Source organism: Vulpes lagopus, chromosome 4 (genome assembly GCF_018345385.1).
Source record: "Vulpes lagopus strain Blue_001 chromosome 4, ASM1834538v1, whole genome shotgun sequence".
NCBI lineage: Eukaryota > Metazoa > Chordata > Mammalia > Carnivora > Canidae > Vulpes > Vulpes lagopus.
In genome coordinates this window covers 124,744,363-124,885,116 of record NC_054827.1, presented here as the reverse complement: position 1 = coordinate 124,885,116, position 140,754 = coordinate 124,744,363, and the positions used below count along the sequence as shown (strand labels likewise).

The following is a 140,754-nucleotide window of genomic DNA, read 5'->3' as shown; positions in this document are numbered from 1 at the left end:
TACATTATATTTCTATAGGATCATGCTTATCTAGAAAGAATTATCATGTGGCCTACCATGAACTGCAACACAAGACAAAAATTCTACAAATGCTAGCTCTCAGGAGTTAAACTATTTTTGATTTCTTGAAGAGAAAGTGATTAAAAAAATTATTGCGCGCTTCTCACCAATTTACTTGTCAAAGAAAATTAAATTTCATTCACCAGTTAATATAAGTCATATAATCTCACCAAGTTTGTCTCCTAATTTAAAGGAAACAAAGTCCAATATTGAAGATTAGTGATTTGATGATAACTGTTTTAAACCATATAAAAGGCACAGGGAGGTCTGTTGTTAGTCTCTCTATTTGAAAACCTTACTAAAAACTAAAAAGAAGCAAACAAAGTCCTGCCCCTACAAAAATCCCACCAAACACCAAAGCAAAATAAAACAACAAAAAGCAAGCCCCAGTTGAATATTAATTATGGTCCTATAATCCCTGGTTATATCAGTATAAACATTGTAGCCCACATCTCTCCAAAAGGATTCAGAATGTACTAAAAGATCACAGATGACCCACCAATATTAGCTAGTAATGATGGAGTATTTGCCGTGTGCCTGGAGCAGTTCTAAGTGTTTTCCATGCATTAACATTTTTGGGCTTCACAGTGCAATTCGCAAGGTAATATTCCAATCCCATTTCCCAGTGAGAAAACTCAAGGTCATAAAGGAGGAAAATAACTCAAGATACCATAGCTTAGAAGACTTAAAAAGCCAGGACTCAAACCAGGAGAAACAACCTTAGTACTTGTACCTTAACCACTAGGCTGGACCATCCACATAGTTATCATTTGCCAGAATTAATGCTATCACCATCATTTTCTTTTCTTTTCTTTTTTTTTAAAGATTTTATTCATTTATTCACAAGAGACACAGAAAGAGAGAGAGAGAGGCAGAGACACAGGCAGAGGGAGAAGCAGGCTCCATGTAGGAAGCCCGATGTGGGACTCTATACCGGGACTCCAGGATCACACCCTGGGCTGAAGGCAGGCGCTAAACCGCTGAGCCACCCAGGGATCCCTTATCACCATCATTTTCTATATGCAAAGTCTAAGTATTGTATCTCCTTTAATTACAAAAAAATAAGAAATTTATTTTATTTTTATTTAAAAATTTTTTTAAATTTAAATTCAACTTGCCAAAATATAGTATAACACTCAGTGCCCATCCCAAGAAATTTATTATGTGAAATTACCTTTCCCAAATGTCATTCCTTACAAATAACGGGTCTGAATACGGTGTGTATTTTCCCAGACATTTTTCTATTTACACACAGTTTATATTTCCGTGTTTATAGAAGCCAGGCAGAGTTCTAAGTGCTTATCAGATATTAGTGCATTGAATCCTCACAACTGAGTCCTTGATTTCAGGGGAGAAATCAGAGACTATTCAAAAACTAGGCAGTCAGCATGAATAGGGCTCTAAGCATTCTGTCCTCAGGCTCACCTGCTGCACTTCAGCCCTGGTTGACCCCCTCTGGCTGTGGGAGGCAGGGTGGGGTGGAGGCAGGGAGGACTCCAGAGCCTCTGAATCTCCTCCCAGAGCCCCTAGAGACCAAGCAGCCCTGTGTCCTCGGCTTTAGGTCCCCAATTTCAGGAGTTTCCAACCAAGCAGTGAGACTAGCTTAAACAAATAACTCACCTATTATTCTGGGACTCTGTGATAAAAATGTTCTTCTTGATCTCAATTTATTCAGATTCCTCTAAACTTTGCAGTCTCTGTCTGACTTGGACTCTGTCCTTGGTTTTTTTTTTTTTTTTTTTTTAAGATTTTAGTTGTTCATTTAGAGAGAAAGAATGCGCAGCAGGGAGTGGGATGGAGGGAGAGGGAAAAGGAGACCAAGCAGACCCCATGATGAACATGGGGGACTGATGTGAGGTTCGATCCTAGGACCCCAAGATCATGACCTGAGCCAAAATCAACAGTCAGATGCTTAACCAACTGAGCCACTCAGGTACCCTCTGTCCTTGGTTGTTTAGTCTGATTTTAGGAAAGGTTCTTGCTAAAGCAGAATCCTGCTTGTCAGGTTAGTGAAAAATCTCCCACCCTTGATGTGTGATTTAGTTCTTTACCCTCGACCCTCAGTATGTCATCACTCTGGCCTGTGAAAGGTTACAGAATATATCAACCCCAAAGTATGGCTCTTTGGCAAAAGGATTACATTAAGCTAATTAATTTTAAGAAATAGAAGACACATGAAGGAAAAGCTCTGAAAACTGAGAATTAGTTACTCTTTTTTTTTTTTTTTTAAGATTTTGTTTATTTATTCATGAGGGACAGAGAGAGAGAGAGAGGCAGAGACACAGGCAGAGGGAGAAGCAGGCTCCATGCAGGGAGCAAATGTGGGACTCGATCCTGGGACCCTGGGATCTTGCCCTGAGCCAAAGTAGATGCTCAACTGCTGAGCCACCCAGATGTCCCTAGTTACCCTTTTTAAAGGGAAATTTACAATAAAAAAGGAAATCTCCATGTGTGAGGGTGTCTTCCTTGTATACCAGGAAGAGAAGGATGGTAAGTGTATACTTTTGGTTTAAAAGAAAGAGGATAAAAAATAATTTATTTTTTTAATTTTTTAAAAATATTTTATTTATTCATGAGAGACACAGAGAGGCAGAGACATGGGCAGAGGGAGAAGCAGGCTCCCTGTGGGGAGCCCACTGTGGGACTAGATCCCAGCACCCTGGGATCACGACTTGAGACACCCCGGTGACCCTAATTTTTTTAAGGAGTTTAATACTGCCAGGAATATTTACTATTTGTCCCAGCTGAAATCTGATGTTATCGGAAAGAATATTTTTTAAAGATTCACTTATTTATTTGAGAGAGACAGAGTGTGTAAGTGGAAGGAAGGGCAGAGGGAGAGGGAGTGAGAATCTTAAACAGACTTCCTGTTATGTGTGGGCCTTGAGGCTGGCTGGATGTCATGACCCTGAGATCATGACCTGAGCTTAAACCAAGAGCAGTCCCTTAACTAACTGAGCCTCTCAGGTGCCCCTGAAAGAATTTATTTTTTAAAGAGTTCTATGGGGACGCCTGCGTGGCTCAGGAAATGATCCTGGAGTCCTGGGATTGAGTTCCACACTGGGCTCCCTGGATGGAGCCTGCTTCTCCCTCTGCTTGTGCCTCTGGCTCTCTCTCAATCTGTGTCTCTCATGAATAAATAAATAAATTTTTTTTAAAAGAGTTCTATGATCAGAAGTTGGCCTAATGGGAAGTTGATATTGAGAGCCTGATAAGAGCTATTTTTTAAATACCTATTCTATTTTTTTTAAGAGTTTAATTATTTATTTATGAGGGACACACAGAGAGAGGCAGAGACACAGGCAGAGAGAGAAGCAGACTCCCTGCAGGGAGTTCAGTATGGGACTGGATCCCAGGACCCTGTGATCACGCCCTGAGCTAAAAGCAGACACTCAACCACTGAGCCACCCAGGTGTCCCAATACTTGTTCTATTTGACCCTATTCCTCATGTGGGGACTTCTTAGTCACCTGAAACCCCCTTCGTAAACTCCTGCTGACTCTGCTCCATCAACTCTGTCCACATCCTTCTTGCTAGCATGGTGTCATTGAGGACTTCCTTGACTACTTTTAGAAACTTAAGATCCCCTCAATATGACTCCTCCTTCTTGTTGCTTCTGCTCCTCCTTCCTCCTTATGCCACCTTCAATCTTTCAGTTTCCTGGAATCCTTTTATCTGTCCCTCTCAAGCCTTCACCTCCTCCATCCCTTCCCGATGGTTCCCTCCCCACTTCAGCCCCTCAGTGCCCTATAGTCATTGGAACTTCTGGCCCCTTCTCTCCCACCAGGAGCTCCCTAGGAACACAGGAACTTTGAAAAGGAACCACCTGCAGCTGAAGAAGAGAAAGGAGCTATTTGGAAGCTGGGCAAATGAAAAAAGTCTTAAAAATTCTTCCACAAGTATTGGTAAAAGGCTTTGGCCATTTAAGTGGCTGTTCTGAACAAAAGATTTATAATAGCTGTGTTTCAGTTTTGAAAAGGAAAGAAAACTTTATTTTTACTATAGAAACCTAATAGAAACAGAAGAGGAAAGGAATCTACATATAGATGAGGGGAATAATAGGCAATACATGAGAATAAGGCAAAGTCACATAAAATTGGGTACTTATAACATCCAACATCATCAGCTGGGGAAGCTCTGTGGAGGCAGCCAGGCCAGGGTCCTGATGGAGAGGCCTGGGCAAAGGGTCCTCCCCTCAGCTGAGACTTCCAATGGACCATCCCCATCAGGGCCATATTTATAGGGCAAACGGAAGAGTTTGAAGGTAAACATTTGTTTGCCTGCATGCAGTTTGGAGTGAGCTGAATTTTTATGTTATCATGTTTTTATATTTTTAAGAAACCTGGGCTGTGTGTGTCTGCCTCCCCTCCTGGATTCCATTCCAGAGCGCCAGCCCAGCCTGGAGCAGGAGGGGATGTGAGACAAGATTTGTAGCTCTTGGCGTCCAGAAAAGAAAGGCCAGGTCTGACCTGGAAGCCAGATAATATATCTCAAATAACCAGGCTCCCAAGATTATTCACATAGCATGAGTCCCACAGACAACATTGCTTAGCCTGCCTGTGTCTATGCAGGGCTAGGTGGTGGGTTATGTGAGACACATCACAAAAACGTCTATCCATACAGAATAGCAGGTAACCTTAACATCTACCATCTGCCAGAAACACAATGTAAATCCAGATTGTTCTTTTAAAAGCCAATGAGATTTGTTTTTATTAAAAAAATTTTTTTTAAAGATTTTATTTATTTATTCGCAAGAGACATAGGGAGAGAGGCAGAGACATAGGCAGAGGGAGAAGTAGGCTCCATGCAAGGGAGCCTGATGTGGGACTCGATCCCAGGACCCTGGGATCATGCCCTGAGCCAAAGGCAGAAGCTCAACCACTGAGCCACCCAGGTGTCCCCCAATGAGATTTGTAATATCGTACCTGTCTCATGACTAAAATTTTAAAATGAAAGCTATAAGATCTCTTTTTCTGTCTGTCTGGTTTATATATGTTTATATGTGTACATTATAGATGTGTGGTAGTTTTCTGCCTCTGGGTAGTATTACTGGTTCTTGTATGTTTGTTTTCCAGATTTAAGAAAACATTTTTTTCTTTTCTCTCAAGCTATCTATAATTTACCAAAAGTCAGCAAAGGATACCTTTGTAAATGGAAACAGAAAGTAGCAAAGTGGTTTCCGGGGGCTGCAGGGGTTGGTAAAAGGGTAGGGACTTTCAGTTTTAAGATGAACAAGGCCTGATGCTCTAAATAAACAACCAGGTGAGTATAGCTGATAACACTGTATTGTGCAATGGAAATCAGCCCAGAGAGTAGAACTTAAATGTTCTCACACACACAAAAAGGTAAAATACGTGAGGTGATGGGTGTGTTAATTCACTTGATGGGGAACTCTTCACAATATGTGTCTATCAAGCCACCGCCGCGTACTTTAAATATCTTATGATTTGTCAATTATACCCCAGTAAAGCTGAACCCAAAATCACAAGACAATCTTCCCCATGGGGGAAACACTGACTTGAATCTGCCTTGTCCTTGATGTGCCCGTCAGCGATCGTCCACTCGCTGCCCTCCACCCTGTCATTGCTGGGCAGTGAATCTGCACTTATCCACGCTCTGTTGGGACTGGAGCTCAGGTCTATCCTCAGGGCTCTTGCTCTCCTATTGCAATAGTTCTCGAATCATATTTGCCATCACCACTTTACCCTCCATCTGATTCTGGTTTTCTTTGACACCAATAGCATCTGGAAGTACAAGCTTGCCTTCTGAGCCAGATGTGCCAACCATCTCTTTTTTTTCCCCCTGAATTTGCTTATTTGACTCCTTTTATTTCCTCTTGCTCATTCAGCAAATATTTTCCACTGGGAGAAAGAGAAGCAAGTCCTCAGAAGAAAGGTAGTACTGGTCCAGGAGGGGAGGGATGGTGGGCACACTGAAGAATACACATTCGAGAGGCCCACTGTTCGGTAATCAGGTCATGCTCATGTCCTTGTCTCTCTTTCCTCACCACAGCGCAAAAACTCCAGTATTTCTTATTATTCAAGTATGATACGAGTTCCTCTCTTATAATAATTCATAGTAATGGGGGAAGTTGACTTGAGTCAGACCAGAAAGTGAATTGCTGCCAGTTTGTAGATACACTAAAACTTCTGTTTTGTCCTAGAGCAACAGGGAACTATGGGCTGCTAAACTTTGACAAGGGAGACGTGTGGTTACATTTCTGCTTCAATTATGAAGTCATTCAACAAATACCGTGTGTTTGTGGGTTCTGAGCTTTGTTCTAAGTGCTGGGATTGCTTCAGTGGTTGACAAACATCCGTGCCTTCCTGGAGTACACAGTCTGGTGGGTGGTGGAGAGAAGCAGGAAGAAACTTGTTTAAAGTAGTAAATTGTATTTTAGAAAGTGATGCATACTATGAGAAAAATAAAGCAGGAAAGAGCATAGAAAGTGTTGGGCTGTGCTATGGTTCTTTTTTTTTTTTTTTTTTAAAGATTTTATTTATCTATTCATGAGAGACACAAAGGGAGAGGCAAAGACATAGGCAGCGGAAGAAGCAGGCTTCACATGGAGAGCCTGATGTGGGACTCGATCCCAGGACCCCGGGATCACGACCTGAGCCAAAGGCAGACGCTCAACCACTGAGCCACCCAGATGCCCCATGCTATGTTTTTTTTTTTTTTTTAAGATTTATTTTTTAAGATTTAATTATTTATTTATTTTAAAGATTTATTTTTAAAGGTTTATTTAAAGATTTATTTGTTTTTTTAAAGACTTATTTTTTAAAAGATTTATTTATTCATTAGAGACACACAGACAGAGAGGCAGAGACACAGGCAGAGGAAGAAACAGGCTCCCCACAGGGAGCCTGATGTAGGACTTGATCCTGGATCCCAGGATCATGCCCTGAGCCTAAGGCAGACGCTCAACCACTGAGCCATGCAGGTGTCCCATGTGCTATGTTTCTAAATAGGGAGGTCTGGGGAGGGTTCACAGATGACCCTTGAACAAAGATTTGGAGTTGTGGAGGGACCAAGTCATGCTGATATCTGTGGATATCAGGTATTTAGGTAGAAGGAGCAGAAACAAGGACCCTGTTTTGGCCACAAATCTGAACTATTCAGCAACAGCTAGGAGGCCAGGGTGGCCGGGTCACTGAGGGAAGGGAAGAGGCTGTTTCACAGACCTTCCTCTGAATGAGATAGAAAGCCACAAGAGGCCCCTGAAAAGAGCCTTCTGGCTATAGCATACTGATGTGCTCAACTCTGGCCAAGGACGTAAACCAAATATAAATCACTAGGAAGGTAAAGTGTCATCCTATTAGAGTCGTATCTGACAATGGATGAAACTCCTCTATGTCCCTGATATGACGTTATATCCAAAATATAGCACACTGTACTCTTCTAAAATTCAACCTCTCTCTGGGGCTCAGATAAGTCTGGGCTGATGGCATAGGGCTTCAAGAAGTCTGTTTGTGGGAGGAATTGTCAGGTAAGAAAGGGGTTCTTGAAAGTGGAGAAGAATTAAATGGTCATCCTGTCTAGTGGAGACTGGTCTTTGTGTGCACATGCATGTGTGCGTGTGGGAGGGCCAAACTTCCTGATTGACCTACCACCTTGCCAATTGGTGTCCTTCGTCCCATTGTAATTATTAGTAGCATCCCTTTCTGTAAGAGTGAGCCCCAGGGAGAGACAGCACTGTGAGACCCAGAGCCACGAATGACAGTGTAGGGGGACCCAGCTTTCTAGAAGTGACCTAGCAATGGCAGAGCTGACGATTCCCAGTGAAGGGGCTGCAAAGGCAATAATGAAACAACATCAAACTGCCATGCAGAAAGGACCAGTCCATATCATTTAGGATCCTAGCAGGACATAGATGACACATTCAGATTAAGATACTTTGAGGAGTGTTGAAGAAGGGACCCTTTACAAAGGCATTGATAGTTTGTAGGAGCACGCCAAGGCCTGAAGGGATAAGCGGATGGAATGGCTACAGACTCTGGAGAGAAAGGGTCCCATGGTGAGGCTGCCTTAATAGGAGCAGTGCCTTCTGCCAATGTATCCAGCAGGAGTGAGGCAACCCTGCAGAGGGAGCCAGCTGAATGTGTGTGCCACCTCAAATTAATATCTTGAAATCCCAACCCCTGAAGACAGTGGTATTGGGTTATGGGCCCGTGAGAAGTGCTTAAGTCATGAGGGTGGGGCCTTATGAATGGATCTGGTACCTTGTAAAAGAGATTCCTCAGAGATCTCTCACCCCATCTACCATGTGAGCACACAGCGAGGAGGCACTGGCTATGGACCAGGAGGAGGGCCCTCATCAGAACATGACTATGCTGGTGCCTTGATCTTAGACTTCTCAGCCTCCAGAACTGTGGGAAAGGAATTTTTGCCACTTATAAGCCACCCAGTCGTTGGTGTTTTGTGGTAACAGTCCTAATTAACTCACTGTCCTTCCTCCCTGTGGGGGAGCCTGCTGGGGCAGAGAGCCAAATGAGGAAAGGTGAAGAATCTACTAGAAGGCTAGTGGCGCCTGGCTGGCTTAGTTGGTAGAGCATTCCGCTCTTGATCTTGGGATCATGAGTTAGTGCCCAAAGTTGGGCATAGAGATTACTTTAAAAAAAAGAATCTAGAAGGCCAAATGGAAGATGTCCAGCCTGTAGCCTCCTCAGCCTAGTCACCAGGAGTGATTGAGCAAGAAAGGAAAATTGTGAGGGTTGTGTGAGCAGAAATGAAACCTGCCCCATGAGGACCTGCAGAAATAATGAAGGGGGTCTCTTTGGAAGGGGTTAATGCTCTGCAAGACAAGTGGAGTTTTCAAAAGCCACTTAAATAGAGGTTTTGGGAATCATTGTGACCACTCCATGAAGAGTTTAAATGCACCCAGAGAAATGGGGATGTTTAGCTGGGAAACATTTCTGAATTTCCAAATAGTCTTCTCTCAGATATGTACATATTCATGAGTGTTCCTCTCTGGACCTTATGAAAAATCTTTTCACTTCTCATCTGGAGGCTCTGTCCTCAGGGCCCCTGGAGTGGCTGCAGAAGGGCCAGGGTGGAGAGGAAGGATGTCATTAGCTTTGTGTGGTTTTGAATCACAAGAAGAAGCTAGAAAGGATGCAGCTGCACATATAATGAATTCTGTTGGTTTCTCAACAGAAGGTATTTTGATAAACATGCCTTATGAGATGGCATGTTTATCAAACCCCAGGCTGTCTCCAATTGTCCATTTTTGTAATATAAATAGTTATCTTTGTTTTAGATGATATTTGGTGATTTTCATGTTATTTCTGAAAAGGCCATACATACATACACATGGTTCAAAACTGAAAACAATATAAAAATCCTCACTCCTACTCTGCATCTTTGCAGATAACAGTTTCTTTCTTTAGAGATACAGCACTTACGAATAGATATTATCTTATCTTTCCTTACACAGACAGGAGCATTCAATACACAATATTTTGTATCCTGTTCTTTTTCTTTTTTAAAGATTTTATTTATTTATTCATGAGAGACACACAGAGAAAGGCAGAGACATAGGCAGAGGGAGATGCAGGCTTCTTGTGGGACTCGATTCTGGGACTCCAGGATCACGCCCTGAGCCAACTGCTGAGCCACCCAGGCATCCCTGTATCCTACTCTTTTTCTACTTACTAATATATCCTAGAGATTACTCTATCAACACATAGAGGGAGATTCATCACTTTTTTTTTTGTAGCTGCGTAATATTCTATGGGAAAGATGTCACATGATTGATTTAATCCATCCTGTCTGAAAATTCAATGCCCACTGTGTTCAGTTTCCAAATCTGTGAAATAAGGATAGTGGTAATATCTACCTCAGGGGGGTGTTTTTAGGACTCAATAACATGATACATCTACAAGCCCAGTGGCGTGTTTGGCAGCTGCTGAATGTTCAATTAATGTTTCTGCTTCCCCCTTCCTCTTTTTCCTCTTTCCCTTCTTTTCTATTTCCTTTTAATCCTCCTTTTTTTCCCCTTCTCCCTCCCTCCTTCTCTTAAGTGCAAGGAAAAGCAACAACGAACAGTTCTGCCTTTGGAGACAATCTTCCTTATTTCTAGGCCGGGAAGAGTTATGGGGAAAGTGCCAAAAAAGCCACCATTGTGTTGGAAAGTACCATAAACTAAATACATGCTAAATACACCTCTTCCCCTGTCTCTTTTTTTTCTCCTTGTTTTTTTTCCCCAGGAGTACCAAATAACAAATGGGCTGTCTTCATAACAGATCCAGGAGAAATGGGGCAGAGCAGCACTAGAGAATGTAAATTCCAAGAGGGCAGGATTTTATTTTAAAAATTTTTTAATAAAATATTTTATTTATTTGAGAGAGAATATGAGCAAGGGGCAGGGAGAGAGGGAGAGGGAAAAGCAATCTCCTCACTGAGCAGGGAGCCCAATGTGGGGCTTTATCCCAGGACCATGAGATCATGACCCAAGCCAAAGGCAGATGCTTAACCACTGAGCCACCCAAGTGGCCCAAGGACAGGAATTTTTAAAAACATTTCAATTGAAAAAAAAAAAAAAACATTTCAATTGAGATATAATTCATGTTCAATTAATTTTATCTTTTTAAAGTATATGATTCAATGATTTTTAGTGTATTCAGTTTTGCAAAGATCACATAATCCAAGTTTAGAACATTTGAATCAATCCAAAAAGAAGTCCCATACCCACTGGTCCTCACTCCTCATTCCTCCAACATGTAGCCATAGGTAACCAGTAATCTATCTTCTGTCTCTACAGATTTATCAGTTCTAGGCATTTCATAAAAATGGAACTCTACAATATATGGTTTTTTATGACTGACTTTTTTCACTTAGCATAATGTCTATTAATTATTAATTTTAATATTAACAATGAATTATTAACCAACAATAAAGTGTTAATAATCCAGCCAACCAAATATCAATCTTCTATTAATCAATTTAATTTTCAATAATAAGAGATCGATTAATATCAAATTATTAATTAATTAATAATCATAGTCAGTCATGTAATTAATAAATTATTCATCAAATATCATTACATTATTAATGCTAACATTTGCTTCCGAGTGATGAAGTTATGAGTAATGTAATTTTCTTCTTTATACTCATAATTTTGAAATTATGAGTATTTTTTTAATTTGAGAGAGAAAGAGAAAGTGTGTGTGTGCACAAGTGTGGGAGTGGGATGGGGTGGGGTGAGGTGGGGTAAGGGGGAGGGGCAGAGGGAGAGGGACCATCCTAAGCACACTCCCCACTCAGAGCAGAGCCCATCTTGGAGCTCCATCTTGTGACCCTGAGATCATGACCTGAGCCTAAATCAAGAGTCAGACGCTTAACTGACTGAACTACCCAAGGGCCCCTATACTCTTAATTTTCAAAATTACATCTGAGAACGTGATTGTTATTATTACTTGAAAAAATTATGTGTAGAGCTGTTACTTTACCAAAAGGGATGTCTTCCTAAAATATAAATTTGAATTTTACTTTGACTGCTAATTACTTAGTAAAATTAACAGAATTCAAACTTTTTAGGTCAAAAAAATTTAGTTTCAAAAAACACAACAAAATAACCAAAATGTCCTTTAGTAGGTGAATGGAAAAGTGACATTTAGTACATCCAGACCATGGGATATTATTCAATGCTAAAAAGAAATGAACATTAAGCCATGAAAAGACATAGTGGAATCTTAGATACATATTATTAAGTGAATGAAGCCAATCTGAAAGTCTACACACTGTATGATTCTAACTATATGACATTCTGGAAGAGGCGAAATCAGTATAAAGATCAGTGGTCGCCAGAAGTTAGGGGGGAAGGAGGGATAAACAAAGGATCACAGAGGATATTTTTGGGCAGTGATACTGTAACAATGGATATATTACATTTATCAAAACCCATGCAATGTACTAAACTAAAGTGAACTCCAATGTAAACTATGGGCTTTGGGTAATAATGATATGTCAATGTACATGCATCTTTTGTGACAAATGTACCAGTTCGGTGGGGGGATGTTGGTAGTGGGGAAGCTGTGCATGTTGGCAGGAAGTGGGCACATGGGAACTTTGTATTTTCTGCTTACTTTTGCTGTGAACCTAAAGCTGCTCTAGAAAGTTAAGTTTATTTTTAAAAAATCAAAATAAAATCAGTGAATGATATTCAGTACCCTTACTTTCAAGGAATTTCATTTGGGACTTTGAGTTTTTCGCTTGTTTTGTTTTGAGCCTGTTCTGAAGAACACTAGGTTGAGAAAACATTGCACAGTTGCCTCTCAGATAGTCAAGAATGTGTTCCTCCTCCCAGCTGAGGTATTTGACCTTTAGCCTCTTTGTGGCTAGAACGGAAAATACAAGTGTCCTGGGAAATCAAGTAAACATCTTATAAGAAAATCTGTTGCGAAAATTTTGGCATGAATTTTGGGGTGCTCTGGTGGTTTGAAAAGCATATGTGGGATGACTAATCTATTAAACTGCCCAAGTTGTTTGGAGTGGGCTAACTCTGACATCAGGCAGTATGATTTTCTGTTGTTTTTGAAATTTGGCATCTGTTCACTCTTCTTCTGGTGAGATATTCTCACTTTCTTCTGGGGAACTTACTTGCTCCCCTTTCAGCCCAAGTGGGGCTCCACCCCCTCAGGTCAGGCAGCAGGAGACTCAGACCTAATGGAATCAGAGCAAGCCATGTCACAGGTGGTGGTGATTGGCTCAGAGCTAAAGGCGAGGATTTTCTTAAGTGACTGGAATGATGTGGGGGTTGTGTGTTTGCTTGGCTAATCATCTGGTGTAGAGGAGCACACATTCTCAAGCACATTATGTAGATTTGATTCCCAGCTCCCCACTTCCACCACCTACTAGCCCATGACTTTGGGTAAGTCACTCATCCTCTCTGGGCCTCAGTTTCACCTTGTAAAATGGGACTAAGAAGACTCCCTCCCTGGTGGGGCTGTTACTGGGACTGAATGAGTAATACTTGTGAGGCTTGACACAGTGTTTGACTCCTCAACATTTTAACAGAGATCTCAGATTGAACATGCCCCACGCAAGTTCTCCTTTCGGAGTCTCTTCCTCAACTCATTGAACAACTAACTTCCTCCTTCTAGATGTCTCAAACCCACATCCTTGGAGTTGCCTTGATTTCTCTTTTTGGCTCTTTATAAACACATTCTCTGCGCTCCACCTGCAAAATATATCCAGACTTCAACCACATCCACCGATGCCAACCTGGTTCAAGCCATTGGCATCTCTTACCTGGATTATGGTGTCATTGCCTCCTGATTGGTCTCCCTGCTACTGCTCTGGCCCCATTTTGTTTTTTTCTCAACAAAGAGCCAGAGTGAGTCTGATCAAATGCAAGTCAGAAAACGTGGTCTTCCATCGCGCCTCATACATGCTGGTGCATCTCTGTCCTTGACTCCTACTTCTTTCTTCCTTGCTCCTATTGCACCACACATCCCTTCTTTGACCTTTGCTCCTCTTTCAACACAACAGATGTTCAGCCCTTGCTCTTTTTTCCTCTCTGCTGGAATTCTGTGTCCCCAGATGACATGTGGTTACCTTACCTTCCTCAGATCCTTCCTCAGATGCCACCTTCTCAGTGAGAACATCCTGGCCCTCCATCTGATGGAGTGACCTTCCCTCCAGTTTTTTTTTTTTTAATTAAAAAAATTTTTTCTCCTCTAGTTTTTATCTCAGTCCCTCCTGTTCCTTTCTTAGTTCTTGTCACCACCTCACAAACACTCTGATTTACTTTTTTTTAATCTTGTCTATTACAGGTCTGTACCCCACCTCCCCTTATAAACTCTGTAAAGATTGAAAAAAAAAATTTTTTTTTTAGGACTGAATTTTTTAAGTAGTAATCTCTACACCCAACGTGGGGCTTGAACCCAGGACCCCAAGATCAAGAGTCACTCTCTCTTCTGACTGAGCCAGCTTGGAGCCTCAGGAATGAATGTTCTTAAACCGCTGTATCCCTGTACTTAAAAGAAAATCCATGAACACAGAAGGTGCTTAGTGAGCATGTAATGCATGAATGAAAGAGTAAGTGAATGGAAAAAAAAAGATTTGTGTTAAAGTGTGATATTCATCAACACATAGTTTTGTAGTGTCTACTAGGTATGAGGGACTTGCTAGTCATTGGAATCATACTCAAGAAAAACACTGTTTCAGAGTCAATTTGCCGTCTAGTGTGGTGCAAAAGGACAGAGGAGGAAACTATTCAAATCCAAAAAATAAAATTAGGAAGTACAGGGTTATAAAAACCCTAGGGAGGACAATGAGAAAACTCATAAAAGATGTCCAAGGCATGGGGTATCTAAGCTGCCAGCAGGAAGTGGGGGAAGAACAAGGTGAAGAGGTGAAAGGTGAAGAGGTGGAGGATGGTGACAAGAAGTCACAGAATCTGCGGTCCTGAGGTTAGCTGAAACTGAGGGAGTGGCTGCGTAGTTGACTTCCCCAGCACTCAAAACTACACCCAGATTAACTAAACAAACAAGCCAGTGACTACCAGTGACACCCAAGTGAATGAAAAGCATTTCAAGGCATTCTGCAGAGTCCTACTAATTCTTGCATCATTGAAAATGCAGAATAAAGAGTGAATACAAAATTCAGCTCTGCTCAGTTTCTGGGTGTAGGAGGAGAAATCATGCAGCTTTCCTTTTCACAAGACTGCTGGAAAAAAAACAGATCACGGGCAACATCATTGAGTGTGCTTTTCTGTTATTTTTGATATTCATCTTTTTTTCTGGTAAAAGTTATCTAATTTGAGGAAGTTAAAAACATGTTGAGAAGATAAACACCTTCCAGGAGAACAGGTCCACTCCAAGCTTTTCAGTGATGTTCAGAGCTGCATGGCTACCACCAACCCATGCCCAAAACTATGTTTCCAGAAGTTCCCTCTGTAGATCACAAATCCTCAGCCAGAACAGCTTGAGTCTGCCAACTCTGAGCCAGTTCATAGTGGGTGCCCATTAACTATTTTTTTAAGATTTTTAAAATTCATTTATTCATGAAAGAGAGAGAGAGAGAAAGGGAGAGAGAGAGGCAGAGACACAGGCAGAGGGAGAAGCAGGCTCCATGTAGGAAGCCCAATGTGGGACTTGATCCTGGGACTCTGGGATCATGTCTTGAGCCAAAGGCAGGTGCCAAACCACGAGCCACCCAGGGATCCCAGAAGCCCCATTTCTAAGAGGCTGTGCCAGGGCTGTTCTTTACAGTTTCTTACAGGTAGCCTGAGACACAGGGAAATAACAGGATAAGACATCCAGCTTAAAGCTACCAATGGGTGCAGAGTTGGGATTTGAGCCCAACTCAATGTTTTGGAAGAGGAGACATGGCCTGACTGGAACCATGTATGCACAGTGAAGTGGAAAGAGCAGAAATTTAAAAATGTATATATGTATATATAAAATATTAAATAATATAAAGTATAACTACTTTTAAAGCCGTCAAAGATTAGAATGAAGGCTGGAAGGAAAGATATCAAAATGTTAGATAGTTGGGGTTAGGGCTTTGGAATGGGGGGGCATTTTTTTTTTCTTTTCTCTTTTCAATTTATAAAATGTGATTGTATTACTTGAAGAATTTAAAAATGGCTAATGAAGTTGACCAAGGAAAGAAGAGAGCTCAAAACTTACATGGTAGGAACCACACTTCTATAACCCAGCTATGTGGCCCAGAGGTAGACTCACCTCTGGTGCCACAGACATCCCAGGATCCACCCTGCAGTGCTCCCTACAATTCTGTTTGAATGCCTTCCCCCACTTTGTGCTTGCCCTTCAATGACCTGACCTAGTGTCCTCGTCTTGTCAAAGTTTTCCTAGAATCTACTGACTCTTTGCCATCTCTCCCATCTGCACATGGCATCCAGTCTTAGTCCATATGATCCCCCCACTTATTCACAGTTTCACTTCCCATGGTTTCAGTTACTAGTGGTCAACTACAGTCTGGAGACAGATGCTCGTCCTTCTGACCAATCACCAGAAGGTTAATAGTAGACTAGTGCTACGTCACAATTCCCGCGTCATTAACCCTTTTCATCTCTGATCTCGCAGGCACTTTATCATCTTATGTCATCATCACAAGAAGAAGGGTGAATTCAGTATAATAGGGTATTTTGAGAGAGAGATCACATTCACATGACTTTTATTACAGTATATTATTATAATTGTTCTATTTTATTATTGTTGTTGTTAATATCTTACTGTGCCTAATTTATAAATTAAACTTTATCATAGGTCTGCATGTATAGGAATAAACATAGGGTCCGGTGCTGATGGCATCCACTGGGGGTCTTGGAAAGTATACCCCGTGGCTAAGGGGGAACCACTGCGTTTATTTGTTGAATACTTACTAGGGGCCAGATGCTCAGCTAAGTTCTCTGTAAATGTCATTTGAGTCAATCCCCAAAATAATTCAGTGATGCCTGCGGATATTTTTTTAGCCCATTCTACAGAAGACGAACTTGTCCTTCAGAGAAGTTTTGTTATTTGCCCAAGTGGGAGAGCCCGCTCCGGTCTACCTGACCAGAAAGGCTGTGTGCTTACTAATCTCTACAGGGATTCCTCAGGGTCACTTTATTTCTGTGCCTTCAGCAAAGCTACCATGGTGCTTGGCACATGGTCCCTAATATTGGTTCAATGAATGAAAGTCAGGACATGCCATTTTTGGAGCCTCTGTGCAATGTCACAATGCACAAATAAGTCTACAATGACAATATTACCATGTGTTGAGTGCCTAGCCTGTCCTAGATGGGTCTATTATCTCAGTTAATCTACACTTCAATCTAACAAGTAGACATTACACTGTGTCCATTTTTCAGAGGAGAAAACTGAAATTCGAAAGTGCTACTTGCCCTGGGGCGCTTGGGTAGCTCAGTTGGTCAAGTGTCTGACTTCAGCTGAGGTCATGATCTCACAGTCTGGGAGCAAGTCCCATGTCAGGCTCCATGCTCAGTGGAGAGTCTGCTTGTCCCCCACCCCAACCCCTCCCCCCATGGTCTCTCTGTCTCTCTCTCAAATGAATCAATAAAATCTTTAACAAAAGTGCAACTTGCTTCAAATCATACCACACTTAGATTGTGTATTTGGAGGGTGGTCACTTTTTTGTGCATTTGTGATCTTCCCCATGGGCATACCAGAGTGTCTGACATTTGTACCTGAAGACCTTACTTGCAGAAAGATAAATAAAAATGAGAGAGTTCACAAACCAAATGACTTTGTAGGAGCAAAGGATTACAGGGTCCTTTTAGACTTTATTTTCCAAGTGTTCATTGTATTTAACAGAAGGAGAAACTAAAAGCTGAAGTGCTCCCAAGTAACTCCTGATTCATAGTTAGAAATTAAGACAAAGCAAATCTGAAAGTGTAACTGTGTGGTTGTGGAAAACCCATATTCTCAGGCACTGCTGTGTAAGTGCCAATTGGTACAACCTCTCTGAGAGTATCTGATGAAATTCTAAATGTCTGGGCCCTTTGACCCAGGAAATCTGCTTTTAGGAGTGTATGTACTTGCATATGTGAAAAAATTTGCTGACACAAGAATATTTATTACAAAATTTAATGTCAGAATGAAGGAGTAGAAAATCTAAGTGCCCATTGATATAGGTCTAGTTAAACAAACTTTAGTAGGCTATACAATGGAATACTAGAAGTTATTTAATAGAATTAGGTAGAGCAATGTGTGGTGATAGAGAATGTCTTCAACATATGTCACTGTGTAAAGGAAGCTAGGTGTACAACAGGGCATACGGTATGCTCTAATTTTTATGGAACAGTGAAAGCTTACTTCCTCTGTATCTATGTATGAATGCTACCTCCTTATTATAGTAAGAGGGAAGTCCAGAGAAGGAGGAAGAATGATTTTCTATACAAATCACTTCGTTCTATTTGACTTTTACTCCCTGTATACTTATCGTATTTATTATCAAAAACAAATACCCTTTTTAAAAGGGTTGTTTTATGACAGGTCTTCAGAGTTTTACCAGCCGGAATAATACCAGTCTGCTCAGTTCAGAAAGGAATGGATGCCAAGTTCTGTTACACATTAAGTGATTTTGGACCTTGCACAATATTCAATACAAGAAAAAGTTTGTGCCCAGGATGAGGGGGTGGAGGAAGACAGAGAACACAGCAAGGCCAGAGAGCTGATACATGAACCCTCAGCAAAACCAACATTTCTCATCCCATTTCCACATAATTTTGCTTAGATGCGGAATTGTGAGAATAACTGTATGAATTTGATTTGGAAAGGGTGGAATAATGGGTGCCGAAAGTAAAACTTTTGTTGGTCATTCATTCATTTATTCATTCAGCAACCATTTGTGGATAGCACTTTGAGTCCTGGGATACTAAGAGAATAAATTTTAATTTTTGCCAACCTAGCCTTGTGCAAATTCCTAGTCTAGTTGGGAGAGGACATCTAGAAAAAATTTTCAGAGGATGTGTTCCAGGGCTAGGCTGTCCAGACCAGACCTTTTGAGATCTGTCCAAGGAGATCTACTGGCATCTGTATTATTCTGCTAGGAAAGTGTTCCATTTGGAAATGGAACCCAGTTTGGTAACTACATGGGATCAGGAAAGGCTTACTTCATGAGGACATGGCATTGAAGGAGATCAGTAGGAGTTAGGAGGCAGAGGGAATGGCATCTCTGAAAGCCCTGTGCCAGGGAAGAGCTTGGGCTAGTTGGGGACAGAGAGAAGGCCAGCAGGCCTGCAGTGCTCTAGGGTTGAAGAGACACATGCTCATGCAGGCTGGAGGAGGAGGAGCCATGGGTTTACATGCTTGTTATGTCTAGAGCAAGTGGAGAGGTGAGGTAATCAGAATTATGTTTCCAAAGTTCCTTCTTTATAAAAGATTGGCATTTTTTCTTTTTTAGATTTTATTTATTTATTCATGAGAGACACAGAGAGGGAGGCAGAGACAGAAGCAGAGGGAGAAGCAGGCTTTCTGCAGGGAGCCCAATGTAGAACTTGATCCCAGGACCCCAGGATCACACCCTGAACCAAAGGCAGATGCTCAACCACTGAGCCACCCAGGTGCCCCAAAGATTGGCTTAAAAGGAAGCCACCATCTTGTCTGGAAAGAATGGATGGAGGAAGTAGGGAGGGTGGGTTTGGGGAGAATGGTTGGAAGTCCTTTGTAGGTGAGAAAGAGGGTAGACTCTGTCTGGCACCAAGCCAGTGGTAGTGGAGCTGAACAAAGTGGATACTTAATAACTTTTAGGCAGAGAAGCCAACTTCTAGGTGGATGTGTGGGGTGAAGAAGAGGGAAAGAGGACAGAAGAGTTGGACATTCCTAGCTTAAGCAATCAGGCAGGGATTTAGGTTCTTTTTACCAGATTTCAAAAGACCAGAAAAGAAGGGGTGCCTGACTCAGTAGAGCATGAGCTTTTGATCTCAGGGTTATGAATTTGAGCCCCACCTTGGACACAGAGCTTACTAAAACAAAAAAACAAACAGAAAGTAAGTCAGCTTGAAAGAGGAAGACTAACAGTTGAGTTTTGGATGGAGTGATTTATAAGTAGAGATATTCCCTCCTTTTGGCAACATTTTGGTCTCATAAGGACATCCCAGTCAAGGGTTCTCATTTTTCCAGTGTCTTGAGTCCTCCTTCTGCCCTTACTTCATTTTCTGTGGGACTTTGGTATGACAGTCCATTATTAAAATCCCATCTTTGTTTCCTTCCTTCCTTTTCTCTTACTCCATTGTACTTACCTGGTGTGATGGGCTGAATGGTGCCCTGCCCCCACTTCATATATTGAAGTCCTAACTTCCTAACCCTCAGGATGTGACTGGATTTGGAGACAAGGCCTTTAAAGAAGTAATTAAGTTATAGAGAGGTCATTACTGTGGGCCCAAATCTGATAAAAACTAGTGTCCTTATAAGAAGAGGAAATTGGAAAGGAGAGGGGTGCCTGGTGGTTCAGTAAGTTAGGCATCTAACTCTTGATTTCAGCTCAGGTCATGATCTCAGGGTTGTGAGATCGAGCCCTATGTTGGGCTCTGTGCTGGGCATGGAGCCTGCTTAAGATTCTCTCTCTCTTCCTCTTCCTCTGCCTCTACCCCCCATTAAAAAAACTAAAATAAAATTTAAAAAAATAAAAAAGCATAAAAAAATAGAATGGAGAAATGTGGATACACAAAGGAAAGACTATGTGAGGACACAAGCCAAGGAGAGAGGCCTCAGAGGAAATTAGACCCGTGGATACCTTGATGTCAGCCTCCAGAACTGGAAGACAATAAATTTCTGTTAGTTGAGCCACAATAGACTGTGTGGCTTTGTTATTTCAGCCCTGGCAAATCCAGCAAACCCCAACCTCATCAAATCCCACTCTCTGCTTACTTTTGCCCTTTCTCCTGGGCTGCGGGGAGTAGCCAGACAGAAGAGTGCCCCCTCATTGCCTGGCCTTTCTTTTTTTTAATTTTTAAAAAGATTTTATTCATTTATTCATGAAAGACACAGAGAGACAGCGACAGCGACAGAAAGATAGAGACACAGGCAGAGGGAGAAGCAGGCTCCCTGTGGGGAGACCGATATGGGACTGGATACCAGGACCCTGGGATCATGATCTGAGTCAAAGGCAGACGCTCAACGACTTAGCCACCCAGGTGCCCCTGACTGACCTTTCTTTAAATTCCTGACCACTTCCTGATACCCTGAGAACCTCTCGTTTCCCTGCTCTGTCCACTCTGCTGGTCTCCTGCCATTACAAGCCCTCACCCACTCTCAGTAGATGGGTGACCTCATTTCACTGAGAAGTAGTCAAAAGAGGATGCTCACATGTCACTATCAGCTAACCCACTAACTGAACCCTTAAAAGCCACAGTTTTCACCTTCCTTTTATGAGGTAGCAGAGTCTACACATATGCCCCTGTGCCTCAGGTTTTTCTCACCTCTACATGAGCTTTTTGCAAGTTTTTAAGCAGTTTCCCCCTCTTCTGCATTATCAACTGATGCCTATGTCTTGAGCTGTCCAGTCATCCTACAGACAATAGGTAAGTCCCTCCTGACATGCAGTAAGCAAGCAGTGAGAACATTTTGTTCTCTCCTGACTGCACAGTGTCCTTTTGCTGTGTCCTCATTTCTCTATTCTTTTGACAGAAAACTCTTCAAAAGTCATCTTCAGGGATGCTTGGATGGCTCAGTTGTTGAGTATCTGCCTTCGGCCCAGGGCATGATCCTGGAGATCTGGTAATGAGTCCCACATCGGGCTCCCTGCAAGGAGCCTGCTTCTCTCTCTGCCTATGTCTCTTTCTCTCTGTGTCTCTCATGAATATATAAAGAAAATCTTAAAAAAAAAAAAAAGAGTCATCTTGCATACTGATACTACATTCTCCTCTCACACACTCTCATGAACCTACTTTCATCCGGCTTTGTCCTCCACATTTTCTCTGAAACTGTTCTTGTCAAGAGCACCAGTGACTCCCTATCTGGTCTCAACCTCTTGTGTCAGGGGTCACTCTTGCCAGCTCCCTTTGCTGGAGCTCTTCGCATCTTTCTGATCTCTGCCACAGGCAACCGCCTGGCTGAGTCTCTGGAACTGCTGTTTCTGCACACACTCTCTATGTGATCTTATTTATCCTCTTGGCTTTAAAAACTCGCTGTATGATAAAGCCTCCCATCTTTGTGTTTCCAGCACTGACCCCTTGAATCCCAGATATTTATACTCAATTAACTACTTGATGTCTCCTCCTAGGGGTCTAATCGGCATCTTCAACTTACCTCCAAAACCAAATTTTTGTCTGGTGCCTTTTCTCCCAAATCAAATCTCCTTCATCCTTGTTTCCCATCACTATAAATGCCAGCACTGTCCTTCCCTTGGTCAGTTATTCAGATCAAAATTCATGGAGTCCTCTTTGACTCCTCTTTCTTGCAAACCCCAAATCCAACTTATCAGCAAAACCTGTTGTTTCTACTTTCAAAGTGTATCCAGAATCCAATTGCTTGTTTTCTTTGCCACTTTTATAACTATTCCCCTGGTCAAAGTCCTCATAACCGGTCTTCACTGTTCCATCCTTACTTCCTTACAGTTTATTCTCAATACAGAAGCCAGGTTGAACCTTTATTTTTTTTTCCAGATTTTTATTTATTTATTCATGAGAGACACACAGAGAGAGGCAGAGACATAGGCAGAGGCAGAAGCAGAAGCAGGCTCCCCATGAGGAGTCTGATGCACTCCGTTCCAGGATCCTAGGATCACCATCTGACCCAAAGGCCACCCAGATGCCCTCAGATTGAGCCTTTAAAATGTCATGCCTCATCAAGTCACCCAGTGACCTTGAATGGGTTAAAAATAAAATTCACTGTCTAAAAAGTCCTTCTGGTGATCTGGCCCTCTGCTACCCTCGGAACTTCTTTTCTGTTCTGCCTCCCTTAACCCTGCATTCCAGTTCCAATGGCCCCCATGGTGCTCCTGGAATGGGCTAAGGAACGAACTTTTCTTTTCTTTTTTTCTCCTTTTTTGCCTCAGAGGTTTTTGTTTGTTTGTTTTGTCTCAGCCACTACTTCTGCTATTCCCTCTGTCTGGAAAACCTTTGCCATAGGAAGTCCTGTGGCTTGTTTTTTCACTTTCCTTAGGTCTCTGCGGAAATGTCACAGATGGTCCTAGTGCTAAGGAACCTTGAGAGAGGACGTGCCTCGCAGAGCAGGTAGTAATAGCTAATATTTATTGAGTGCTTAGCATGTGCCAGGCATTTGTGCCAAACACATGGTAACTATAAACTCGCTTCATCTTCATCATACCTCACGAAGTAGATACTATTATCCTTGCTTTACATCTGAAGCACAGAGCCATCAAGTAACTTGCCCCATACGGCTCCAGTAGTGGGTGGTGGAGCTGGATTTGAACCCAGGCTTAACGACTGATGTCACTTGAGTTAAGGGGAAGGGGTGAAGCTTGAGTAGAGCTTTTGAAAGGGGCTGAGCACGCAGGCATTTGTCAAGGCGAAGAAGGAGAGGTAGAGCAACCTTTCCCAGGCAGCAGACATTGCTTGCAGGCAGGTGCAGAGGCAGGCAGCCAAGCCTGGAGCCAAGCCTTGACGCTTTCTAGCATCAGGTGTGACTGAAGTGTAAATTGCAAGTCTGATAAAGCTTGCTGGCCGAGAAGTAAGCATAAGGGATTGCTGTTTGTTTTGCAGGCACCTGCAGAGAAAGCGTAAGGTGGCCGCTTCTCCCTGGAAATGCAAAGTCCGGTCCTTGTCTGCTCAGGAGTCTGGCAGTGAGTGGCTGTAGTAGTAGAGTCTTTCCAGTTCTTTAAGTCCTTATTGGTCCAGCCGGTCACGGAACTTTGGAGGAAAGGGGTGGGAGTGGGAAAGGAAGCCGAGAAAAGACAAGTGCAAGATAAAGGGGAGGTGCAGTTTCAGAACCGGCTAGCTCTCTCCTCCCTCCCTGACCGCCCCGGGGCGGCTCTCTCCTCCAACTTTGCCCGCCAGACCCCTCAGTGGACCCCATGGCCAACCACAGGTTCAGTTCCGTGTCCGAGGAGGAGAAACCCTGCTGCGGCATTTCCAGAAAAGCCCAGATCTGTCTCTGCGTCCTTTTTGTTCTCCTGATTGTGGTGGGCATCGCCGTGTCGGTCGGGATCCTGATGTGGCGCCAGCCGCCCAAGCACAAGGAGTGGAAGGGGCCGGGCACCACTGCCCATTTTTACGAGATCCTCCTGGGACGGTGCTACACGTACACTCAAATCGTGCGACCTGAGCTGCGGTGAGTCCGCGTCCGGGGCGCGCGGCTGGGCCCCGGGGGGCACGGGGGGGCACGGGGGGGCACAGCTGGGCACCGGGCGCGCGCGCGCAACAAAGCATCTTTTATTAACCGGGTCAGCAGAGAGCCGGCCGCCTGGCCAGCGCCGAGCAGGCAGCGCGGCCTTGCCCTCCCGCGCCCCCCGCACGAGCTCGGGGCGCCCAGCCCCGGGGGGACCCGCGCCTCCTGCGCCCCGAGCCCAAGCCCCGCTGCGCTCGCCGCCGCGCTGCTGGGACGCAGGCAACCGGTCGGCGCGGGGATCGCAAGCGCCTTCGGCTAGGCAGGGGGTTTGTGCTGCTGTCCCTGGCCCGAAAGCGCCCCAGAGAGTTACAGCTGACACCTGGTTGAGTGGCTTGCGGCCCGGGCAGGGGGTCGCGGGGTGGGGTGGGGTGGGGGGCACCAGGAGGGTCAGACCGCCAGGGTGAGTTTTCGCGAATCCACAACTCCTTGCGCGCCCAGAGCTACCGGGGATCAGAGATCTCAATAACAGAACCAAACCAAGAACAACTTTGAGAACGGAGATGAAATTGTCACCGTAAGGTGCATCTGTCCGATGGATCTGCACAGACCTTGAAAACACCACCCACGGCAGTCCGTGGAAGCCTTCCGGACGGTTCCTCGTGCCTCCTGCCAGCTAGCTCCTTATCTCCCCGCAAGGGGAACCGCTCGCTTTCTGGACTTCCTTTCCCAGGGTTTGGTTTCACCCAGAGAACTCATTTTTTGAAGTTGTGCACAGAGTAGGGCCAGTGGGAAGTAAGAAAGCTCTCTCTCCGGCTGCCCGAGGGGGGCCCTGGCAGTCAGGGTTTCTGCTGTGAGCTCGAGGTTGCACAACTGATTCCACCTGCCAGAAACACCTGCAACTCGGGAGTTGAGCGGTACAATCCGCATCCCACCCCACCCCCACCCCCCCCACCCCGCCCCCGCCCCGCCCCGCCTCCCCGCGTGCTCTCAGCCCATGTATTCTAATGCAGATCCCGGAGGTCTGGCTTGCACATTTTTCAAGGCCAAAGATTGCCAGGGTCCCTTAAGGGCTTTGTTTCCGAGTTAATTGAGAAACCAGGAGGTGAGGCATTCCTTTAGGTCATACTTAAAAGTTGCAATAAAATCAAGCTATAGCCAATCTGGCACCGTGATGATAAAAGCGATCTTTGAATTTCCAATGTAATGTAACCGTTTACATTTTTTGTTGTTGTTGTTCAGTTATCTCTGATAAATTCACACTATAGGATAGATTATCACCAGTGTATAGCACGCAAGATGCATCACAGAAACCACAAGCCTTCCTAATGTTTGTCAGGGCACTTCGTAGTACACACATACAAACACACACACACATATCTCCAACATATACATATGTATATGTGTACATGTTCAAAAATATCAACAGGGGATATGTATTATTAATATTTTTTGAATATCCTTCCAAATATCTCACAATATGTGTACACACACACACACAAATACAGACACTATATAAATGGGTTAGTCATTAATATGGTATATGTGCCAGCCACTTAAATATCAAATCATTGAGTCCTTCAACAACTATACAAGGCACTTACCACTGCCATCCCCATTTTACATTTGAACAAACTGAAGTAGAGTTTGAGTTAATTGTCCACAATTTGGCTCCAGAAACTGAACTCAGCCACTACACTATGCAGCTTATATATGTTCTGTTAGCTAGAGTGACCGTAATTTATTGACCACATGTAAGACTTTTGAAAGGGAAGGAGATGCTGTTCATAATTATGCTGAGTCAATAGACTTAACCAGAACATATGGTCTCTTTATCCTTGGGTGGTTTAAGTGTGCAAACTCAGGAGGTGCACTGCTTGGGTTTAGATCTTGGCTCTGCCTCAGTGTTATTTCAGGCAAGTTACTGACTTTCTCTGTGCTGCCTTGCTCTCAGCTGGCAAATGGAGATGGTACCTACCACAGGTGGGAATTCTGAGGAACAAGAGGAATAATCCTGATTTGTATGAGTGCTCATAATGCATTCATTTTTGGAAATGCAGTGTTACAGACGTCTTTCAACAATGATAAATATAGATCAAGGCCAACTCAAAAGAGATACCCAGTATTACATGTATTTAAATCACAATCTAGTGAATCAGTCCTTCGATGATGGAATTTGTTGTTTCCAATTTTTTTTTTTATTTACTGCCTTTTTTTTTTTTTTTTTTTTAATTAAACACATGTCCTTGGAGATCTTTCAGTGTTAGCACAGGTAGATTTACCTCATTCTTTTTAACAGCTCATGGTATTCCATAGCTTAGAGGTATCTCTTTGGACAGAAAATTAGTTACCGATTTTCAGTCCCATTCATTCATTCAGTAAATATTTGGTGAGCATCTACTATTTTCCAGGCAGCGATCTACTATTGACAACACAGTAGTGGATGACAAACTTCCCACTCTCATGAAACTTTTCATCCCAGTTGGGAGTCACATGCTTCAGTGAATGTATATTTTTGTGCACTTATAGGAATGTTTTTGTAGGATAGGTTTCTGGTGGTGCAATTGTTGGATCAAAGGGAGGATCATGCATATTTTAAATTTTGTTAAGAGTTTCTGAATTCCCTCCAAAATAACAGTACCATTTTAGGCTCCTATTACCATCTATCACAGGATGTGCTTTCTTACAATCTCCTCATTGCTCAACAGTATCAACCTTTTTTACTTATGAGAAAAATAGCATCTAATTGTTTTCTGATTATCAGAGGATCATAACATGTTGTATATGTTAACCGGTCATTTATATTTTTGTCTGGGAACTTTATGTTCAGATCCTTGCTAATTTCTACTGAGTTGCTCATTTCTTTTTAGAGGAGTTCTTTATATATTGTAGATCACATATATGGTATTTTCTCTCTGCTCATTGTCCTTGGAACCCTTGTAATTTCTGTTGCCCTTCCACTCTTGACACTTTAACCTCAAGGTTAAGACTCTAATCAATACTCTTTCTTTCTCTGTTGTTGCAAGTCTGGCATGCTGACAATTTCTCTTTGAGTCATACTATCTTAGCATCAGAAATCTTTTCCCTGGGGCGCTTGGGTGGTTCAGTCTGTTAAGCCTCTCATTCTTGATTTTGGCTCAGGGAATGATCTCAGGGTCCTGGGACTGAGCCCTTTGAGTTGGACTCTGTTCTCAGCAGAGAGTCGGCTTGAGTTTCTCTCTCTCTCTGCTCCTCCTCTGCACTCCCCTCCACCCCCTGCTCTTGTACTCTCTCTCTCAAATAAATAAATAAAAATCTAAAAAAAAAAAAGGAAAGAAAAAAATATTTTCCCTGTTGAATTCTGAAATCATTCTTGTGATCCTCTTCTCATATCCATTCCTTGTTGGGTCACTGTCTCCTGCTTTGGCTTTTTGTATTGGGCCAAAGGATCCATTTATGTCAATTATTCAACCTCGTAATTCCACTTTGACCTGCTATTTCTAGTTCTTACGTCTGTAGGTCTTTATTACAACTATGTATTTTTTAAAAGATTTTATTTATTTATTATTGAGAGACACAGAGAGGAGAGAGAGAGAGAGACAGGCAGAGGGAGAAGTAGACTCCATGCAGGGAGCCTGACGTGAGACTCGATCCTGGGTCTCCAGGATCCGCTGAAGGCGGTGCGAAACTGCTGAGCCACCTGGGCTGCCCACAACTATGTATTAACATAAAAACATTTGATATGTTGGGCACCTGGGTGGCTCAGTGGTTGAGCATCTGCCTTTGGCTCAGGTTGTGATCCCTGGGTCTTTGGATCAAGTTCCATATCAGGCTCCCTACAGGGAGACAGCTTCTCCCTCTGCCTGTGTCTGCCTCTCTCTCTCTGTGTCTCTCATGAATGAAAAATAAAATCTTAAAAAAAAATTTGATATGTGATACCAGGCAAAACAAAACCAGTGTAAAAACTATGCATATAATAATTGTAACTACGTAAAACTGAATATAAATGAAAAGAGATAGTAAAATATGGGTTAATGGAATTATTAACCACTGACTATTATTATTCCACCACTGATTTTTAGGCCATTCATAAGTTTATTGTAGATTTCTTTCCTTATTCTTTCCTTATTAGTCTTCAGCTTCAAATGATTTATAATTGGCATTTTGCTGATCTATTACTGAATAATAAACCACCCTCAAACTTAGTGGTTTAAAACATAAACCTTTTTATTATTTTTACCTGATTCTGTGAAATGCTTGAGTTTAGCTGAGTGGTTCTTCTGCTCCTTGTGATATTGACTGGGGCTGGAGTCCTTTGGGAGCTCAATTAAGCTGGAATATCCAAAAATAAATGGGGCATTACTCACATGAATGGCACCATGGAGAGGTCAGCTGAAAGGATGGTATTACCTGGGATGCTAGAAAGGCTAAGTATCTCAATTTCTCCATGCTGTTTCAGAGCCTTAGAGTCACAGCCCTGAAGTCTTGACCCTGTGAGCATGTTTTACTGGCAGCACCTGGGATGTGATCATTGCCTTGAGACCACTTCTTTTTTTTTTTTTTTTTAAGATTTATTTATTTATTTGTGAGAGAGAGAGAGAGAGAGAGAGAGAGGAAAGAGAGGGAGAGAGAGGCAGAAACACAGGCAGAGGGAGAAGCCAGCTCCATGTGGGGGATGGGACTTAATCAATGTGGGACTTGATCCCTGGAGTCCAAGAGCATGCCCTGAGCTGAAGGCAGACTCTCAACTGCTGAATCACCAGGCATCCCTTAAGTTAGCTTTTAAATGTTTATTTCTTCCTTGTGTTTTTTGTTCTTCTGTTACAGCTATTGCTCTTTATACATTATTTCCTTTTATTAATTAGATTTAATAATGATAAAAATCTGATATACGCCTCCTGGAATATAAGCTCATTGAATCAAGGGACTTGTTGTTAAGTGGCATATATCGAGGACCTTAAGTAGTGCCTGCAATATAATAAGCAAAATAGTTGAATTAAATGAATGATATAGAAGCCAGTGTATTACTACTACTAAAAAAAATAATAATAAATTAAAAAAAATTTTTAAAAAGTTAAAATAAATATACCTCTCCAACAAATTTTCCATACCATTATTCCCAAATTCATCAATCTCTATTTTGATTTTTGATTTTTCTCTTATGTAAATAGCTTCTTAGTGTTTCTTTGTAGATCTAGGACTTTATCTTTTGTATATATTCCTTTTCCTTCATTTTCCTTTCCCAAAATCTCTTACCCCTATAGAAGTCACTCTTTGCCAGTCTTTTAGTGTGGGTAGGTGAGCACTGAAACTTGTCCCTGCTTATCAAGGTGAGACTTTCTAAAATTGAGCCATGCACATTAAATGAAGAATACTCCTGAATAGATGACACCTGGTTCTGCTGTCTCAAGATCATATCCACCAGCTGCATTCTGTCCTAAGATGGCCCTGGGCTTGTGAGACCTGACAGACATGTGGCCAAGACTCACCAGAATGTTAGCAGATGGTTAGTGCTATTGTATGGGAGAATGTTACCTGTCTGTGCAATAGTCAGGAGCTGGGGAATGTGGGAAGGCAGAGCAGAGTCTGCAGGAGGACTCTAGAGAGGCACCCAGAGGTATGTTACAGTTCCAGAAATCTTCTTGCCTTGGGGAAAACCAGCCCTCTGCATAAATTTTGGCCATCAGTGATAGCCTCTGGGTGTCAGGGACAGAAGCGGGCATTCCTGTGACAACTCTTTATCCCTGCCCCATACAAGCTGGGGTTCCCAAGGGAGAGACTTTATTATTCACCCCTGCACCCTTGGCCGTCCAGCACATTGCTTGTCACATTACAGTCCCTTAGTAGCTGCTTGCTAAGTTGAACTCAGTCAAGTCCAAATCACGCTGGTGGAAAAATAAACATATACAGTGAGAAACTCCATCCATCTTATCCTGCCTTCTGGTGATCACAGACAGATAGATTATCTGCACTGTGCTTGTACTGACTATTGTTTCTGATTCCCTTTTCTTCATTTCTCAATTTCTTCTTGCTTCTCCTTCCTCTTCAAAACTTCTAACGAGGGATCCCTGGGTGGCGCAGTGGTTTGGCGCCTGCCTTTGACCCAGGGCGCGATCCTAGAGACTCGGGATCGAATCCCACGTCGGGCTCCCGGTGCATGGAGCCTGCTTCTCCCTCTGCCCCTCTCTCTCCCTCTCTCACTATCAAAAATAAATAAAAATTAAAAAAACAAAAAAACAAAAAACTTCTAACGAGATTTCCCAGGGGCCAATTCTTCATTTTTACTTCCCCATACCTCCCATTTCAATGACTTTAGCATTTTATTAGCTTCTACTCAGTAAAATTCATGAGTTTAAAATGTACAAAATAGCAAATTCATACAAACAAATAGTAAAGACTCACTGTGTGCCTGGTGCTAGGGTTACTGGAGGGTTAGAGGAGAGGGTGCTTCAGAGAGAGGAAGAAAAAACCAGCCCTGCTGTCCAGGGTCCTGTGGGAAGATCTGGGAGGACTGACCTGGAGCTAGTGCTGCAGTGCAATCTGTGTGAAGTCTTCTTTTACAATGGAATTTCAGCAAAGGGTGTTCTGAACAGTGTGTGTTAACCTGTTGAATGAATCTGGGAGGCAGATAAGATGCTACTTCTGGGGTAAGACTGGCAAATAGTTGGACCAAAACCCTTTAAAGGGTATGGGACTTTTGTTGTGCCCAAGATTGCGAATCCGAGAAATCACCAAGGAGCCGACACCAATGCAAGCACACAGGGGTTTATTAGCAAGCTCGAGCTTGGGTCCAAGTATACCCGACACAGCGGAGCAGGGACTTGGACCCTGAAGTGGGTTACAGCTGGATTTTTTTATAGGCTGGTCTAGGGGATTTTCAGAAGGGGTGGAAGAATTTCTCAAGTTCTGTTTACATTCTGATGTGGGGCTTTCAAGGACATTGAACTCTGTTCTCATTCTAATATGAGACTTTCTACCATGGGCGTGGGCTCTGTTGTCTTTCTGATATGGGATTCTCTGCCGAGGGCAATTCTGAGCTCTGTTGTCTTTCTGATATGGGATTACCTGCCAAGGACATTCTGCAGTTTTTCCTGTAAAGTTCAGCTCTTATTCACAGGGGCCTAAGATGGCTGTACTTGTGCTAATGCTAAATTTTAGGTGGGATGGCCTTAATTTTTCTCGGCCTCCACACTTTGTCTGGACCCCACTGGAAAGAGGATGTGGACCTCATGTTGGCCCACCCACAACCTGGACCTTCTCAGTGTGTGAGAGAATATGAATGTGATCATATTTGCACAGGACAGAATTCTAGAATACTTTCTCTGTGGGTGATGGGATGACTGCCTGCTCAACATCTGCATTCCCAATAAGACCCTGAACCTCATTAGAGCGAGTCAAGTTGATGGCTTCATGTTCACCTGTGTGTCCTCAGTGCTTAGGACTATGATTATCAGGCTTCCTTTAACCCCATCTTTCATGCTGTACTCTAAGATACACCAGTGTTCAGAGTCTTAGATGCATCTGACTGAATATGGAGGGTGAAATTGGGAAAGTGAAACTGGTTTCCCAAGTAGGGGGCCTGGATGCTGCTGTGAGCAAATGGGGAAGTCATACCACAGAGTTATCTTTTGAAGGAAGGGTGGAGTACATATGCAAGTAAATGGTATTTGGGAACTGTGAGGCTTCAAGTGATATCAAGACACTTGAGAGGATGTAGCTCTGGGCTAGAATCTTCTAGAAGGAGAGGCTATTTGAGAGCCCTGGGAGCATCTCAGATGGCTGAGTGAGGGAAGGCAGAAATAAGAGAAAGAGGGAAAAGGAGAGATGCTATTTCTGTTTCACTTTGGAAGTTTCTAGAAAGGTCAGAAGTGCTCACTACTGACGGCTCGCCTAAGCTTCTGGTTCTTTTTTTTTTTCCTAAGCTTCTGGTTCTGATATCATTATTAACAGGGAAGTGGTGGTGTTCCGCCTGGAGAAAGCTTTTGTTCTTTATCACAATGAACACTCATGACTTCTCTGCTTTCCCCTTTTCTCTTTGGAGAGAAAGCCCTTGGAAAACAGCTGCAAAAAGTCAGTTTAGAAATTTTGAAGAGACAGTGGCACCTGGGTTGCTCAGTAGTTGAGCATCTGCCTTCAGCTCAGGGTGTGATCCTGGAGTCCTGGGATCAAGTCCCACATTGGGCTCCCTTCAGGGAGCCTGCTTCTCCCTCTGGCTATGTCTCTACCTCTCTCTGTGTGTCTCTCATGAATAAATAAAAAATATTTTAAACATTTTTGAAGAGAGAAAGATTAATTGATTGGAAATCAATGATTATGGGTTATCTGCAATATACTCAGAACTTCATATAGTTGGTTCTCTTATTAGAATCCTGTCAGAAAAGTCTCAGGACACATCCTGTGGGGTAGGAAATGAAGCCTGAGAGAGGTTAAATAATTTGGCTTATCAGTTGGTCTGGAGCAGGCTGGGTAATTTGCAGAGCCCCGTGCAAAATGAAAATGTGGGCTTATTGTTCAAAAAGCAGGAGAAAGCTTTTACTTCCCTCTGACGTCTTGTCAGCCAGATGGTTTTTACGTGCTGTTTAATTGAGTCCCCTTGGGTACCAGGATTCTTGCAGGGAGCCAGCAGACCCTCACAGGTGCCTGGGATTGCACACCACAACTTGGCATGTGGGGAAGGTGCACCTAATCCCACCCACCTGTGCTTTCACTTCTCATATGGCAGCCTGAGAACCCGTCCTGGGGAGTTTGAGCCAAGGATTCAAACCCCCAGTGCAGTGAGACAGTGTCCCACTGGCCTTGTCTCATAAGACACAAAGCAAAGATAAAATTACTAAGAATTCCCAGACAGTGGGGCACTGGGTGGTTCAGTCAGTTAAATGTCTGCCTTCCGCTCTGGTCAGGATCCCAGGGTCCTATGATCGAGCCTGTCATCAGGCTTCATGCCCAGTGGGAAGTCTGCTTCTCCTTCTCCCTCTCCCCACTTGTATTCTCTCAAATAAGTAAATAAAATCTTAAAAAAAATAATAATTTCCAGGCAGCAACTGTAGAGCATTAAATTCCAAGTGTGGGACCTTTCTGAGCCCAGGGACCCATGTGACTGCATTGGTCAGATGCCCACAAAGTCAATTTTGTTGTTAGGACATGGGAGAAACTCATCTCTTTCCATTCTTGGGCTCATCAGACTTATTAGACTGATGGGAAAATTGCGGCATGCAGTGATTTTTTTCCCCCTAAAGACCAGAGCCGGTAAGTGGTAGAGGTGGTTTTTGAACTGAATGCACAGCCTATAGCCATTACATCATAAGACTTTCAAAAGAGTGTGTTCTCAGCATGTCTTAGGGCCTGAGGCAACTCATTCCAAAGGTAAGGAGCCTTTGTAGAGTCTCCAGATGGAGGAATCTGTTACTTTTCTGTCTTAAAGGTGAGTCATGAGGCTGCAGTGTGAGGTCTTTGGGCTCCTCCTTTTAGGGAGGCAAGGTCCTAGAGCCTAGAGCTTTGTCTCTGTACTCTAGATGCTATTATGACATTTGCAGGTAAAGCCGCAGAATGCCAAGTCCTGGTAACCATGCAGGACTTGGCATGACTGGTTACCAGGACATTTTCTTCATGGCTTATCTCTCCTCTTGAACCATCACCTCCTAGAACTGGGTCAGGAAAGATGGAGTGCACACTCCTCATTCCTAATCCTGTGTCTATAGAAAGCATTGCTGATGGATCACATCTCACTGAGTTAGCCTGGCCCAGCCTCAAATTTGTCTACACAGTATGCCACATAGATGCTACCTGTTGGTTGGAATTGTTACAAGAGATGACACCTGTTTGGATTCTATGTCAGAATCATGTTGCTTGTAAGCCCATGTAGGTATGTATAAATATTTTTTTCAAGTAGGTTCCACACTGGGGCCTGAACTCATGACCTGAGATCAAAGTTCACAATGAACTTTTCAGCCTGGGCTGAAATCAAGAGTAAGATTCTTAACTGACTGAGTCACCCAGAAACCTCTGTACAGTATTTTTTATCCCACCCGGGGATAGTCACCATCATCCCGTCCATTTTCTGCAGGTACTTATGTTCAAAAGTGATTAACAAATGAATCGGTCCTAAAGTAGGGGCAGCAGGAGGAGAAACTGGATTAAGAAGTTTGGGGGCCTAGGGCTGTTTGGCTTGGAGAAATCTGATGGGTGACCAGGTGTCTCTACTGGTTGGAGAATAGTTTTGATGCCAAGGAATCAGGTGTGTTTTGTGTTGCTCTCTCTATAAGGCAGAATCAGAGTCTCAGATGGCAAGAAGTTAAGAATCGCAGCCAATCCTTGCATAGTGCATCACAATTTGAGTTCATTTGTCAGAGTAGAAGTCTCAAAAAGTCAAGAGCATGACTTTATTTAACATACAAAATCAATGCATGCCAAAGATTTATTTACTCATTTATTAAGGAATCAGTGAAATGATAAAGTCAGTTTGAAGAATACCTTGGGGACACTGAAGTATTTATACATATTTAAAATAGAATATTAGAATTAGGTTGATAGTTTAGATATAAAACTGGCTAATGTTCTACAAGTTAACAAAAGCCATAAACTTTGGTGTATATTTTTTCTATCAGACAAATTATTTGCATCTCTCACCAACAAAATGTATATTGTTAGCACCTAACTTCATAAATTTTGATAGTAAATAGGAAAGATAAAGACATATTCTGCTACACAATTAAATATTTCTAGGGATAGCCTGTCAAAACAATGCCCTCATAAGATATTGAAAGGACATCCTCCCTACCTTCTTGCCTTATTTCCAAATACTAAAGATTTTTGTAACATGTTTATCCAGTAAGTATTTCTCAAGTTCCTATGATGTCTCACTAACTCTTTTAGATCCTGGGGATGTAGCAGGGAACAAAAACAGACTACATTCTTGCTCACATGGGTCTTTTATTCTAGTGGGATTGGGATACAGACAGTGAATAAAGCAGGAAAATATACAGTGTGGTAAGTGCTAAAAAGAGTGCTGGGCAGTAGTGTTAGGGTGTTAAGTACAATAATAAAATAAGAAAGTCTTCACTGAAAGCTGATAGCTTAGCAAAGACCTGAATAAAGAGGGAACCTAGAAACGTCTTGGGGAGAGCCTGCTGAACAAAAGCAAGAACAAAGAGGCAATGGGAAGCAGCAAGAATGCCAGCAGAATTGGATCTTTCTGTTATGGAAATGTTAAAAAGAAAAAAAAAAAAAACTAGACAAAATAGTTAACTCCCTTTACCTAATACCATTGTGAATAATTAACATTCTGCTGTTCTTTCATCTATCTCCTCACCTTTCCACTCTAAAATATTTTATTTATTTACCTAAACCATTTTATTTTTAAAGATTTATTTATTTGAGAGAAAAAGAGAGCTCTGGGAAGGAGAGGGAGGGGCAGAGGGAGAGGAAGAGAGAATCTGTAAGCTGACTCTGCGCGGAGCTCAGGTCCAATTCCATGACCCTGAGATCATGACCTGAGTTAAAACTGAGAGTCGTATGTTTAACCAACTGTGCCACCCAGATGCCCCTATTTATTTAATTATTTTTTAAGGTAGGCTCTACGCCCATCATGGAGTCCAATATGGGGCTTGAACTCACAACCCTGAGATCAAGACCTGAGCTGAGATCAAGAGTCAGATGCTCAACAGATGGAGCTACCCAAGCTTCCCTCCTCTAAAGTACTTTAAAACAAATTCCAGACTTCATATCATGTTGTCTGTAAATACTTCAGTCTCTATCTCCAACAAAAAGTAACACTAAAAAAGCATAGTTGACATACCATTGTCACACCTGACAAAACCGAGACTAATTCTTCAGTATTACCCCGTATCCACGCTGTTTATTTTTCCATGAGTTTCTTAAAAATGTAGTTTTATAATTGATTTTGTTCAAATAAAAATTCACACGTTGCATTCAGCTACTTTATCCTTTAAGTAATATCTTAAAGAATATCTTAAGTATCATTTTTTTCTAAAAAATAGATTTTATTTTTATGAAATCTCTGCATCTGACATGGAGCTTGAACTCATAACCCCAAGATCAAGAGTCACATGTTCTACTGACTGAGCCAGCCAGGCACCCCTCTTAAGCATCTTCTAATTCCTAACCATTTTTCCTCCTCCATTTTTAAATGCCTATTAACTTGGAAGAGACTGGGGAAGCGAATTGGATTTGAGGGTGGCCAGGAATGCATTATAGAGGGAGCTGCGGAATTCCTCAAGCATCAGTCACAGCAGGAGGCACATAATGTCAAAAAATCGTAGCACCCCACATTTAGGGGGTTAAAAGAATTGGGTTGTATCTGCCTGATTCATCTGTTATAGAGTTCTTTCACAACTCTTCATTTAATTAGCTTAGCAGCATTGGATTGGTTATGTCCATAGGGGCTATATCGTGAATATTTTATAATTCTAAGACTCCTTCTGCATTTATTTACTCTGATTCATCTAAACAGAAGCCTTTCTCTCACCCACCACTTGGATGCCCTGAAAATAGAGTCCATAAAAGAAAGTCAAGATAGATGCTTGATTCTTTTCCCTTGTTTATCGTTTACAGAATAATGAGCTGGTTAATGACCTATCAATCTCTAGAGATTACCAATGAATTTCTTTTCGATTTCAGGTTTGTAACATTTTCTTTTTTTTTTTTTTTTTTTAAATTTTTATTTATTTATGATAGGAACACAGTGAGAGAGAGGCAGAGACACAGGCAGAGGGAGAAGCAGGCTCCATGCACCGGGAGCCTGACGTGGGATTCGATCCCGGGTCTCCAGGATCGCGCCCTGGGCCAAAGGCAGGCGCCAAACCGCAGCACCACCCAGGGATCCCATGTAACATTTTCAAAATATATCACCTATGATCATTTTTACCAAGCCATTCAACTTAGTTTTCATAGTTTAAAAAAATAGAAAAGTAGAAAAGTTTTTCTTTTCCTACTTATCTAATTTATGTACAATTTAATTAAATTATATAATTAAAATAACAAGTATAAGCAGATTTATAAATAGATAAATAAACAACCAGGTTGGATGTACTAGACAGTAGCCTATTAATTATGTAAAAAGAATATATAGTGTTGGTTAATGCACTGAATCACTTAGGGGTCAGGTAAGAGTTTTTGCAATAAATGAACTGAGATGTGGTCAGGTATTTTTTTCTTGCCATTTAGGAACCCCTTAGAAATAGATCAGGTCAGAAAATTACCAAGACAAAGTTTTTTGGGTTTGTTTTAAAAAAAATTTATTTATTTACTTGAGAGAGAGAGAGAGAGAGAGAAAGAAACATGAGCAGGGGTAGGGACAGAGGGAGAAGTAGATATCCCCTGAGCAGGGAGCCCAGTGTGGGACTCAGTCCAGGACCCCAAGATCACAACCTAAGCCAAAGGCCTAACTGACTGGGCCACCCAGGAACCCCTATATTTATTTTTTTTAAGTAGGCTCCACACCCAAGCTGGGGGCTCAAATCCACAACCCTGAGATCAAGAGATTGCATGCTCTACTGACTGAGCCAGCCAGGGCCCCCAAGACAAAGTTTTCTGTAAGTGAAGGATGGTGGAAAGAATGAATGCAAGATGCTGAGAACAACACAGGAAATTGAATGAGATAAAATCGAGAACTGATTTGTATGTGTGTATGTGTATGTGTGTGTGTGTGTATGTGTTTTAATGACTCAGGGTTTGGTAAGGGAGGAGTAATCATATTTGTGGATTTTTGTAGTTGATCTGAATGGGATTATCTTTTTCAACAAAATATCACCAGTAGATATCTACTGTGGAGGGAGGGGATGTTGAGAATCTTGCTTTGAAGACAAGAAAGGCAGTGAAAACCGAGGTAAGAAATTTGAAGAATAAATGTAGCAACAGAATAACTTTCTTTTTCCTTGCAATTCTTATTTTTTTCTAATTGCAAAAATAAGACAAGCTTATTGGAGGACATTGAGAAAAATACAAAGATATAGAGAAGAATACAAAATCACTTGACTCCTAGAGTGGAATTCTAAATAATGATGAATGCCACAATTACAAAAAAGAAAAAAAAAAGGAGATTCACAAAAGGAAGATTAAGAGCTGCTTAAATAGATGGTTTCAGCACACACAATTTTATAGACATAATTCAAATGTCTTTTATAATGTGACTTTCAGGAGAATCACTAAGCTCAGTTTTCTACTTCCTCGTAGATTGTAGCAAACACAATGCATCCACATGGTAGAAAGTTATTTACGTCTTTGGTTCTTGGATGTTTTGAAGCAGGAAAGTCTGACTTGAAGGGATGTGAGAAGTTCCCCCAACGTATTTTAACCTGGCTTCAGTCCATATTTGGCTTGATACCATTCAAATGTTACTTTTATTAGGACTATCTAGTAAATATTACAAAGCCATTGCTGTGTTTGGCACCTTATAGTTTAAGTATTGTGAAATTCATAATAAATAATTTCATAATAAAATTACTTTCCTCATTATCATGGTTCCTGGGAGTAAAAGTTTGTTGATGACTTTACCTAGAGCAGTGTCAAATTAGTAATTAAATCTTCCTTGGGAATTCTTCAAGAGCAAAGAAAGACTGAAAACATACTGAAACTGTGAGAGATTTGTTTATTTTTAAAAAGATTTTTAATTATATATACATGAGAGAGAGAGAGAGAGTTAGGCAGAGAGAGAAGCAGGCTCCAAGCAGGGAGCCCGATGCGGGACTCAATCCTGGGTCTCCAGGATCACTCCCTGGGCAGATGGCAGGTGCTAAACCTGAGCCACCCAGGGATCCCTCTATTTATATATTCATGAGAGACGCACAGAGAGAGGCAGATGCTCAACCACTGAGTCACCCAGTGCCCTGAAACTGTGAGAGATTTAGAATTACAAAGGATTGTTTGAGACTTAGATCAAAGACAATCGATCACATTTGGGGGACCTTCTTTCATATTTTAGCATTTCCAGAAGTTTTTCAGGGGGACTTTTGAATCCCACCTGTAGGAACACACCAATTTACTACCAAGAACTGTCCTCTTTGTATTTGCCAGGACTAGTTTACTTCATTCTTTCTCAAGTGATGTCTTTTTCCTTCTTCAATATTCCTCACTCTCATGTTTGTATCTCTTCTCAATTTGTCTTTTTTTTTTAAGGTAAAGATGTTAAATTATGAAAATTTTAAACACACTGGAATGTCTAGGGAATAATATTACTGATGCCTATCTACTCATTATGCAGAGGTAACAGGTGAACATGTTTGCTATATTTGCTTTAGATCTTTTTTCTAGGGTTTTTTTTTTTTTTTTTTTTGAGCCCCCTAGTGCAGCGCTTGAACTCATGACACTGAGGTCAAGACCTGAGCTCAGATCAAGAGTTGGACACTCAACAGACTGAGCCACCCAGGTGCCCCTTTTCAGTTTTACAGAAATAACTCAACAGGTAAAATATAAGTCTATCTCCCCACAATTCCCCTTTCTTCTTTCTCAGAGGCAAATACTATATGGCTTGTTTCTCTTGTATCTTTCTAGAAATGTTCTCTGTATATCTAAGTATATTCCCATATTCCTTTTCTTCCCCACACACATTGGTGCTTCTGTGTTTCACTTTTCTTTTTTCATTTCATAATGTATCTTGCTTGACTATCAGTGTGGTTACAGAGTATTCCAGCTTATGGATTTACCATATTCTAGATTTGTACTGATAGACAAATTCAGTTGTTGAAAACCTTTTGTAATATATTATGAAACAGTGCTGCAATAAATTCTTGTGTAAGAATCTTGGAAGAGTTATCGCTAAGTACAAGGATTGAGCTTAATTTTGAAAATAGCCAGATTTCCCTTTGTGAGGCAATTTTCCTTTTGAGGCAATGATAGTTTCTGTGTTGCTATACTTTTACCACACAGGGTGTTTTCAGACTTTCTGATTTTTATCAGTCTGATAAGGAAAGATGTGACTGCATTTTAATTGTTATGTAGTTTGTGTTTTGCCCTGTAGAATAAGCTTTGCTTTTTCCATATTTTGGTGATTTTAATCATGTTTTAGAGATTTACCCTTGTTGATATATGAGCTTCAGTTCATTAATTTCAACTTGTGTATGAGATCCTCCTGAAAGACCATATCCTATGTTTACTAAACTACTCCCTTTCCTCAGTTTCTGTTGGCATAAGTGATGCCAGAACACACACGTCTACTTGTGCTTGTTTTTTTTTTTTTTTCCTCTAAGGAGTTTAGCTAGAGATAGAAGTACTAAGTCAATGGAATATGCGTTCTTACCCACTACTGGGTGTTACTGGTTTGCTAGGGCTGCTGTAAGGAACTACCACTAATTGGGTGGCTTAACCAATGGAAATGGATTGTCTCATATTTTTGGAGTCAGAAATCTGAAGCTCAGTTATCAGAAGGGTTTGTTCTTTCTAAAGGCTGTGAGGAAGAATTTGTTCCATATCTCTTTCCTAGTTTCTAGAAGCCTTAGGTGTTCTTTATCCAGTAAATGATGGTCTCCCTGTGTCTCCACACACTGTCTTTCTTTCTGCACATGTCTTTCTCTGTGTACAAATTACTTTCTATTTTAAAAAAATGATTTTATGTATGTATGTATGTATGTATGTATGTATTTATACTGAGCATAGCTGTGTGCATGTGAGCAGGGAAAGGGGCAGCGGGAGAGAATCCCAAGCAGACCCTGCGCTAAACATGGAGTTGATGTGAGGCTCCATCCCATGAACCAAAGATTGTGATTTGAGCTGAAATCAAGAGTTGGGCCCTCAACCAGCTGGGCCACCCAGGCACCCAAAAATTCCTCCCTTTTATGAGGATCTCGGTCATGTTGTATGAGGGTCCACATTTATCCTCATCTTACCTTGATCATCTTCAAAGACCTTATTTTCAGGTAAGGTCACATTCCAAGGTCCTGGGGGTTAGCACTTCCACATCTTTTGGGGAGGATACAATTCATTCCATACCAGTGGGTGTATCAATGAAGATGCTTTTGGCTACAAGTAAAAGAATGCTCAAATGGAAGTAGTTTAAAACAAGAGATTTTACAGACAGACATTACAAGACATTTAGAGGTGGGGTGGTCCTAGGGTTGGTTCCATGCTCAGTGATGGTTTGGGACTTCCCTTTCACTCTCCATCTCCCTGGGTGGCTTCCATCCTTAAGCTTCTTGTCACAGGATGGCTACTGCAGTTCCAGGTATTATGTCCTTCCTTATAGAATAATGCCTAGGGACAGAGAGCAGGAGGATGGGCAAGAAAATCACCATTTTGAGTCTCTTTTTATTAGGAAATAATGTCTTTCCCAGGAGACCTCCCTCAACTGCCTCTGTGCTTCCCCCAATTGTCATTAGGCAGAATTGAGCCACATGGCTCCCCAGCTGGAAAGGAGGCTTGTGAACTGAGTATTTGATATTTTGAATCAATGTGATAGGAGGCATACTTTGCCAAGAGGGAAGAAGAGTGAGGAAAATCTATTTGGGTTGGGAACCAACAGTGTCTGCCACATTACATATGCTCAAACCAGTCTCCAAATTTGTGGTGTCAACTTACTTTCAGAAAAGCAGCATGAAGGTCTTTGTTGCTATGTATCCTTACCATCGCCTAGAACAATTTTGCCCCTCTCTTTGTGGCTTTAATTTTTGTTTTCCTGATTACTAACTCAATTGATCATCTTTTTATATGTTTATGGGCCATTCTGGTTTCTTCCGTGAAGTGCCTATTTTTGTTTTTTGCCCCTTTTTTGTGTTGAATTGTCTGTCTTCTTTATACATTCGAGATTCTAATTTTTTGTCAGTTATGCAGATTGCAAATATGTTCTTCCAATCTGTGTCTTGACTCTTGACTTTATTGGATCCCTTGTATGACTGATGATTTTTAGTGTAATCCCATTTATCTTTTATGGTTGTGCCTTTTGCATCTTATTTAAGAACTTATTTTTTAAGTCAGAGATCACAATAAAGGTCACATATATTCTCCAAATTTTAAACTTTTGCTTTTTTGCAATGAACTCTTCTTATCCATTTGGAATTTATCTTTGTGTGTGGTGTAAGGTAAGGACCTAATTTTGTTTTCCCCACAGATGGATAGTCAGTTGTGTGAGTAATATTTATCAAATAATCCATCCTTTACAAGGGGCTTTATAATGCCACTTTAATTGATTTCAAGTTCATTAGTTTGAGTTTTCCAATCTGCTTTATAATCTATTTATCCCAAAACAATGACCACATTGTTTAAATTACTAATGTCTTGATATCCATCAAAGGTGGTTTGATTTCTGTTACTAGGCATTGGTTTACATTTTTTGAAAGTACTTATAGAAACAGAATCATAAACTGTGCACTTTTGTGTCTGGCTTCTTTCATGGCTTTGGCGTGATGTTTTTGAAATTCATCCCTGTTGTGTGTATGAATAGACTGTTCCCTTTTATTGCTGAATAGTAGCCCATTATGTGCTTGTATACCCTAATTTGTTTCTTCATTCATCTCTTGATGGACATTTGGCTTGTATTCCCTTTTTGGATATTATGAATAAAGGTCCTATGAACAAAGTTACGGTATGGATATATGATTTTGTTTCTCTTGGGCAAATACCCAGAATTGAAATAGCAGAGCCACATGATTTACAAAGCTATTTAAGAAATACTAAATGGTTTTACAAGGTAATTGTATGGTTTTACGTGTTCACCATTAATGTATGAATAGTGTCGTTGCTATACGTTCTTACTAACACTTGATATTGTCAGACTTTTATTTCTTAGCCATTCTAATGAGTTTGTAGTGGTATTTTTATAGTGCTTTTAATTTTGCATTTCCCTCATGACCAATGATGTTGAACATGGGCTTATTGAATTAAGTTTTCAAATCTTTTGCCAATCTTAAAAAAGTTAGGTTTTTGTTCTTATTGAGTTTTTGGTTTATGTATTCTGAATAGAAGTCCTTTGTCAGATGTGTACTGAAAGTGTTTTCTTTCATTTTGCAGTATTCCTTTTATTTTTTCATGGGGTCTTTTAAAGGGTCGAGTTGTTTTTATATCTTGACAAGATCCGATTTGTTCACTTTTTCTTATTTATATCTTCCTTGATTTACACTGGGGTTGCATCCCAATAAACCCATCATAAATTGAAAGTATTGTAAATCAAACATGCATTTAATACACCTACTTTACTGAACAGCATAGCTTAGCCTAGCCCACTTAAAGCATACTCAGAACGCTTATAGGAGCCTGCAGTGATTGTGACAGAGGATCAGACTGCATGTCTCTAATCTGGGGAAAAATCAAAACGCAAAGTTCAAAGTGCAGTTTCTACTGAATGCATATCAGTTTTGTGCTAAATCATAAGTGGAACCATTGTTAAGTTGGGGACTGTCTGTATAGCCTGTGCTTTAGGTCTTTCATCTATTTCCAGTTAATTTTGTGTAGAGTATGAAGTAAGGGTAGATTTCATTTTTCTTTTTTTTCCAATATGAGAATCTATTTGCTGTACCATCATTCTTTGAAAGAGCTTTTCTTTTCTCATTGAATTGCTTTGGCCCCTTTGCTGAAAAACCAATCGACCATGCCTTAGCCTGTTTGGATTGCTATACCAGAACATGAGAGACTACGTGGCTTATAAACAGCAGAAATTTATTTCTTACAGTTCTGGAGGCTGGGAAGTCCAAGACTAAGATACCAGCAGATTTAGTGTCTGGTGAGAGCTGGCTTCCTAACTCACATGGCTAACTTCTCTCTGTGCACTCACATGGGGGAAGGGAGGAGGGAATGCTCTGGGGTCTCTTTATAAGACCACTAATTCCATTCTTGAGGACTCCACCCTCATGCTATAGTCACTTCCCAAAGGCCCCACCTCCTAACACTGGGGGGATGGATTTTAACCTGATTTTTGGGGGATACAAATATTCAACCTATAGCACTATGTAAGTATGGGTTTCTTTCTGAACTCTCCATTCTCTTTCCTTGATCTGTATCAGTTCTTCACCACTACCACATGTTCTAAATTACTGGAGCTCTTTAGTACATCCTTTTTTGTTTGTTTGTTTTTTTAATGTGGGTCTTGAACTCATGACCCTGAGATCAAGACCTGAGCTGAGGGGATCCCTGGGTGGCGCAGCGGTTTGGCGCCTGCCTTTGGCCCAGGGCGCGATCCTGGAGACCCGGGATCGAATCCCACGTCAGGCTCCCGGTGCATGGAGCCTGCTTCTCCCTCTGCCTGTGTCTCTGCCTCTCTCTCTATCTCTCTGTGACTATCATAAATAAATAAAAATTAAAAAAAAAAAATTAAAAAAAAAAAAAATAAAAGACCTGAGCTGAGCTAAGAGTCAGATATTTAACCAACTGAGCCACCCAGGCTTCCCTAGCTCTTTAGTACATCTTAAAGTCAAATAACATAAAATTTCCAGCTTTTTTCCTTTTGTTGACTTTGGCTAGGTTGCTTGTATTTTTATGTAAGTTTTAGAATTATTTTGTCAATATTTTTAACAAAGTATACTGAAATTTTAATTTGTGATCTGATAAATTTACAGATACATCTTAGCAAATGGTTTCCATCTTAATAGGGAGCCTTCCAAGCCATGAATGTGGTACACTTTTCAGTTTCTTCAGGCATGTAAAAATTTCAGTCAGCAATGTTTTGTTTTCAGAGTACTAGTCTTGCATATATTTTGTTAAATTTATGGCTCAATAGTTCCTATTTTTGCATTCCTATAGTCTCTCTTCAAGTATAGATATACATATATATATATATATATATATATACACATATATCTAATTTAGAAAATATTTTCTAATAGTTCAAGTTTTGAATGTTGGTATTGTATTCACAAATTTTAGACAGAAACAAGTTTGACATGTTTGAGAAATAGGACAGTTTTGGCACCTAGAAGATGAAGGGCAGAGGCAAACAGTTTTAGGTCAGGGGTGGCCAGAGTTCATGTAGTTATCAAGGTACAGCCATTTAACATTTTTACTTATATACAGTTCCAAAAAGATCCAATCTTCCAAAAGAGCAGGTCCCAAAGTGATACATTTCCTTAGCCACCACATGATTCACTTTATGGTTACCTCCTATTTAATAACTATAATTCCCTATGGAGCAAAGCTTTGGAGGTCCAGGATAGTATGTGTCTTGTTAACTTCTGCATTCTTAGAATATACCTAATGCTCTGCTTGGCACAGAGCAAGTGCTCTGTATTAATTGGACAAAAGAATGGAAATACAAATAATTTTGTTAATATAAATATGTTTTATAAGTTCATATTTATAGTATTTGGACATTATAATAATGATACTAGGTCTTAATGAGTATAAAAGCTTGAAGTAAGCAATTGCAAGAAGTGACTATCACAGAATGATTCAAACCTCAACATTAAATTTATTTTCTAATTTTTTTTGCTTTACAGTTTTAGGAAAATTGTCATTCCAACAAATGATTGATTAGTAAGGAACTGGCTTGCTTAATATTCTAGGAGGAGCAGCTCTTTCTGCTCACAGGTCCTGTTCCCGTACTTTAATAAAAGCACCTTTTGCAACAACAACAAAAATATTCTAGGAGAAGACATGCTCAGACTTGAAATGAGCATGAAAGGTGAACACATGGAAGGATAAATTCAGGGATATTGCTTTCTTAAGGATACATTTATAAAATATTTAAATATAGGCAGCATTTCCCAGGATCTTCCCCCAAGTAAATTCACAAAATACATGATATGACATATAAAGGCAAAGAACCAAAACCAAAAACCAAAACAAACCTAGGAATCAAAAACAAAAAGATTCGCACCCCCTAACACCCATTGCATTTGGAAATTAAAACAGCCCTTCCTTGGTGATATTTCAGACAATCAGTTCTCAGTCTTCATATTCCTTGACCAGTCAAGAGCATCCTACATGGTTCATCACTTCCTCCAGCTTAATATAGTTTTTTTTTTTTTTAAAGATTTTATTTATTTATTCATTAGAGACACAGAGAGACAGAGACACAGGTGGAGAAAGAAGCAGGCTCCATGCAGGGGGCCCAATATGGGACTCGATCCTGGGACTCCAGGATCACGCCCTGGGCCGAAGGCAGGTGCTAAACCACTGAGCCACCCAGGGATCCCCAATATAGTTTCTTCAATTGGCTTCCAGAATAAACCATTCTCCTGCTTTTTGTCCCACATTCCAGTTTTTGTTGTTGTTGTTTTTTTTTCTCCCAACCTCTTCTGTTGGATGATTGCCTCAAGGCTAAATCCTTGGTCATCTTCTCTTTGTCTTTTGGATGCTGATCTGAGAGTTTCATGCCTTTGTTTCTCCTGAACTTCAGAGTCATATGTCGTCTGATTATTCCACAGCTTCACTGCATGTCTCAAAGAAATTTCAAATGTGGCATGTGGCATGTTCAAAGCTGAATTGATCAGTGTCAGCTCCACCCAAGCCTAATCCATCCCAGTTCTTGGGAACTGTGTCCTTCCAGTATCTCAGGGTACAAACCTTGGAATTATTGATTCCTTATTTCTCTAACACCACATATCCAATCCATTAGGAAACTTAAGGGTAATTGGAATCTATCACCTCTCACCATCTTGGTGTGACTCACTGGCACTAGCCCAGATTACTAGTCTATCTGCCTCTGCTCTTTCCTTCCTCTGACTGTACTCAACGAGGCAGTCAGAGAAATACTTTGAAACTTAAGTAATATAATGTGCTTCTGGATCTTCTATGGCTCCTCAGTTCTCCATGAGTAGAAGCTAAATTCCCGACAATGGTTTAGGAAGCTCCCCCAGTCTGCCTTTACCTCTGTCTACTATCTACATGGCTTTCTCTGATCCAGCCACCAGCCACATTGGCTTCTTTGCTGTTTCTTGAACATATCTGGCATTAGAGGCAGATTAATGGAATTAATGACTTCTGAGCTTTCTTTACCCTGACTCTGAGATCAAGAATCCTATATGCTCTACCCCCTGAGCCAGCTGGTAGCCCCAAGAGTCTTCTTCCTTTGAGACCCTACTTGGATATTCCGATCTTCCTGTGAATCTCGCCAGTTGTTCTCTTTGCCCACAAGATGGCAGTCTTCACCTACAATATAGGTTCCCTCAGCCTTAATTTGAGAGTGAACCCGAGTTAACCTGCTTGTTTTCCCTGGGTCCAGACAAAGTTCCCTGCAGGACTTGACAGCAGGAAAATTCATAGAATGAATGTAATTACCCTTTGAGATCTAAGTGCTTTTAGGGATGAGGATTTATGGTGTGAAAGATTTCCCAACATTAAGAAGGTGATGTTGCTTTATTGCGGGCAGGGTGGGGCCAGGGTGAGAGGGGGACTTTGAATAAAACTTACTTGTTGGAAGGGGGACAGCATATGCTGAGAGGTGACAGCACAGAGTTATGAAACATTAAGGAGCCTGATAACCTACAGATTTAATGTAGGTTAATTACATTAAATGTACAATGCATATAATGTACCTGGTTTTCACCTTAGCATAGGACTTTAACCAAATGTACCTGGTTTTCACCTTAGCATAGGACTTTAACCCTCTGTGCATCCCCTGGACCCCACTGGTGGTTCCATCCCATCACCTGGGGAAAACATGCCCCATTCTGGTCCTCAGCTTCTCATGGGATCTAGGGAAAGAACAAGCCCTCTGTGGTCTTAGGTCCTCATTTATGTTAGGAACAACTTGTGTCCTGTGGGAGGCAGCATTGTTCTGGAGAAAGAGCCTAGTTTGGCATGTCAGGAAGCTCTGTCCCTCTCTAATTGTTTGGATTTAGTTGTTACTAAATTCTGAACTTCAGTAACTCTAAAACAGCGATAATGACAGGATCCTCCTCATGCGGCTAGTGTGAGATTTAAATTGGATAAGTATGGGTTAAGGACTAAGCACAGTGTCCAGCACGTAGGGAGCACTCTGTGGTGGTCATGCACTCTCCTTTCCACCTTCTAGCCTTCCCTCCTACCTCTGTGCTCCTAGAGACCACTGCCTGGGTAGGTTGGAGGTAGGGAGAAGGGAGAGAAGCGAGCAAGAGGGATTGATTCATGGGGGATAGGGCAATTGACGACCATCTGGGGTCTGCTAGAAGGAGCCAAGTGGTAGGAAGAGGGAGGACATGTCCTTGACCTTGAGTCCTGACATTTGTACCTAGCTTCCAGGTCACCAGTTAAGGAGGCAGACAGAGAAATACTGTCATGGCTAAGATGTCAGCTCAACATGCGGACTTTCTTACTAGCAGATTGAGTCTTCCAGAAGCTGCTCCTGGAACTTCTGTCAAGCATACACACTGCTTAAGGCATGCTGGTTCTCACAGGCCTTTTGATTCTTTAATATCCCCCTCAAGATGGCAGGTTATGATCAATGTCCCTCAGCCCAAGACCACCAGGAACACAGCAGTTGAACAAGGGTTTCATGGCTCTTTGCAAGAGTGAGCATTCAATAGGTGAGCTCATGGGGACAAGGAAGGGCTCAGTGTGATGATGTTAGGAACAATTTATAGGATTGAAGCTTGTTTTGTGAGATTTGGGGCAAGCTTCAAGGAGGCTGGCTTTGCCTGGATGCTGCCCAGAAGCACTAGGAATGGGGTTAATTCTTTGATAGGGTAGGTTAATCTTATATGTCAGCTGGAAGAATGAAACAAAACCAAAGCTATTACTGGTAAAGAAGGAGCAGGTGTTGATATTTGCTAAGATAGAAGGATATGTGGTCTCTGTGTGTGTGTGTGTGTGTGTGTGTGTGTGTGTGTGTGTCTTCTGTCTGTTCACATCACAGTCTCAGGGGTACAGAGAGGCTTATCTGATGTTAGGTGTCATCTCCATGTAAAACCTTGTGCTATCTGCATCCCAGCAAGGAAGGAGCTAGAGTAGCTGGCTTTGGTGGCTTTACCTAATTTTGGAAGGATGATCCTGAGGGAAAGAAAGGAAGGCAAGGGAGTGGTGGTCTAATTTCCTTATCAACTGGACTTCCAGGTAGATAGACTAAATATTCTTTACTTGCTAGAACAAAGAGGCCTATCTCTTGAATGTCCTTAACAGGATGTCCTTGGTTAAAGGATCACTTAGAGAAAATAAGTTCATAGTCTGTGAGTCTCTGGAAAAGTCATGTAAGTTGTGGAGCTCTCTGGGGAATAAGATGGAGATGTTTCATCATTTCAATCCTTCCAGTTGTGTGACATACCCTATAGAACCCAAAAGGTCACTCAATGGCATGATTCATGATTCTGGGTGAGAAAGTGTGTGTCCCATGCAGGAAGGTGGGTAGGACACTGGGGACGCTATGTAGGAAGTGCCATCCTTCCCTTGCTTTGTCTGAGCCTCTTGATTACTTGCCTCCTTGATATTATTCATAGAGTTTCTTAGTATGCTCTGTGATCAAGAGTGATTGGACAACCCAATCTTGCTTAAGGATTCAAGGAAGTCTTTAAATTGGAGAGAAAGCTCCATTGGAAAAAGTCTGCAGCCATAGCCCCTACCCCTCCTCATGTATCACGTCACTGGGCCTTGAGAAGTAGGGCTGGGGCACCAAGTCCTGCCCAGTTACTGCTTTTGTCTTTTTTAGATTTATTTATTTATTTATTTATTTATTTATTTATTTATTTATTTATTTATTTGAAAGAGAGAGAGAGAGAGACTTGAGGGTGGGGCAGAGGGAGAGAGAGAGAGAGAGAGAGAGAGAGAGAGAGAATCTCCAGCAGACTCCCTCCTGAGTATGGAGCCTGATGCAGGACTCCATCTCACGATCTTGAGATCATGACCCTGAGATCGTGACTGAGCCAAAACTGAGAGCCAGACACTTAACTGATTGAGTCACCAGGTGACCCACATGCTATTGTCTTTAATTGGAGGAGAGATGAGAAAAAACACTGTAACTAGGAGACATGAGAGAGGACACAAAAATAATAAGTGGTGACCAAGTGGATATCCATATCCATCTCTGCTGGGCACAGGAATTCCTAAGGCCATATGTTTTCTTTCAACCCGGGTCCTAAAGCTTTCTAAGATTCTTAAACGCTTGGTCTAATTGCTCAAGTGACTCTAAAGGGAAATGAAAGTTTTGTTATGATCTCCATTGTAATATATGTTTATTATAGGAAAACATGAAATATAAGGAAGGGAAGATTACAAAGCAACCCTTGTACTTCTCACAACCAAATATAACTATTTTTAAAACATGGTTTGATTCCTGTGAGGTTTTTTTTCCCTCAGTTTTTAAAAATTGGTTGTGATTATACTATGTCTCTGATTAAAGAGAAACTCCCCACCTCTTTTAATTAATTAATTTAAAATTTTATTTATCATTTATTTAAATTCAAGTTAATTAACATAGAGTGTTTTATTAGGTTCAGGGTAGAATTTAGTGATTCATCAGTTCCATATAACACTCAGTGCTCATCATATCACCTGCCCTCCATCATGTCCATCCCCCAGTTACCCCATCCCCCCTCCCCTCCAGCAACCCATGGTTTATTTCCTAGAATTAAGAGTCTTTTATGGTTTGCCTTTCCTTCTGTTTTTATCTTATTTTATTTTTCCTTCCCTTCCCCTATGTTCATCTGTTTTGTTTCTTAAGTTGCACATGTGAGTGAAATCATATGGTATTTGTCTTTCTCTGATTGACTTATTTAACTTAACATAATACCCTCTAGTTCCATCCACATTGTTGCAAATGGCAAGATTTCATTCTTTTTGATGGCTGAATAATATTCCATTATCTATCTCTATCTATCTATCTATCTATCTATCTATCTATCTATCTATCTCACATATTCTTTATCCATTCATTTGTCAATGGATGTCTGGGCTCCTTCCATATTTTGGCTATTGTGGACATTCTGCTATAAACACTGGAGTGCGTGTGCCCCTTCAAATCACTATATTTGTACCTTTGGGGTAAATACCTTGTAGTGCAATTGCTGGGTCATAGGGTAGCTCTTTTTAACTTTTTGATGAACTTCCTTTTTTTTTTTTTTTTTTTTAAATTTTTTATTTATTTATGAGAGTCACACAGAGAGAGAGAGAGAGAGAGAGAGAGAGAGGCAGAGACACAGGCAGAGGGAGAAGCAGGCTCCACGCACCGGGAGTCCAACGTGGGACTCGATCCCGGGTCTCCAGGATTGCGCCCTGGGCCAAAGGCAGGCGCCAAACCGCTGCGCCACCCAGGGATCCCTTTGATGAACTTCCATACTGTTTTCCAGTATGACTGTACCAGTTTGCATTCCTACCAACAGTGTAAGAGGGTTCTAACCCCCTCCTTCTTTTTAGATGTCTTGGATAATACATGGATCTATTCTTACTGTAAACCAACAATACAGAAAAATATGGGGTAAAAGTGGAAATTTGTCTTTATTTTTCTTCTGAGAGACAACCCAACTACTACTTTGATGGGCATCTTTTTTCTATTTTCTATAAGGTGAGGTCTACTTTCATCACTTAAGGTAAAATAAACATTCTCCAAGTGATTTCAAGCTTTGTTCAAAAGCTGCTTTATATTCCACTAAGTGGAGATACTTTTTGAAACCATCCCCTCCTGTTGGCTACACATCTTTAATCTCTCTGGACCCCATCAAAGGAAGCAAAGCCAGAAAGTGGGCAAATAGAAACCCATAGTGGTTATATATGCAGATAGATTTTGCATGTCAGAACAACTGGAGTAGCATACAGAGAAAAATCATTTTCAAAATAAGGATACTGATTAATATTTAGTCAAGGAGTTTTTTGTTTTGTTTTTTTTATTCTGTTTCTATCTTCTATAATAAAAAATTAGAAAACGTTCTACTATTTACTGCATTTTCAAGTTTTAGTGCTTTGGGCAAGTCACCAGTGCTCTGATTATAATTAGTTCTGTTCTTTTTCAGTCTGGTACCACAATATGCGTGCCTTGTGAATTTGAGGCTCCTTTCTGTGATGACCTGTATAGATAAGTACTACAGACATCTCTGTACAATGCCATCCTCATGCCTTTTTATTTCTCTCTCCCTCCATTTATGCCAATAAAATGTTGACTTGCACATTGAAAGTGAAATTTTTACTTCTGAATTTAAGGATAAAAAGCAGCTTCATAAAGCCTGCCCCCAGATTTTTTCCTGTCCCGTCCCCACTTTTCTCTAACTTGTGGGGACTTGGGGGCTGTGGTCTCCAAGACAGAGGGAAGGCAGCTGAGTCATAAACTCTTCTGAGGTCTGTTCCAACTCTAATGTTGTATAACTCTGCCCCTTCTGAACAAGGAGCTCTGTTAAATTTTTAACCTGGGGATTCCTGAGCCCAGAAAGCAATTTTTCCAGAACTAATCTGTATATCTAAAAAACATAAAACTAACTCTGGAGGTTTGTGAGTTCTGTAGGAGACCCCATTGAGTCCTTGGTGATTAAATAAGAATATGTTCATGAAAACATCTGGTATATGTGGTGGACTCAGTGCCAGATTTTTTGCAAATTTTCAAAAATTTTCAGCAATTTCTCTTGCTCTTCATCCCATGGAGATATCTCTCTCCCTTCAATCTTTTTTTTTTTTTTAATTTTTTTATTTATGATAGGCACACAGTGAGAGAGAGAGAGAGAGGCAGAGACACAGGCAGAGGGAGAAGCAGGCTCCATGCACCGGGAGCCCGACGTGGGATTCGATCCCGGGTCTCCAGGATCGCGCCCTGGGCCAAAGGCAGGCGCTAAACCGCTGCGCCACCCAGGGATCCCTCTCCCTTCAATCTTTGCTTCAAGTCCCACAGATGCTGCTAAGGCCAGAGGTAGAAAAATTTTACAAGGGAGTTGGAATCTGGAACAGCATGTTTTTGAGAAGCCACTGCATTAAACTAATGGAATTAAAGCATGATCCCCATGAACACCATCAGGTGCCCATAAATTTTGATTGACATTGAAGTATATAATACAATCACCTTCTACCTTTAAATGTATAATGTATGGAGAAAGCCAGGTAGAAAATGGTTTCCTGGCACAGGAATGGTTTCCTTTGGAAGGAAAACCGTGATGAGAGTTTAAATGTCCTGTGCAGGTTGGGGAATGGAAGGACCTTGGCACGAGAGAGCATGTTGTGTGTTTGCTCACAGAATCCTCACAAACCTTCATGAGTGCTGTGTTATTACCTCCCTTTTATAGATGAGGGAGCTGAGGCTGGAGCACTTTGCTCCAGCAGGGTGGTAGGAGCCTGACCTTCAGGCTCACACGGACTTGGGACCCATCCCGGCTTCCCTGTGACCTCAGATGCATTGCTTAACTTCACAGCCACCAAATGTCCTCATCTGTAAAATGGGAAAATGGTGGTATCTCCTTGTGACAAAGGCCTTTTTTCCCCTAGAATTGAAACACTGATTTTAGATGTGCAATGGTCATCACAGTTAAAGATGGCATTTCTCACCTTCCCTTGCAGCTGGTTGTGGCCTGTGATGACATTATAGCAAATGAAATGAATGTAAATAGAACATCTTTTAAGTACCTGTCCTTAGGAGGCAGCCCACATGCCCATTGCTGCTGCTGTTATTTTCTTCCTCTTCCTTCTTCTTTCTCTTTCTTTTCCCTAGTCTTTCCGCTGACCGGAATGTAGTCATGAGGGCTGGAACTGAAGCACCCATTTTGGACCAAGCAGATGGGTCTCAGACATGTGGAATGTCATAGAAATCTCAGATGCTGGCTTTGAGATTGAGCTATGGACAAGAAATAAAATTTTCTCTTAAGTCCCTGAAATCTTAGATCTTATTAACTCAAGTCAAATCCTGATATATTTGCTAATAGAAATGTTATGAGGTTAAATGAGATATGAATGTGAAATATATATTAAGCCCCAATAAGTGCTACTACTACTACTACTATTATTATTATTATTATTATTATTATTATTACCTTAGCCCACCCAGTTGCTGGTGACTGATGTGGAATTCTGTCCTGTGGCTGTTTTACATTAAAGCCATAAGATTTTTTTATAGGCTGATTCTTACAAAGGTGAGGGTGGATGCTATCCCCGTTCAAAGTTGAGAGCAGGGAAACAATCATATTGCCTGTGGACAAGGGGATGGGCGGTGATATTATCCTCTGGCTTGTGTTTGCACCTTAGATCTGACTCCTAGTAGCTCAGTGCTCTCGCCACCTCAGGCGTGGGATGGTAGATACTTTACAGATGAAGAAACAGAGGGAGAGAGTGACTCCCCCAAGGACACACAGCATAACTGCCAGAACCAGAGAGTTCCGGCAGGCAGCCTAACTCAAGGGCTTTCCTCCTTGCCCTAAACAAAAAAGCTTTCCGATGTTTCGTGTTCCAAAAAATACACCCGGTGGGCTGGGTGCTCCTGTGTAAAATGGCCTGTATACACTGATATTCTCTGATTCCTTGGCTTAACATGGAGAAGCCAGTCTGGGCTGGGCAGGTAGGAGACCCTCTGGAGGGCAGCGGGAAAGATGCTCAGAAGGGAATGGAGGACAAATGGTCTTTATTTCCCCTGGATCAAGTTGTCTGCCTTGGTACCACACCTAGGATCACCACTGCAAAGGCTGGAGTTTATCCCAATAATGATAACTGAGTGCTCTCAAGGGAGCACTCCCACTTCTTTGTCCCAAGGCAGTGACAAGTTTCTGTGCACCTGTTAACACAAATGCAAGGAGAGTTCCAATTGCTGTCTTCTCCAGTATCCCTTGATCTCTCCTCCCTCCATCTGCTCTTCCCTGCCTGACTGCCTGCCTTCTCACTACCAGTGGTTGTCTGGAGGGGACATGGAATTGGAATTTTGTTTCAGAGACTTTTCTCCTTTTTTGGGCCAGCTTAGAGCTTTCTAGTGATGACTCAAAAAAAAAAAAATCTGGTTGAGACCACTTTTTTTTTTTTTTTAAGATTTTGTTTATTTATTTGAGAGGAAGAGATCACGAGTGGGGTGAGGAGAGGCAAAAAGAGAGGGACAAGCAGACTCTTCATTGAGTGGGGAGCCCAACTCAGGGCTTGATCCCAGGACCCTGGGATCTTGACATGAGCTGAAGTCAGATGCTTAACTGACTGAGCTACCCAGGTGCCCCTAGATGAGACCACTTTCATGCTTAAAACCATCCAATGGCTTCTTTTTGGTCCAAAGGTGGTAAATGACCTATCGTCTGATTATTTTTCTGACTTGATTTTTTTTTTAATATATATATATTTTTAAAATTTTTTTTTTAATTTTTTATTTATCCATGATAGTCACAGAGAGAGAGAGAGGCAGAGACACAGGCGGAGGGAGAAGCAGGCTCCATGCACCGGGAGCCCGATGTGGGATTCGATCCCGGGTCTCCAGGATCGCGCCCTGGGCCAAAGGCAGGCGCCAAACCGCTGCGCCACCCAGGGATCCCCTGACTTGATTTTTTTAACCACTCTCACTTTCCTTTCTATTGCAGCTACGTTGTGTGCCTCAGGGCCTTTGTACTTGCAGTACCCTCTGCCTGGAATGCTCTCCTCATTATTCAGTTTTAGCTTATGTGACCTCTCAGGGGCAACTCTTCAGGACCAGCCCCCCTAATCAGTTACTGCTTCAGTATTTTGCTGATGCCCCTCTCTTTGCTGATTTCCTGAATACTTAGAATAATTCACACTTATTTTGTGAACTGATTTGCTTATTTGAGTACTATCTGTCTTTCTAACCAGAGTGAGCTCCAGGAGGGACAAGGATTTTGTAGAGTAGGGAGGGTAATGTTCATATCATCAAAAATGCCACATATTTAGATGAGATGATGTGCCTGAACTACTTGGCACATGGTCATTGCTTCCCAAGTGACATTTTTCTGGGTAATTGTGCTCCAAAAATATGGAGCACAAGGTTTGAAATCTAACCTTTCCTGTTTTATTTTTTCCATGTTTTATCTCGCAGACATACAGACTGCCAAAAGATAGGGAAGGCATTCACAAGTGCATTTCTTTCGAAGGACCCTTGTGGCAGTACAGAACAGGACTATCGGCCACTAATGGAACTGACAACTCAAACTGTACCTTGTGACAAGGTAATGGGGGTCAAGCTATTGATGTTTAAAACAGAGGATAAAAGGCAAAGGAAGAGGTCACAGGACCATGTTTTGACCAAAATGAGGGAAGAGGAAAATCTGGATGTTAGAATGTATGTGTGGTTGGCTGACATGGAGTTTGGGGGGCCTTTAGGGGACCAGGATCTCATCAGGATTTAGGACATCTAGGGAAGGACTGTAAGAAAGAGAGAAATGGGAACAGGGAAAGAGGAAGGAGACGTGGCCAAAATACAGGCAAAGCAAGCCTATGCAAAACACAGCCCAGTCTAACCCAAACAAAAATGACCCAGCCTTACCTAATTGCCAAACTGTCACCTGACCTCTGATGATGATGATGTTAATAATAACTCAGTCGCCCTGCATAATAATAAACACCCTCATTTGACCAGTGAGAAAACCTGGCCTTGATGAGGTTAGGCATCAGTGATTGTTCAAGTCTAATGGCCTTGGAAGTGACCAGCTGATGTGTTTTAGCACAAGATTAGGAGCCAGAGAGGCATTGATTGTACTGGAAAATGTTTAATGGAGTGCCTCTTTTTTAAAGCAGCATTTAAGGTGAAAATTCAGTGTACCCCCAGTCATCTTTGTGAAGCCCCCGAGCCAGCCATGTATTATAGCCACTTGTCCCATCACTGAAGAGCTGGAGTTATTACAGAGCTCCTGCCTGGTGCATGGATGCAAGGCCTTGCCCAGAGGGGCTGCTTGGGAAATAACCCCAGTGACAAGTATCGAGGCCACAGATACAGGACGAAGCACTAGATTTGCAATTGTCTCATTTCATCTCTTCACGTTCCTGAGTTCCTTACAGATATGCCCATATTATTTTACAGATAGGGAAAGTGAGGCACAGCAAGGCTTTGGCTGCCCAGGGTCAGGCAGCTATAAGTGGTGATGCTGGCTTCACAGGCAGTGGGTCTCCAGGGCCCATGTTTCAAGCCCCACCCTCCCCTGCCTCCTGTCGGGAAGAACAGGGCTTGAGGTTGTTCTGAAATTTGACCTTCTGTACCTTTACAAGGGATCCTGAAAAAATTCACTGTATTTTTTTTTCTTTCTCTTCTCTTTGTGGGGAGAGGAGAGAGTTGAGGAAAGAAGCAGAGGTTGTGGAACCTCTTAAGGAGCACTTTCACCAGAAAATAGCACGTAGACAAAATTGTTTTGCAGATAACTTTAGAAATTTCCTAATGCCTTCTCCAGATGTGTTCTGGTTCTGTGTTTATTGTAAGATTTTGACCAATGGCTTTCAGACTTTTTTTTACTGCCGCCAAAAATATTATGACCTAGAAAACATACCCCCCCACATTCATGCTCTCAGTTTCACATACAGAAAGCAGTGATGGACTTAACAGCATTCACCCTTACTCAATATAATTTACTCTGCTTTTTGTTCTTCTTTCATTTAAAAAGATGTGGATTTGTTTTTTGGGGTTTTTTTTTTGTTTTTTGTTTTTTGACTTACTGAATTGTTGTTGATAATAGAATGTGTTTGTGGAATACTACTCAGCCTCAAAAAACGAAGTCTGGCCATTTGCAATGATGTGGAGATGGCACTAAAGGGTATCATGCTAATAAATGAAATAAGTCAATCAGAGAAAGACAATTATATGATCTCACTCATATGTGAAATTTAAGAAACAAATCACGATCATAGGGGAAGGGAGGAAAAAAATAAAACAAGATGAAATCAGAGAGGGAGACAAACCATAAGAGACTCTTAATCATAGGAAACAAACAGAGTTGTAGGAGGTGAGAGGGTAGAGGGTAGGGGTAACTGGGTGATGGTTATTAAGAAGGGCACGTGATGTAATGAGCACTGGGTGTTATATAAGACTGATGAATCACTAATCTCTACCTTTGAAACCAGTAGTGCATTATATGTTAATTAATTGTATTTAAGTAAAATTAAAAAAAATTTAAAAGGTTTCTTTGGGGACCATTAAAAAATAATAGGTTGTGTTTCTCTTTCTTAGACCCTCTTTTGGAGCAAATCAAGTGAGCTGGCGCATGACTACACGTGGGTCCAGCGGGATATGTACACCCTGGAGGATACACTGTTGGGTTACATGGTGGATGGCCTCAAGTGGTGTGGAGACGCAGGCTCTTCTGGTGAGGACTGGGGCCTTTTGGGATTGCCCAGGGACGTGAAAGAGCCCTGGCCTGTGCTGGGGGCTGTGGCAGATTAGTGTGGAAGACAGAGCCACAGATATCTGTCCTGATGTCATTTACATCCTTTTTGTTTTAAAGATTTTTTTTTAAATTTATTCATTCATGAGAGACACAGAGAAAGAGGCAGAGACAGGCAGAGGGAGAAGCAGGCTCCATGGAGGGAGCCCAATGTGGGACTCGATCCCTGGACCCCAGGGGTTCTTTTTTTTTTTCTTTCTTTCTATTTATATTGTGCATATTTTTACTTTATATTGTTTTATTCGTACTTTATTTGGCTGTTTTTTTTTTTTAAGATTTATTTATTTGAGGGAGAGAGAGAGCATGAGTGGGGGGAGGGGCAGAGAGAGAGGGAGAGAACTCTCAGGTAGACTACCTGCTAAGCATGGAGCCCAAGGCAGGGCTCAATCCCAGGACCCTGAGGTCATGACCTGAGTTGAAATCAAGAGTCAGTCACTTAACCAACTGAGCCACTCAGGCACCTTGCTTTTGGCTGTTGTAAAAAACTTATTATAGTAGCTTCTTCATCCCAGGCTTACATTATTTCAATTACAAAAATGATGCATGCTTATTTGCAAAGCACTTGCATGTTACAGAAATGTATAAAAGTAAAAGGTGAAGGTCACCCTACACCTTCCCCACTCCTCGGTTTCCATTTCATTTCTCAATGTGGGACTGTTGTCAATCATTCCGAATGAAACCTTCCATGCATGGCCCTATGTTCACATAAATACATATATTAAAAGGTACACATACTATTCTGCAACTTTGCTTTATTCATTAAGAATTAGTAAATAGAAATACAGCCATATTGGGGCACCTGGTTGGCCCCATTGTTTGAATGACCAACTCTTGGTTTTGGGTCAGGTCGAGATCTTAGGGTCATGATAGTAAGCCCCATATTAGGCTTCCTGCTCAGTGGGGAGCCTGCTTCTCCCTCTGCCTCTGCTTGCTGCTCCCCCTGCTTGTGCTTTCTTAAATAAAAAAATAATAATAATAAATAAATAAAATAAAATAAAATAAAATAAAATCTTAAAAAAAAAGAGTCACATGCTCTACTAACTGAGACAGCCAGGAGCCCCTAAGTTTTGTACCTGTTGCTATGCTTCCTGCTTTCCAGTTTGAATTTCCCATTTTGCAAGTCAGCTTTTCTTGATCATTCATTGAATTCTTTTAGGTTTTATATTTGTTTACCATGAAAACTTCTCTCTTTTGACTTTACTTTTCAATTTACCACCTCAATTCTTTCTTTGAATAAAATGGAGATATATAAAATAAAAAATCAAATTCTTATCTATTTATATTTTAGAGTTCTTTGTTTTTGCTCACTTTTCACTTGAAACCTATATAGGTTATTTTATTGACTTCATTTTTTTGTTTTTGGCCTCAGTTTTTATTTATTTTAACCTTTTCTCCCTATTTTATTTACTGTATTTCCTGATATTTATATTTTAATTGTTACATATTCTGGTGTCCACATTATTTTATAACTTAGTTTTAAGTTGGTATTTGTTTTACTATGAATGTTTTAATTTTTTTAATTAAAATTTTTATTCTAAGTATGCTCCATGCCAAATGTGGACTTGACCTCCTAGCCTGGAGATTAAGGGTCACATGCTCTACTGACTGAGTCAGCGATGTGCCCCTGAAAGTTTCAATTTTTGATGTGACCTATTGATCTCTTTTTTAAAAACTTCTTATTCTTCCTTTTTAAATGTATTTAATTTAATTTCTCTTACTTTGTTGTAAAATTTCCCTCCTTTCTTTTTAGCTATGACCTTAAAATTTTATTAAATGGTCTGTTTATATAATGTCAGACAGCAAGAAATTTATGTTCTTGAAAACCTATGAATGGTAGCACCTTTGTAGCACCTCACAAAATGTATGTTCATTCCATCATAGTCAAGATTTGGGCTCCTGTCAGGAGATGATTCGAATACATCTTTGGACTGTGCAGTAATTATTTACATCTATGCATGGAAATATTTTTTATTTGTGTGATTTTGTTTTTAGCATTTAATTATTATAAAAACTCCCAGAATTACTTCCTCATCTTGGGAAGGGTTTCTGATGTAGAACTTTTTTCCCTGCCACTGGTAGTCAAGTGCATGTCTGTGGACTCTAAGTGTATAGTTTCCAGTGGCTGCTGTAAAAAAGTACCACAGACATTGGAAATTTATTTTCTCAAGTTCTAGAAGCTAGAAGTCTGAGGTCAAGGTGTCAGCTGGGCTGTACTCTCTCCAAATGCTCTAGGGGAGAATGTTTTGCCTCTTCTAGCTTCTGGTGTTTGCTACAACTCTTGGTGCTCCTTGGCTTGTAGACACATCACTCCAAACCCTGCCTCTTCACATGGTTGTCTTCAGAGTATCCCTCACTTTTTGCATGTCTATCTTTGTGACCATACTTACTCTTCTGAAAAGGACACCACTCATATTGGGTTAGGACTCACTCACACTAATGACCTCATCTTCATTGCTTATATCAGCAAAGACCCTTTTTCCAAAATAAGGTCACATTCCCAGGTACCAAGGGTTAAGACTTTACCATATCTTTTGAAGGAACAAAATTCAACTCATAACAAGGAAGAAGTAGAAAGACAGTTGCTTCTCTAGGGTCAGCTGTACACATACCCACAGAGGAAATATGAGAAAGTTCTAGGGCTTCTCTTTATGCACCTGTCCTACCTGCTCAATTATACAGAAGTGAAGTATGATGTTCTCAGATTCTGCCTCAGAGTCACCAACATAATCTATTTACTTTTTCTTTAAGGTTTTATTTACTTATTCATGAGAGACACACAGAGAGAGGCAATGACACAGGCAGAGGGAGAAGCAGGCTACCTGTGGGGAGCTTGATGTGGGACTCGATCCCAGGACCCAGGATCATGACCTGAGCTGAAGGCAGACACTCAACCACTGGGCCACCCAGGTGTCCCCTGTTTACCTTTTCTAACCCTATTACCACTGCCTGAGTCCAGCACATGAACACCCTGCTCTCTTGTGGGGGCTGTTGTAAGATTCTTACTGCTCCTTCCTTACCACTCTAGGTTAGCCTCCATCCGGCCACCACAGTGGGATTGCTTCTGTCTTTTACCTACAACCTAAATTTTGTCTCCAAGATAAAGTCTAAATTCCTTAACATGACTTGCTCTTTGCTTTTCCTATGCCCTTCTCATCCTTTTGGCTCAGGTGATACTAATCTAAACCTGTGGTGTCTTTGCTTGTGCCCTCTCTGCCTGGAGCACCTTTCCCTACTTTATCTATCTGAAGACTATTCATCCTGCAAAACCCAGTGGAACATCAGCCTTCCCGAAAGGTGCTGAATACCACCCCCCTCAACCCATGTTGATCATTCTCTAATTTATTTGATTGTACTAGATCATGTAGTTTTTGAAAGCAGGGCTTCTATCTGATTCATCTCTTTATCCCTAGGACCTAATACTCAATGTTTGTGTAGTCAAGTGCAATGGATAAAAAAAGAAAAAAAAAAGTAGGTACACATGCATACACACACACACACACATACATATATACACACACAATGGAATAAATCTGAGGGCATTGTGCAAAATGAAATAAACCAGACAGAGAAGACAAGTACTACATGGTATCACTTATATGTGGAATCTTAAAAAAAAAAAAAAAAGTCAGACTCTTAGAAATTGAGAGAAAAGTGATTACCAGGGACTGAGAGGTGTGGGAATGAGAGAGAGGTTGGAAAAAGGGTACAAACTTTCAGTTATAAGATGAATAAATTCTGAGATTCTGGCATGGGGATTATAGTTGCTAGCGCTGTATTATATAATTGAAATTTGCTAAGGGAGTAAAACTCAAATGTTCTCTCATACACACAAAAAGATCAGTAGGGAAGGTGATAAATCTGTTAAATTAACTTCATGTGGGGGAATCTTTACATGATGTCTCTCTATATAAGCCTCACATTGTATACTTTAAATATGTCACAATTTTATTTGTTAGTTATATCTCAGAAGATAATCTAAAAAAATTTTGTGTATTAGACAGATATGTTTGGGAGAAGTACCACAGAAACGGTGCATTTGTGCCCTGCACCTGCTATATCTCACCGCCTGGGGTGAGTGAGTGTAGTAGGACTCCGAGGCTCTCTGAGCCCGTGCATGTGGGGACTGAGGCAGGTCGGGGCGGAAAGCTGTCAACAAGAATTGACAGCTGAGAATTGGCAGGAAGCAGAGGAGTAGCTGGCAAGGGAGGCTCCTGAGGCCCTTAGTTTTATCTCTAGTTTTTCCTGGACAAGGAGATATTGTTGAGGGCTCGTCTCTGCCAGATGAACTTTTGCTGTAATTTTCCAGAACAATGACTCAAAGCTGGTCACTGTGTTCCTGTCAGGAATTTGGAGGGTAAGGTAAGGACTTGGAAGGGATTCAGGGGGCCTTTAGTTAAATTGGGTCGAGATGAGTCCATTTTCCATCCTCCATCCTGGCAGGGATGCTATTGGAATATGGCTCCACTGTGATCGAATAGCCCAGGAAAAACAGAGCTTAATTATACCCTTTCCTTTCTACTTTAATTATTTTCTGTAAACTATGCCTTTTAGAAATGAACTATCAATCTTGTCCACACTGGAGGGAAGACTGCAGCAATAACTCTGTTTCCGTATTCTGGAACACAGTGTCCAAAAGGGTGAGTACCAAAAGGGAAATTTTAGAATTTTGGAGACCAAAGAACTTAAGAGGTCATTCAGTCAATGGTTGGTTTTAATTCTTTTTGGATCACAGATCCGTTTAGGAAAAAAAAAAATGTTTAGGATTCTTTATTGAGAATAATATACTTAAGCACATACCAGAAAATTTTCACATATAATTTTAGAGCATTCATGGAGGGTTGCTGGGCTCTAGTTGGCGAATCCCAGCTCTTACCCATGTTTTGGCTTTGGTTGCCAGGAACCTCCAGCTTGGTTTAATCCTCTTATCTAAGCATTGGCCTAACTTAGATTCCTGAAACAGTCTGAATAATCAACATTTGTAGACTGCTTACTGTGTGCCAGTCATAGGCATGTCTTTACATGGATTAAAAGCTTTCATCCTCACAAGAATCCTATCAATTGGGTACCATGTGTCTCATACCCATTTTACAGATGACAGAATGGAGGTGCAGGTAAATACACAGTCTACTAAACATACACAGTAAGCGGCAGATCTGGGAGTTTATCCCAAATTGACTCCAGTTCCAGAATTCCTGCTGGCAATTACTTACATCCCCCATCCCCCATTGCTCTCTATTTCTGACTTGACTCTAATCTGCCTTGGTGCACATTTATTTTCCTCATAAGTTGCTTCTTTGCAAATGGACTAAGCAAAAAAAGGGAAAGAAAGGAAAAAGAAAGAACTGGAGGAGAGAAAACCAGGAGAAAGTAAAACGACACTATTTATAATTCTCCAGAATTGAGTCTAGCCATCCGAGGAGCCAGGGCAAGTGAAACTCACATTTTCTAAGTGCATATTCATGACAAGTCCCTGGCCAGGTCCCATACCCATGTCACCCCAGTTAGTTCTCACAGTACGTGCTGTGGGCAGGTGCAAAAACTCAAACGTTAAGTGACTCATCCAAGGTCAACGAGCTAATGAGTAGTGGTGCAGTCGGCTAAGTAACTCTTGGTTTCAGCTCAGGTCATGATCTCATGGGTCGTGAGATCGATTCCTAAGCTGGGTTTCCTGCTTGGCAGGGAATCTCCTTGAAGAATCTCTCCCTCTATCTCCAACCCCATTCTCTCTCTCTCTCTCTCTCAAATAAATAAGTCTTAAAAAAAAAAAAAAATCCTTGTCCCATGGGGTTACTGCCATGTTTAAACAAGATACCGCTACCCCATTAACTAACTCAGAATGCAGTCCTTTAACAAATATGTTGAGTAACAAATATGTTGAATACTAAGTGCTGTGTAATTATACAGAGGCACTGTATAATTTGTTGTTGTTTGCTTGCTTGCTTGCTGTTTCTGAGAAAGGCTCCTATTTATTTTCTCACTCTCCGATATGTTTTGGGGCAGTGTTATTGCAAACAACTTTTCTATGTGACACATTTCATCTGTGTCAGTCAACAACTTGAAGCTAGGAGCCCAGTGGTGAAGGTGATCAAAAATGCGCTTTACCATTGTGAGCTACCCTGGGGCTGCAGCTTTATTTTGGCTAAATGCTCACAGATGTACCGAGACAAGCTTGTTTTATCAGGGGAGGTCCTTTTCCCTGACAAGAGAGGCAGAGCTGCTTGGGGTTTGAATCCCCATTTCACCTCCTTGCTTCCAAGTGGTGTGACTTAGATGTCAGACTCAGCACTTGGCCCTCTGGAAGCACTCTGTTGACTTAGCACTTGTTATTGGTAGTAATCGGGCCTCTGTCCTCTGTTCATCACCCCCAGCGGAAAGAGAGAAGCTGCACTAGAGTCTTATAATTCGGTTTCAAATTGTTCAGTGGGAATAAAGGCCAGATTCCTTGGCCAAGCATTCATAGCCCTCTGTGAACTTGTTTTCTTACCCAACTTCTGTATCCACTGAGGTTTTCACCAAAAAGACTGTTTTCTCAAACCTCTAGGCCTTTCTGTTTGCACCTGCCTCAGCCTTTCCTGGGTGAGATCCTATATGTCCAGCAGGACCTCGCTTTTGTTGCCCTCTGCCATGTTTTTTCTATTTCTTTCCTAGTCTCCATCACTGATGATTATTCTTGTTCCCCTCCTTCCTCCTTCCCTCTTTTCCCTCTGCCCTCTTTGTGCCATGCACCGGCTCCAGGGCTCCAGGGCTGTGGTGACAGATGGGACAACCATGATCCCAGTCCTCAAAGAGCACTCAGTGGTGACGACTAAACCCACAATGAGCTCATCTTTAGAATACTATGTAGAAGTGAGCCTGAGCTGCTCCCAGGGATCTGGGTGGGGCCTTTTGGTGGGACTTGTAGATTGCTTTGCTTTGTTCATTTTGTTTTTCCCAGTGCCTAGAAAAGATTGCAGCTGAATGTTCGTTGCATGAAGAAATAAAACTCCTTGCTCAGTAATTCATTCGTTCATTCATTCATTCATTCATTCATTCATTCATTCCCTGTTTCCCTTTGTTGCCTGTGCAGGCCTTCTCTCAGTTTCTCCTTTCTTCCTGTCCCCTTTTCCCTTAGCCTTGTAGTGTCCACCCTGCTCCCGCTGAATGACATGTGCAGTGTCTATACTGCATGGCACTAAGAAAGTACTTTGATCTTCCTCCTCCAGCAATGTTTCTCCTACTCCTTGAACTTCCAGCTCCTGAATCATCAATTTAACAACCCTGTGAACAATGATGTTGACCTTCATTGTTCAAACACAGATTGGAACAACCACTTTCGGAATTCTCATATGAAGCATAATCCTGCCAGTGGTTTAGGATGCAAATTACATACAACTGGCATTCTGGAGCAAGAACCATACAGCCCTCCTTAACAGGCTGACGCTAAGAGTTGTTTTGGAAGGAGCTGCTGGGGTATGGAAATTAAATTTGCATGCTGAGGAATGGTGGGCTTTTTTTTTTTTTTCTTTTAAGTTTGCAGAAGATGCCTGTGGTGTGGTCCATGTGGTGCTCAATGGGTCCATCAGTAACACCTTTGATGAGAAAAGGTACTCTTTTCTTTACATCCTATTTACAAGTGTTAGTACAGCCTCCTCCTAAATATTTCACCCCTTGGAGAATGTGCTTTTTCATGGTTAAGTCAGTACTGAAGATTTGGCCTAAAAAGGTAAAATGTTTGTTGTCTGTGGATAGATTTGTCTAAGTCAATGCTTTTGTCTGATGTCTCCTTTGTGTAAAATCCTCTAAATGTCCCAATGGCCCTTGTACTGTGTCTGGGTCCTCCTCTTAGCTTTTCAAGGCCCGGTATAATTTTCTGAGTTCTCCAAACTTCTACCTTTGTTCATGCTGTTCCCCTTCCCGGGCTCCCCTCCCACTCCTATCTGTTTAATCCTTACCATCTGAAGATCTGGCCTGATTCCTCTGTTCCTCGTGAAGAGTGTGCATCCCAGTTGAGCAGTGAAATCACTACTGTGCTGGGCTCTTGGCTTTCACTATCTCTTTCTGGGTGTTGCCCATAATTTATTGTAGTGGTTAAAAGCAGGGGCTCCTGTCATTACTTATTACCTGTGTGACCATAGGCTGGGCACCTAACCTCTGGGAGCCCTGTAGTATATACCAGAAGAAGTGGTGGTGGTAGTTTGAAGACCATGCATGACAGTGGTCTTCAATAATGAATGAGATAACGTATGGCAAGTGCTGAGCTCTGTGCCTCTCAACAGAGAGAGGGCTCAGTGACTATCAGTTGTTAATCTACATTGAAATCCACAGCGCAGCACCTGGCCACACCAATGCCCTCCTTCTCTGACCTCCATCTCTATTTACAGTTTTTACCACATTGGATACTTTTCTAGCCTTTGTTCTCTAGTCTTTTCCTGGATCAGGCTAGACTGAGAAGAGAGGCAGATACCAATGTGCTCCAAGCACTCTGGATACCCCATATTAATTTTCCTTTTCTTCTGTTTTAGTATCTAATTCTGCAAGGAAGCATTTGTCCTTTTTGTCTTCTTCTGACCTCAAGCTTGCTGGCTTTTGGGTGAAAGTGTCAACATTCCATGATTTTATAATCTGATATTCGGCAGCTGTCAGAGACCAATGGGGAAGAGTCTAGGGCTGGAGTCAGAGCAGGGCATCAGGGGCTCTCGGGGTAGTGCATCTCAAACCGCACTGAGTGTGGGTCATCTGGGGATGGTTCGGCTGCAGATTCTGGTTCAGCAGGTGCTGTGGGCTTAGATATTGCAGGTCCATCTAGCTCCCAGGCGATGCTCATTCTGTTGGTGCAAGGCTCCCTCTTTGAATCAGAAGTATTTAAAGAATCATCATCAAAGTACCGATTAAGAATCTTATTTTGAGAATCTTATTCCATAAGGGTCACACTGAATGAGATGGGCTATTTCTAGTGTAAACCGCTGGTCCATCCCAAAGGGCAGGTTCTAACCAGTGGTTCCCTGACAGCTGGCTCTTGACAAGGCCTGTAGATGGCTGAACAATTCAGTTTAGGGTTAACAATGTTCTCTGCTTCTTCTATTGTAGCACTTTTGGACGTGTGGAAGTCTTTAATTTGCATCCAGAGAAGGTTCATACACTAAAGGCCTGGGTGATGCATAACATCGAAAGTGCCCCCAGGTATATGCTCCTACTTTGTGCGTATATATCCTCGGGGTTATTTGTGGAATTTTTTCATGGAAGAAGCCACAGTCACAAGAATGCATTGAGAACAGTGACTCAGAAAATGATTAGGGCCTCCCTGGATATTCAGTCCATCCCAACAACCTCTCAATTTCATATCCACAGTAAGTATCTAGGTAGTCCACACCTTCAGCTCCCCAGCTGCCCTGTGAGCACTTAAAAATAACTTCTGCTCCACTTTATCCCAGGGCCTGGCCCAGGGCTTGCTACCTAGAAGACACTGAGATCAGGAAATGTTTGTGAGAACCTTATCACTTGGCTATTTTTTCTTTCTTTCCCAGTGACTCATGCTCAAGTTCCTCCGTGAATAATCTGAAACAGATTCTCAAGACAAGGAATATTACATTTGTCTGCCAGAATAACTACAGGTAATTGGTTTCTTGGAAAAGAAATGGCTCTCTGGCCATCTATAGGTATTTTTCCTCTCCTTGGCCTCGGCTGAGCCAGGAGGGTTGTGGGAATCCCTCTTGGGTCCTGACGGTGATACCAGATAGTGAACATTCTTCCTCCTGGCCCAGCCTATAAGCTATTTCCGGCCCATTGCCTTCACTGGCCACCTTTCCCCCATCTTCCTCTTCCTTTCTTCTCCACATGCCCCAATCATTGATTTTGCTCTGAACTGACTCAGCTTTTGAGAATGTATTTCCTGGTTTCCTACTTAAGAGGCCTGACCTGGGGCTTGCAAACCTGCTGGCTTTCAGAGGAGCAGAAGCACGTTTTGTCAAATGCAAAGGATTTGTAAAATCCTTGTAACATGGCAATATCTTGCATGTGAAGTTTCTTTAGTTGGGTCTCAGTATAGATGCCTAACACTTGAGATGTTGCCATATAGATATCTACCAAACTTTATCTTTTATAAATTAGAAAATGTAAAATCTTAATTTTTTTTTTTACCAGTAATACATGTTTACCAGAGGAAACATTTAAAATTACAGATAGTATATATTTTTAAAGTCATCTGCAACTGTTATCCAAACTGGGACCCTGACTCATTTTTAAGCAGTTGCAGCAGGGACTCCTTGCTAGAAGCATCTTTGGAGATTTGCTCATAAGTGATTGCTTAGAATAAGATTGATGCAGAGAAAAATGTTCTCAAGGAATGCAGAGGCTGGAAATCGAGAATCCTTTTCCTGTATCCTTCTGTCACCACCTTCTCCGACCGACCCTATTCGAAAGGCAGAAGGACAGATTCCAGGAATATTTACTGAGGGCTTTTGTCTCAAAATGACCTGAAATCCCCCTCAGTCAGTTGGCTCCTCTCTGGAAACTGCCAGAAAATAACACAAGCTTTCTACTGCAGTTAGATGGGAAAACAACCAGAACAAAGGAGCAAGGTCAATTCTAAATGAAGCATTGCAGACATCTGACCCGTTTAAGTTATTCAAAGATATCTCGTGTTGGGAAACTAGAACACTAAAAACCTAGGGGAGGATTGGGAAATCTACATGGGTCTAACCCTCAACAACTCCCCCCCCCCCTTATTTCTCATTTTAATCATTCCCCTTTCTTGCATTAATGGCCACCAGTCAGCCTCATGCATGCTGACTGCAGGCTCCAGGTGAGCTCACTCGTTCTCCCTCTGGGAGGAATGTAAAAGCATACGTTCTATCTGGACTTGTACAGTGGCCCACATGGAAGGAAGTGATTTGTAAGCCAACACCTGTCATTCCGAGCATCATCTCAAGTGTCCTTAAACTTGAGGATCCTATTTGAAATCACTAGTCCTTTCTCTAACCATAAGGTTGTGATATATTCAGCATGATTCTTTAAATTACTGATTCCTCAGGGCATCTTGTTGGATCTTAAGATTTCTGTGACTTTGCAAGAAGGCTGCTTGTCCCCGGGGGAGCCTAAAGTGTGTGCCATGGGTATCGATGTAGACTGAAGTTGAAATCACTCCATGGCAAGCATACCTTCCAATTTAGCAAACTTTTGTCTAGTTGTTTTGGTATGATTGATTGGCAAACAGGAGTATAAATACACTTATGTAGATTAGACCTCCTACTGATTCTGCTGTTATCCCCATATGAATCCCACCCAGAGACAAAGGCTATTAACATTTAGTTATATATCCTTCAAGTCCTTTTCCTTTTTCCCATACACACACTCACACTTCTGGTGAAATATATACAGAATTTCTTCACATATGTTCTCACAAGCGGAATGAATAGAGAGTAACAATACTTTTTTGGATGACCTTAAAAATGTCAACATGTTTTTTCTGGTTAGTGCTCCTTGTAGCACATTTTTAAAAAACCTAAAGGGTGGGGATCCCTGGGTGGCTCAGCGGTTTAGTGCCTGCCTTTGGCCCAGGGCGCGATTCTGGACACCCAAGATCGAGTCCCACGTCGGGCTCCCGGCATGGAGCCTGCTTCTCCCTCTGCCTGTGTCTCTGACTCTCAGTCTCTCTCTATGTCTGTGATGAATAAATAAAATCTTTAAAAAACCCCAAAAAACTAAAGGGTGTATTTCTTCCCCTATGTTACTTCAAAATATACTACTTTATCCAACATGTTATCCAACATATCCAAAGTATGTCCATTTTATTGGAACATTGGATATGAATATTTTTATATATCTGTGGTGAGAGATAATCCTTTTTTAAACATTTTATTTATTTATTCATGAGACACACACACACACACACACACACACAGAGACAGGCAGAGACACAGGCAGAGGGAGAAGCAGGCTCCATGCAGGGAGCCTGACATGGGACTCGATTCCGGGTCTCCAGGATCACACCCTAGGCGGAAGGCGGTGCTAAACCGCTGAGCCACCCAGGCTGCCCGAGAGATCATCTTAACAGCGTAATTGCTGCTGCTTTTCCAAAATTGAACTCCCCCTAATTAGAAACTAATTAAGGAATATATCCCTGTTCTCTTCATTTAATATAAAGCAAAGATAGCTTCAAAATTTCTGATTGGCTTTGAAGGATTTTTTTCCATAGCAGGATCTCCTTAAACAAAGGATACTTTTCCCCCTGGGAGGTATTCATGTAGGTGATCCCAGGCCACCATATTAACAGGGATGGAGTCACTCTACACTTAGAGCCACTGTGCCCAGCTGGTCATGATTGTTGGTTTCGACAAGCCTAAGATGGGCCATCCCAGAAGCCCAGCCCTGTAAGCTGCTTCTAAGGATCTCTCTCTTTCTGGACTCACATTTAACAAAATCAGATTCAGCTACAGTTTAATGAACCACATTCCTCACTATCCACACTTCTCCATAGGCCAGCCACTCCCACTGGATCCTGTTGCCTTCTTATGTCATTTTTATAAAAGTGAGAGTTACTCACTGGCTAGATTCTTTTCTAGGATTTGTCCTGCGCAAAGGACATGTGTGGTCTTCCTGCTGATGACTACCCGCCTTCCCCCGGAGAGTCTCTACCCTCTCTTTTGCCCCTGACCCTGTGGCTCAACCCTCTTTCAGGAAGCTTCTGAAAAGGATAAAGCAAATCGCCAAAAAAAAAATATGGAGGTCCCTCATCTCAGGCTACTGCCTCTGCTACGTCTTGATCATTAGCTGACATTCATAGCAAGTGTGACATGTTAGAACCAGACATTTGTTTTCATTTTCACGCATTATCATCAAACATCCCTTCTCAGTATTTATTTCTATGATTTTACAAGTGAAATGAAACCAAATTAGGCCATACTTCAAGTTGTTCATTCCTAGACTTGACCTTTCTCTGTGTTGTCACTGCAGGAGAGGAAGCTGTGGGGATGCTGAGTGGTCCGTGCATACTTTTTGTTGCTAATGAAGGACTCCTTGCACTAGGGAATTGAACCATAGATGTACTGCACTGCTGATTGATTTACCTCTTTTTTCTTTCTTGTCATAGGCCTGTCAGGCTTATTCAGTGTGTGAAAAATCCTGAGCACTCATCTTGCAGATATAACTTATGAGCCAATCAGCGTGGTCGTTTTGGATCTCTGAGCCTTGTATACATCAGCATGCGTGACTCAGGAGACACGCTGCTGGGAAGCTGAGGACTTGGGGGGCATCTCCTGTCATCCTGCCAACACTAGAGCTGGAAGTATTTCCCCCAAAGTTTTAAAATAACTTATATTATTGACATAGTTTTTATTTTGATTTCCTAATACTCATGAAAAAATTATGGTATAAAATTAGAATGAAAATTTTATATTAAGTTATTTCATTTTCATTTTCATAGGTGCTTTTATGTTGTTTATATGTTGGTAGCATCCTTTCTGTGGAGAATGACCATACCAAACCTCTCTTATTGGTGTAGATTATTAAGAGAAACGTTTTAAAGAAATTTTACATTTCTGAATGAGTGACCTTGTCTCAAGATATATTTTTGTACCCTTTCTACAAATAGTTAAAATATAAATGCCATGGTTATGGGTCATGTTGGGAAAAGAATTCTGTAGGATATAAACTACCATGTACTTTACCTCCCCCTCTTCCAATAGTCCTAAGAGGTTGGTACTGTTATCTCCTGTTTGTTAGATGAGAAATGGAAGTTCAGAGAGGATATGTAATTTGCCTAAAGTCATTTATTGAGTTCAAGGTAGAGGCTGGATTTCAACTCAGCTCTATCTGACTCCAAAGTATATGTGCTCTCTTTCTAGGCCTGTAATACCAGCTGACATGCTTTATGTTCTCTTCCAATAAATGCATGTTGGATTATATTAAATATAATAGAATCTGAACTGTGGTTTTTCTGGGTGGCTTCAAAAACACACTTTTTTTTTCTTTTTCCTCCTCTTTCTCCTCATGCTCAATGTCTTACATATATAATAGGCAGTTAAAATATATATTTGTTCCTGATATTGGCAATTTGTTTTTCCCTTTTTTTCTTGAGTAGTCTTGCTTGGGGATTTATCACTTTTATTACTCTTTCAAAGAACTAAACTTTAGCTTTGTTTTCTCTTTCTATTTAATTGGTTTTTCACTCTTCTCTTTATTATTAGGGATATAAAAATTCCTTCTAATTTCCATAAGTTTCTTTATTCGCCTTCTGAAGATGGAAGCTTAGATCATTGACTTTTCAGCACACTTTCTTTTCTTATATATCACTTAGTACTATAAATTTTCCTCTTGAGTGCTGCTTCAGCTGCAGATCTTAAGTTTGGTTTGTCTCTTTTTGTTATCATTCAGTTAAAAACATTTTCTAATTTAGTTGTTATTTAGAAATGTGTTGCCTGATTTTCAAATATCTGGAGATTTTCTAAGTGTTTAAAAAAACAGATTTGTTAAAAAAAAAAAAACAGATTTGTTAAAAAAAAAAAAACAGATTTGTTGAATGAAGAATAAACTAATTTGAAGATCTTTCAGGAAACCCATTAGATGTGTTAAAAACAGTATAAATTTTAGAGTCAGATGTTTTGGGTTCATATTTTGGCATTGCTCTGTTATCTTGAATGAAATACTCTTTGTACTTTGGTTTCCTTGCTACTCAAATAAGGATTATCATTTACCACCCTGAAGGTGTGTTGAGACTAAAAGATGACAACAATTAATGGTGCAGCATGGTGCCTCATAGGTAAGCAAGCATTCCACCAAGGTTAGCCCCTTTCTGCTGGTCCCAGGGTGGGTTCCATCAGGAGCCATGACAGCTACAGCCACTGTGGGTAGTCCACAGATTCTTCACTGGCCCCAGTGTCCACACAGGCACATCCTCACAGGCTTTACATCCTCACAGCCCCCACAGTTTGGGCTGGACATGACCAGTTCTGATGAAGACTCAGGCTTGTCCCAGAGTTCAATGAACTTCATCTGCAGAATGTCTTCAGTAATAGTTCCCTACAAACCCCATGGGTGACCCGGCTATTTTCCTGTCCGGACCCTTTCTGCCTTGCTGTTGGGCTTATTTGCTGATTTCTGAACTCTCTAATGTATCTTCCTTCTTCACCAGGATATCCCTTGAAGTGTCAGAAAAATTTTGTTCTTTACATCCCCTTCCACAGATAAAACAGAGTAGCAGTCAGTTTCCAAGAGGCTTTCCCCCAAGAAGACTCATGTGAGTGTTCAAGTTCAAAGCTGGTAGACACTAAGAGGATACTGGTCCCACGGTTTTCACACTGTGTACCAAGTACCCCAGGGAGCTTTGGGAGTGTCAGGGGGCTGAGGCACTCTTTCCTTGTATTCCATTTCTGTATCTTCATTCCCATGATGACTTCTGTCTCTCTGGAGTTCCAACTTTGGGTATCTTTGCATGACCGTGACCATGACCATGCAGCCATCTCTAGCCCTAAGGACTTTCTGGCCTCTGTATATAAATACATCCTTCATATTCCTCTTCTTATAAGTGACATCCTCACTGAATTACTGACTTCTCATAACCTCATACTTTACTCATCAGCCTGCTACTCCCTGTCTCCCCACTCCATTCCTGTTTGCTCTAGAATATGCCCTTACTACCCCAACTGGAAGTCACCATCATACTTAACTCAAAGGCTGTGATCCAGGACCTAAGTTCCCCTATCTCACTTCCAAAGGCTCACTATTTTCCTTCTGTAGCGGTTCTTAACCTTATAATATCCAAGATACTCAAATACGGTTCTGAAATTTTAGGTTGAATACTTGAAAGAACACATAGTTCTTGTTGGAAACAAGCTGATCCCATATCTGCACAAATTCCTGATAGGAACAGCATTGATTTACTTCCTGGTATCCCATTTCTCCTTAAAATAATTCCTAAGACTGTGATTTGAGTTTCTCAGGTAGAATGCATACTGCACAGAAGGTTTTTGTTGTTGTTGTTGTTTAGACAAGAATAAATATTACGCATGGCAAATTAAAACCATACGGAGTAAAATGTTAAACCTAGAATATACTATAACTTTGAAAGGCATTATGTGAATGCTTAACCTAGGGATTTTTCCCACAGTTTTTAAAAAATAATGAAGCAGTTAATTAATTTATACTACTAAGAGTTGTCATTTTTAACATATATGTTTTTAAACAATTCATCAGGAACTCAGTATCTTGGTGTGCTGCCCCCAGAGGCAGTGGTTTGCTGGCTTTCAGCTCATACAAAACACAGAAGACTTTGAACTGGTCCTTGAGAGGGCATTAATCCTTGACCACATAGGTGCACAGTGCCATTTGCCTTCTGATCGAAGCACGAGCAGTTCAAAGTAGTAAAAACCATGGAATTAACGCACAGTGACCCATTGGCCAAGTTCATGGCTTCTGTGAATCTCAGGTTCCAAATATACTTAGGCATGAATAAATTGCAAAACAATAAAAGAATAATAAAGACTTTGTGGAATCATTTTTTTAAGAACAGTTATCTCTGCAGATACCAGATGATCTCATGTATATGTGGAATCTAAAAAAAGTCAGACTCTTAGTAACATAGAGTAGAATGGTGATTGCCAGGGGCTGGAGAGGGTGGGGAACAGGGAGACAAACCTGGTCGGAGGTCCACACTTTTATTTATAGGAGGAATATATTTTGAATACCTAATGTGCAGCATGGTGACATAGTTACTAAGTCTGTACTGTGTACTTGAAATTTGCTAAGAGAGTAGATCTTGAGTGTTCATGTCACACACACACATGACTGTGAGGTGATGGGTAAGTTAATTAGCTTAATTGTGGTAATTGTTTCACAGTGTATGTGTATATAAAAACATCACATGTGTACCTTAAATACAATTTTTTTTGGTCAATCATACCTCAATAAAGCTGGAAAAAAAATCCACAGTCACTTCTGGGCTTGAAGAGAGAATCAAATGAGCTGGTGATGCACTGCCAAAGGCCACAGGTCCTCTCATGCACCCCATCCCAAGACCAGGGGAGTTGGGCACCTGGAAACGAGGTCGTCCTGAGTGTGTCTTATGGGTGAGGGAGGTGGGAATAGATGCCCAAAAGAGTCTGAACTCACAGTCTGTTGAAAAGCCAAAAGTCTTCATTCACTCCTCTTTATTTTCTGAGACATCAAGGAAAGAATAGTGCTGTTTGCTTTTCAGCAAGAATCTGAGCTTTGAGAAATACTTTTGTTCTCCATGAAGATAACTCACCTTGGGACCTCCATGTGATGTGATGACATAGTGATGACATAGTGCAACGTGTGATTCTTAATAAGGAACCTAAATCTGAAACAACATTTAAAGGCTTGATGCACAAATGTAGACCTGCAAAGAAGAGAAAACTCACATGTAATGCACCAGGCACTTCACATTTTATATCAGTCAGTGATCTCAGCCACAACAACAGAATGCAACTCTGGCTGGAAATAAATTTCTAGACATTATCAACAGCTTATAGATTCTCCAGGAGGGGAAAAAAAAAAAAAAAACCAGTTTGAAGCCTCTTAGCTAAGAACAACACCCAAAATTACTCCACAGACTGGTCAGGTAGAGAAGTTGTTCTCGCCCTGAGGACACCAGGCTGTTGCTTTGTCACTGCCAGGTGCAGCCACTATTGTGTCTGGGAATAGAAGTACAGTAGTCTCCCAACACTTCTCTGTGAAGGATATATTCTAAGACCCCCAGTGGATGCCTGAAACTGTGGATAATTCTGAGCCCTATGTATGCTATGTTTTTTCATATATACCTATGGTAACATTTATAAATTAAGTGCTGTAAGAGATTAACAACAATAATTATGAATAAAATAGAATAATTATAACTACACTGTAATGAAAGTTATGTGAATACTGTCTCTATCTCAAAATATCTTATTGTATTGTTCTCATCCCTCTTGTAATGATGTGAGATGACAAAATGCCTGTGTGATGAGATGAAGTGAAGTGAATGACACAGGCATTTTAACCTAGTGTGAGACTATTAGTGACCTACTGACAATAGGTAGAAAGAGGATCATCTGCTTCTGGACTGTGGTTGGCCATGGGTGACTGAAACGATGGGTGGGGGTGAGGGGATTGCTGTAACCAAAGCATGTGGTGGATGGCTTATGGTGGATGGCATGTCAAATGTGCACCTGCCTCCCTGGCTCACTAGCCTCAGATTCATAGCTGTACAGATCCATGATGTATGGGCCTGATACACATAAAATGCTTAGAACAGAGCTCAGTTTCTCTGCCTAGAAAATGAGGTAACAAAAGTACCTACTTTTTCGGGTTGTTTTGAGCATTAAACAAGATGATAGATGTACAATTCTCAGAATAGCGCTTAACACAAAGTAAGAGCTCTATTAGGTTTTTTTTAATTAAAAAAAAAAGTTAGAACTGTTTTTATTCTGGAGGAAATGCCTTGACAAGACTACTTGGTTTAGAGGCTGAGACCCCGGGGTAATAGACAAGAGGGCAGGGAATGGCTCTCTTGCCAACCACCAGGGTTGTCCCATCCCAAGCTGGATGTTGACAAACAATATTAATGGACACCCCCTACCTCCCCACTGCCCTAATTCTAATTTATAATTTTCATTTCTCAAGCTGACCAGGAGTTCAACAGCCTCCCCTGGTGTTGCCACCCCAACCTCTGCTCTCGGTGATAGGAAAGGTGTGCAGCTCTCCTTGGTAGTTGAAATCAGAAGGGAAAAGGTGCTGGAAGTAGACATTGTCTCCTGTGTAATAAACAAACAGAAAGAACACTCAAAAAGGATAAGACTGAGAAGAAATGGGGTAGCCAACCCAAGCCTTCACTTGGAACTGAATAAATCCCGCTTTGTGAATGACCCAATAATCAGTCCAGTTTTCTCAGAGTTGCCTTCCAGGAATTTCCCTGAATGGGTATAATAATAAGATCCACGTTGGCTGTCGGAGGGAGAAAAGCCCTTTTGGGAGTCACTAAGTCTCAGATTAATCTTTGTTGCTCAGAATCTTCTGACTTTGTCTGGCTCATGGCCATGGAAGTTGGTAGGTTCTCTGGGCGCAGCTTGGTTGGACCAGTGAGGTGGGAAAAAGAAAGCTCTGTTCTGTGGTGTCAGGTATCCTTTCTGCTGTCAGCTTTCTCGAAGATGGGATGAATCATTGAGTCTGTGCTGTCAGATGGGTGATTGTAAAGATGCGTTACTTTTTCAGTGTCACCCATGACCATTACCGTGTCAAATACTTTCACAACAATAGTAACAAAGTAGACATTTCTGCAGTAACTTAATACAGAATCATGACAGAGTTATGGAACATTTGGGCCACAGAGCAGTGATTTCACTCATTCACTTGACAAGTGAAGAGACAGTTCTTTTATGGTCATGGAGGGTGGATATTGAGTTGTAGGCAGTAACCTAAGAGTCAAGGTTGTTCTCCCTGTATGTGTCTCCCTTTCCTCTCACAAAGCATAAGAATGGTAGAGATTGCTGACTGTTGCCTAGCATCCATTATTTCCTCCTCTTCTTAAATAGTAGTCCCGTACTCCCATTAGTAACTGGGAACATGGTTTCCCGACCACAGAATACATTCCCAGCTCAGTGTCTGGGTCTGACTCCTGAGATGTAAACAGACATGATTAATGCAATTGCTTGGTTGTCTTAGAGACAAAGCCACCTGTCCCAGATTTTCCACTACCCTCCCCTTCCCTTTGCTGAAAAAACACTGAAACTCTAGTAGCAGCCTTAGACCTACAGATGGAAGCCACTGGCAGAGGACAGCAAATCCCTTCCCCCATTCCCATCCATGTTCACCCTGAATCTCATTCCAGGATGCAAGATTCAATCTGCTTTATGATCAGCCCTGTGCATGTCATAGAAACTCAGAAAGTATTTGCTCCTGTCTCCATGATACCCTGCCTAATTCTTGACTCTTTGATTCTTTTCTTCTTCCAGACTTGGCTTTGCTGGCTGCTTCAGTCTCACTATTAAATAATTGATTTATTGTGTATTCATTCAGCCACCGCTATTAGCCTATTGTTTTCTTGGTACCAGATGTTAGTAACAATATTGATAGAAACAGGCAAGGGCTATCTTCATGGAGCTTATGGCCTACTCCTTGTTGATTGAAGGGCAGTGGAGGGGAAGCTCTTTGCTGCAGCTTGGGCCTAGAAGTCATTACCCTGCCCTACTTTGCAGTTGCCCACTGTGTTGACTGGGAAACCAGTTATTCAAGAGAGCCGAGCATGGTATGGTTAGGATTGTCAAGAACCCAGATGTGCTCAGTAAGCAAAAAGCCCATTGCTGAATGGCAAGAAGTAGAGGATGAAACCTTCCCCAAAGAGGCGGGGTACTGATTAGTTTTCCTTTAAAATGGTTTTATTAGGGGTGCCTGGGTGGCTCAGTCAGTTAAGTGTCCAACTCTTGATTTCTGCTCTGGTCATGATCTTGGCATTCTGGGATTGAGCCCCATGTTGGGCTCCATGCTCAGCAGGGAATCTGCTTGAGGTTTCTCTCCCTCTCCCTCTGCCTCTACCCCCACTCATGCATGTGTGCTCTCTCTAAGATAAATACATAAATCTTAAAAAAAATAGTTTTACTAGCTAAGTTGTCTTTTCTTCAATATAAAGCAATACAGATAATAAAAAATAAAAAATAAAATAATTGATAATCTTACCACGCAGGAGTCACTACTCTTAACATCTGTGTATATATTACACACTTTTCAAGTACATCACATTTATCATATCAATCATACATGCACAACTAAGAATGTTTCTTTTCCCCACATTTTAAAATTTCTGAAATCCCGATAGGTCTTTGAATCAATGTGTTTAGAAAGTAGCATGTCATGGTTTAATTGGCAGTATCTTTCTTCTTAGTGATCAGTAATTTAACAGTCCATTTTACAACTGATGACATCTGAGATCTAATGAAATAGATACATGTTCAGAGAAACGCTATCACCCTACAGTGATCTGAATTTTTCAATTAATATGTTGCAAACATCACCTTAAGTCAATAGAACTTTACATTGTCATTTTTAATTGGCAAAGAATATTCCACCATGTAATTGTACCATAATTTGCTTATCCATCCCCTGTTTCGCTACATTTATTTTATTTCCATTAATAAGTAACCATAGTAGGGGCACCTCGGTGGCTCAGTCAGTTAAGCTTCCAACTCTTGATTTTGGCTCAGGTCATGGTCTCAGAGTTGTGAGATTGAGTCCCATGTGGGATTCTGCACTTTTCTGCTTGAGACTCTCTATCTCCCTCTGCCCCTTCCCCACACTCATACACGCACTCTCTCCCACCCCCTCAGTAAATAAATAAATCTTAAAAAAATGTAATCATAACAGGAGAGGCTACATGCAGTGGAAGGCTGTGGGTGTTTGAAGAAAGGGGCTATGTAGGAACTCTCCTTACTTTCACTTCAATTTTGCTGTGAACTTAAAACTGCTCTAAACAATAAAGTCTACTCAAGAGAAATTAAAAACAAAACAAAACATTATGAGCAATGCAAGTCAAAGCAAGTCACATGGCCAAGCTCAGATTCAAAGGATAGAGGAATAAGGTCCACCTCTTGGTCAGGGAAGCTGCAAGTTCATGTTACAAAGGAATGTATATACAGAAATGGGAGGAATTTGTGGCTATTGTTTTTGACATTGAGCACACTTGAGGTGATTATAAACAGGGCAGAGACATGTTCAGATTTAAAATATAGAAAGATTATCCTGATGACTTTGTAGAAAATAATTTGGCAAGTGGCTTCGGTAGGGGTAGGAAGACTGTCAAGAAGCTATGGCTATGCTCCTCCTGGGCCATCGAGGTCTGAAGGATGAGTGAATAAGGATTCAAGAGGGTGCGGTCAGGGTGGTAGAAAGTAAGGCACTTATAAAAGATTCAGATGATTGAAATGTCAGAAATGATAGGGATGAAGATCAAGACAGCCTCAGGAAAGGAGCCGTTGTTACTGGCAACACAGAAGTTGATGTGTCCTTTCTGGAGCACTCCTTTGGGGGTTGTTGAAGAATTTATGAATTAAAGGGCCTCAAAATCTGCACGGGGGTGGAGGGATTCCCTCAGCAGCACATCCCTCTCAGTGGCTGATGCTCTTCAGGATGCTGGTGGAGGACAGGCTGAGCAGATGGAACCTGCCAGAGACAGAACCTGAAGAAAGACGTGTCTCACATTTTAATTTTTTATTATTATTTTTAAAGGTATTATTTATTTATTCATGAGAGATAGAGAGAGAGAGAGAGAGGCAGAGACAGAGACAGAGGCAGAGGGAGAAGCAGGCTTCATGCAGGGAGCCCGATGTGGGACTCGATTTCGGGACTACAGGATCATGCCCTGGGCCAAAGGCAGGCGCTGAACTGCTGAGCCACCCAGGGATCCCTAGAGAGCCTTTTTTTTTTTTTTTTTAAGAGCTATTTTTAAATAAGAAATTCCCTTTTCTATCCTTGAACAGTGAGAAGAAAGGGAACCAAGGGTCAATGGCAACATGTGGGGGAGACTTGAGACCCTGCCTGTTTGCAAGCCTCTGTCACATGATGTTCTCTCTCCGTCTTCCTCAGCCCCAGTCTTGTAGCTTCCTTGGTGCTTGCTCTTGCCACCACCCCTCAGCACGTGCTGTCTGTGCCTGGTGCATTCTGTCCCGCAATAAAATTCAGCCATTGAATAAGGCTCTGGGCCAGAGGCTGGGCTTGAATCCTGCTGCATCTCTTATGAGTTGTGTGACTTCAGCCAATGTTCCCCAGGCCTTGGCTCTCTTAAGCATAGAATGAAGGGTGCCTAGCTGGCCACATGGATTTAATAAATAGCTGTTTTATTATTGTTGTTGTTATTTTATTTTTTTAGAGCTTGCCCTGGCTTGTGGAGTCCCCTTTAGGGAGAGAGTGAGAGGGAGAACAGAAGTGCCCCAGAGAGCAGCATGGAGCCTTCAATCGCAGGCTCCATGCTTTGAAGATTTTCACCCATTGTCTGTAAACTTTTTGAGCTTGAGTTTTCTGGTCTGTAAAATAATAATGACTACTTTGATGGGTTTCAGTAAGGCAGAAATTAGTAAAAATTAGATTTATCTTAAAGTGATAGAAACCCTGTAATAACAGTGAGTTAAATCTGATAGTGTTTATGTCTCCCTCATGTAAAAGCCCAGAAGAGAGGGTCTGTGGCTGATGGGGGCCTTCTGCTCAGAGGGTCCTCAAAGACCTGACCTCCTCCCTCATCACTATGATGCATCTGCTTGGTTTCATGGTCTACGATGGTTCCGTGCAGGAAGAAAAATGGATGACAAAGAGTAAATCTGCACCATTTCTTCAATAAGTTTTCAGAAAACTGCCATGGGGCACTTCTGATAACACCCCATTGGCCAGAACTTGCTCATGCGGCTTCACCCAGTGGGAGAGTAGGCCAGAAAGTGAAGGTTTTACTCTGTTCAGCCATAAAAATGCTATTCCTTTAAAGGAAGGCGAGAGTGGGTATTGGAGAGAAGCTGGTTGGCTCTGGCCTATGTACACAATTTACTCCTTAGCACATAGTAAGCCTGCAACAGATGTCTGTTATCATCATTCTTATTGTCCATCTATGTACACTTTGCTCATTTGAGGACTCAGGAGAAAGGCTCTCAGCTCTATCATTCCTGGCACTGCCCTGTTCTGATCTCTGGAAGTCAGGAGCAATCTTGTACTTGTGAGGACAGATGTATTTTTTAAGGTGCCCTTCAAAAGCTTTACCCATGTGTTTGAATTTATTGGAAGGAGATCAATAAAATTGTGTTATTTCTATAAATTGGGGCATATTGAAGTAGAGAAGCACTCAGTCTTCATGGATTAAAATAGCGTTTAATCTTCAAATTGAATAGAAATGTCAATTTACTTTAAAAAGTAGCTGATAGAAATATATTTTATCTGAATAAATTATGTACGAAAGAAAAAAAAAGTTGGTAGAATTTGATGGAAATCTTCATCAATGACAAAGTGTTTGAAAATGTCGATATTGATATGGGGTTTTCCTCTTGAGTTAATTTAACCCAAGTAAAACATTAAATTCATGCAATGTTATCAAATGGGCATGCATATGTATGTTTTCAATCAGAAACTTGAATAGGATACTTCAAAGCCAGGAAGTGTTGTCTATGTCTGTTCTACTTGGCAGTGTAGAGGGTGAATTAAGTCACTGAGGACACAGAATTTAGGGAGGCATCACTCTCTGACCTGTGCAATTCCCTAGGTGTCACATTTGCCCCACCCAGTCCTGTCCCTGCCATTCAATGTGTAGCTTATCAATGGACAGTGTTAAAAAAAAAAGGTTGTTTTTTGTTGTTGTTGGTTTAAGAGGCATTGATTCTGCATTGAAAATTTCAAAATGTGTAAAGGTTTTTGGAATATACTGATTAGTATTTAAAGGAACCAAAAGAAGATTCACTGGAAATAGTCTGAATAAATGAGAAAATTCAGTTAATATCACTGAAATGCTACTAACATAACTAAAAAAAAAAATGATTCAGTTTATAATAAACCTCTTAGATACTGTCAGATAAGAAAACTAACTGCTTCTTACTCTTTAAAGTGGTATAATAATTAACAGTGTTCAATCACTTCTGTTCTTTTCATGAATTCATGACTATAAAAAATTAATAGGGCACTTCAATAAAATAATATATCTTCTCTTTACATTTTTCTTACAGAAGTGTTTTGTTTTGTCATTAAAACTTTTCCATTAATAAATCAAACAATAATCCCTCCAAAGAGAACCGATAGACTATCAAGCTCAGACTAAAGAGTTCAGGATGGCAGCCACCGGTATTTCTAATATATACAACAGATAAAATTCTCAGAAAGTACATGCAAGAAGCTCTACTACACGGATGGCCACAGAACATGGCCATTTGTCAATTTTACTGGTGATGACAATGGGACTACAGATATTCCCAAACTCTGCCACCCAACTTGAGCTCTCATTTTCGGCTTGATATTTTGCTTTTCCAGTTTTGCTAAGGACACAAACGTGATTTAAATCTTTGATGTTGGGGATCCCTGGGTAGCTCAGCGGTTTAGCGCCTGCCTTCGGCCGGGGACGTGATCCTGGAGTCCTGGGATCGAGTCCCACATCGGGGTCCCTGCATGGAGCCTGCTTCTCCCTCTGCCTGTGTCTCTGCCTTTCTCTGTCTCTGTGTCTCTCATGAATAAATAAATAAAATCTTTAAAAAAATAAAAATAAAAAATAAACCTTTGATGTATTAATTATAGTCAAAGACATATCCTACAACAAAGTAGCCTGGAATTTCATATCCAACACAATCTAGTCTATATCCAATAGTTTTGGGGAGCTTTTTTACCAGCAAATTTGCAGTGCTGACCATCTTCGGATGATACTGCTTGACTAAGGAAAGGAAAGCAAGATTTGCATTGTTTTGCCAATGCCAGTTGTATCTATAGCAACCAAGGCATTCTTTCCAGTTAAAGTTGCCAAATCATCTCCATAAATTTATTTTATGGCTCCAATTGAATGGTCATTACAATAGCTTTTTGGTCTCATAAAATCTGCAGTCAGGAGGTGGATATATTACTATTTTTGTTCAGTGCTTTGTAATAATCCAGCAAGTCAGTAGAGAATTTATAGTCCCCCTGGGGCATGCAGATACTCCAACTGGGCTGCCATGTGATAGCCTCCTATCTTCACAGATTTTCAGGTGTAAGCCAATTTGTTCTGTCCATGATTAGTCCTTTAGGAATAAGAACCTTTTCTAAATCCTTGGTGTAATGATTAGATATACAAAATAAATCTAGGTCATAACCTGGTTCAGCATCACCAGTTGTGATGCAGGGCTTGTGGGTTGCCATAATGGAATTAGATGAAGAGGACCACACAAGATTTTTTAAAAAAAAATATTTTATTTACTTATTCATGAGAGAGAGAGAGAGGCAGAGGAAGAAGCAGACTCCATGCAGGGAGCCCGATGTGGAACTTGATCCCGTGACTCCAGGATCACACCCTGAGCCGAAGGCAGGCACTAAACCGCTGAGCCACCCAGGGATCCCACAAGATTGTTTTTAACTAGGCATTTGAAATTCTCATATTGTTAAGACAGGTTGGATGACCAGGTCACCTCATAGCAGTCTCTTTTAGTAGGAAGGGCACTGGACTTATATACAGGCTGGCCAATTTGCCTTGGTTTGCCCAAGACTGTCCCAATGTTAGCACTGAGAGTCCGTCATCTGGGGAACCCTCTCAGCCCCAGGCAAATGGGACAATTGGGCATCCTAACTTGGAGTCAGAGTCCCACCTCTGTTATTAACTAGTTGTCTGACTTTGAGCACAGTGCTTCATTTCCTCATGGAATCTTTCCTCATGGGTATAATAGGGGGAGTGATACCTCTTATCAGGCCTCTTGTGAAGATCCTGGGTGAAAACAGTGCCTCATCCTTGGATTCTGGTATCAAGGCCCTGCTGGCTCCCAGGGACTCAGGGTGACAGTCTGCTGCTCAGTGAGATGGAGTCCTCTGTACCAATACAGTCCTAGCTGACTTGAATTTATAAGATGTTTGTGATTCAGTATTTGTAACCCAAGGACTCTTTTTCCAACTATTTACTAAAAGAAAATTCTGAGCCTTGGTAGTTTGAGATATTACCCTACGTGAGGCTCGACATCTGATTATGCTGATAAATATGTCTTGTGTTTGGTTATGGGGCTGTAGCATATCTTTGAGTTTTTAATGTATTCAGTGTCACATCAGGGAGATTTATAAGAAACACTACTGATGTTTAAATGCATTTGTAGAAAACCATTTTGAGTTTTTGAGTTATAACATGGACATCACTTGGTTTTCAAGAAAGTCAGGAGAAGTAAGGCTGGGTTTTAAATTGGAGAAAGGGATCTGGGCTTTTCCACTTTCATAATGTCATTTTCTGAGACATTAAAGGCATTGTCCTGGGAGCTTATTACTGGATCTACTGCAAATATTGGGGTTGATTTGAAGGGCAGGTAGTCAGGTTTTCTGTGTACTTTGTTTCTTAAATTTCCTTTCTTTGCTGAAGACTAATGGCTATTTTTCAGCCAAGGCCAGTGGATGAAAACCCAGAAAAAGGGATGCCTGGTGGCTCAGCAGCTGAGCGTCTGCCTTCGGCCCGGGGCGTGATCTCGGGATCTGGGATGGAGTCCCATATGAGGCTCCTTGCATGGAGACTGCTTCTCCCTCAGCCTATGTCTCTGCCTCCCTATCTTGCTGTGTCTCTCATGAATAAATAAATAAAAATCTTTAAAAAAAAAAAAAAAAGAAAGAAAAAAAAAGAAAACCCAGAAAAGAAGAGGATGAGTATTGGCTGAGTGTGTGACACAGTGGATAGACTGTGGATACACACAACTTGGATATAAGAATATTCTGGAAAATTAAAAATGCCAAACAAAGATAAGCTCTTACCTAACTATTTCTTCAAATCCAAAAAGCTCATTCATTTCATCTCAGTCCCAGAGTAGAAAGTCCCACTTTTCTGAGCCTCAGTTTTTCCTTGTATAAAATGGGAGTAACTTACCTACCTCATGGAGGGGAGTAGGAGAAAATGTTGGGGAAAGCATAGAACAAAGGTGGATTATTGATGTGGTGGTGGTGATGATGATGATGATGATGATGATATGATTTTTCAATTATCATCTTGAAATTCAAGGCAAAAATCGAATTTTTATAAATCTGACTCTATTTAAAATGCCCATATAAAAATTGAATATGTAAAGGAAAGCTGTGGCAAATATTCAAGGTAAGTATAACAATACCCTGCAAATAACAGCCAGCATGTAAACTGAAATACAAGGATGGCCAGCAGGAGGAGATAATCACGTTGGTATAACAGCCCATTTTATGGGCTCAGAGTGGACCTGACAGATGCATTATGTATGGGCTGTAGGGTATCCACATGCTTGTTCTGGCTCTTGTTCCATATGCTCTGGAAATTCAAGGGATTAAGCATTTAAACAATAACTCTGACTTGAGGAGGCTGATGTTTAAATGGAATGGTTATCTCAGGCCCCACATTTCAAGGCTTTTCCTTACTAATTCCAGCCCTGGGGCCCTCCTCACTGTCTGCTTTCTTCAGTCCCCTTCCAGAACTCCTTTGTGCTTTCATAGTGCCCAGTACTTCTCCTTTATTACACTCCTTGACTCTTCTCTCAATCCCATATCCAGCCTACAGAACATCCCATTAGCTTGACCTCCAAAATATATCTGGAACCTGACCACATCTCACCATCTTTCTCAAGCCCCTAATTACCTCAGGTTCTTGCAAACTCCTCTTTGACTGGTTTCCTGATTCTGCCTCCATTCAGTGAGTCTGATGCAGACAGACTGGTGCTTTTTTTTTTTTTTACAATAATTCATATATTTATTCTTAAGCAAATTATCAATAAAAAATTTAATACTAAAATGCCCTTACATTGAGTTTGCTGTTCATAAAACCTTTGTGGGTTTTTTGTTGTTGTTGTTGTTTGTCCGTTTTTAGTGTTTACATTGAAAAAAAAAATCCAACCATCCTCTTAGTTTACACATTTACAATACTCGTGCTTCGCCAGGTCTAACCTCCGGTTAGAGAGAGGGCCGCACCACATGCACAGATGGAAGGGGGGTGCTTTTGAAACACAACACAGATAGAGTCCCTCCTGAGGCTAAAGCTCTCTAAAGGCTCCTTGGCGCAGGAGAGCAAAAGCCAAAATGGACTGTAAGCCCCTCGGGGTTCTCTGCCTCCCCCATTCCAGGTCTGTGTGCCTCAGTTTTTCCTTTCTCTCCTCGGTTCATTTGCTCCCACAACACTGGCCTCCTCCCTGATTGCCATTCCCCATTTGGTGCCTTGCGCGGGCTACTCCCTCTGCCTAGAACACTTGCTCAATATCTGCACAGTAAGTTCTCTTCCCTCCTCACGTCTTGGCTTAAGTGTCTCTCTTTCTGGCAGTCTTCCTTGACCAGCCTCTATACGCTGTATTCCTCCTTGCATCTGCCCCTTCTCTGCACATTTCGTTAAATTTCATGGTGCTTCCTATGTGCTGGAGACTATCTTAAGCACTTCCAAAATATCCTGCTTACGTCTCACAACATTCCTCTGACGTGGGCCTTATTATTATTTGCATTTTATAGATGAGGGAAGTGAGGTACAGAAAACTTATGTGGCTTGACCAAAGTTCTAGAGCTCATGTAGGGGGGAGCCAGGCTGTACACTGCCTGGGCTGCCTCCCCTTGCACACCGCACCATGTGACAGAGTGTTTATGTATATGCTTATTTACTTTCTGTCTGCCTTCACTAGAATGTAAGCTGTAAGAAGTGCAGGGACTTTTGCCAGTTTTATTCATTGCTGTATTCCTAGGAAAGGGCTAGCATATTGTAAGTATTTGTTGAGTGAATTAATAAACTTATCATAAGTAAAATACATAACGAAAAGCGCACAAGGTCCATAAAGGCAGGGCGCTCAATAGGTGTCCTCAGATGAAATGGTGAATAGGTTCCAGCGTCCTTATCAGTAAACGAGGTAGGTGGCCTTTCAGGTCCTTCCCACTGGCAAGCTGGCATTGTCTTTCATTATGTTTTCTTTCATTTAATGTTCAGGAAGAGAATCACTGATGATTTAACACAGAGAAGTCACATAATCTCAAAAATATGCTTCCATCAAAGGGCTGCGAATGTTAGACAAGAGGAAGCAAATAAAGACCTTAGCACCCCGTAAGTTTTCATTACACAGAAACTACATTAGGAGGACAGTTATTATCTCAGACCTTGAAGAGTAGGTGGGTCAAGGAGAGTCTTCAGTTCAGTCACTGGGCTTCGCCCTCAGTCACTCTGGCCCAGAGGCAGAGATTCTGCATAAGAAAGAAGCAGAGGCCAGCGGGAGTGTTGGGAGGGGGGAGGGGGGGTTAATCTGGAAGGGTTTTCCAGGGACGCACACAGGGTGGGTCCCAGAGAGGAGGAGGAGGGACGTTGTTTCCTCATAGACCAGAGCAAAGTGCAGAACAGAGGGGAGTGGCAGCAAGTGAGGAGTTTGAAAAGATCAGGAAAAGGATAGCTACTCCAGCAACTGAAAAATTTTGTATTCTTGGAATTAGGGCCTAGTTCTGCATGAGGGACCATTGGATTGTTGCTTTCCACTCTAAAAGCACAGATGGAACCTAACTCAGGTCAAAGCTGGGATGCAGAGATGAATTAGGTGAAGTCTTTACCTTAAAGAATTCACAGTCTAGAGGAGACAAATGCAATGACTCATTCATATTCATTCATTCATTCATTCATTCAGCAAGCTTCCTTAAGCCCCACTGTCTATGGCTCTACGGCTCATGGTACTAAGACCTGCCTAAGCTCTCAGTGCACACATCCCAGACATTGCTTATAATAATGGTCTCTTTACATGTCTGCTCCTCCACTCTGGCTCGGCTTTTAGAAGGCCTCTGTCCTTTTCATTGCTCTAATTCCAATAACACAGTGCTATACAATAACATAGTTCAACTTATTGATTGAAACTGAAGTATAACCTATTAAATGCCAAAACAAAACCATAAAGGATGAAATAAAGCAGATCCTAAAATCAATACAGAGAGCGGCAAATTAACCCAACTGTGTATCACCTTGATAGCTCAACCATCCAGACAATGGGAGTTAATTCAAGACATGGGTTTTTTTTTTTTTAACATAATACCTTGACTGTGTATTATTAGTGAATTATATTCTGAGGGCATTAAAAATAACCACAAATAAGTCTTGAACTTTAATCAATAGATTTGCATGGACATACTTCATGTTTTGCAAGTAAGATCAAATGAGTCCATGGAACACATGTATAAAATGGGAGATGCTGAGGAAAACACCATGGTTTTGGATTTGAATTTGTGGGGGTCACTTTGAACCCATACATATCTGCAGATGCAAAAGTATTTAGCTACTTTGCTAGTTTTGCCATATTTATTTTAATTTCTCTGAGGTCATAATTCAACAAAATCTGTAGAATGCTTACTATATTCCAGACACCATACTGAGCACTTTACATGAAATATTTCATTTAATCCTCACCACTGTCACTGTGTGATATGTATAACTATTATTAGAAACATGAGAAGCTTGCCTACGGTAATGGCAAAACCAAGTTTGGTCTGACCACAGAACTGTGCTTATAAACACAGAGATAAGTAAGACAATTCATATTTTAGCCCCATCTTAAAACACTGCATTCATTTGTGACACTAAACTTGATCTTACTGCTAAAATAAATAACCCTTACAGGGGAACAAAAGACCCTTAGGAATCATCTAATTTGTCAATAAAAGCATTTGTGCTCAGTTGGAATACAGCATATTTTTAAAGGGTCTGAGAGGCAAAACTGTGGGGTTTTAGATCTGGCTTTGCCAATCTGGCATGTGGCTTTGTTTAAGTACATTAGACCCTCTCGCGTCTATGCTTCCTTTTTTTTCTGAATTGAAGGAGCTGGAAGACACAAGGAATCATAAACTCAAATGTATTCAGGGGTTGACACAAATGAATAAAGTGGCCCAATGACCCAATGGTGTCAGTGACCTCTCAGCTCCAGGTATGTACCCCTGAGGTCACCAGACCTTCTACTTATCAAAAGAAGCCAGGAACCTAGACTTTTATGTGACAACTTTCAAATCTTAAATTAAAAAAATAAAAAGCTTGCGTGAGTAAAAAATAAGGAAACAAAACAAAACAAAAACCCTAAAAAACCAAAACCAACTATATCAGTATGTGGTCCTTAGGCCATCATCTTGTAATTTTGCATCAGATGAACTCTGAAGTCCTTTCAAGGATAGTTTGTTGAAAATGAAATGATCCCTTCAGGCCTGGAACAGATGTTTTGTGCCTTAAGTTGTGATGCTTAAAGCTGATTATCTCATTCATCTTCTTAAACTCTTCAAGGTTATGTTGGGAAAGTGGATGAGTCTTGGTACCTCTTTGGACCGCCTTCTGCTTACCTTTGGAATGAAGAGGCTGAAGGTCTCTGAGAAAGGAAAAAAAAATTAGTATCTATTGAGAACATGCTGTATGTCAGGGACTTCTCGTGAATCATACCATTTATATTAGTTGGGATTCTCCAGAGAAACAGAATCAGTATGATGTGTTTGTGAATATATATATATATACATATATACACACACACATATATGTTTATATATACACTCACATAGAGAGATTTTTTTAACTTTTTTTTAAGTATGCTTTAACACCCAACATGGGGCTCAAACTCATGACCCTGAAATCAAGAGTTGCATGCTCTACCAACTGAGCCAACAGAGTGCTCTGAAAGAGATATTTATTTTACGTAATTGGCTCATGCGATGGTGGAGGCTGACAAGTTTAAAGTCTGCACAATGGGTTAACAGGCTGGAGATCCAGGAGTGGTAATAGTGCGTTTCAAGATTGAAGCTTATCTGCTAACAGAATTCTTCCTTGTTCAGGGGAGGTCCATTTTTGTTTTTTATTCAGGCCTTTAACTAGTTGGGTGAAGCCCACCCACACAAAGGACAATCTCCTTTACTCAAAGTCCACTGATTTAAATGTTAATCTCATCTACAGAAAACACACTCTCAGAAACATCCAGAGTAATATTTGACCAAATACCTGGGTACTGTGGCCCAACCAGGTTGACATATAAAATTAACTATCATACCACTTAATCCTCACAATGATCCTCCTAAGTAGACTACTGTTCCTATTTTACAGATGAGGAAACTGAAAATCTGAGAAATTAAATGACTTTTAGAAAAAATGATTAGGAGCAGAGCTAGCATTCAAACTAAAGTCTGTCTAACTCCAAAATTCATTTCTTCACTCAGTTTTATCATGATTCTAGATATTAATGCTACTATTTGAAAGGATTTGCTTTGGTAAGGTCCAACATTGTGATAGATTCCAGGATCAAGGGAGCTGACTGCAAAACCCAGAGCTCCAATCTGGACATACAGGGAGACACCCACAAGCGGATACTGTCAGCCAAGTTGTCTACATAGATTACATCATGGATGCTTCTTCTGTGGATTCAACAAGGCAGAAGCTAAATGAGCCAGGGAATAGTTTTCCTACACTTGGACCCTTTTCAAGCTGTTTACATTCTATCCAACAAATATTCACTGTGCATTTCCTGCATGCCAGGTATCTTGCCTGGAGGCTATGGATACAGAGATGCATGAGACACATCCTTGGCATCAGGTTGCTGTGTATCTAGTTAAGGAGTAAGGCAAACACAGTGCTGTAAATGGATCCCTGCAGGGAACCAGAGAAGGGAGACCTGGTACCCTATCTCTCTGACTCTGGGGTCCAGGCCTCTCTGGATTTTATTTCCTTGGAGCCTAGCACACTGCCTAGCATTTAGTAGGTGTTCGATAAATGCCCACTGAATGTCTGCATGGGTGAAGGAGTGAATGGAAATTTACTTATTCCCATGTTTGCACCCTTTGCTACATGGTTATCTCCTTAAGGGCAGGGGAAGGGGCTAAAAACATGGACTCACGACTTGGGTGATCTGACTCTAAAGTCGAGCCACTTCTCTTACTGGCTGTGGAATATGATCTCTCCATGGTTCAGTGTCTTTGACTATGAAATAGTGCTAATCATAGCACATGCTATGATACCACTGTGAGGATCACAGGAGTTAATGAACTGAAGATACTTAGTGGAGCACCTCGCATGGAGCAAATGCTCCAAAATATTACCTGTTTCATTGACATGGTCACCATTAATTTCTGTCTTTGGGATATAGCCCGACTCTCTAAGTAATTGTGGGTGATCAATAGTAACTGAACTAACTTATCTTGGGCTATTGGAGAAAGGGAAGGGTGGGCAAACCCTTCCTTTCTTTTCCTTTTTGGCGGCTTCATCTCATCTCTCTGCTGGATTTCCCTTAAAACCTCACTAACTCTTGAAACCTTGGAGACCAGGACAGACTAATCCCTAAATTATTCACACCCCAAGGTGAGTTGCCCATCCTTATGTGGATGAGGAATTAGGGCCTTCTTTGAAGCTTGAAGGGAAGAAGAGCAGGGCAGCCTTCCTCCCTGCTATTCAGGCACTCATTGCATCTCTAGCTGTTCGCTGGAAACACATTCCATTCAGACATCAGCCAAGTTAGCCCTCTTTGGAAGAGGCCAACTCTCTATAACTGATTCCTAGCCCTGCCAGTGGAGCCTTCAGGACTCTTCTAGATCTCTGGCTTCCCTCACTTTTCCACATACTATCTCTTCAGCAGTAGGAATATTTTCAACCCATAAGGAGAATGTGTCTGATGCTTTGGGTATCTCTGTGAGGAGGCAGGTAAGTGGACATTGCCTTGAGGATTGAGTTAGCATGGAAATAACTTGCTCTTTGGCCTTGGGCAAGTCGCTTCACCTTTCTGGGCTTCAATTTTCTTGTGCTTTTAAGTGAGAGAGCTGGACAAAGTGATTTCTAAGATCATTCTTGCTCTAAAATTCTATGATCATCAAATCATCATGTCAGTAAGTGGCCACCAGCAAATATGTGTGGAAAGGAATGCTGTTTTGGGAGATCAGTCTAGCAGCAGCTTATAGAACAGACTGGGGATCTAGCAGACCCTGCAAAGGAGAACCATGTAGATCCCCATTAGATTCAAGGAATGTGACCTCTCCCTGTGTTCACAACTAGAGGGACCAAAGTATTCAGTGCCTCCCCTTCCCTATCATATGCCATCTGATACCCAGCTAGCTTCCAGTGATTCATAGCAAGGATTCCCACAATTCCTAATGAGGGCAACCTCACATAAGCCATTCTCTGATAAATATTCTGTGATTTCCTTGAAAATGATAAATATGGGGTAGCCCGAGTGGCTCAGCGGTTTAGCACCACCTTCAGCCCAGGGCCTGATCCTGGAGACCCTGGATCGAGTCCCACGTCGGGCTCTCTGCATGGAGTCTGCTTCTCCCTCTGCCTCTCTCTCTCTCTCTCTCTTTCCCTCTCTGTCATGAATAAATTAAAAAAATCTAAAAAAAAAATGATGAATATGGCTAATTCTCAGAAGTCCTTGCTATACTTTTGTTTGTTTTCAGACCAGAGGAAGTTGGGAACATTTTTAGAGGGATCAACTCTCCTGGCTTCTCACTTAGTTACACCATGTTCAATTAGACCATGCAGTGCCACTCTGGATGTGACGTGGCATGGAATCATCATAATGGCCAGACTTCTAATTTGGAAGACATCGACTTATCTTTACATTTCACCTTTATCTTGGCTTGGCAGAAATTCATTAATAATGGGAAAAGATTACAAAAAAATGTTCACATTTCAATTAACCTTCAAGTATCCTTGTTTGAATTCAGTCAAAAGTTTTTGCCAGAGAGATGCAATAAAATGTATTTGAGCCAAGGGTGGTGGGGGGAAAGCAAAACAAATATATTTTGGAAGAAGGAATAATATTCTAAAATATTTTGCTTTAGAGTAGCAATATATTGAATTTTCTCTCTGAAAATTGTAGTCAGTTAAGAATATATTCTAGATAGATACGTAACAAAGAAAAATTAATGAATATAATCTTTGGATGACAGATTCCAGATTGGACTGATAAAAAATGTCAGAGCATTTAGGGTTTGGTCCTAGATTCTCAAGTGCAAGGCCTAACTTCCTTGATGTCTATGGTGTCTTTGTCAAAAACTCAATGATGGGAAATATTTATGGTTGTTTTGTCACATTATTTATCTGAAGTCAATGGGAAACACCTAAGAGTTCCCTTTTCCTTTCAGCTTCAAAATGCAAGTGATTCAGAAAACACTCAGGTTATTTATTTCTGGATGAGAAAATTAATGACAGCCCTCCATATCCCAAATTTTGGTATTCAAACTTGTTCTTCAACTTCTGTTAGGTTGACACATCTTATTTTGTAGGTCTTGGGCTTTTTGGAGAGTGAAGAGGAGAATTTGAGGTTACATGTAATATAAAGATTATAGCAAAGTTTATTGAAATACTTGCTATCCTAAAAAATTATTTGTATAAGGTTGATTTATAAAAATTTTTATAACTTTGTATGTAATTATAAAACAAAATTTGGGAAATATGTTTAAAAGAGGAAGAAAATAAAAACCACTGCTAATTCTGTCATCCAGAGATAATCACCATTTTCATGTTTTTGCTATAATACTGAACTTAATGCTGGCAAAAAGTAGGTACTCAAAAAGTTAGTCTATTGTGACACAAAGAAATGGAAGGAAATTCCATGCCCATGGATTGGAAGAACAAATATTGTTAAAATGTTTCTATACTACCTAAAGCAATCTACCCACTTAATGCAATCCCTATCAAAATACCAACAGTATTTTTCACAGAACTAGAACAAAAAATCTTAAAATTTATATGGAACCCTAAAAGACCTTGAATGACCAAAGCAATTTTGAAAAAGAAAAGCTGGAGGTATTACAATTCTAGACTTTAAGTTATATTACAAAGATGTAGTAATCAAAACAATATTATACTAGTTAGAGAAAGACAAATACCATATGATGTCACTCATATGTGGAATTTAAGAAACAAAACAAACAATCAGAAAGGGAAAACAAGAAACAGACTTTTAATTCTAAAGAACAAATTGATGATTACCGGGGGGAAGTGAGTGGGGTGATGGGTGAAATAGGTGATGGGGATTAAGGAGTGCACTTGTCATGATGAGCACCAGGTGATGTATGGAATTGTTGAATCACTAGATTATACACCTGAAACTAATATAACACTGTATGTTAACCATATGAGAATTATAATTTTTTTAAAGAGTATTAATCCATTGACCATGTCCTCAAGTGTTGATTATTATGAAGTGTGTGTGTGTGTGTGTGTGTGTGTGTGTGTGTATATATGTATATATATAATCTTCTTAATTGCAATAAATTATTTTTGGGGTGCTCTCAGGATCAGTACTTCAGGAGGGGAGGCAAAATAATCAACTTTGGGGAAAAGGAGAAAAGGCTACTATGCAGTGTCAGCAAAGGCCTCAGTTGATCCCAAAGGGAGCTGAGATGTTCTTTCAGGTGTTCTTTCCTTGAGGCAAAGAGATTTCTCTCTTTCTCTCTCTCTCTTTTTTTTTTAATATTTTATTAATTTATTCATGAGAGACACACACAGAGAGGCAGAGACATAGGCAGAGGGAGAAGTTGGCTTCCTGCAGGGACCCTGATGTGGTGCTTAATCCTGGAACTCCAGGCTCATGCTCTGAGCTGAAGGCAGATGCTCAACTGCTGAGCCACCCAGGCATCCCAGATTTCTTTATTCCTCAAGCAGAGTTTTCTTTCTTAGGCCCATAAGTCTCCAAACATGTCTACAGAGGAAATTAGAAACTTCAAAGAAGCACAAAGGAGAACTAACATCTATAGTTTCACCATGAAAGGACTATAGTTTGGCGCATTTCCTTCTGCTCATTTTTCTTTTTAAGTAACCCTTTTTCTTCTTCAGAAACTTTTTACCTCTGTTTTGAAAAATCTAGAAATAACAATCAAAACAAAAGTAACTCTTAGATTTACCCCTATGGACCTTAATAATTTTTTGCGATTTTTTTTGGGGGGGGGGTTTAAATAATGAGGTCACACTGCAGATATAATTTTCCTTTTTCTTTTTTATTGATTTGTTTATTTTAGAGAGAGGGAGAGAGAGAGCATGGAATGGAGGAGGCAGAGGAAGTGAGAGAGAAAGAATCCCTAGTAGATTCCCCATTGAGCACAATCCCATGACCCTAAGATCATATCTGATCCAAAATCAAGAGTTGGATGCTTAATGTACTGAGCCACCCAGGCACTCCTGTGGACATAATTTTCTGGCTTAATTTTTTTCCCTTCAGTTTTTATTTTTTTCAGATTTTATAGATACACATAGAGTCAAAAAGTTTTGAAAGACATAAAAACCAGTCTCTTGACTTTACCAATTCCCCTTTCCTCTTCTCCAGAAGTAAAGTTGTTCACCTCTTGCTGTATCTTACAATGGATGGTATCTTAGAGTTGATGAATTGAGATATCAAGAAATATTTATAAGGTCAATACTCTTGACCCAGATGTTTATTGTAGTGTTATTTCTATCAAAAACTTGGAAACACAGCCATAGGTCAATTAGATAAATAGAGCACTCCAGTTGGATGATTAATTATGTGGCCATAAAAATAAGCTTTAGGAGACTTCCCAATGATTTGGAAAATTCTTTTTTTTTTAAGATTTTATTTATTTATTTGATAGAAAAGGGGAGAGAGAGAGAGAGAGAGAACAAAAGCAGGAGGAACAGCAGAGGGAGAGGGAGAAGCAGGCCTTCCACTGAGTGGGGAGCCCAACACAGAGCTCCCCCCCAGGATTCCAGGATCATGACCTGAGTTGAAGGCAGATGCTTAACTGTCTGAGCCACCCAGCCTCCCCTGATTTAGAAAATTCTTATGTTGTCATGTTAAGAGATATAAAGTGGGCTAGAGACATCTGATGAAAGATGATGGATGAAACACAAGCATTTACTTTTTCTGACTTCCAAAATCACACTAAATGGGAATAAGTGAGACATATAAAGAAAAGCATAAATCTTTCAGGGTAAAGATTTTGAGAGGAGAGTTAATGACAACTACATTTTGGAAGGTAGAAAACAGCTGCAATTGAGTGGACTTAGTAAACTGAAAAAGCTAAATTTAAGCTAGCACAGGGGGAAGTCAAAATAATTCAATTTTATCCTGCTTATTATGGGTTGACTTATATTCCCCCACAAAATCATACATTGAAGCCCTAATGTCCAGTACCTCATAATGAGACTGTATTTGGAAACAGGGCCTCTAAAGATGTGATTAAGTTAAAGTCATTAGGGTAGGCCTTAATCCAATATGATCGATGTCCTTATAAGAAGAGACTAGGACACACAGCTGCACAGAGGGATGACCATATGAAGACAGAGGGAGAAGATGCCATCTATAAGCCAAGGCAAGAAGCTTCAGAAGGGACCAACCCTACTGACACTTTGATTTTGGCCTCTTGGCCTCCTAAATTGTGAGAAAAGACATTTTTGTCATTTAAGCCTCCCCTGGCTGTGGTATATTGTTGTGGCAACCCAAGCAAACTATACACATCACCAATCCCTCAGAAAGAATTCATAAAAATAGATACCTCTGGAAACTAAAGGAGAGGGGTGTGTCAGACCAGAGGATTCCTTAGTCTGTATAAGAAATATTTGAAATTCTCATATTCTCCTCTGCTCCTTGGGTGATGATTGGAGGTTTATTTTCTAGAGAGGATCTTAGAGGATGTGGCAATAGTCGCATGCAAAAGCGGTGGTAAATACAAAAACAAAAGGAAGTGTCAGGTGGAATTCTCAATGCAGAGACGTTGCTCCCACTCTTCTTTTTCCACTTAATCTTTACAAAATTGAAGTGTGGCTTTGCCATTCAGAAGAGATTTGAAGAATCTCCTCTAGTAATTTTGACCAGCCCATGACATCAGAGGTTTCCTCAATGAAATAGCCCTGTCAGAACACCCTATAGTGAAGCCCACAGTCAAAAAGCACTCCTGCTTCTGTCCCCTGTGCCCAGAACTTCCAATGACCCAAGTCATTTTCTTCCCTGGGCACCCCAGATGCCCTTCCTCCTGAATTCCCAGTTCAGTTCCCTCAAAGGAAGTCTTCTTCACACACCCTGTCTTTAGTCTTCAATTCCTGTTCCTTGGGTGCCCTGTATAAATCACTTTGTTGGCAGAAAACAGATGGCACACTTAGAGGGTAATTACAAAGCGTTGGAAGAGCGGTCATCTTCCAAAGGTCTGGGCAGGGTTAATGGAACCAAGGGAGAATAGAAAGCATCCGGTGAATAGCAACAGAGGGGAGCTATTATTATTCCTAGGTATGTGTGTTAGAGGGACCTGGGGAAATCTGTAATCACTGGAGAGAGACTGCCTGCTAAGGAGACTAGCCATAGGTGAGGAACGTAGCCACTGCTAAAATCTCAGACTGGAAGAGCAGAGTAGGAATGACAGTCAGCTGATTTTGGCTGGTGTGGGTCCAAGACTGGAGTCCTCACCTGATCCCTGCTGGCACCATGAGTATGCTTTAGGAAACTTGTCTTAGTACCCTCTCTTTCTTCCTATTGCACCCCCATCTCCAACCAGTGTTTTACATTGGCTGAAGCCAACCAGGAGCCAGAGGGCATGGGAGCCCGGGGCATACACACCATAGAGATCAACCCTCAGTGTCTGTGAGGGGTTTACAACACCTCTAAGTCTCCTGATCTTTTGCAAATTCTCAGGACTGTGGCATCTGATTCACAACTCCCTTTGATATCTGAGATCTATTTTATCTGTGTATCTCAGTTGAGAGATCCAATTTACCCTTTTGTTACAATTGCCAAATCAATTATATCATCAAGTTCTGATCAGAAAAAAAAAAAAAGTATTCTAGGTATTTACAACAAAGGGAATTTAATGCAGGGAATTTATTACATCAGTAATGGAAAAGGCCAAGAAGCCAAACAGGGACTAGAGATGAGTAATATCAAGAAACCATCACTGCCCCCAGGCTAGAAAATCAAAGGGAGGAGAATGTGTCAACAGAACCTAGGGGCCAAGTGACGTGGCTGGAGATGGGACCATGATGAACCCGAAGGTCAGAAGCAGGGATGACAAGCTTGCTGATCTCGGCAGAAAGTGTGGGGGAGTTGCATTCACTTCTCCCTCCTCTTTGCCCTCCAGGCTCTCACAAACTCCTCCACTGATTGAACTCAGCAAGAAGCCAGAGGACACAGGAGCCCTCAGGTTCAGCACCCTCATGGATACAGAGTAGAGCAGGGCAAGATAAACCTGAAGGTGTAGTACATCGAGAGCAGGACGAAGAGCTGTAAGAGCCAATCTTCTTCCCATCAATCCTCCGAGAATCTCAGCAGTCTTCTTAGTGCTAAGGGAGTCAGTTCAGCTTTTAAATGTCCTAAGCACAGAGTGTATTTTCTGGCCACACTGCACCACTGAAGAACACTAGTCTGACCTTGTAGTAAAGACACAATAACTCTTCAAGGAGGTCTTACTCTTTGACTGTCACACTTGGACAATTGGGTGTATGCTTGGGCTCTCATGGTAGGAACACTTTGTTGAAATTCAAATGCTTAGCAAGCCCCCAGAAGCATGATCAAACCAGCATGGTAGGGTTGGATAGAGGTTTCAGGCAGAGATACATACCAGCCAGAATCAGCATTTCTATCATGGAAACTTGGCTTGGAGCCTGACTTTCCACTTCCTCATATGGAATTCCCCACTGGAAGCTTAACCTCAGCCAAGATCATTCCAACCACCAAATACATTCTACTAGTGTTGAGTTGCAAAAGGAAGGTTTTCAAGTTTTTCCCTGTTCTCTCAGGAAGCTCTTTGGCCCCTAAGAACATTTCCATCTCTAATCCAGTAACCAACTCTATATCAAAGAAGAACTGGGAGAGTCAATTTGTTAATCCAGATGTTCTGCTACCTATCTTCCATCAATAAATGCCCACTGAGTCAGCTGAAGACCTTGTTAGAATATAGATTATTGGGTTTCTGCTTTTAGAGGTCTGTGATGGGGATTGGAACCAGCACCCCAGTTCTCATCTTTTAAAGCTGTGCCCCAGTTTAAGAAAATCTAACATAGGGGCATCTGGGTGGCTCAGTCAGTTAAGCCTCTACCTTGGCCTCAGGTCATAATGCCAGGGATTGAGCCTGCATCGAGCTCCCTGCTCAACGGAGAGCCTGCTTCTCCCTTTCCCTCTGCCTGCCTTTCTCCCTGCTTGTGCTATCTCACTCTCTCTCTCTGTCAAATAAATACATACAATCTTTAAAAAACAAAAACAAAAACAAAAACAAAACAAAAAAAAACTAACATAAAAATCTCAGCTTCTAGGACAGAAAATGACCCTAAATGATTTATTGACTTCAAAATGTTTCAAAAGCTCTATTAAGAAGTTCACTGCTGGGATCCCTGGGTAGCTCAGCGGTTTAGCGCCTGACTTCAGCCCAATAGTGTGGTCCTGGGGTCCTGGGATCCAGTCCCATGTCGGGCTCCCTGCATGGAGCCTGCTTCTCCCTCTGTCTGTGTCTCTGCCTCTCTCTATGTCTCTCATGAATAAATAAATAAAATCTTAAAAAAAAAAAAAGTTCACTGCTAATTTTCTTTAAATGGAAACTTCTATTTCATTAAAATATAATTCAAATTACAACAGCTTTATTTACATAAAACTTGAAAAAACTTTCATAACACTTTTAAAAGATTGGTTTTATTATGAAAAATAAGGTCTACCTATAATCTAATGAATATTCTTGAAAATACTGTTAGGAAGCACATTCCCTTTTGCTGATTTCTGAAAAGTTATAAGCTGAAATACATCTGATCAAATAATTAGAGAGCAGAGTAAGTCAGTATATAATTGAGAACTGAATTTTCAGGTACCAACTAAACATGCTTGTGCTTTGAAGCCTATCATTCTGTAATTAAAATCTTGAAATTCAAGTTCTTTATGCAATAGTATGGAATGTGAGGAGAAAGAATACGAATTTCATCATCAATTTAGGAAAGCCTGGGCTTGTGTTCTAATCTCAGGTTTGCTATTTACTCTTTTTGTGACTTTGGGTAAGGTAATTAACTCATCTGAGACTCAGCTTTCTCAAAATTTAGTGGCTTAGAACAGTAACCATTATATTGTGCAGAAATCTGTGGGCTGGGAATCTGAGGGGGCAGGGGTCCAGCTGGAGCAGCTCAAGTCTGCCCCCACATGGTCTCAGCTGGCATGGCTCGTTGGGGACTAGAGGACTCCAGGTGGCCTCACTCAAGTGTCTTCTGTCCTAGCTGGAACAGTTTGAAAGGCTGGGGACCCACTAGTTATGACTGGGCCTTGCTCTTCTGGTGTTGGTTGGAATCACTCATATGTCTGGAACCTAGCTTATTCTCTATGTGTTCTTTTCTATGGATAGTCTGGGCTTCCTGTGGTTGGCCACATTCTCCTCTGAGTCAAAGAACAATCCATGGAGACTCCTTAGAGTGTAGGCCTAGAAATTCCAAAGCATCACATTGGCTGCATTCTGTCGGTCCAAGCAAATCACAAGGCCAGCTCAGTTATGGAATTGGGGAAAGTGACACCTTTCCTGATGTGAGGAGGGGCATAGTGATCACCTTTGCAGGCAATCTACCACAGAGACCAACAAGAAAAGTCAGCTTTGCCACACTTCTCCATGAACTTGACTTCCCTCAGTGTTAGTCAAAGTTAAAAACTGAAGAGCACTCAAAGCCTATGTACGGAGAGGGTATGGTCTCAAAGGGAGAGGAAGGGAATAGTGACTGAAATGGAACTGAAAAAAGCATTCTGACAAACCTATACACACTGAAACCCGGGATTGCAAGCGCAGAGCCACAGCTACGTCTCACCACTCCTGTATCCACTGCAGATGGCATTAATCAACAACAAAGTCCATGTGTGCCCTTAACATTCTTCTTCCCAGGTCGAGACTCTATGCCACCATTACAAATCTACCAGTCTGAAAAAGAGAAGACCATCTATCTACCACTCCGGCTCACCTTCTGAGGGGTAGGGGAGATGTGACTGTTTTAAGTATGCTCCACAGATTGATCTTGGCATACCTTCCCCTCTCCTGCTTGAGGCCACTGCTTTACCCCTTAGCTTGGAGCAGCAGAGTGCCCTTAATAAAGTGGTTTTTGAATGGGATTGTTTGGTCCTCACACCTCAGATGAAAAGAGGAGAAAACTGAGACTCAAAGAAGTTGCATAATCTGTCCAAGTTCTGCAGTGGGATAGCAGTGGCCCCAAGTAATCTCTTCCTACTGTGCATAAAGCCTCCCATAATCTCAGACTCTCAGAATCATAGACTGTAGGAGCTGAAATGATGGCATCAGGCCTAAGCTTTTTGTTTTTCAGGTTGAGAAACAGAGGCCCAGAAAGTGAAAGTTCTTTCCAAGGATCGGGTCCAACTGAGGCAAGTTAACATCAGAACTGGCACCCAGCGTTCATGATTCCTAGTGAATTGCCCTTAACCTCAATTTCAGCAGTTAATTAGTGCAGCTTGGCTGACTTCAAACTTTTGGCTTATCCATTTGGTTGATCTGTGCTGTGAAATCAAATAGGCAGGAGGTGGTTTCTCACAGAGTCTGACCCACAGCCTGAAGGAGCTCCCATACCTTAATTTTGTTATAAAGGCTGTGGAACATTTAAATAAATCTTTGGTTTTAAAATTAACCTATGCAAACAAGATGCCAAAGATAGGAAATATGATGCTCTGCCAGATTTTGTTACTGCCTTTGATTTAATATTTTAATAAGGAGGCATTTCATACAGCAGCCTGAGGCATTTTACTAAGAGTAAAAATGTTTAAAAAATTTGATGAATTATTTATGGATAAACCTAATCTCATTAACTTCTTGTATTTACTTAATAGATGTACAACCACTCAACAGAGAGATTTCCAGACCTGAAAACTGTGATTAGGGACAATGAGACAAGTCAGTGTGATTGTCATTTTTTGAGTGCTACTGGGAACCAGGTACTCAGCTATATTAAGTCATTTAGCCTTTATAAAATCTAGGTGCAATAAGCGTTATATGCCTCAGTTATGAATAAGGAAACCGAGACCCATAGAGGTTTTCTCTCTACTAGCATCTGTACCCAAACAATGTACCACCTTGGACGATATCAAAAGCCAATTGTGTATGGACCAGATCTTAATTCTCTTGCCTCCTCAAGAACATTTCCCCCAAAATTTCCCTCTGTTTTTTTCTTTTTTTTAAGATTTTATTTATTTATTCATGAGAGATACAGAGAGAGAGGGAGAGAGGCAGAGAGAGAGGCAGAGACACAGGCAGATGGAGAAGTAGGCTCCATGCAGGGAACCCGAGGTGGGACTCGATCCCAGGTCTCCAGGATCATGCCCTGGGTTGAAGGCGGCTCTAAACCACTGAGCCACCTGGTCTGCACCCTCTGTTTTCTATAACATTGTTTGCTTTTTGCTAGACTATTCTTATCAGCACACAAACATGCGGTTAATTTTCCCACTTAACAAAATGCAGACACAAAACAGAAATATGCTTTTCTGCATCCCTGGATTGGTGATCTTACTTCTTAACTACCTTTTGCAGCAAAATTCTATGAAAGCGTTAAATTCACTGATTCCTATTCTTTTCCTCCCATTGTCTCCTGAACTCATCCTGTCTGCCTTTTGCCCCACTACACTATCAAGAGAGTGTAGAGTTAAGGTCATAACTACCTCCATGCTGCTAAATCCACTGGCCCTTCAGCAGTATTCACCTTCCTTGACATCTGACACAGTTGATTGCTGCATCCTCAGAAACACATTTGCTTTCCTTGTATGGGATACCATACTTTCCTGGTTATGTCCTACCTTCTTGACCACTCTTTTGTCTCCTTCCTATACCCCACCCCCCAGCCTCAGGCCTTGGATTCCACCTCCTTCTTTTGTTTGCCTCTCATCTTGTGGCTTTAAATACCACCATAAACTGACAGTTTTCACAATTACATCCTTTCCTGAGCCCCAGAATCAAATAATCAAATATCTCTTGAAATCTGCACTTGGCTACTTAAGAGCTAGCTCAAATTTAACACATCCCAAACAGACCACTCCCCATTCATGCCCCTTAAATCCTACTTAATTCTCAGGCTTCTCCTATCTCAGTGATTGACAACTTTCTCCCTCCAGTTGGTCAGGCCAAAACTTTCAGAGTTCTGCTTGGCTTTCTCTTTGTATGCAAGGTAGTCCAGTCAGTTGTGTTTTCAAAATATATCTAGAGTGTGCACATGTACTGGTATTTTCCCTGTTATCTCTGTGACCTAAGATACTCTCACTCCTTATCTGGATTCTGGCAACAGCCTCCTATCTGGTCTTCACTTTTGCTTTTCTTGTTTCTAGTATTTTTCCACAAAGCAGCCAAGGATTTCCTCTTAGACTTTAAACAAGCACAGGACATTTTCCCATGCGCCCTGTAGTGTTGTTAGATCTTTATTGATTTTTAAAGAAGCAAATAGCGAAGGGCATTTAGGTTTTTATGTAAAAGTTTCACAATGTTAGTGACTCTAGTTGACCCTTGAACATCATGGGGGTTAGGAGCATGAACCTCCTTGCACAGTTGAAAAGCCATGTGAACTTTTGACTCCTCTGCAGCTCAACTACTAATAGCTTCCTGTTGACCAGAAGCCTTACCAATAAAATAAACAGTCAATTAACACATATTTTGTATATAATACATATTACATGCTATATTTTTACTGAAAAATAACCTAGAAAAAAGGAAATTTTATTCAGGAATTCATAATGAAGAGTACTGTATAGTATTGTACTATATTTATTTTAAAAAAGAGAAATCTAGGGATGCCTGGGTGGCTCAGCCGTTGAGTGTCTGCCTTTGGCTTGGGGCACGATCCTGGGGTCTTGGGATTGAGTCCCACATCGGGCTCCCTGCATGGAGCCTGCTTCTCCGTCTTCCTGTGTCTCTGCCTCTCTCTCTCTCTCTCTCTCTCTCTCCCTCTCTCTGTGTCTCTCACGAATAAACAAGCAAAAAACACAAATAAATATTTAAAGATTATTGTTTTTTAAAAAAAAAAGAGAGAGAGAAATCTACATGTAAGTGTACCCACGCAGTTCAAACTCATGTTGTCCAAGGGTCAACTGGAATTACAAATGTTAAAAATACTGTGGAGGATACCAAAAATCACATGTCAGCTGACAACTTTTCGTTACTTTTGCACTAAGTCCAACTCCCTGCTGAAAAGGCTGTTCTGGTCTCTCACTAGACTTGAGTCTCAGTTCAATGTGTTGGTACCTTTGGTATTCTATTCGTCTTCCTCTATGTGTGTGTGTGTGTTTCGGGGAGGGTAGTACTTTTTTTTTTTTAATTTATAGATTTTACTTATTCATTCACGGGAGATACAGAGAGAGAGGCAGAGACACAGGCAGAGGGAGAAGCAGGCTCTCTATGAGGAGCCCGATGTGGGACTTGATCCCAGGACCCCGGGATCACAACCTGAGCCAAAGGCAGATGCTCAACCACGGAGCCACCCAGGTCCCTGAGGGTAGTACCTTTTTATTGCAGTGTAACATACATACAGAAAAGTACACAAATTGTAAAAACTTTGACTAGTTTTTCACAAGATGAACACACCCATATAACAAGCCCTTAGGTCAAGAAACCACATTTTTACATCCCGGAAGCTTCTCTCATGTTCATTTTAGTAACTACCCAGTATGGGTAAACTCTCTTGTCTTCCTACACCAGAGAGCTTCTTTGCCTCTTTTTAATTTTATACAAAGGGAATCATAGAATATATACTCTTTTGTGTTTGGTGTCTTCAGCTGAGCATTGTGTTTGTGAAATTCATTTCTGCTGTATGTTGTTAAAATTTTCTCATTCTTATTACTGTACAGTATTTTATTGTGTGGATATATAATAATTCATTTACCCATTCTACTCTTGATGAGCATTTGGGAAATTTCTAGTTTTAGGTTATTAGGAACAATCCTGCTACGGTTCTGTACATGTCTCTTGACGGACCTTTGTACACATTTCTATTGAGTATATATTTAAGGAGTGGATTGCTGAGTCATAGGTTATTAATTAGTGGTTGCTACCAACAAAATTTCTCAAAGTGATTATCACAATATACATTACCTCAGTGGATGAGGCTTCACATCTTTGCCAAGACTTGGCATTATTTATCATTTCCATTTTAGCCATTCTAGGGGGTATGAGGAGATATCGCATTGTGGTTTTAGATCTGCTTTTCTCTTTTATTTTTCTTTTTAAAGATTTTATTTATTTATTCATGAGAGACACACAGAAAGAGGCAGAGACACAGGAAGACGGAGAAGCAGGCTCCCTGCAGAGAGCCCAATGAGGGGACTTGATCCCAGGATTTTAGGATTACTACCTGAGCCAAAGACAGACGCTCAACCACTGAGCCATCCAGGTGTCCCAGATCTGCTTTGTTCTTTAAATTTGTGTGAGGGATGGCTCTTATTCCTAGAAGTCCCACTACTAACTACTTAACCTATATAATGCTTGAGGAATTAATTTAATGTAAGTTCCTTAAATGGCTCTCCACCATTTTCAGGATAGGGCTGAAACTATATAAAATGTCCCTCCACCATTTCCCCCAAATGCCTTCACTCAAGTCATGTGGAGCAACTGCTCTTGCTTTTTCCCCATGTTTTTCCTCTTTCATGCTCTTTCAATTTGGTCTTTCTACGTGGTGTTTCCTCTGCCTGGAACCCTATTCTCTGACATCACTGCCTGACTGACACATATTCAGTCCTCAGGACCAAGCGAAAACATTGCCTTTTTCAGGAAGCCTGTCCTGACCATCATGACTTAGCTGCTTATAGTGTGCCAAAATAGTCAGTTTTCTCGTTCACATCCATCAGATCTTCAAAGGCAAAGGCAACTTATGTTTGTCATAGTGGATAAGCAGCAAATATTTGTTGAATGGATGAATGAATGAACAAATGAACGCACTAATAAGGGAGGCTTGGAAATGGGAGCAAGCAGAGATTTGACTGTGTTATTTATCTAAGAGGAATTTTTAATTTAATTTAATTTTTTAATTTTTTAAAGAGGAATTAAAAAAACAATAATAATATTGATACTACTACTGTTACTACTCTGTTCTTCCTTTTGTGCAACTGCCTTAAACAAAGGCATTCAATTCCAGTATTGAAAGAATATTGAGAAATGCCCCAACTTTATGCAAAAATGAATTCCTTTAATCACAGCAGTTACTCTGTAGACCAGGGGGAAAGTGATTAAAGCAGGTGATTCACTACTGGGTTCAGTGAGAAGTAGTTTCAACCCTGCCCCCTAAGGCCAGGTGGGTGGAGAAGTTTGATGTCCTTTCTGCAGTCTTCAGGCTCAGAAAGGTTACAGTCAACGCAGGTTTGATCACTTAGTATTTCCCTCCAGATTTCCTAAATAGGGAAGCTCTTATAATCCAGAAATCATTTATGGAACAATGGGCCACCAGTGGGTCACTGGATTTAGCTTTAAATGTCACAGCCAATACATTGATCGTCTCCAGGCTTAAAAGTATGGATGGATAAATCTACCATCCAGATTTAAGATACATTGCTCTGAAGCAGTTACTAATGTATGCCAGTGATATTGGGCTAAGACAGAAAAAGAAAACCTTGAGTCCATAATCCAGATGGGGCTGCCAGCTTTATTTTTTCAAATTCAAACATTCAGGATTGGTCGAAAGAAAATCACTTGCTAGTGAAAATCATTCATTACAGTTTCTTTAAGAGCACAATATTATTTTGACATTGTTTTCTTACTGTAAAAAGTAACAGAATGGGATCAAAACTACAATGAGATATTACCTCACACCTGTTAGAATGGCTAAAATTAAAAAAAAAAAAAGAAAGAAACAACAAGTGTTGGTGAGGAGAAAAAGGAACCCTCATGCACTGTTGGGAATACAAACTGGTGCAGCCACTGTGGAAAACAGTATGGAGCTTCCTCAAAAAGTTAAAAGTTAAAGAAGTCAAAAGAGATCTAAGATCTACCCTGTGATCTAGTGATTGCACTACTGGGTATTTACCCCCAAAATACAAAAACACTAATTCAAAGGGATACATGCATCTCAGTGTTTATCCCAACATTATTTACAATAGCCAAATTATGAAAGCAGCTCAAGTGTCAATTGATAGATGAATGGATTAAAGAAGTGATATATATATATATATAATATTATTCAGGCATAAAAGATAATGAAGTCTTGTCATTTGCAACAACATGGATGGAGCTAGAGAGTATGCTAAGTGAAATAAATCAGAGAAAGAAAAATACCATATGATTTCATTTATATGTGGAATTTAAGAAACAAAACAAACTAAAGAAAAAAGAGAGAGGGGGCAAACCAAGAAACGCTTAACTATAGAGAACAAACTGATGATTTCCAGAGAGGAGGTGGGCAAGGGGACAGTGGAAATAGGTGTTGGGGATTAAGGCATGCACTTGTCACGATGAGCAACCGGGTGATACATGGAAGCGTTGAATTCCTACATCATACACTTGATACTAATATAACACTATGTTATATGCATTGTATGTTAACTATACTGTAATTAAGATAAAAAACTTAATAAAAGAGCAAAAAAATCCCCAAAATCAGAAACAAAATATCTCCATTCCAAACCAAACCAAACCAAACCAATCCAAATCAAACCAAATTCCCCACTCTGCACACCTAGGATGTGGCCTTCATCCTCTTGCTCCAAGATGGCAACTAATGTTTCAGGATGTTCCAAGCAGCAGGATGAAGGAATGGACCAAGAAAAGGGAGCAGAGTTTTTTTTTTGTTTGTTTGTTTTTTTTTTAACTAGATTTCTGTTTACATTCCATTGGCAAGAGAGTAATCCCATAGCCACACAGGGATGGAAGGGGCATATACTTGTTATGTACTTTATATAAAAGTAAATTTCAATAGCAAATCTTTTTTCTATAAGAGATATATAGTATGAAGCCTTTGCAAGTCCCAAATTTTCTAAGAAAATTTGAGTCAGAAAAATGATTATCCAGTTCCTGAAAGGCCACCTAAAAATGAGAAATTCTGATGTTTTATTTGGTAATTTTATTTTTTTATTTTTGTACCTTTTTAAATTGGAGTTTGATTTGCCAACATATAGTATAACATCCAGTGCTCAGCCGGTCAAGTGCCCCCCTCAGTGCCTGTCACCCAGTCACCCCTACCCCCCACCCACCTCCCATTCCCTCACCCCTTCTTTTCCCAGAGTGTCAACTTGGCTAGGCCATCTTACCTAGCTAGATAGTTGGTCAAACATTATTCTATATGTTTTTAAAGATATCAGTAAACTTTGAGTAAAACAAACTATCCTCCCTACTGTGGTGGGTCTTATCCAATCTGCTGAAGGCCTTGATAGAAAAAGACTGACCTCACCCATGCAAGGAGTTCGGTTAGCAGACTTTGGACTCCAACTGCCACTCCTCCCTGGGCCTCCAGGACTCAGGATAACAGGTCTGGAGAAAGCAGGTAAAATGGATGTGACATCCATGTGGCCAAAGAGAGACTCCATGTAGATAGCATTCAGCATGTGTGCACACACACACACACACACTCTAAACTCATACTCACAGAGCTCAGGTCTAGGATTAGTTGCTTGTATTCATTCTTTTTCTTTTTTTAAAGATTTTACTTTTAAGTAACCTCTACATCCAACATAGGGCTCAAACTTATAACCCCGAGATCAAGAGTCTCATGCTCTACCGGCTGAGCCAGCCAGGTGCCCATCATTCTTAAAAACTTGTTTGTAAGAATATTGCTGGAACAACTGATAGGTCAGCCAATCTGAGTCTATTGCCACCTTGACAGTGTAACAGAATATCAGAATGGGAGGACAAAGTCAGTGTATTTTGATATTTTGAAAATCAAAATATCAAAGGGGCTTGTTTAAGGCAAGTCTTTCAAATGTAGGGGACTGATTAGAATTAGTGGACACAGCAAGGCAGAGGTTCTTGGGGGGAAGATTTTGAAGTGTCTTGAGGAGATGCCTGGGTGGATCAGTTGGGTAAGCATCTGCCTTCAGTTCAGGTCATGATCTCATGGTCCTGGGATCAAGCCCTGCATTGGCTCCCTGCTCAGCAGGGAGTCCGCTTCTCCCTCTGCCCCTCCTCTTCACTCATGCTCTCTCTCTCAAATAAATAAATAAATAAATAAATAAATAAATAAATAAATAAATAAAATCTTTAAAAAAAAAATAGAAGTGTCTTGGGTACCTGGGTAGCTCAGTCAGTTAAGCAACTAGCCTTTGGCTCAGGTCATGATCCTGGGGTCCTGGGATCTTGACCCTGCTCAGTGGGGAGTCTGCTTTTCCCTCTGCCCCTGCCCTTGCTCATTCTCTCTCTCTCTCTCTCTCTCTCTCTCTCTCTCTCTCTCTCTCCCCTCATCTTGTGTGTGCACTCATGTAGGTGCTCAAATACGAAAATAAATAAAGTTTTTTTGTTTTTTGTTTTAAAATAGAAGCATCTTGAGGTATGAACAGTCATTAGATACTATCTATTGAAATACTGGGCAGTCTGATGTTCATTTGGTATGATTTCAGAAAGCTCCTAAAAGGAATAATACAGTCATTTGTAACACTTTATCTTCCTGGGCAAGAGTTCCCTGGAATAGTTGAGTCATATTGTCAAAGACAATTGATGGCACAATTTGTTTTTGCCGCTCAGGAATTTTGAAGCGTGATTTAGCAATTTTTACTTTCACAAAAACTTCTATTGCTGTACAATATTGATTTCACTGAGAGTTTTAAAAAAAAATTTTTTTAGACAGAGGGAAAGAGAGGGATAGAGGCAGAGGGGGAGGGATAGAGAGAATCCTGAGCAGAGTCCTGCTGAGCAAGGAGCTCAATGTGGGAATCGATCGCACAACCCTGAGATCATGACCACAGCCAAAATCAAGAGTCCAATGTTTAACCAACGGAGTCACCCAGACACCCTTACTGAGACATTTTTTTTAAGGGACAAGAAAAAGAAAAAGGTTTACCTTTCAGAGTAAAGTCATGTTGATGAAGACAGAATACTGAAGTCATGTCAAGGTAGACAGCACGTGGGTGTCCATGAGTTTGAGTCTTAGGATCAAGACCCCTGGTTACACATGGCAGAAAACACAACCCAAACAGGATTTTCAGACAGAGATTCTGTTGGCTCAGGATACTGCAAAGAATCCAAGCGTAGGCATGCCTAGAACCAGGGGCTCACATTATTAGACCATCTATTATGGATATATGATTATAGAAAGATATATCATTATTGTGTTTCTCTCCATTTCTCAACTCTGTTGTTTTCTATATCAGTCTCATTCTCAAGCCAACTCCCTCTACTAATGGGAAACATGGAAAATGATAGAGAGATGCTATTTTAGAGAGAGAGGGAGAGAGAGATTAAGAATGTCTCTAAGAAGAGGGGAGTTAAATCAGTCATGTGAACTCCTAGTGGAGACCTTCTGGGCAGAGGAAAAGGCAAAGCTCAAAGATTTCAAGTTAGGAATGTTTAGGGTGTGTGAAACTGGTAGCAGGCCAGTGTTATTGGAATAGGGTGAGCAAAGCAGAGAAATGGGTTAGAGATGCTACATATTAGAAATGAGACCAGAGAAAGAGGCAAGGGCAGATTATATAGTGATGTATAAGCCATGGAAAAGAGGCTGGACTTCACTGTATATGTGACAAGAAGACTTTGGAGGGTTTTGGGCAGGAAAGTTACAGGTTTATCTTATGTTTTAAACCATTCTCTCAGGACACCTGGGTGGCTCAGTGGTTGAGCATCTGCCTTTGGTTCAGGTCGTAATCCTGGGGTCCTGGGATAGAGTCCCACATTGGGCTCCCCATGGGGAGCTTGCTTCTCCCTCTGCCTATGTCTCTGCCTCTCTCTGTGTCTCTCATGAATAAATGAATAAAATCTTTTTTTAAAAACCCAAACCATTATGTCAAGCTGTTAGGTAGAGAATTCACCGTAGGAGAATGGTAGCAGGAAGCCTGGTTAGAGTACAAGGTGAGAGAAGAGGGTGGTTTGGTGGTAGACTAGCAGGACTTGCTAACGGACCAGATGTAAGGCATAAAGGAAATACAAAAGTCAAAGATGGGTCCTAGGTTTATAGCTTAGATATAATAGGGATAATCATATCATTTACAGAGGTGGGGGCACTTGGGAAGGAGCAGGTTGGGAGTCAGAGTTCTGGACCTGCTTAATTTGAAATGCCTGCCAGACATCCATGCAATATGTCATGTACTTGGACAAATGAGCCTGAACCCAGAGGACAAATTGGTCTTGGGATATTTTGGGAAGCAGGAATGTAGATGACAAAAGCAGGACACTAAGAACCAATCCTTGGGATACTCTAACATATAGAGATTAAAAGGTGGAGATGAAGGCAGCCCTGGTGGCTCAGCGGTTTAGTGCCGCCTTCAGCCCAGGGCCTGATCCTGGAGACCCAGGATCTCCTGCATTGGGCTCCCTGCATGGAGCCTGCTTCTCCCTCTGCCTGTGTCTCTGCCTCTCACTCTCTCTGTGTCTCTCATGAATAAATAAATAAAATCTTTTAAAAAATAAAATAAAATAAAAATAAAAGGTGGAGCTGAACCTGCCAAAGGCTACTGAGTAGTGACCTGTAAGGTGAGGCAAACCAGGAGTATGATGTCTGGCAGCCAGGTAAAGTGAGCATTTCCAGAAAGATTGAGTGATTAATATGTCAAAGGTGCTCAGAGTTTGAGTAAGGCAAGTTCTCAGAATTGACAAGTGGAAATGAATGCATTACAATTCAGATCTGCAAAACACACATTTTCTGTGGACCACTGGCATTGTGCTCTCAAGTCCTCATTCCTGCTAATGATGGCAAAAGAGAGGATTAGTGAGGTGATTAAAGATTGCTTCCTTTTTGGGGGGGTTTATTTTATTTTAATTAATTAATTTACTTTTTAGTTATTCTCTCTGGGGTTAACTCAATCTCTCTGGGGTTAGTATTAAGTTCAAAGACAGAACTGCTCATCATCATTATTTTCCCCTCTCTCAAAGGTTTCTTCTGACTCTCAAAAAGTCTTCTGGGGGCAGGAGGGAGTGTATGGGGCAAGGATGGGCCACTGGTTTTTGGTCTTTACTGGTGTATGTAGCACCTGCTGGCTGGTTCTTTAGTCTTGGCTTTGTTTCTAAGCTCTTGGCCCTAATCAGCATCCCAGGCCTTTTCTGGTCTACCTTTGAGTCCTTTGCACAGCAGTGTTGTTCACTGCCCTTAGCCATGGCCACCTTAACGTGGGTGCCAGGATCAATGAAGGCATTCTCTCAGGATCTTGCCACTTGCCTTAGTGATGATAGGTGTGCAAGAACGAAGCTCTCCCTTTACATTAACTCCAACCCCATGTTGTTTTTTCTATTGTTCTTCACACTCCTTCACCATCAGGGGCTTTAATCTTGAGAAGTGGTAGACAGGACACTTGCCTCTGACCTCTTTGCCTTATTCAGGGTCTTTTCTCTGGCCTATGATGTGATTCTGTGATCCTAGGTGGCCAGACTTGGTTCTTGGTAAGTAAAGAACTTTTCCAATGTAGAGAAGACTCTCTCTCCTAAAAAAAAAAAAAAAAAAGGCCAGTATTCAGTATTTAATACTACTGTGTCCCTAGAAAGTCAACTTTGAGAGTCAAGGCTAACAAATAATTTTTTTTTGAATAAGTGTTGAAATTTGTCAGAAATTATTCAACATTAATGGAAATAGTAACATAATTTTCTTCTTGAATCTATTAATATGATGCATTATATTAATGAATGTTCTTGTAATGAAACAATATATATTCTTTTTTTAATTGAAATATAATTGACACCAACATTTTATTAGATTCAGTTGTATAACACAATGATTCAATATTTGTATTGTGGTGAAATGATCACCACAATAAGTCTAGTCAGCTTCCATCACCATACATAGTTTAAAAAGTTTTTTTCTTTTCTTTTTTTTTAAAAGCTTTTATTTATTTATTTATTTGAGATAGAGATAGAGAGAACGTATGAGCTGGAGGAAGGGGAAGAGGGAGAAGCAGACTCTCCACTGAGCAGGGAGCCCAACACAGGGCTCCATCCCAGGACCCTGAGATCATGATCTGAGCCAAATGCAGGTATTTAACTGACTGAGCCACCCAGGCACCCCTGCAAGTTTTTTTTTTTTTCTTACGAGAAGAACTTCTATGATCTGTTCTCTTAGCAATTTAAAAATATGTAATATATACAGTACTATCAGTGATAATCATCCTGCTGTACGTTACATCCCCATGACTTATTTATTTTATAACTGGAAATTTGTACCTCTTGTGTATGGAGTTAATTAGAAATGACTTCTAATTAGCTCTTCTTTCAAAGCAGAGAAATCCATCCATCCATCCACCCGGTGTAGCATGGAACCACATGGCAATATGCACTAAAAGGAATGAAAAATACAACTATGTTATCCGACACACTATTTTAATAACATTATCCTCTTTTTGTCTAGTTTCTTACAATATCCCTTGGTGTACAATACCCCTTGGTGAACTGCATTGCTCTTACTTCTCATGTGCTTTCAGCCATACCTGAGCAGTTGCCTCTTGTTCCAATAGTCTTATCCTGCCACTCAAAGAATCTGTGTACAGCAGGGGGACCTCCACTCTCAATTCTGCTGCTGCCTTTGCCAGGTAGACATTGTCAGGCAGTCTTGAATTCAAATTGTGTTTATCCCATCCCCATATGTGTGACTACATGTAAGTCACCTATAACACTTTCTGAGCCTTACTTTCTATCACAATTATAAAATGTGCATAATAGGGCACCTGGGTGGCTCAGTGGTTGAGCATCTGCCTTTAGTTCATGTTGTGATCCCAGGGTCCTGGGATTGAGTCCCACGTCGGGCTCCCTGTGAGGAGTCTGCTTCTCCCTCTGCTTATGTTTGCCTCTGTCTCTGTGTCTCTCATAAACAAATAAATGAAATCTTTAAAAAAAAGTACATAATAATACTGATCTCAAAGGATAAATGAGAATATTAAAAATAAGGGAATTAATAAAAGTAAGAAGCTGGATATAGAATTGGTATTCTAAAAAATATAAATGATAAAAGAGTACTTAAAAGAGAATTCGGGTTTCTCTTCACACCCCCAGGTCTGATGGCTGGGCACTCTCTGTGTCTAATGATTTTTATGTGTAACCAACCAATTCTCCAAAACCAATGAGGTGTTGAATAATTCAATTTGGTTCTGACACGAACTGCCTGGAATTAACCTCAGACTCACCAGGACTCATTCCCACAAGAATGCCTGCCCTCACTTCAGATGCCAGTAGTAAATATCAGGTCCTCAAGCTTCTCACACTTCTGTCAAAGGTTCCTAGCCCTTAAGTCTCCACCCCTCCAAATCCCCAGCCTCCCACCCCTGGTTCCATAATTTGCTAATGTGATTCACAGAACTCAGGAAAATGCTCTGCTTAGTATTACATTTTGTTATAAAAGATGCAAATGAATAGCTACATGAAGCAGCATATAATATATAATATATAATATGTAATATATATCGCTCCTGTCCAAAGGCACCTGAGCACAGGAGCTTCTGTTTCATGGAGTTGGGGTACATCACCCTGCCAGCACATGGATGTGTTTGCCAATTTGTAAGCTTTCTGAATCAATTGTTTAGAGGTCTTTAAAGAAGTTTCATTACATAGGCATGACTGATTAGATCATTGGCCATTAGTGACTGAACTCTCTCTCTAGCTCCTCTCCTCTCCCCAGAGGTGGGGTGGGATGGGGTTGAAGGTTGCAACCCTCAAATCACATAGCTGGCTGTTTCCTCTGACAACTAGACCTCTCCTGAGGCTATCTAAGGAGAGTCCCAGAGTCACCTCATTAGCATAAACTCAGGTATGGTTGAAAAAGGCTCCTTACAAGTAACAAAAGATGCTCCAATACCACTCCTGTCACTCAGAAAATTCCAAAGGTTTTAGGAGCTGTGCTGGAACTGGGGACAAAGACCAAATTTATTATTATTATTATTATTACTATTATTATTCCACTAGTTACTCCTCAGACTTTGACTACAGATCCTTTTCAGCAAAATGATCATATGTCTTGTCAGAACATTTACATTTGATGCAGCATTTATAGAATTGTTATAGATACAGCAATAGTACCAACATGAATATACCTAACAGATTTGGAGAAGCCAATGTGGGCTAGAAATAGATTTGAAGAAACAACTAATTTGTCCCACTAAGCCATTACAGACACTTTCATATTCTTGAAAATTACATACATTTGACCTATTCAGCTTAAAAGCTTTCCATCCACTAAAACAAGGGTAATATGTATCTCTGCATAGCACACTGGCACATTGGCTGCCATTTTAATTTGTTATAATAAAATTTTGTTGCCAGTTGGATTGCTCTCTTCTCCCTCGATCTACTGTAGTTTGTGCTTATGATAAGTTTGTGCAGGACTATTTAGCATAGAAATCAACTGATGGTTAGTTCCTCCTCAAGCCAGTCAATTTCTGTAGGCGTGTCCTGAAGAGGTCTTGACACAACCCCCCAATACATTTGATAACCAATACTGGTGTTACCATAGGACTTATTTACATGATATAGTTGAATCTTCAACACCACCAGGATTACACCACATGGCAGTGTGGTCATGGTACAATTTGGTAGCCCAAAGATATAGTCATATTACTAGCATTCCATTTAGTCATTTATGGTTGGTCCAGTTTATTATCATATCATATGACCAGAATGTCTTCCAGAGTGCTCTCACTCAGATTTTCAGGCTGCCATTTGACTTTGTCAGGTTCCAAAAGCAGGAGTGGTCTTGACAAACATCAGCTTCACACTTCTGGGCATCTGGTTTAACTGTGCTAAGAGATAATATTATTCCCTTGCTCTGAGTCTCTCTACAGTGATTAATATAATATTGGGTTTCCCTTGTTGGATAGCTTGCTTATCATTTCTTTACCCTCAGCTATTATTTCTCCTTCTCTCCATATGTTTATAGATATGTATCTTTTTTACTCAAACTTTTCCACCTTTGGAAAGGACATTGGTTCAGATTGCTGGCAGCAATACTAGTCTAGCAAATATCTTCCCCTCCCACTGCCTCAGTCCACTCCCATTCATCTAGGGTAAGGTTACACATATACACAACTAATGGGCTGTCTCAACCAGTAGACATGACAATAGTATTTGCTGTGAACTCCAACTTTCCCAGATGGGTTGTAGGCACAGTCTACCCCAGCAGGTCCTCAAGAATTCTGACATAAAGGTTTAAAAGTACAGTTATGGCTTCCTACTTAGGAATCATCTCTACTTCCAGTAACTACAGTTAGATCCTTGGCTCTGGAAGCATGGCATCAGGTAGGAAAAAAGAAAGTTGTGGTGACATGGGGGAGAATTGTATAATCACACCAGCATTCTCCCCTACCCCCTTCCCCAGATCCCCCAGAAAATTGGAGGAATCTATCCAGTGGGGATACTTAGCCCCTCTCATGTTGAGGGTGAACACACACTCATGAAGTTATGTAATCCAGTTCCTCGTGCCTTTATTTCTCCCCCTGTTTTCGACATAAATGTTTAAGTCAGCAAATGTTCGACTGCCCATTCCAATTCTCTATTAAACTACTCCTCTAAGAACGATATGCAGTACGGTATGCCCATTTGATGTGTATCTCTTGCCCCTCTGTTGGACACTATGGGCTGTGAAGTGCATCTTTTGACATAAAGAAATGTAACTCAGTCAGCTAAATTGGTCCAGTATATTCTGTTCCAATCCTTTAATAGTAGTTTGAATATTTGCATACATTTGGGTATGCAAAGCCCAGTCTGGAGGGTCTATTCCTCTCAGGGCCCATTTATAGCTTCCTGGAGCCACCAGCATTTGTCCAATGTATCCACATACCAGCTATGGGTGGGGCCTTTCTCCTGGGGAGTTTTCCCCATAGCCATTTGCAGCCTCACTTATTGGCAGACAGAACAGTTCTTGGTGTTTTGTGACTCAGAAGATGTAAGAGGAATATGTAGATTCAGCTCACCTCTGCCTGCTATAGCACCGCCATTCCCTCTCAATCCAAGGACCCAGATAGTCACTTCAAGGGAGAGCATCAGAAGGTCCATTTGGGGGTTCCAATCATCTTTCGAATCTGGGAAAGAATTCTTCTGATGGGCATCAACATGTATTCCTTTAACACATCCCTTAAATTTCCACAGCAATTTCTAGAGGGCTGTACCTTACATAGGCATCCCTTTAACAGTCCACTTTTCCACTGTTTATTTACCTGACCAGCACTGGCTCCTGCCCATGAATTGGTAAAAACTCAAAGATTTTACCTTTATTCAAGTCTTCCATTACTGCTATGAAAAGAGCATCCAGTTTAGCTAATTGAGCTGATTTATTCTTACCTTCTTTAGGGTCTTTCCTTCTGCTGGTTTTAAAATTGCAGCTTTGCAAACAGTATACTATCCATTCTCCTTGGAACTGTCTCATAAACCAAGCAGTTCTTGGTTAGTCAATTGAGTGGTATTCATAGGGTACTGTTCATGTGGTGACAGGTTTTGGCAGCTCCTGAGGTGGTTCCAAAGTCTGGGAAAAAAGACTACCTCCAATGCATACAGGTGGATGACTCCTCAATTCCCCTAACAGCATGTTCCTGTAGAAACTGTTGCCATTTTTTTCTGGAACTCCTCGGGGCCCTATTTTCCTTATTAGAGCATTTCTCTGACATCACCCAAGACATTATGGGTTTCTCAGGTTTCGTGGTTATTTCATGTCCTTCAGCCATACAGGCAGTCTCAAATGCCCAACAGCAAGCTAGTAATTATCTCTCAAATGCTGAGTATTAAGCAGCAGCATGTAGAATTTTCAGGTCCAAAATTCAATGGTTGTCATTGGGAGGCAGATACAGGCTTTCACCATAGGCTCCAGTCTGCATGTCCAGTGGCAGACACCTCTGAAATTATATCTGAGCAGGGATCATAGGGCTTAAAAGCACTGAGAGCTATCCCTTTATATAACTGAGATGTGGCTTGCTTTTGTTCATTTCCCCACTCAGACATAGCCTTCTCTCAGGAAGTCTTCAGGAACTAGCAATATTTCTAGGTGAGGAATATGTGTTCTCCAAAATTCAGATAAACCAAAGAAATGTGGACTCCTTGTTTGGTCTTAGGGGTGGGTAATAAATAGCAGCAGTTTTTTTTCAGTCACTTGTGAAATGTCCTGGGTGGCTCCTGACCAGATTAAGAATGTTGCTTGGTTGGGTGGGTCCTTTGATCTTTGTTGGGTTTATTAACCTCCCTTCGTTGTTCACATGAGTCACGATAACATTCAAGTCAGTCCTAGCTTGTTCTTAGGTTTTCAATATTATCATAAGATCATCAATATTGTATATTATCACCTTGGGACCTCCATCAAATCCAAACTCCTCTGACCAAATTCTGACAGTAAACTGGTAGATCCAGATTGCCTTGTGGCAGTAAATAGAGGTAAATTTGGATCCTTTCCACATGAAGGTGGACTTCCGTTGGTTTTCTTTTTGAGACTAAAACAGAAAAAAAAAAGAGTTTGGAAGATCAATCACGGAGTATTCTATGATCTATTTTTATTCATAACACTTCTGACACCAAATGTGGTTTTTCTCCCTTCCACATCAACCAATTCTACTCTCTGGACATCAACTAGCTGTCTTACAGTTCAGTTCTGATGCTAACTACTTGGAGTTAGTCTCAGACCACAGCTTTAAGAGCTCAGCCCCACAAGATTGCCCTCAGTTCAGATGCTGGTTGAAAGCGTCAGGTCCCTAGGCCACCCACATTGTGTCCAACTTGGCTACAAGGTAGGGGTTCTCACAAACCCCTACTTCAGAAGTATTTGTTAGAATGATTCACAGAAATCAGAAAAATGCAATGCTTACTAATGGAGTTTGTTATGAAGGATATGGTGGGGTTCAGAACACACTGGTCCAAAATATTGGACCTTGGTATTCTGAATATCTTAGACTGGAGGAATTTGAGAAAACAGTGGAAGCAGGAAGGTACTGTGCCCCACCACACCATGTTTCTCTTCCTCCTTGCAAGGAGGAGAGAAATCTCCCATGTGAAAGGAATCCTTTCTTTACCAGGAGGAAAGGACATATTCTTATCATCAGTGACAGGGAATTTAGGTCTGAATAGGCTGGATAAACAAACTTTGTTAATTCATGGTATTTAATATCTTTGGTTCAAACTCCTTTGCTTTGCCAATTCTTCACAACTCTATTGTTTCTTTACCTAAAAGATATAGAAGCTTTCTGCTTGGGTCACTTCTTTGGGTCTTCATTTTCTTGTGAAGGCTCCCATGTACACGTAAAAGTTCAACATAACTTGCATCCTTGTCTCCCATTAATCGGTCTTTGTCAGTTTTATTTTCAGAAACAACCAGGGATGCTAGGGAGGTAGGGAAACTTTTTTCTCTTCTACAGATACAATGAACAGCTAGGTGAAGAGGTATATGGGGTGAGGTCTGAAAGTGTTTCCAGCTCAGGAGTCATTGGGGTGTGCCACCTCCTGGCACATGGACGTGTTTGCAGACTTGAAGGCTCCCCAAATCTCATTGTTTAGGGGTTTTATAGAGATTCATCATGTAGACATGATTGACTAAACCATTGCCATTAGTGATTAAGCTCAGTATCCACTCCTTCTCTCTTCCTCAGGGTTGTGGGGGTGGGGTTCCTCTGGCAACCAGCCCCCCTCCTGAAACTCCCCAAGGATCCTCTAAGAGTCACCTCATTTGCATTAACAGGTATGATGGAAAATGGCTTGTTATGAATAACAAAATACATGTCTATCCCCTCTATCATTCAGGAAATCCCAGGACTTCAGGAGCTCTGTGTTAGCCAAGGACAAAACCCAAATATATTATTATTATTATTATTATTATTATTATTATTATTATAATAATAATATTCTATTACAGCCTCTTTTCTACCATCTCCCACTCTAGCCACATTGTTGCTTGTTGAATACACCAAGAATATTTGCTACCAGGGACTCAGCTCATGCTCCTTCTTTTTTTTTCCCAGAGGGTCATATGGTAGGTTTCCTCATTTCCCTCTGGTCTTTGCTCAAAGCTCAACTTCTCAGGAGGCCATTCCAGCCATCCAGACCCCCTATCCACCTCACTCTGCTGTGTTTGTCTTTGTCACACTTAGCACTGCCTGACATTGTTAATTTACTTTTTACTTTTTTATTTTATTTTATTTTTTGTCATTCTCACTCTTTAAAAGAGTATAAACTTCATAAGGGGAGGGGCTTTATTTTCTCCACTGTGAATCCATAGCATCTTGATTAACTCCTGCTACATGGTAGGATTCAAGAAACCTTAGTTGAATGGAACAACAAAAGATTTTACCTAGCTCTGATGGATGGTCATTGGTTCAAGTGCCCTTACTAGTGAGTACTGCGATTGAGGCAAAGCACAACTTCCAAACTTGAACTTCACAGTTTTAGGGATGCCAGGTGAGGAGGTCTTTCCCATTCTTTTCCTTTCTCTTTTGTCAGGGGAGGCAGAGCTGAAATGGGTCTGTCTCATTCCAGGTTAGCCAACTGCCCAGAGCTCAGTAGGAAATCTCAACCTGAGCATTGCCTTTCCCTGGGAAGAGTTCTGTCCTTGTGATCTCTGTAAATTAGAGCCTAGAAAGAGGAGACATTTAATGCATGCCTGATAAGTATATAAATAGAAGAATGAATGAATGAATGGATGAGTACATGGCTGGAAGACACTGCAAAACCCAACAATCCACCTGTAGTATTTGCCAGAACAGGTGATTCAGGATCTATTCCTCTATCTTCAAATTTGCCACAAGCTCAGGTTTCTCCATACCTCAAGTTTTATTATAAGCATTTTCAAATATAAGAGTAATTAAAAATATATACAATGAACTCATTGTATACAGAAACTCTTACCCCAGATTGAACAGAAGTTAATATTTCATCATATTTATATTCTTTCTTTCTCTTTCCTTACTCTATTTTTCTCTTTCCCTTCCTTCCTTCTACTTTTTTTTTAAATTAAGCTGTAGATATTATGATACTTTGCCACCTAAATATTCCAGCGAGTATTTCCTGGGAATAATAACATTTTCCTACTAACAAGAATTCCATTGTCATACCTAAGAATATTAACAATAATTCTATTATCTCATCTAAAATATGGGTTATCTTAAAAACTTCTCCATTTGTCTTGAGGATATCTTTGATAGTTTTCTTCCTTTCCTTTTTTGATGCAAGTATCAAGAAGCATACATTACCTTTAGATTTTGTCTCTTTTGTCTATTTAAATCCAAAGCACTCTCTCCAGAGTTCTTATCCTTACCATTGTTTTTTGATAATTAGGCCAGTTTTCTTAAAGAACATGCTATATTCTTGGTTTGTCTGATGTCATTTAAATCTTTCCTTTAGTCTTTGTATTTTCTACAGTCCTGTTGAAGTGGACATTTGATTAGATTAACATTAAATACTTTTGCCCAGAATACTTATGTTTCCTATAGCTATTGTAACAAATTGTTATAAATTTAGTGGCTTAAAACAATACAAATTCATTATCTTATAGTTTTGGAGGTTAGAAGTCCTATATAGGTCTCACTAGCTAAAATTAAGGTGATGGAAGGGTAGTGTTCCTTTCCAGAAGCTCTAGGATAGAATCCCTTTCTTGGCCTTTTGGATAGCATCCTCTCCTAGATGCTGCCCACATTCCTTGGCTGGGACTCCCTTCCCCACCTTCAAAGCCAGCAACACCATATCTCTCTGGCCATTCTTCTGTAGTCACATCTCCCTCTGAAAGTGCTCCTTTTTTAAGGGGTCATGTGATTAGATTAGGCTTACCTGCATATTCAGGGTGATAATTTAATCTGCAAAACTCCTTTTGCCATGTAAAATAACACATGCACAGATTACAGGCATTAGAATATGGACACCTTTTGTGTGAAGCAGTATCACGTCTACTACAACTTCATAGGTGATATTTTGTGTGTCATCGTGTCAAGAATCCCATTAAGAAACTGTCATTCTACTAGTGAAACTAAGTTTCAGGGGGTTCATAAGTGAATTAGAGAGGGGAGAAGTTAGCAAAGCTGTGGGCCTTAGAACTACCTCAGTGTGCAGGGGAGGGGATAAAAAAACATAGCTGCCAGAACCTTACCCCAAAGATTCTAATTCATTAAATCAGGGATAGTGGCTGCCATGTTAAGTCCTCTTTCCTCCTGCATAAGTGGGTAGATCACAATTGCCCAAGTCTGGGGCCCATCTTTGGAGGAAACAGGTGAGAGATAACAGGTGGAAGCTTGTTTTCTTGATCTCCTTCTGAGGTCTGGCCTCTCAAGGACACCTAGTTATGGAGTCATTTCCCAATTTATCAATAGTCACCAGCAAGAATGAACATGAAACTGACAGTCAAAATCAGTGAGCTTTCTCAGGGAAATGGTTACTAACAGATTTCCTTCCTTGGGAAACAGCATACTTATTCATCCAGGTCATCTGCAAAAAAAAAAAGGGGGGGGGGTAGGGGGAGGGCAAGGCCTCCTTGCAAAATTTTTTTGCAATATTTAGCATTTAAATGATATGAATGTACTTTAACTAATTTTATTAATTCACAGAAAAAGTTATAGAAAAGTTGAAAAAAATCAAATGTATATAAAGATAAGCCTCCTTCTCTAGGCTTATCTGAAACAGTTGCTGTTATCAACTTGTGTATCCATCCAGAAATACATTATTTTTACACAGCATATTTATACAGATATGCCAATATCTTTCTTATACAAATGAGACCATCTTGTACACACACTGTTTCATATTTTGCCTGGATTCTACTTCATTTTCTTTTTTAAGATTTTATTTATTTATTCATGAGAGACAGAGAGGGAGAGGTGGAGACACAGGCAGAGGGAGAAGCAGGCTCCATGCAGGGAGCCTGACATGGTCCTCGATCCCGGGTCTCCAGGATCACGCCCTGGGCTGAAGGCGGCGCTAAACCACTGAGCCACCCAGGCTGTCCCACTTAGACCCTACTACATACCAGTACATAGAATCTATTACATTCCTATTTATTTATTTTTAAGTAATTTTTTTAAAGGACCCCATTTCAGGGCCTGAACCCATGACCTTGAGATTAAGACCAAAGCTGAGATCAAGAGTCACACATGCTCAACCGACTGAGCCACCCACAAGTTCCTGCTGAATTCCTTTTTAAATTACATACCTTGCGATTTAGTGAGTAGGATTTATCATTTCACCTCTGTATTAATGTTCTTTTAGGTCCTTTCCAGACTTTGCTACTACAACCTTGATGTAATGACTAATCTTGCATAAATGGCAATTCCCATGCATATGAGTCTGTTTTAGGACAAATATCTAGAAAGTGATTTCCTGGGATAAAGGGTTTGTTCATTTATAAAATTGGTTATTTATTGCCAATGAGGTTGTGGCAATTATATTACCACAGAGTTTGGGAATGTCTATTTCAAAACACCCTCTTTTGTACCCACTCTTAGGCCATGGCAGTCTCAAACTGGAGTCTATTTTAGGAGATGCCAGTTGCCCAAGGACCAGGTTTGAATGTGGGGGAAGGAGCCCCAGTCTAAAAAGCAAAGCAAATAAAGGATCTTAGACCAGTTATTTACCCTTTCTGGGACCTAGGTTTCTCATTTAATGACAAGATGAACTAGAGAATGTTGACTCCATGATCCCAAATCTGGGACTCCCATCTGACAGCAATGGTCATTCACCACAATGCATGTATAAAGGGGCTCAATCAATACCCTCTGATCAAGTCCCATCAAGTCCTGTGTGAGATATAAAAGATAAAGTGTGAGCCTTGACCTTTTAAGATCCATATCTAGTGAACCTCAAGGAAGTAGTGAACTATAAATGACAGCATATAATACAGTGTCATATTGGGCAGCATGAACTATAGGACTGAGATTGTTGAGAGGAGGGAAGACTCATACCAGGCACTTGGTATCAGTGCAGGATTCATAGAAAGGTGCCATTTCCCTAAGATAAGTAGAAATTTACCAGGCAAGGATGGTAGAAAGGAACCTGGAGGCATATGGTGTTATGAAAGCCCAATTCACATAATGAAATAGCACACTGGAGCATGGGGAAAGCCTCCCACATGTGGTTGTGTCTTATCACTTGTTTGCACAATCACTGAGAAATGAAAGTGAACTCCTAATCTCCACTACCAACATTCCTTCCATAGCATTTCCTGTCTCAGGTGACAGTAGCTCTATTCTTTCAGTTTGGTCAAACCTTCGAATCACCTTTGACTCCTCTTGTTCCCACGTCCAGCCGATCACCAAATCTCATTCAACCACTCTTCCTTCAAAAGAGATCCAAAACCCAAGTCCTCCTCTTTATCTTCAGTGCTCCCACCTTTGGTCTGGGGTCCCCAATGTTTTTCAACTGGATTGCTGGGAATGCCTCTTACCTGATTTTCTGCTTCCACCCATGACTTCCTGTGCACTATTCTCAGCATAGGGCAGAGTGATCTTGTTAAAATGAAAGTTGAATCATGTCACTCTGATGGTCTCCAATTGCACCCAGAGTGAAAGTCAGTGTTTATAATGACCTACAAGGTCCTATAGGGCAGGAGATGCCCCTCCTGTCTCTCCCAAGACTTCATATCTATCATTCTCTCCTTTTTATTCATCCTTTCCCTTCAATCCAGCTCTACTAGCTTCCTAGTTGCTCTGGGCACATTCTAGCTTCAGAGCTATGGCCCTGGCCACTCCTTTGCTTAGAAAATTCTTCCCTAAGATAACATCAAGCTCATACCCTTGCTGCCTCCTCAGTAAGTCCTACCCTGCATTCCCAACCTTCCTTATCATGTTCTCTATTTCTCATAATACTTACTGTGCTACATAATAAAATTACTATTTTCTTACATTTATTGCTTATTGCCTGGCTCCCCCTAACTCCTGCTCTACCGGAATGTAAGCTCCACGAGGGCAGGGTTAAATGTCTGATTGCTGCACTGCCTTAATATGGTGCCTGGCTCATGAAAGGATTCGACCTATATTTGTTGAAGGAATGAATAAATAAATCATGGGATTTTCTGATGAGCTACCATGAAGACAGAATGGGCCAGAAAGTTGCCATCAAAATGAATATTTTTCTCTTGGTCTGTTTTTGTTCTCTGATAAGAAAAGTAGTACAACTTATTTTGATTCTCAAATGGATACCAACCTATCCGTTATGGAGTAAGAGAGCTTCCAAGAGCTTCGCTTCCTGGCGCTGTCATTTACTACTTGTGTAAATCACTCTTCCCAGACCTCATTTTCCTGTGCGCAAACTGGGGGCAAGGACGCAAGCCTCCGAAGGAGAGATTAAATAAGATCATGGAAAAAGCATTTTAGGAGGATGCCTACCATCTTGTAAGTACTCAAGAGATCTGAATCAATTAGTGGTATTACAGAGACATCGTGTCTCCCCCTAGGATCATCTTCAAGAAAGGCCTCAAAGGGGATACCTGAGTGGCTCAGCGGTTAAGCGTCTGCCTTCAGCTCAGGTCGTGATCCTGGGGTCCTGGTATCGAGTCCCACATCGGGCTCCCTGCATGGAGCCTGCTTCTCTCTCTGCCTGTGTCTCTGCCTCTCTCTGTGTCTCTATGAATAAATAAATAAAATCTTAAAAAAAAAAAAAAAAAAAAGGAAAGAAAGGCCTCAAAGTTCAATAAAGCTCGTGGCTCTAAGGATATTCAGGGTAGAAGTGGGTGGGGGTGGCCTGGCAGTCACGCCTGGGGGGCCCTGGCCCGTGGCACCCTCTTCCCACTGTCCTCTCATTGAACCAGCTGATTTCCTCTCCTGTGAAGTCGCCTCCCGGTGAAAATATATGCCAGGGAAGAGAAAAAAGCCAGTTTGGATTTTAGGGGAAAAAAGAAAAGGAAAAAATAAATAAATAAAAGCTAGCGCAAAGCCAACGTCGCAAGGAAAGCCCTACCTGTGGCTGGCTCGCTGCCTCTCCCCTCCCGTCCCCTGCCCCGCCCGCAGGAATTGAGGAACCCGCCTTTTAAGGAAAAGAGGCGGTGGACAGGCTGGGACCAGGGGACGCGAGGGGCGGGCGGGCGCAGGTTCACCTGGCGCAGGAAGAGCGCGAGGCCCCGCCCGCCCCGCCCAGGCCCGCAGGTGCAGGTGCGAGCCAGGTGGCAGGTGAGGCCGGCGCGCGCGCTGATTGGCCGGCGTGGGTGGGGCGACATGGGGCGGTGGGGCGGGCGGATCTGGGGCGGGCTCCGCGGGAGCGCGGCCCCTGCCTCCCGCCTTGTTGCCCTTCTTCCCCAGGTGCGCGGCGGCTGGCGTGGGAGCCAGCAAGCCCCGCCGTTGCCAAGTGGGTGACTACGTCGGCTTGGTGGGGAAGGAACGTGAATTTAGAGAGAATGACAAGGGTTTCCTGACCGACCGTTGGGCGCCTCCAGGAGGAACCCACCCCCGCCCCATAAAAAAGGCATTTTATTGGCCACTGTGTTGCGTATTTTACATGCTCGCCAATTGGATTCCCACAAGGACCCTAAAAAGTAGGGACTGTTTTAAGTTCCCACTCAACAGATGGGGAAACTGAGGACCAGAGACGCTAAGAATTGCCCACCCACTGGAGTCAGCAAATGGTGGAGTGAGGCTTCCAACCCTACCCTCGGATCTTTTGCCTCCAAAGGGACTGAATCGCTATCCTGTTTGTTTGTTTTTAAGATTTTATATATTTATTCATGAGAGCCACAGAAAGAGTCAGAGACCCAGGCAGAGGAAGAAGCAGGCTCCCTTTGGGGAGCCTGATGCTGGGACTCTATCCCAGGACCCGGGATGAGGACCTGAGCCAAAGGCAGGCAGACGCTCAACCATTGAGCCACCCAGGTGTACCCCTCCCTTTTTTTAAGGACTATAAGTTGCCATTAATAAAGCATTTTCTTGTTAAAATAGAAATATAACTGACATGTAATACTGTATTAGTTTCAGATGAACGAAAAGTGATTTCATATATGTATATAGTACCATGATATACTACAAATAATGATCACAAGTCTAGTTAACATCTATCATCATATATAGCTATTTTTTTTTTCTTGTGATGAGAACTTTTAAGATCTATTCTGTTAAGCATCTTCTTATTTATCCTAGATTTGCTTAGGGACTTGAAACCGATTTCCCATATTGTGGCTGGTAACGAGAAGCCCACCACGCCTCAAACACCACCTGCAGAAAAACACTCTGCATCTTTCTATCCAGATTCCCTTCTCTAGAATTCCTTATGTCACTGAATCTGCAAGTCAAGAATTTAGGAGGGGTCCTCATTGCTCACACCCTCCAGACTCTTTTTTTTTTTTTTTTTTTTTTAAGGAAAAGTCCTCTTTGCTGTCCACAGGAACCACCCTGCAGACAGCTTGATTCCTTACAGAAAAGCAGTCCGTCCCTCGCCCTCCCTGCTGTTTGCCTGGGGCAGTGGCGGCCCCTCAGTCCTGGCCCCAGGTGCCAGTCAGCTGTCATCCTCCCCTTCTGATTCTCCGGCTGACTCCGAGGCACTCTCGGACAAGTCACCTCCCATCTCCTGGAACCTTCCAGACTGTGCATCCCACATGTATTTGATGGTGACTTTGAATTCAGCCATCTCCTACCCGAAAAGCTTCAGCACGTGGGCCTGCTTTGGGGTCAGCATATCACCCTCCTTGCACACCTCAGGGTCGGACAGCAGAGTCACCACACCTCTCTTGAGCTGCCTCAGCTGTGGCTCCATGGAGTGGGCAACTGCTCCAGGGGCCCGGGGTCCAGGGTCACGGTGAAAGTTGCTTTGTTTCGGGCTCGAGCGAAGTCCATCTCCGTGTATTTTGTAGACCACTCATTCACTTCCTCCTTGGTGCGGTTGGTGAAAAGCAGACCGACCTCACCCCTCACCTTCTTGCTGACCTGATGCAGGTTGTCTTTGTGCCCATCAGCCGGGCTTCAACCCAAGGCCACCATCATCACCTTGTTTTTGCCAAAGAACATCTGGCTGTGCTTCCAGGCATCCCGCATGTCCTTCAGCTTTCTGCTCCTCATGTTGGCCACGGAGAAGATGCAAAGGTACCTGTACGTGTCCACACATTTCCGAAGCTCTTCTATCAGGCTCTGTTTCAGTTCTAAGCCTTTCTTGGCAGTTTTGCTTAAGGAAACATTCTTGTCGCGCCTGGATTTGGGCATCGCGCTGCAGGCACACACACCCTCCAGTCTCTTCTGGGGGCTGAGAATGTGCTCCCTAAAACTACCATGTCAGCCAGCTCACTCTTCTTTATGCGTCGAGGGCTTTCTTTGGCTGGAAAGATGCTCCTGCCTTCCCTCCCCACTTGTCACCCACTCCCCTGAGCCTGGACTCCAACCCTGCTGATCAAATCAGGTCCATCCAGTCTTTACTAGGTCTTTCTGGGAGGAATGTGACCATGCCCTCTTGACTACAAGGCATAGTAGTCTCAAATATTCTGTCCTCCAGACCTCTTAGTACTCTTAAAAAAAAAAAAAGATTTTATTTATTTATTCATGAGAGACACACAGAGAGAGAGGCAGAGACACAGGCAGAGGGAGAAGCAGGCTCCATTCAGGGAGCCCGACATGGGACTCGATTCTGGGTCTCCAGATTATACCCCATGCTGAAGGTGGCGCTAAACTGCTGAGCCACCTGGGCTGCCCTTTTTTTTTTTTTTTTAAAGATTTAATTTATTTATTTATGAGAAACACAAAGAGAGAGGCAGAGACACAGGCAGAGGGAGAAGCAGGATCCACGCAGGGAGCCTGATGTGGGACTCAATCCTGGGACCCCAGGATCACGCCCTGGGCTGAAGGCAGATGTTCAACCGCTGAACCACCCAGGTGTCCCTCCCCTTAGCACCCTTGAAAATTATTGAGAACCCCCAAAACTTTTATTTCTGTAGTAATAGCTATTAATATTTACTATATTAGAAATTAAAACCAAGAAAATTTAAAACCATTATTTAAAGACAGTAATAACCCATGATATAACAGAAACATATTTATGAAAAATAACTATAGTTTCCAAAAAAAAAAATAACTAGAAGGGTGGCATTGTTTTATATTTTTGCAGATCTTAATGGAAGCCAGCTGGTTTCTCCTATTTGCTGCTGCATTCCATATGTCCTGATATTATTATAAGCTCTGGAAACTTCCACAGTCCCTTCCTCAGGAAGTGAATGAAAAAGGCAAATAATATCTTAATATATTGGGACAATAGTTCTGACTTTGTGAACTCCTGGAAGGGTCTCAGGGATTCCCTAGAGTCTCCAGGCTATAGTGAAAGAGCCTGGGTCAATCCTGATGAGCTAACTCATCAGGCTATAGTGAAAGAGATCGTTATTTTTAGAATGTTTGGCCTCATGTTGGCTTTGGTTTTTGTTCAAGTTTTTATTTTAATTCCAGTTAGTTAACATACAGTGTTATATTAGTTTCAGGTATACCATATAGTGATTCAACACTTCCATACATCACGCGGTGCTAACCTTATCTCCATCACTTGTTTCACCCATCTCTGCACCTATCTCCCTTCTGGTAACCAAGAATCTGCTCTCTATAGTTAAAAGTCTCTTTCTTGGTTTCTCTCTCTCTCTCTCTCTCCCCCTTTGTTCATTTGTTTTCTTTCTTAAATTCCACATAGGGGTGAAATGGTATGGTATTTATTTTTCTCTGACTGACTTATTTCGCTTAGCATAATACTCTCTAGCTCCATCCATGTCATATTGCAAATGGCAAGATTTCATTCCTTTTTATGGCTGAATAATATGCCATCACACACATACACCACTTCTTTATCCATTCATCAGTTGATAGGCACTTGGGCTGCTTCCACATCTTGGCTATCGTAGGCAATGCTGCTATAAGCATTGGGGTGCATGTATCCCTTTGAACTACTATTTTTGTATTCTTTGGGTAAATACCAGTAGCGTGATTGCTGAATCATAGGGCAGGTACAAGTGCCTCTGTCATCTGCCATCGGGCCACCTGTTACCCCTCACCTGCCTTCTTTGCAACTTTAGCTCTCTCCCCTCCCTCACTCCCTTTCCCCCTTCTTCTCCCTCCCCTGTTTCTCTTTCTCCCTCTCTCCTCCAACTTCTCTCCTTATCTTCTCCAGTCTCTATTATCCCCTTTCTCACCTGTGTCTCTTTTCCCTGCCTACGCTCCTCCTTACCCCTTCCCTTCCCTTTCTCCCTCCCTCTTTTTCTCTGACTCTCACAAGCGGCAGAGGGGCCAGCTGTAGAAACAAGCAGAGTTAGCTCATCAGGATTGACCCAGGTTGCTGGCAACTTATTCTATTCCGTAATCCTTTTCTTGAATCCCTGACCCCTGTCAGGTGCTACATTCAGGCCCACAGAAACACAGGTAAAAAACCACTATCCCCAACTGAGACTCACAGGACTGTAAGGAGTCAGTCAGCTCTTCAAAAAACAAATGAGCACCTACTATGATCTAGGCATTAGGTGGCTACAGGGGTAAAACAGGCTTTTCTCTGCTCTTAGGGAACTGGGAGCCGGTAGGCAGCTGCCTTTGGTGGCAGCATAACGAAGATGGAGGGGCACTGAGGGGTGTGAGGGGACCACTGCTCAACTGATCTGGAGGGGGGTCAGGGTCAGCAGAAGAGTTGTAAAGAGCTTGGAACAATGTTTTCAAGATGAGTTCACACAGTTGAGTGGGAGAAACTGTTCAAAGTGGTTCCCTGATAAATAAATAAATTTTAAAAAAAATTTTTTAAAAGGGGATCCCTGGGTGGCGCAGTGGTTTAGCGCCTGCCTTTGGCCCAGGGTGCGATCCTGGAGACCCAGGATCGAATCCCACGTCGGGCTTCCGGTGCATGGAGCCTGCTTCTTGCTCTGCCTATGTCTCTGCCTCTCTCTCTCTCCCTCTCTGTGACTATCATAAATAAATAAATTTTTTAAAAAATTAAAAAAATAAAACAAAAAAACCCAAAGTGGTTCCCTGTGGGGAAGCCATAGGAAAGAGAAAAAAAAATTCTGTTTTTATTTTGCACCTTCTATTCTGCTGAGTCTGTGTGACCATGTGTGATGGGCTATATTGTGTCCTGCCCCCCCCCCCATTTTATATCTTGACACCTTAATCCCTCAGTATCTGAAAATGTGACTGTGTTTAGGTGGGATCTTGAAAATGGTGTTTTAATGAAAATGAGGTGATATGGGTGGGCCCTGATCCAATATGAGTGTCCTCTTTATAAGAAGAGGAGACTATGGGGTGCATGGTTGGCTCAGTCCATGGAGCTGTGACTCTTGATCTCAGGGTTGTAGGTTTGAGCCCTGTGTTGGGTGTAGAGATTACTTGAAAATAAAATTTATTTAAAAAGGGATCCTTGGGTGGCTCAGTGGTTTGGCGCCTGCCTTTGGCCCAGGGCATGATCCTGGAGACCCAGGATCGAGTCCTATGTCGGGCTCCCAATGCATGGAGCCTGCTTCTTCCTCTGCCTATGTCTCTGCCTCTCTCTCTCTCCCTCTCTGTGACTATCATAAATAAATAAATTTTAAAAAAAATTAAAAAAATAAAACAAAAAAACCCAAAGTGGTTCCCTGTGGGGAAGCCATAGGAAAGAGAAAAAAAAATTCTGTTTTTATTTTGCACCTTCTATTCTGCTGAGTCTGTGTGACCATGTGTGATGGGCTATATTGTGTCCTGCCCCCCCCCCCCCATTTTATATCTTGACACCTTAATCCCTCAGTACCTGAAAATGTGACTGTGTTTAGGTGGGATCTTGAAAATGGTGTTTTAATGAAAATGAGGTGATATGGGTGGGCCCTGATCCAATATGAGTGTCCTCTTTATAAGAAGAGGAGACTATGGGGTGCATGGTTGGCTCAGTCCATGGAGCTGTGACTCTTGATCTCAGGGTTGTAGGTTTGAGCCCTGTGTTGGGTGTAGAGATTACTTGAAAATAAAATTTATTTAAAAAGGGATCCTTGGGTGGCTCAGTGGTTTGGCGCCTGCCTTTGGCCCAGGGCGCGATCCTAGAGACCCAGGATCGAGTCCTACGTTGGGCTCGCAATGCATGGAGCCTGCTTCTCCCTCTGCCTATGTCTCTGCCTCTCTCTCTCTGTGTGTGACTATCATAAATAAATAAAAAAATTTAAAAAATTCATTAAAAAAAAGAAGAAGAAGAAGAGACTGGGACACAGGTATACATAGTAGACATAGGGAGTAGGTGACCACCAATAAGCCAAGGATAGGGGGCTCAGAAGAAACCAACCCTGCCAAGAGGGTGGTCGGGACTGCTGGAGGCGGCGCTAAACCACTCCTTCCTTCCCTCAATGCAGGGAACAGCATGTGGGCTTATTATCCCACGGAAAGACCATGGAAGGCAACAAGAGTGATGGCAAAAACCAGACAGGAATCTGTTGTGGAAGTTCCAAGAGGTCACAGTAAGCCAGAACTTGTGCAGCATGATGGGCAGTGACTCTGGACCCAGACTACTGGATTTGAATCCAGCTCTGCCACTTAGTAGCTATGTGACCTTAGGTCAGTTATTTAATCTGTCTACGCCCTAAAACCTAACTGCAGAATAGGGATAATGAGAGTGGTGGGCTCTTGTGAGGATTGACTGGGTTAATGTATGCCAATGGCTTGTAAGAGTGTCTGTGTGTGGTAAGAGTGTCTGTGTGTGGTAAGCACTCCTCTGTGTCTGGGTTTGCTATGTTGTTGATGCCTTACCCAAGGCTGAAGACGTGGTACATGATGTATGCATACTCCATTCTTGTGGGATGATGGAGAAAGCATGCAGTCCCAGGTTGCTGGCTCATATTGGATAAGTGAAGTGGCTGGCCCAAGACCACACAATTAGAAGGGTGATGGGCTGGAATGTGAATCCAGATCTGTCTCTAAAACCTTTACTTTTAACATGTACCCTATGTAACCTAGTCCAGGGCCTGGTACTTGGTAGGACCTCAACGAATTGTTTCTAGGTGAGTTGACTAAAATGAAGTGCGCAGAGGTTAAATAACTTTCCCAGGGTCACACAGCTCATCAGTAGCAGCTGGGAATAGAACCTGGCCTTCTAGTCCAACAACCAAATATCAGTACAACTAAAAAGTGAGAAGGTCATGGTGTGCCCGGGTGACTCAGTCAGTTAAGTATCTGACTCTTGATTTCAGCTCAGGTCATAATCTCAGGGTCCTGGGATTGAGCTCTGAGTAGGGCTCTGCATTCAGTGGGGAGTCTGCTTGAGATTCTTTCTCTCTCTCCCTCTCCCTCTGCCTGCCACTCCCTCTCAAATCAATCAAAAAATATATTTTTTTTAAAGTGGGGAGGTCTTACTAGTTATGTGGATACAGAACTGAGTCCAAGATCAATCATTCAGAAATACTTTGTTGAAGGTATAAGAGCTGAGGCAAAGACTCACACAGCTCCACATCAGACTTCAAAACTGCAACCAGGGCAGATCGTACACTGTTACTGAGACAAGCTCTTAGTTAGGAGGCACTGGTGAAAAAATGATATTCATGACATTTGGGAAAATAAAACAAAGCAACACAGAGCAGGATAAAGTAGTCTCAGAGTTGGGAACCTCTGAGACCCCTGAGATTCATGTTCTGAAATGTCTGTAAACACTCCCTAAATGCGCAATGGGTCGTGTTGTACTGCATCAGAAGTGTGTTGTAGGATCTGCCAGCTGGAGCTTGATTCTCTGCTACCCTGCAAACTTTGTGGCATTTCACATCATCCCAGCAGCATTACTGATGAGCCTTGCTCTAGATAAAATGTAGTAATATACTAGTCACCACAAGCCACTAACCTGACACTGTTAGCTGTCCAGTCCAGACATGAGTGAGGTTAAGAAATTGGGTTTCAGGAGCCTGACAGATCTAGTTTCAGAGCCCAGTTCCATTATTTTCAAGCCATCAATCTTAGGGCACTTAGCTTCTTTAAACTTTGTCTGCTCCTTCTGTAAATGAGAATAGCGAAAAATTAGTAAAGACATCTACTCTCAAGTATACTAATAGAAATTAGTATTACTTTAGCTTTCCAGAAAGCTAGAAAAAAAATGAAACAAATGTCGCTTCAACCATTGAAATAGATATTATCTGAACACTAAAATTCAGATGTCCTGCTGAAGGTGACTACATGCTTCAGCCTTCACAAAGAACTTAAATATTCTTGTTTTGGTTGCCTGTTTTATGGCCTGCCATGCCTCCTTTGAATTAACTTAAGAAAGCAGAGATGTATGTAATCTATTTTCAGACACATTTATTCACAAGGATTCCAATTTCATAAGTTGGACCTTAGGAGATCATAGAAAATATATAAATTTGTCTTTGTCCCAGTTCCTGGCACAGAACTCCTGAGACCCTTGTAATTTCACAAGGGTTAAGAGTATGAGGAACATCTTCTGTTCCTCTGTCTTTGACCCAGTTCCTGACACAGAGTTCCTAAACCCCTTGAAAATTCCTGAGTGACAGGACTGTTTTGGGTTCTAATGAGGTGACTCTTGGTGGGCTCCTGGATGGGGCTGGTCACCAGAAAGACCAAACCATGATTAGAAGCCCCACCTCCATTCTCCGGTGAGGGGAAAGGGTTGAAGTGGAGTTGACGGTGAATTATGCCCCCATGATGAAGCCTCCATAAAAATCTCAAAGATATGGGTTTGAGCACTTCCAAGAGGGCAACACACCTCAGTTCCAGGGGACAGAAGCTCTTGTGCTTGAGGCCCTCCCACACTTCATCCTTTGTGAAATTTCTTCATCTGGTGTTTCATCTGGGTCCTTTATCATATCCTTTAAGAAACTAGCAAACTGTTTCTCTGAGTTCTATGATCTGGTCTAGCAAATAAATGGAACCCAAGATTGGGGAATCTCTGATTTGTAGCCAAATGGGACAGAAGTTGTGAGTACCCTGGGACCTACTACTTGTGATTGGCACGAAGGGGGTAGGGGCAGTCTTGTGGAACTGAGCCCTTACCTGTGGAATCAGATGCTATCTCAGTAGTCTCAGAGTTGAGTGAAGTTATAGGGCAACCAGCTGGTGTGGCACAGTTGCTTGGTGAGCAGAACCCCCACATTTGGTACCAGAAATATTGTGAGTGTGATATTGGTATCAGAAAATAGAGAAACATGGCAGGTGGGTAGTGGGTGGTGTTGGGGGAACAGTGGGTTTTCTGACACAGACGTTATGCTTCTTGACCTGTGTTATAGACACCTTGAAGAAGGCTGTGGGATTTTATGGAAAGAATATACATTGGCCTTGGATTATGACAGGCTGCACTGCAAAACATCGGTACATGAGAAACCCTTACTAGCGTTAATTCTGTTTTGAGACCTGTCAAATCGTCAGTGACTCACCTCTCTGTCCCAGGCCTTGCCTTCATTGTATTAATCCCAGACAGACAGAAGTTTCAGGACACCCAAAGACTGGAAGTAGTCGAAGATCCTTTGTCCCCATACAAGGCAGAGCTAAACAACATTCAAATATTACCCATGGCACTTCCAGCCCTCGGCCCGAGACAGGTGTATTAAAATGTAGGTTTCATTTTTTTGGGGGGTATGGTGAGGCCTACAGACCAGAGGATGACCACCATTGAAAAAATAGTTTGTTTCTCACTGTTCCCAAGAAAGGGGGGGCACATTGCACCATTTGAGGCCACTCAGGGGTGGGTTAGGAGGCAGAGTGAAAGAACACACGGCAAGAGTCTGTATTGTGGTTTCTGCAGAAGCAATGGGCAAGGCAGGTTAAGCAGACCTAGAATTGGCTAGTCTGAGTAATTTTGGCAGGCTCTGGGGTATAGGGGCTGTCTGTCCTGAGTTGTCTGGTGCCTGGCCTGGGGTGATCAGCACATGGGAATATCGGCCTACAGTGTAATGGCCTTTGGAGAAACTGACAGGGGAGATGTTTGGGGTGTGGGCTTTGGATTGGTTGGTTTGCTTATGAAAGGAGCATTTGCTGGTGGGTCCTTTAACGTTTCTAGAAATTGTCTAGCCATGGGAGGGGGAATATCTCTTGGGTCAGCAAGGCCTTGAAATGTCAAAGCATCAGAAAATAGAGAAAATAAAGAACATGATTAATAGAGTAGGGCAGTGACTTTGGCTCCATAATATCCCCTTAGTAGTTGGTCTGCAAAGCACAGCCAACCTCCACAGCTTTGAGCAGCTGACTGAAGGTTTGAGATGTCCCAAGTCCTGTTATGTTCTCCTTGGGCCAGAGTCCCAGCTCTCCTACTTCATTTGCCATCCCTAGCAGCAGGAGTGGGTGTTTATAACCCTCTCTGTTTTGTAACAGAAACAGAGTACTCAGCCAGGACGGCCTCCCCAACAAGAAAGCTTGGTGCAAGAACTTGTGCAGGCAGTGCGTTTTCTCCTGCTTTACAGCTATTTGGTTTTTGTTTGTTTTCCAGGAAAAGGACATACTGAGGTTGGTGGACTTGCTTCAAGTTTCATTAATTTTATTTGTCGTCTGAGGGGAGGAGCTGTCACCAGTGCTGTGTGTCTGTCCTATGTACCCCTCTCTATCACCACTGCCCTGTTCTTTTTTTTTTTTTAATAAATTAATTTTTATTGGTGTTCAATTTACCAACATACAGAAAAACACCCAGTGCTCATCCCGTCAAGTGTCCCCCTCAGTGCCCGTCACCCATTCCCCCCCACCCCCTGCCCTCCCCCCCTTCCACCACCCCTATTTCTTTTCCCAGAGTTAGGAGTCTTTACGTTCTGTCTCCCTTCCTGATATTTCCTACCCATTTCTTCTCCCTTCCCTTATATTCCCTTTCACTATTATTTATATTCCCCAAATGAATGAGAACATACACTGTTTGTCCTTTTCCGATTGACTTACTTCACTCAGCATAATACCCTCCAGTTCCATCCACGTTGAAGCAAATGGTGGGTATTTGTCGTTTCTAATGGCTGAGGAATATTCCATTGTATACATAGACCACATCTTCTTTATCCATTCATCTTTCGATGGACACCGAGGCTCCTTCCACAGTTTGGCTATAGTGGACATTGCTGCTAGAAACATGGGGGTGCAGGTGTCCCGGCGTTTCATTGCATCTGAGTCTTTGGGGTAAATCCCCAACAGTGCAACTGCTGGGTCATAGGGCAGGTCTATTTTTAAGTCTTTGAGGAACCTCCACACAGTTTTCCAGAGTGGCTGCACCAGTTCACATTCCCACCAACAGTGTAAGAGGGTTCCCTTTTCTCCGCATCCTCTCCAACATTTGTGGTTTCCTGCCTTGTTAATTTTCCCCATTCTCACTGGTGTGAGGTGGTATCTCATTGTGGTTTTGATTTGTATTTCCCTGATGGCAAGTGATGCAGAGCATTTTCTCATGTGCATGTTTTTTTAAAATTAATTTTTATTGGTGTTCAATTTACCAACATACAGAGAAACACCCAGTGCTCATCCCGTCAAGTGTCCGCCTCAGTGCCCGTCACCCATTCCCCTCCACCCCCCGCCCTCCTCCCCTTCCACCACCCCTAGTTCGTTTCCCCGAGTTAGGAGTCTTTATGTTCTGTCTCCCTTCCTGATATTTCCCAACATTTCTTTTCCCTTCCTTTATATTCCCTTTCACTATTTTTTATATTCCCCAAATGAGTGAGAACATACACTGTTTGTCCTTCTCCGATTGACTTACTTCACTCAGCATAATACCCTCCAGTTCCATCCACGTTGAAGCAAATGGTGGGTATTTGTCGTTTCTAATTGCTGAGTAATATTCCATTCTCATGTGCATGTTGACCACTGCCCTGTTCTAACCTGAGCTTTGACCCCATCTGGGACTAGGAGAGACAAAACCTTGCTCACACTTGCCTTCTTCTGATCGGAAGGGCTTTGTCATAGGCCCTTCTTTAGGGCTTAGAGAGACTCTAGAAGGCCTGACTGAAGTGAGGACAGAAGCCCTATTCAAGGCATTACACATGTGGTCCTTCTCCTTCCCCAGGGGGTGCTGGGGGTGAGGCAGAGTCCAGCCAGCAGTTTAGCATCTGAAACAAATGGTACGAAATGGATCTCAACAACACTTAGTGAATGGACACTGTTCATTAGAATGTTATCTCACTCATTCAGCATTATTTTGTTTATATATTTTAAGATATCAACAAATACTTAATGGTTGCTTTAGTGTTGCTAGAAAGAGCATTTACAAATAATCATCATTTAATTTTTATTTGGAACATTAATTCTACCTATCTAGTTATAGCATCATGAGTTGAGTTTTTAAAAGAACATTTGCTGGAGAGAAAGGTCAGTATAATTCTCAAATAGGAGCTTCCATCTCCTTCTCCAAGCCCCTTGGAATTCTATCACCAGTGTGCATAAGCAGAGAAAGTCACAAACCCCCAAGTTCCTTGGGGAGGCCTGTGGACCCCTGGGGAGGCCAGACTGGCCCAGCAGGGAGAACTCTCAGTGAAAGGGCAGAGTCAACAGGAAGAGGGGAGGGTGCCTGATGAGGAGTGAGATGAGGCCAGGCTCAAGTGAATGACCTGCCTTGTCCTCTCAGAGCCCTCTGAGAGAGGATTAGGTAACAGATTGGCTGAAACCACTGTCATCCTAGCCATGAAGAGGGTCAGGGAAGGCAACTGGGAAGACAGAAAGCCAATGATGATTTCCACCATCTGTTTCCTCTTCAGAAGGTGAATTCTAAGGAGGGTTGAACACCTGCCTGGAACGTGCAGGTGTGTGCCAGACTGCAAACTCTGAGAGGTTCAGGGAGAAAATTAAATCACTTTGGAAAAGAGAAGGAACAGCTTGAGGAGTATGGGAGAGGGGAGGGCTTGGTGCCCTGGAACAAAGAAGTAAGGCCACTGTGGCCAAAGTACAAGCTAGGGGAAGAAGAACATCATTGGATGGGGATTGGAATACATTCTGCTGTGTGGCATGGGATGGATCACTCTTTTCAGACTCTTCATGACATCTTTAGTAAAATGTAGACTCCTCATTAATGACATGTTTCAGGTTTACTTTTTAAGGGATACAGCTATGTGTTGAATCCTACTGTGAGGCAGGTGCAAGGGTGAGATCAGAGGATGCGCAGTGACATGCTCATTTCTACTTCTTTGGTCAAAGCAAGTCCAGTGGCCACATCCAAGCTCAGAGTTTATTAATTCTGTGTGTTTCCTATGAGGAAGAGTTGTTCATGTCTGTCTCATCCACCAGGACTGGAAGGGCCTCCATAGTCAGATCATTCTTACCCATCCCTGGCCTCTGGTGCCTAGCACAGTGCTTGGCACAGAGTAGGTACTCGATTAGTGTTTATTTCATGAAAATATCTCTGGATTTGCCTTATCTTCCCATTGCCACCATTCTAAGTCTAGGTTAGACCTGGACTATTCTAGCATCTTTTCCACGGCTCCCATCTTTCCAGGCTCTCCCACTGCAAACGTAACCTGCATTCCATCACCATGGATCTCTAACACCACCCTGACTGTAGTTTTCATTGACTTATGAAACTTTAGCACTTCTACCCTTCCCTCCTTGGAAATCTTAAAGGACCTCTCATTGCCTAGAATCACATCTGCATTCTTCATCCTGAGTTTGAAAGATAGAAAGAACTCAGATGTGTCAAAAGCTCTTGCAAAACATTTGTAGTGATTCAGGTGTGAGTTGCCTCTGGTAGTCATTACTCTTTCCAGTTTTCTCTCACCCAGATACACGCTAAGAAAGCCTTTTCCTGGTTCTTAAGCTTTGGTGTGGCCATTGGATTTGCATTGGCCCAAGAAGCGGAAACGAGTGTGTCACTGGGTGGAAGCCTTAAAAATCTATGCATGATTTGCCCCGCTTTACTTTTCCAAGAGTAATGTGATTCTGGCACACCCTCAGCCCTTCCCCTGGGGTGAGAGCCTCACAGAGGAAATCCTGTGGGCTGATCTGAGACAGGTGTATGGCAGGAATTGCTGTTCCCATGTACAAAACAGGAACCATTACCACCTCATATGACAGAAGGGAAGAGGGACGGAGGCTACATCACTTGCCCAGTTCACTCTGTTATTCAGGAGTAGAACCTGATACTTCCAGTGAGAGATTCATCATCTTGCGAGGTGGCCTCACTTGGTCCCTCCAGGAAGACTTGTGGGTAGAGTGAAAGGCACAGAAGCTTTGTTGTTAGACTGACCTGGTTCAAATACCAGCTTTGGTGTTTACCACAGAGTCCCACTTGGCAACAACAAGAATCTGTACTGTAAGTTTATGGGAAGGGTGAAATAAGCTAGGGTGGAGAGCCCTGGCAGGCATGTGTAGGGACTTGGTGTAGGTCAGTTAGCCTTGTCCCTTTCCCAGTCTGCTGTCCTCTTGAACCCTGGATTGACCACACTCACTGTCATCTCTGAGGTCTTGCTCAAGGTGTGCTCTCTGATTATAAATCTTTCCCCAGCTCCTCCCCACTTCCCTCTCAGGGCCCCGCTGAAGTCCCCACTTCTCCACACTGCTTCTTCCTCCATTCCTGTTCACACTCTTC

At 41.6% G+C, this 140,754-nt stretch overlaps 1 protein-coding gene and 2 pseudogenes across 1 annotated transcript; 1 reads left to right on the top strand and 2 right to left on the bottom strand.

Annotated features, from left to right (window-relative positions):
• The first annotated feature begins 22,995 nt into the window (after positions 1 to 22,995).
• CD38 (CD38 molecule) lies at positions 22,996 to 71,722 on the top strand. Its single transcript, XM_041752960.1, has 8 exons — positions 22,996 to 23,761; positions 55,506 to 55,635; positions 57,624 to 57,759; positions 62,389 to 62,474; positions 65,347 to 65,420; positions 66,904 to 66,996; positions 67,341 to 67,427; positions 70,904 to 71,722. Exons 1-8 carry the CDS (start codon positions 23,505 to 23,507, stop codon positions 70,965 to 70,967), a joined length of 927 nt encoding a protein of 308 aa, XP_041608894.1. The 5' UTR covers positions 22,996 to 23,504; the 3' UTR covers positions 70,968 to 71,722.
• A 10,917-nt stretch (positions 71,723 to 82,639) lies between these two features.
• On the bottom strand, positions 82,640 to 83,649 carry LOC121488864 (annotated as a pseudogene).
• Positions 83,650 to 127,812: 44,163 nt separating this feature from the next.
• Positions 127,813 to 128,513, bottom strand: LOC121488969 (annotated as a pseudogene).
• Between the last annotated feature and the right edge of the window lie 12,241 nt (positions 128,514 to 140,754).

Bases quoted from the DNA above. Each gene is read 5' to 3' on its own strand.
- CD38 (XM_041752960.1), top strand. From the start codon at position 23,505: ATGGCCAACCACAGGTTCAGTTCCGTGTCCGAGGAGGAGAAACCCTGC. The intron at 55,636-57,623 runs GTAATGGGGGTC...TCTCTTTCTTAG, and splicing joins AAACTGTACCTTGTGACAAG to ACCCTCTTTTGGAGCAAATC. The intron at 67,428-70,903 runs GTAATTGGTTTC...TTCTTGTCATAG, and splicing joins GTCTGCCAGAATAACTACAG to GCCTGTCAGGCTTATTCAGT.